Raw genomic sequence first — 138,818 nt, 5'->3', positions numbered from 1 at the left:
CGGAGACACGGGAACCCCAAGCCAGTGTGGGATGGGTGTGTACTGGGAGGAGGAAATCAATCTTTGTTTCCAAAGCACTGAGAGTGGGCGCCGGGCGTGTCTCCAGCATAATCCAGTCCATCTTGACTGATACAGAAATTCAACACAGAGTTTGACAAACCCATTCTCAAGTTCAACCGGGAGGAAAAAAGGCAGGAAGACAAAAGCACGCTCTGAAGAAGCAACGGGTCAGGGTGATGCTACCGGGTATTAAGCCGCATCACAAAGCACAACAGTAACTGAAAGTTCATAATGGCATTCGGTGTAGAAACAGAAGTCCACCTCCCCCTGTGAGCTTCAGGCTCCGCCCCCGTGAGAGGGGCGGTCACAGGGCCCACCCGTGTGCCCCACCAGCCCTCGCGGCCGGGCGCACGGCCGACAGTGAGGAAAGGACGGCAGAAGTCACAGTGCACGTGCGGTGGGCACAGATGCAGGGGGACGCCCCCGGCCACGCCCCCTGCTTACCGTAGGTGAACATGCGTGGCGAGGTCAGTTCGATGTTGGGCAGGGCGCCCAGGTGGTTGAGCACGGCGCACCGGTAGCCGTTTTTCTGGGCATAGTCGACAAAGGTTCGGATGTACTGCTTCTCGCTGTGGTTGGCGATGCCGGGGCAGATGACCATGGTGACGTCATCTGCAGGGCGGAGAGAGAGATCCGGGCCGGGTCCCGCAGGCAGCGACACAACGAGCGGGCACCCCACCCGGCCCTGGCTTAGGAAACAGGAGGGCGGAGCTTAACACACACCTCCCCCCTGGTTCTCTGGGGAAGAGCCTCCTTTCCCGTTTTCAACTTTCCACCCCCGTCCTGGCGGGAAGAGCAGTCCGGTTAAATTAGGTTTTGTGCTTTCGTGGTGGTATGAGTATTAGAAACAAGAAAAAACATGTAACTGGAAATGGCAGAGGAATAAATATTTGAAAGATCAGCTAAAAGACGTATAAACACAGTGTGAACTCCTGACCTATCCCTTATTCACTCCTTCTGTGACGGTCTGTTGGGAACCTGCCGTGCCGGCCCCTGGGGAGCCTCACGCTCCAGCAGGTGGACAATAAGAGCCGCGCGGTAAGTTCAAGTGTGGCGGGCGCCCTCAGGAACTGAAGCGGGAAGCCGTGACGGATTTCCTGGGGAGGAGATGCGAGGCAGGGGAGGCAGGGGAGGCAGGGGCGGCGGGGGCCGCGCCTCTGAGGAGGTGGCATCGGAGCTGAGGCCTGAATGAGGAGGTGGCAGCCCCGTGCGAGTCAGGGACAAGCATTCCAGACGGAGCGAACACAGTCCAACCTTCGTCATGAGCTACTCAGCGGCTCTACTGCTTTAAGTGACCGCGAGTTCTGTTCCCTGGAATCTACCCATAAACACTGGCCGAGCTCCGGTAAAACACCTGGTGTCTTTGTGTGCTACAGAGCTCGGAGGACGTGTTCTCGTGGGGCTGGGGCGGCATTTAAAAGGGGCTGCCGCCTAACCCCACCTCCACCAAGTCCTCGCTGTGTAGCGCTTTGGGAGTGTGTGTTGTGCAGGCTGGGCAGAGCAATGGAAATGGGAGGGGCTTCTGAGAAACGGGGGTCCTGGACCCCTGCCTGATAAACCCGACCTTAATGGGCCTTCCTGTCCATGGAACCTAGGCAGAGGGTACTGAGCGCCTTTGTCACCTGCTGTCACCCAACAGACAGAACCACTCTACGCTGCTTCTCTAAGCTGCAGGTCCTTTATCAGTAACGCAGGGATAAGGAGGCACCGTCCCGGTGAGGATTAAATGAGGTGACAGTGTATACAAAGCACACAGAACAGTCTGGCTTCTGCCACTGTCATCAAACCAGAGGCCCGGTCCCGGGGCGCCTGGGCTCCGAGTTCTCCCATGTCCCCTTACACCACGCTCTCACAAGACAGTCAACAATGGCAGGCAACACTGCTTTTAAGCTGTCCCCGGGGACTGGCAGGCACAGGCTGGAGCTAGTCCTTGCCAGGCGCTCCTGAGTGAGGCGTCTCAGCAGACCTCCCACCAGGCCCTGGGTACAGTCGGCAACACGAGTGTGTGCCCGGTGCTCCCCCACGGACTGGTGCTCCTTCCCCAAACGCTGGCCCAATCACACAACCTTGACCCACTCACCTCCAACGCAGTGCTCGGCCAGGGGCTCGAAGAGGTCGAAGGTCGAAGTGGCTCCATCAGACATGGTGATGAACTTCCGGTGCCCGTACGGGTGTGGCGACCTCACCCTTCCCATCTTCCCATACAAGGCCGTCTGGATGTGCCCGCTCTTCCCCCAGATCAACGGGGGAATGTATCTAAGAAAGAGGGAGACCAGAAGTCAATTTGCACTCCACATTCCTTGAATAATGCTACGAAAAAACCTTTGAGCAAAAGGCTTCAAAACTGTTTAAGATTTCTTCTGACAGATTCCGCACTACACATAACTGAGACTTCTACACCTTGCATCCATGTGGTGACTTACTTGCTGTCCCCACGTATTAATATACCCCACAGCAGATCAGCTTTAGAAGTCAACCAGGACATGCTTACATGGACAGGATTTCCAATTCGGGGAGTTAAGTAATTCCACGTGGGTTACTTCCACAACACAGAATAAAAAGAAAGCAAGTGATACGTTTTAAACACATGCTACGTGACGGGGTTCGCCTCATTGTCCAACGAGCTGAGGTCTATGAAAACAGAAGCAGAGCTGACACTCACTAAAGGTCACTTCTCTGCCTTCCCTGATGAGACAGTCTGTGGCTGCAGGGGTCGCTCCATCCCCAGAGCCGTTCCGTTACAGTGGGAAGGGCTGCAGACTCTCCCAAGAGCCTCTGAGTGCCCTGTACGTGCACGTGTCGGGAGAAGGGGGGCACGGCGCACCCCAGGGAATACACCGGAAGGACAGAGCGGTGTAAATGTTCGTTGCATCACTGAAGGGAAAAGGCTGGTTAGCGTGGGCAAGGCATGACGTCATCCTCACAACTGTCCTTTGTGAAAGCAGGAAGTGACTGGCTCTTGATAGAAAACAAGAAAACCACATGCTAATTACTGGGAAAGCGAGGCGCTCCAAGTTACAGTCAGGAAATGTCTGCAGTTCAGACCACAGTGCAAGAGGATGGATCCCCTGCACCGAGCTGCTGCTGGTTTCTCTTCTGCGGCTCTGAGCCCAGGCCGGACGGCTGGCCAGGGTGTGCGTCCCACACAAACTAGAGTCCCGAGATAGGAAGTGGTGACGACATCGACCCTTCATCTCTGTGTGACATCACAGTGGTGGGCACTGTGTTATTATCAGTCGTTTACCTTAAGCTATTTGTCAAGTCATGCCTGTCATTTCTGTCAGACCAGACGATCCCAGATGCCCTTCTTAAATTAAATCGAGTTTACTTCTTTTTTTTTTGGATGGGGGGGTAATTCATTAAACCTATGCAAACTGAAGAGATGTGAAGCTGTCACCTTAAGCAATCTGGTTCCCAGAGGAGCTTCCTTGTTGGGGACGGGGAGGAGGGGGAAGAGCATTTGAAGACGTAAGGACGTGAAGCGGCTTGCCAACGTGGCCCACCGGTGCAAATCTCACAGTGGGAGCCACGGCATGTGGAAAGCAGGCGGAGACATTTGTAAGGATGGGTAGATTAAAAGAACAAAAAGCGAGCTTATGAAAACCACGCCAATCGGACGACTGCACACTACAGGAGACTGAGACACAGGATCCAAGAAAGGTGTCAGACTCTGGACCTGGGTGACACACGGTACCTGGGGGGGGGGTGCGGGGGGCGTGCGCCCAGAAACTGAACGAGGGCTCCAGGGGGGATGTGCCCGGCGCACAGCTGTGACCTGGCGCCCGGGTGGCTCGGTGAATGTGAAGACCCTTTTCAAGCACAGTCCTCTTGCCGCCCGTGGGCGCCAGGCCCGCTCATCCAACCCAGTGAGCACGTGGGGCGGACGTGCTGCCTGAGCACAGAGCAGACCCGCTCAGCAAATCCGAACACACAAAGATACACCGAGGGCTGTCCAGAAGAAGCCCAGCCGTTGCAAATGTAACAAGACCAGAGTACGTGGCAGGGATGTAACCTGGCAGCCCAGGAGAGTGGACTGGAATGCGCATGGGTGAACAATGACGACTTCACTGCACTAGTCAGTGGGGGCGGTAGGTGCCATTGCGTGAGCATGTGTACTGTGTGGTCATCACATTCAGAATGACTGAGTGAGCAGAGCAGCGAATCTGCATCAAATTTTGCGTTAAGTTTGAACATTCCTCTGAGGGAACTACTTGGATGATTCAGAAGGCCGCAGCCATGGTGACTGGTGATTGGCAGCTTCATCACAACACGCCCGCTCTTGCATCACCTCTCGTGCTGAGTTTTTGGCAGAACTTCAAATCACCCAGGTGACTCAGCCCCCTTAGGGCCCAGATCTGGCACCCTGCAACTTCTGGCTTTCCCCAAAACTAATACCGCCTTTGAGAGAGACGAGATTTCAGACCATCGACGAGATTCAGGAAAATACGATGGAGCAGCTAATGGCAAATGGGAGAGCTGTGTGAGGCCCCAAGGCGCCTACTCTGAAGGGATTATGGTGTCGCTGCCCTCTTTACAATGTTTCTTGTGTCTTCCTCAGTAAATATCTCTATTTTCCACAGCACGCAGCCAGATACTTTCTGGACAGGCCTCACACTTATGGCGAAACAATGATCGCCATCACGAGGGGAATCTGGCTGCGGCACGAGTGGGGTCCAGGTGCTGTGTTCTTCCCAGGGCATCCGGCCCCATTCTGAGCCTGGGCTGCGGTGAAGGTCTCAAGGTGTGTACGTGTGTGTGTGTGTGTGTGTGTGTGTGTGTACGTGTGGATGAGAGGCTGCCTCCGGACCCCCCGCGGCCGTCTCAGTGCACGTGAGGTCAGCGGTGCACAGGGGAAGTCCCAGGATCTTTAATTTTACGGCAGTACCACCTACCGGGCAAGCACTGGTTTTAATTGATTTCACATTAACACAACCCCAGGGCTTACAAAACTTGCAACTGCGGGCAGAATTTTCTGTGGTGGGGTTTTTCCATGTGTTGTTTATGTGACTTACCCACAGATCACACACACACACACACACACACACACAGAGAAAAAAAAAACAAACCCAGAATACGTGCCTAGTCACTTGGTTTAGGTTGGAAAGGAAATACGGACCAAAACAATGGAAAATTTTGGAATTTATATAAACACATAAGCACTTAAGAGAGGGGATGAGAAATGTTCATGGAGGAACAGGCTTGACTCTCACTACCTGTGTGGTGGCGTGTCTGAAAACGCAGCTGCCAGACCCCACCTCTTCCTGTCCCCACAGCCCATCTGCCCACCAGGAGGCAGACACCTTCCGCCCGGCCTGAGTGCGGGCTGGCCGGCAACGTGTTTGGGCTGGCAGGCTGCGGTGGAGGAATGCTGTCAGATCGGGGCCTGGCCCTCCACAGGCCCAGGGGGCGTCTGCTCGAACCTCCTGGACCTGGCGCCGTGTGGTGAGGGGCTGGGACCTGATCACCCTGCGAGGAGGGGTACCACGGAGTCGGCCCAGAGGCTGCGAGCGGAACCAAGAGCTGTGCGCTTTTCGAAGTCCAGAGGATCACTGGGTTGCCTCCCTCAACAGATGGGCCAATGGGCACTCCCACCCATTATGCATTAAAATGACCTATTGTCTTCCTCCCCTTCAACAGTCAGTGGTGTTGCCAACCTTTTACATTGGGGCCGCTTTGATGGGCAAAAAAAAAAAAAAGAAAGAAAAAAAAAAGGTATTTCATTTCAATGTGTCAGTTCTTAAGTTTGATCCAATCTATGGTAAAAAAAAGTTTCTTATTTGCATTTCTCCAATTCGTTAATTATTAATCACTGTATTTCTTTTGTGAATGGTCTGTCCATGTCCTTTGTCCATTTCTCCATTACTTTTCCTTCTACTCTGTAGTTATCATTTTATCACCTCTACATTAAGTCTTCATATATTATGTTGCAAAGGTTTTTGCTCAGTCTCTTGTATATCTTAATTTTATCTTTTGTCTTACATAACTTTTATACATTGTGTTTACATTTGCTAGTTTTTTCTATTAAAACCTTTGTGTTTGCACTTAGTGTTTGCACCTAGTCTAACACCCAATTATATTCCCCAATATTCCCCTCCACTACTCCTACAAGCTTTAAAAATACATTGCCCTTAAATCCACTTATTTTTGTAAAGGAGGGGAAGTAAAGGTCTAATGCATTTTTTCCTCACAGCTAATTGTCCTTCCGCCATAAATGGCCCACCCTTTCCCTCCTTACTTAAACTGTCCCTTTAAACACACGCCAAGTGTCCAGTGGAACAGCCAGGCCCGTTTCTGCCTCTCCGTCCTGGTCCAGCAGTCCACGTGGCCCCTCGAGTGTCAACGCAACCCCACTTCCTTTGGGCCCCTCCACGGAGTATTTCGAGAGTGGAGAGGGCAGGGCTCCCCCACTCCCCTTTCTCAGCGTTTCTTGGCCAATTTTTGCCATTTTGTTTTCCAGATGAACTATAGCAGCGGCCCGATCTCTAAAAAGCGTGGGACGTCTAACTGGAAACATACAGAACATAATTATTCCACCTTGGGGAAAGCTGACACCTGTACGACTTCGACTGGCCCCACTGGAGAGCGTGGAGCATCTCTCCGTTACTGGGGGATTCCTGTCCCACAGTAAAACTTTATAGCTCGCTACACGTTTCAGTGCTCGGCTCTAACTACACTAATCTGCGTGCACTTCTGCATGTATTTTTTAAAGCTGTTCTTAGAATCAGCATCTGGGCACGTTTAGTCCTAACTCCCTGAAGGCCGAGTGATGTTGTCCAGTTTGCTAACCGCACAGGGGTTTGTCCAGTGCTGTGCTGTGGCCGGTGGCCAGTAAGTGCTCGTCACTGAGAAAGCGGCGAGACCACAACACAACACAGAGGCCAGCCTGTCCTCATCCTCTGAGCCTATTTATGGCCAACATCTGGCTACACTAACAGAACTGCCCCTGGAAAGACCGCAAGGGGAACTCTGGGCCCCTCCCGCCCCACCGCTCCATACACACATGAGCAAGGACAGACGGTTGCTGTGACCCGTGCTCATCTTTGCCCTAAATCTCTGGGCGACCGTTTTTCCCTACGGGACCCAGGTCCCTTGGTTCTGGATCAAACCACTTTAAAGCTGCTGAAGCCAGACTTAGCTGTCATTCCCTGGTTCTCCCAAGTACCCCTCTACCAAGTCGGCACCGGCCAGCACACAGTAGGGTGTGTGCAGAGGCTCAGCCTGAGACAGAGCGCTCTCACTCCTGGCAAGCCTTTCCTGCAAACCACAAGCCCGCCAGCGGGTCCTCCTTGGCGTTTCCGGTTTGTTTTGTTTCCGACGGGGTGCTTCAGTGAAAACAACAAACCCTGACTATCTGACTGTGACTCACTGAAGACGGGGCTGCATCAGAGGGATGCAGAGGTGGGTTCTGAGTTGCATGTTCTCAGTGATTAGCGACACAGAACACCCTTACTGGGCCATTTTCTCCCACTGTCTCTACTGCCATCTCTATCTCTAATATTAATCACAACTTTTCATTTAAGTTGTTTAGTTGATACATATTATCATTCTCTTGTTTGTTTCACAATGGCTGTTAGTGGCCTAATTGAATCTGAGCAAAATTGGCAACGGTTAGAGCCGCACATGGCAGGGTTTAGCACTGTCTGAAAACCAATAGAATTTAGTTTTCACAAAAGCGCTTAGATTTGCAAAATTTAACCCAGAGAATTGCACCTGGTGGCAATAATGGCCACAACAGAATGTGCTACAGCATAAGCTGTGGTCAGTAATATAGAATACAGACAAAAAACTGATTCCTAGCTTTGTAGTAAAATCTAAAGGGGAAAAAAAACTGGATAAATAATGTTAAGTATTGTATTAAAAACTAATCATGGAATCAGACTGGCTCAGCAGAATCTGTTCCAGAAAACATGTCCTCAAAGAAGCCTCTTTAATGTGCGCATGCCCCCAAGGAGTGGGTAACAGGTGGGAAAGAATGGGACGGGCCGGGTGGGGGGGCAGGCGGGAGATGCGTTGGCATGATGGGGCGCATTACAGACTGCAAGTCTATGTCCCCCCATCTTCACGCGCTGATGCTGCAGCCCCTGATGTGATGGGATTTGGACGTGCACCCTTGGGAGGTAATTAGGGCCGGGTGAAGTCACAAGGGCAGAGCCCTGTGGTGGGGTTGGTGCCTTTCTAAGAAGAGGAAGAGAGACCGGAGCTCACTCTCCCCACCACGTGAGGACAAAGCAAGCCAGGAAGAGAGCCCTCAAGGAGAACCCAATCTCCTGGCACCTTGACCTTGACCTTTCCAGGCTCCAGTGCAAGCCCCAGCCTGTGGCGTCCTGTCGCCACAGCCCTCAGGAGCCGAAGGTCCTCCGAGAGGGGGGATGCTTCTGAGCCCCCAGTCCCTGCATCGAGGACGGGGCTAGTCATGTCACGCCTGTCATCTGGTCCCCCAACGACTCTGAGCAGTGGCCTCGCCCCCACTTTACAGACGAGAAAAACAGCGTGGACTCGCCTGGTGTCACAAGGTCCAGACTCAAGGTCCAGTCTCTGAGTTCCATGCAGAGCTTTCCTTTCTGTGTCACACTCCAGGCTGCCATTGACGCCCTCAACCGGAAGTTAATCTTGTGCCTGGTTCCCCCCACCCCGTCCCGTCGGATCAACTGTCGGCACATTATATTACACCTGCTTCCCCAGACCCACCACTGGTATCGCTGGGACTTCTCTATGGCATCATTCACAAACGATAAACACACACACGCACACACACACACATGCACACACACAGAGCATCTCTTTGATTTTACATGATTTTGCACAACTGTAACCAACTTCTTGACGGGACTGCAGTTTTTCTGCAGATGACCCTTTTGAGAGTAATTAATGAGAATATTCACATTTATGATGAGGCCAGAATCATACTGAAATATCCCCCTAAAGATGACGAGGCCTGGGGGAGACATGACAGCGAGAGCGAGAGGATGGAGCCGCTCCAGGAAAGGTGAGAGGTGTGTGACTTGGGGGGCGTGCACTGTACCCCACCTTCCTGAGTGAGAGTAAACCAATCAGGATGAGCGCCAGCAGAGGCGGGGCGGGGGGGGGGGGGGGGCACACTGGGAACAGAGCTCATGGAAGCTGCACAAGTCAGACATCTGAGCTGCAGGCCTGCGTGTGTGCATGTGTGTGCATGTGTGCGCATGTGCAAACTCGTGTGCACACAGGGTGAGAATGCAGGGATGGGCAAAACCCTTTAGAGTCCAGGGGAATGTTTTGCAGATGCTCATCCTGGGTCCTGACCTGCCAGAGCCTCCCCTCCACAGGCCTGGGGCTCCTTCCTGCTGCTCCCACCACAGAGCCCACGCAGCCCGACGGACCTGGAGCCAGGAGGGCAGGCGCAGGCCTCCTCGTGAGACCGGCACCCTGGACCCCCCCTTCTCCGCTAGCACATAGCCCTTTGCAAGCCCCTCCTTTTCAGGAGGCCGGATGTGGAGTGCACGTGGAGTGGACTCTACACCGCATCACCCCAGTCCTGCTGGGGCAAGACTGAGCCTGGGAAACGGCCACATCATTAACCTCGGAAACAAATACCCTGGACCTTTTATCTCAAGTGACAAGTGGCGCATTCAGCTTCCCAAACACTCATTAGCAGGCTCATCAGAACTAGGCTGTGAACACAGCATTTCCCCACTGCAGGCAAATACTTCTTCGCAGCTGTCGCACATTACATCTCACTGTCGTTGCTACATGTTCTATTCCTGAACCGCAGGCTTCTTATGCACAGGAAAATTCCAGCGCAGAGACTGTTTTGTTTTTGCCTGAAATGACTAAAAGTGGCCGCATGGCAGAGAGAGAAAACATCTCCTCTTCCGGTGACTGGAGTCTAAACACCAGACACAGGCCACAAGGGCAAGCTGGCGTCTCTGCGGCCCACCGCGTGAGCTACGGAACCCAACTGTTAGCGAGCACAGCACACGGCTGAGTGACAACAAGACCACTTAAAATAACCCACGCTGTTTTGCTCTAAGGAAAGATAAACTCCATCACAAAGTTCAGAGGAAACCGGCTGAAACGCCTCAGAATTACATCACATGTTAAACGTGTCTGGTCCCACCGTGTTCCCGTCCCGGGCACAGCGTGCAGGCTCCTCATACATTGATGGAAGCACAGCCCCCTCTGCCCGTGTGTGTCTCAGCCCGGGTCGCACATGATGCTTTACGTGGGCCTGGAGATCGTGACGAGGCTCCAGGGTTCCACCCAACAAATGCCATTCACTGAAGTAGTCCTGAGAGCCAGTCGGACACTGGTGACCTAACTGGGAGCAGGCATGGCAGCTCCTGGAGCTGCACGGCCCAGGTGCTCGGGCCAGAGCCCCCACACTCCGCCTGCCAGCCGGACTGCCCGCAGGAGGCCCTGCTGCCGGCCTCCCCTTTCCTGTGGCGAAGTTATGGACTTGGAAAAACCATCCGTGCTAACCAAACAGGACATACAAACGGGGATCAAAAAGAAAAAAAAAAGGGATTATCTTCTGGAGGGCAAGCCCCTTGTAGTACATACAGCCTTCCCCCACTAGGTGAGTGTCCTAGGTACCCATCTGGAACCCGTGCACCAGCTGGTGTGGTTGTGAGAGGCTGTGCTCGGCTTCAGTGAAGTTTTTCTGAAGACTCTTTTAACGGGTTTGCCCATTTCACGTCGGGTGATCTACAAGCGCACCTGCCCACACTGTGCTGAGTGTTCAGCAGTTTTTGACTAAAAAAAATGGCACGACCCCCATGCCCCGCCTTCTCTGTTCACCTGATCTTGCCCCGAGCGGTATTTTTTGTTTTGCAGGATGAAAAGAGTCCTCAAAGGGACACATTTTGTTGATGAAGAGAAGGTAAAATAAAAAATGGCAGAAGCACTACAAAGCATCAAAATCGACGAGTCCAAAAACTGTTCTGAGCAGTGGGAAAAACGTCTCGATAGGTGTATGGCATCAAATGGAGAGTGCTTTGAAGGTGACTGAAGTCTAAACGTGGAAGAACACACAGTATTTATACATAGTTTTTCTCGCTCGCCCACTGTACGCCGATGCACAGCACGCAAACACCTTCGATGTGTCCCTGCCTCCCCCCACCCCGCTCACCCCCCCGAGTCTGGGGAACACACACGTACCCGTCAACGGTCTGCCCTTCGGCAAGCCCAGGACCACCTCCAGAACCCCACTGGGCTGGGGAGCAGGGACGGCGAGCGTGGAAAACGCACCTCGTATGTGCTGCTGTTCCGGGGGCGGGAGGCGTGGCCATCCAGCGGGGAGCTCCCGCGCCGTCTACACGGAGTGCCCTTTGCGGACACTCTAATCAGGAGACGACTGTGAAGACTGAGACGCTGGCGTTCACCATGAGCACACACCTGACCTTTCTGTGATGTGCACAAGAGAATTCACTAAATGGCAAGCAGCGAAGTCAGAGAAAAATGGGTTCTTAAAATACGTCATTAAAAACGTTCACCTTTTGCTAGTCCGTGTGTGCACAGAGAGATCCTTGCTCATAACCCACAGCCAAACCCCGAGTCCTCCCTTGTCCCCAGGCAGCGCGCCCCCAGGAGAAGGAGACAAGAACATTTTACACCGCCCTTCAGGGCCTAGGAGACCGGGAGAGATGAACTTGCACAGGGAAACTCAGCATCGGTGAATCTAACGGGTATACAGTCAATACAGTAACGGGATGTTTACGTCTGGATTTAAACAAGCACTGTGAAGTTCACGTGGCAAAACGAAGCAGCTAGACAGCCAAGGAGGTGATGAGAAGGACAGTCATGAAGGGGGGACTAGCGCCGCCCTACTGTCCACAGTGAAACCTACGTAAAGAGCTACAAATAAGCAAATAGTGTCTACATTCAGGGTTATGGACAGACCAGGAGAGACTGAAATACGCATTCATACCTCCTGAAATTTAGCATGAGTGAAAGACGGCATGCCAGTAAATGGGGTAATGATGGACTGTCCGATAAATGGCGTGGGGCAAAGGGTGACATCTAGAAAAATATTAAATTGGAGTCATACTTCACACCAGGATAAATTCCAGCGGGATCAAACAAAACATTTCAGAATAGAAAATGCAACCATACATGTGCTAGGAGAAAGTTTAGATTGTTTTTTTTTATAATCCTACAATGAAGAAGACCTTTCTAAGGAAAACAGAAATCCCAGAAGCCATGGATCGGCAGATTTGACTATGCAAATGTTTTTAAAAATTCTGCATAGCAAATACCACGGGGGGCAAAGTCGAGAGACAACGGACAAACGGCAAACAAACATTTGCAACTCCCAGCACAGAGGGCTGACTTCCCAGCACACAAAGGGCTCTCTCAGATGATGAAGAAAAGGACCAATGGCCGTCCAGAAAATGGGCAGGGGCCACCAAAAAAGAAAGGAAAATGGTTCTTAAATGTGAAAGAGAGGCCCAGCACCTTTCCTCAGAGACATACACACAGTGAGGAAAACAGTTCTACCCGCCAGGTAGGCAGATATCACAGAGTAGGAGAGCCCCTGGTGCTGGCCAGGTTTCGGGGAAACAGACACTCATGCCGGGGTGCGGGGGGGACAGCCGAGGGCACTGGGTAACTTCCCCCACACACAGCCTCCGACGCTACTGCTCCACTTCTGGCTGCTCCTGCACTGACACAGGTGCGTATCATGTAAACACCCAATTACCTGTTGCAGCACTGGGAAGCGAAAGATTAGAAATAAATCATACCTCCATCTAGGAAACTGGTTAAACAGATGACAGCCCATTGCACAACACCAAGCAGCCGAGACTTCAGAGGAAGAAGCCCTTCCTACGATCTTACGGAAGAGTCAGTGCTCTTCCACGGAGAAACGTGAGGTGCAGGAGAGCACCCGGCACGCGCACTACTAGCTGTGCAATAAAAGGAGAAGCGTGTGCGCCGGTGTGTGGGCAACTGCTGTTGCTGCAATCAAGAAACTGGAGACAGTAGCTGAAGGGAGCTGGGTGGTGGCTGGGGAAGCCTTCTAATGTAACTGCATGACCTGTTTTTGAGAAATAAACATAAGCCCTAGAGTGAAGGATGCTTATGACATGCATAGCTATTGCAAATTTACTCTGGTAACACAGGAGCCTTTTGACAGCAAGGCTGACGCTGAAGGAAAAAACAAGGTCACAGATTCTACTATGACCTCGATTGAGAGAGCTACGGGGAGAAAATACAATAAAAAAATCATTAAAGCCCTGGTTGGTGTGGCTCAGTGGACTGAGGGTCGCCAGTTCGATTCCCAGTCAGGGCCCATGCCTGGGTTGTGGGCCAGGTCCCCACTGGGGGGCACGTCAGAGGCAACCACACATGGATGTTTCTCTCCCTCTCTTTCTCACTCCCCTGCCCTCTGTCTATAAATAAATAAATAAATAAACAAATAAATAAATCTATTTTTAAAAAACGTTAAAAAGTGTAAAAAAAGAGAAAAAGATAAAAGAGAGAACTACGGAGAAATGCAGCCACTACTGCTTGAGCCACGAACAGGAATGTAAGCGGAAGCAAGCGCTGCAGCTGCCCTGAGCTCCCCTGGCTCCAAAGGCTGAAGGAGGCTGCTGTGGGTGGGTGGGGCTCAGTCCCGCTGAGACGGCAGCCCTCTCCGTGGCCTCGCCCGTGGCCTCTCCCGTGGCATGACAACGCAGGAAAGTATTTGCTCAAACAGTGCCCAGCCCCGCCCTTGTGAAAACCCCCAGCAGCTGCGGTGCCACATCCTCATTCCTGTCCACATACCAGGAGAGCATCACGAAACCACACCGATAATAAGCAGGCTCTAGCAAGTCCTGCTAAAGCAAAGTCCATCTGTCTTTACACACGAAAGACAAATGCGCAGGACGTGGCTGGTGTCAGCACTTACACTTGCTATTAGCAATAAAGTATATGAGACTTTCCAAGCTATGAAGGACGAGGTGTTTTATATTCAGTCTTCCTTCACTTCATGTCAGTTTGAACCAGCCAGATGAAACCTTATTATTTATACAATAGAGTTATTTCACAGTTTATCATGGGATATAGACTAATAAATAATTCCAATGCAAATGAATGTAAACTGTATGATGGAAGCCCCAGACACTAGCTATTTTGGGGGGTAGTTACCATGGCTTAAACTATGCTATCTTGACTAACACTGTATCAATTTTGTATTGACACAACTGCCCGAATCTCCTCTGAGTAGCAAACAATGTTTCATTTTTAAAAGTTTCTTTGTTACCAAGGCTGTGCACATGATTTGGTGTTTGTTACTAGTATTTCCTCTTGTGGAAATTCCCTAGTCATATCCTTTGCCCACTTACCCGCTGAGGTCTTACTGATGTTCAAATGCATGAACTTGGGGTGCACTGTATGTCCCGTTTCATGTGTACAACTATCTAGCTAGTATTAACATCGATATAAAGATAGCTGTAATAATAGCAGCTATGCTTACTAAAGTCTTACACATGCCAAGCATCCTGCAGGTCATTTCACGTGCCGTCTTTTTATCCTCATCCTGAACCTGTGAGATCAGCGTTCTTATCTTGCAAATGCGGAAGCGGATGCAGCAAGGGGCAGTTACCCGGCCAGCAGGGGGCAGAGGTGGCATCTGAGCCCAGGTGGGCCTCGGCTCCCCGCTCCCTGTCCGCAGGGCCACTGCCCTCACCTTCTCACTCCGGGGGAAACCTTCACGCAATTTGGCTTTCTCCTCTGGTTGCCTATTTTTTTCTCCTTCCTTTCTCAGCTTTTGTTTCCTCACTTGTTTCTCTGGTTTCTCTGAGCTGACTTCCCTTTTCACTCTCCTACTGAAAATCCCGCTGCAAAACCCCCCGGTCCTTTCTGGCCCAGCTCAAAGGCCTTTCTTTTGTCAGTCCTCCTCCCTCCGGACTTTCTGTGGTGTCTTGCCCCCTCTTCTTCAAGGCACTGCTTCTCTGCCCTCCATGACATGCGAGGCTCCTGGTCTTCCTCCTAACCTCCCTACTGCCTACCTCTGGCCGACCGGCTGCCCCCCATCTCCCCCAGCCATAAGTCTCTCCCATCAGGCTCCTCTCCCCTGCTGCCTTCCTCTCCCTGCCCATCAGGAATCGGCAGTCTGGCCTAAGTTCACACCTAAGTTCTAGTTTGTACCTGCCCGTGTGCCCAACCCACGGAGAGCCCCAAACCACACAACTTTCCGAGAAAGCAGCTTCCCCATCTGACCTCTTGCTGTCTCTCAGTGACTCTTCTTCTCTCAACTCCCAGCAACCTCTGCGCTATCTGTGATTCAGCCCTTTCCTCCAAAGCCCAAGGCCATTCCTTTATCCACCAACACCTACTGATGCGACCTTGAAAGGCCTCTGGAGCTACAGCCGTTCTTCCCTTTCCACCCCCCACATGCTCTGGGGATCAAGCCCAAACCTCTCCTTTCTGGGAATTTGCGACTCTCTATGATCTGACCTCCTGGTTCCCCCCTAAAGACCTGGGGCTCCCCCTGAGATCGACAGCTCTTGTCGCACCACATCATGGCACGGGGAGCTGGCCGGGAAGCAGCTGTGGAAACCAGGCCAGAGATGGGGCCAGGGCTCATTTGCAAACAAAGCCCAGGGCACAGTGAGCAAAGGGCAGAGAGAGTGGCAGGTGCAAAGCTCATGCAAAGAACAGCACACAGATGTTTGGGGACTGTGAGAGAGACGGTCCAAGTCTAGTCACATGAAGGTCCCGGGAACCAGGGGACACGAGCAGAGTGGCTATGGGGTCAGGGCAAAGCAGCGACAGTGAGGAAATGTGCCCAACCAGGGAGGCCTCCGTCACCTGGTCACGCAGGTGAGCTGGCCGAAGGCCCACAGGAGAAAGCAGCACACCGTGGGCGAACAGAGCTGGCCGGCAGAGCAAAGCGTTTCTCCCAGGAGCGCTTGCTGAGCTGACGGCTTTCCCTGGCCCACACTCACAGTGACCTCTGTGCCTGCCCACCCCCTTTCAGGGTCACGCAAGCCCTCACATCCAGGCCGCCGCAGCACCGGCTCCCTTTCTGCAAGCTCCTTTATCACTTGTCTTAAGTGGTCATTCTGACACTTAACCACGTTCGCAGACACTGACTTGGTGGGCAGCAGTGGCCATCAGGCGCTTGTGATCTGGCTGAAAACGCCAGTTCGGGGTCTCGCCAGCGGAGTTTGGTGCCACGTGTCGCCGGAAGGTCAGGTGGGCTGTGGCGAGGGCATCGGTCCCCAGTGGAACAATGGAAACCTACACAACCTGCTGCTTTGTAGGCCACAGGCGGTTCCGGGTGAACCGCTGACCTGCCGGCAGGGTGCCCCACACGCTCCGGATTACAGACTCTTAATGGCCTCCTCAGACGGCAGCTCGTCTGGCCTGGCGCCACGTGCCCACGCCGACCTGGAGGCCCGGCTCTGTGATTAGGAGCTGACACAGGGAGGGGACTTGGGGTGGTTCCCGAGCTGCCAGCGCGCTGACTCATTTCCGGGGCTCGGGGTGACAGGACACGGTAGGCGGCCACCGGGGGCTGACGAAAAGCTCTGAGGGGCACACGGCCCTGGGGAGAGGGCTCTGCTAGGCCCAGCAGGCAGGGGCGTGGGCTGGTGCCTCACCCGGGCATGGGAAAATCCACGCAGCAAGGGCCACAGCTGTCTGCGCCAGTGACAGCCTCCCTTCCTAGGATTTCGCAGAGGGGGCGTGGGGGCAGATTCCCTCACAAACCCGGGAAAGTGCTTTCCCCAGCCCAGCCCCACTGGCCTGGAAGGTGCTCTGCGGACCGTGGAAGACGGCTGTGCTTCCAAAGCCCGGCACGTCCCGCACGGCCGCTTCCAGCGAGGATGCGGGGTAGACCACAGTCGGCCGTCCACCCTCCACAGCACGGGACGGACGTGGCGCTGACCACTGAGAAACCACGCTCGGCCACCCTCCAGAACACGCTTGCAAAGTCAACTTGCCATCTCGCTCACGCCTTATGGCAAAGCACAGGCTGATGTACAGCACAAAGCGGGCCGCCTGCCAGGGAGCAGGTGGAGGGAAAGGGACCGTGTGAGATCAGGACAGGGAACCACTGAACTGGCCGGACCGTAGAGCGTGCGAAGCTGACAAAAACTGCTACGCTTGGACACTTTAGACTTTTCCCGCTCCTTGCTCCCTGCTCCCGGATGCAGGACCAATTTTCAGCCAACTACGCATTGGTGAGGCCCACAGAAGTGGGTCTGCTCCAAGGGAGGCCCTGGAGAGCACACTGCGTTTCAGTGAAATTACAAGTAAAGTTAAGGAGGGCTGGTGGGCCTCGAGGGCCCCCGGAGCCCTGTCCGGGCAAGCATGGATGGGAAGGCGACTCAGCAACGGGGGAAGCCTCTTGCCCGTCCCTGTGTGCCGAGCGTGACACCGTGTGATGGAGTCAGTTGTGGCACACACTTCTTTTGCTTTTCTTGTTTGTAGACACAGTAAACCCTGACGAAAAAACTCAGTCACGGTGAACAGGGCGGCAGGATGGTCGTAAGTGTGTGGAAACTGCAATCGATGGCTCTAAGGAGGACACGGCACATGGGTGATGAACCTGCTTCCATCTCAACTAAACCAAGGACTCTCGAGTATCTGGGGTTCTGAGTGTCTTAGGCTCTTCAGCAGTTCCTGCCCAAGGGTGCGGGGTCCCTCAGGAGAAGGGACGACCTGTACGAGGTTACAGGAGGCGGGCGGACGTCCCCACAGACTCGGCCTGGTCACCTTGATCCCATCCCGGAGGCCTCGGAGACGGCGGCACTCCCCTGCCTGGCGTGGGCGGCCTCTGGGTGGGCGAGCTGCCAGAGCGGAGACGGTGCGGACGGGCAGCCCCCGAGAGTCAAACTGAACCTCCACAGCCCCGCCCGCCACACACGGCCACTCGGCAGAACCTCACCGTCTGACGGCAGAAGGCAGCGAGCAACAGAGCAGCTGCCGAGTCGACCCTGGTTGTCTGGGGCTGCCTCGGCTTGGCACCGGAAACCCCACGTGCTGGGGAGGAGCCTGTCGGTCCTGGGAGAGCCGGGCCCTTGGCCAGTCTGGTCACAGAGGACGGCGAGTACCTCGGATTGAGCAACGCAACCTGTTCTTTTTCCCCTGGGCAGTTTGGGTCTGGGCGACCTCATCGGACATGCGAGCTACTGGAAAAGGAAGTCAGATGGAAAGGTGACCTCACTGATGCTGACCGCCGACCTTCGGTCTTGGTAACGACGATTTTTGAGCCTTCCGTCTTTTGAGAGCTCTCTCACAACGGAGTTTCCAGGGACATGCGCTCTGGGGGTCTGGTGCTTCCCCACACCTGCACCGAAGCGCCGCAGACCCACTCACCAGCTTGTAACCACAAGCACCTAGGAAATATTTGCACGGTTCTTGAGGTGGGTAAAATCAGGTCAATGGTATTAAGACTCTTGGCAATTACAAGTTTATCCTATTGAAAAGGACAAAGCTATAGTGTTCAGCCAAGGAGGAAAAAAAAATCTAAATCTGATCTGGAATGTCTCCAGGAACAAGAGGGAATTAAGAGGAATTTAAGCCCAAGATAATGAAATCCTTTTCAGCTTCACCTCACCATAGCTGAGCTGTGCTGACTCCAAAGTTCCCAACTAGGCAGGGCCTAGGGGTGGCGGTCTGACCCGAAGGGAGTGTGTGAAGCTGCGTTTGCACCATGTTGTCCTGAAGACTGAGAAAACGGCAACTGTCCCCACCCAAGCCCTCCGCCTCGCTTCCCCGAGGGCACCACCACTGCAACAGGGGGCAAGGAAGGGAAGCAGGGGGTTGGGGGCCAAGAAGGCAGGGGGGGGGGGGCGGACCACAGGGCATGCACACAGAGGCCCACACTCCTCAGGACTGGATCGAAACGCCACACACGGCGGCGTCAGATCTGCGTGAGGGCCTTCCTACTCCTAATGATCAAACACACCCATGTCCCTTGTACACGAGGGCAGAAGTAGCGTGTCTTACTCATCTGTGACAAACACAGCATCTTCCAGGCCTTCACTGGAGGTAGGTAAGAGCAGAGGGAGTCTTTACTGCCAGGAAGCGAGCACGCACGACAGCGACGGAGAAGGAGTGGGAACCGTTTGAGAGGGAAACCCAAAGTCCGTCTGCTCGCTCTGCCACACCCGAAATCGCCAGGAAGCACAGCTGTGCAGAAACCAGTTTAAAAAGTGCCTTTGGAAAATTTCTGCAATGGACAAGTTTTTAAAAATGGTCTTCTTTAATACCTCCCCACAAAGGGGTTTCAGAGAAGGGAACCCTCCAATGCCCACTAACCAAGGCAAGTGGGGGACTCCGGGCAGGAAACTGGCCTCGCGGACCCACGACGGTGGGCACATTCCAGTCGGCGCCTCGGGTGGGGTCTGCACTCTGGCGAGTGAAGGCAGGAACAGGGAAAGCCGGAGGATGACGCCATCGCGACCCAGGGAAGGGTCCAGGGTTTTTGCCGTTCTCCTCTGGGGAGATGTCCAGCGAGGGCACCGGGGCACAGGCTGTCAACTACTCTCTCTGGCTTGGTGTTGGAATGGGCGTGACCTCATCCCCAGGTCTCAGGTCCTCTCAAACCCACGGCGAACAATGACGCCCAGTTCCTGCTGGAACAGGCGGCAGCTGGCTGCCAAAGAAAGCCATTGCGTGTCTGTCTCTGGGGAAGAAAGGGCCCTCAAACGTGGGGCAGTGGCTTTGATCGCACCGCTTCCCTTCTTCGGGCCCCCCAGGGGTGCCGAGGTGTCTCAGGGAACACCGTCCCTCCCACCTGTCTCTAGGCTGGTGGGTTAGCTAAGCCCCCCACCATGTGCCTCCTAAATGCCTGCATCTTTAGCTACACCACCCCCCACACTGGCGAGCCTGCTAATGAGCCAAGAAGCGGAGGCCTGGCTTCCCCCAGGGAATGCATGAGTGCTAACAGCAGACTCTCAGAGACGCTGCCTGCCTCACCCCTGCTCCCTGCTTCACCCCGCCGCCTCTTTGCTCTGAATGGAAACTTCGGTTGGGCCAAAGGGAAGGGCGGAGGCTGCCAGCTGCTTTTATGAATCTACCTGGCGGCCGTCCTGACTTAATTTAAGACCAACCCACTTTTTTTCAGAGACAGGGTAGTGACATCCCAATAAACAAAACTCCGTCCGAGCTGAAGGCGCCCCGACTCCCTGGAGTGCCCGGCAGCACCGCTTGCGTGGGCTGGGGACAGAGTGCACGTGGCCTTTGCCAAAACGAGGACCTCCCTCACCTCTGTCTGTCTGTGGTAGATGAGACACAGACAGAACGGGGTCACACTTAGGATCTGGAAGCTCTAGGGGTCCTGAGGCCCTTGATGTGGGTGCACACACTCTACTGACCGAGCAGAGGCAGACACAGACCCCCATACAACAGGGCGGGCCGTGCTAGATGGGCAGAGGAACTACACGCCGGGCAAGGACGTGCGTAGGAGGGAGGAAAGGGGCACGTTCTGACTGAGGAGAAGCAGAGGCAAGTTAGGGGAAGTTTCTCAGAACTCATGCTGTTTAAGATCGCTTACAGGATAAGGGGCAGCTGGGTGGAGAGGGAGAGGAGGGGACGTGGGGGTAGCCAGGGGCCGCCGGCCCAGGGGCAGGCACTTCCTGGGCAGAGGGACAGCGCCACAGCCGGGGAGGCCGGCCTGGGGGGTGGGCTGGGGCGGCCCTGCTGTGTGCCTTGGGTACTGGCCTGCCTGAGGAGGCCGGCCGAGGCGGTGGGGGAGGTGACTCGGGACACTCCTATGAAAGCCCTCAGGAACGGTAGTTACCCAGGTGAATACCTATCAAAAGTCCCGAGCTGTACTTAAGATTTGTGTGTTTTACTGTATATAAGTGACAGCTCAAAAAAATGAACACACATTACATTTTTTATTCAGAAAAAAATGGAGACTTGTATTGTCACCTGCTGCCTCATAATTCCGAACTGAGCTTTTAGCCTGCGAGTTTCACCGAAAGCAAACGCTTCTTGAAAACCAAAAAAATAAAACAAAAAAACAAAAAAAACCCACTAGGTAAATACTGATTTGTTGCTAAGTGAACAAGAGACGTATCACCGCCATCTAAGCAGAGTCTTCCTCAAGACATTAAAAAGGTTCATTTCTAATAATACACGGTAGGGGAAATGACCTTAAAACAGATTTAAAAAAGGACTTGGATGCCGAAAGGGAAGAACTCCCTATTCTCCTGACGTCAGGGCTCACCTTTCATCCAGGCTCCCTGTCTCCCGGAGCAGCAGGAGGCAGTGTTCCCACCCCTAGTGACAGGCTGCCCCGGGGACGGGGACAGGGACGAGGCCGGCCAGCAGCCGGCTGTAAATCACTCAGCTGCGCTGGCTGGCCCGGACGGTGGCTGGCGAAGGCTGCAGACAGGCTTCCTCTGGGAAAAAAGTCTTCAAAGTCCCAGAAGAAACACTTTTGCCCTAACAGACAGTTTCCTGACGGCGGGAGGCTGTGACAGAAGTGCGAGCGCGCTGAGGACAGTGGCCTCCCACAGAGGGGTTGCAAGAGGGCAGGGCCACGCCGGACCTGGAAGGCTCCTCGGGGCCAGGCCGCCTCGCGTCTCGGCAGGGGGCCCTCACCGCCCTGGGCCTCGCCTCCCCCACCTGCGCCGCGGGGACAGTCTCTGTCCACCTGCCCGTCCGTGAGACGGGAACCTGGTCTGCAGTCAGGAACTGGGTTCGAGTTCCCTCTCCGCTCCTCTCGGCTTCCCCGTCCTTCAAGTTGGAAGGAAAGAGAATCCAGCCTCGAAGCTGTTGCGAGGATGAAAAGGCGCAATGCCTACGAGGGGACTTAGCAAACGTAAAACACAGCATTACGGACCCCCGGGGGACGTGGAGGCGTCTCGGTGAGGCGCCACCTGGGCGCAGGACACAGGCATCCCTGCAATTAGCTGAAATAAGAAACGAGAGGCCAGTGAACAGGTGGAGGAAAAGGTGCGTCCTTCTGCCCTTTAAGCCGGGGTCACGTCCAAGCCAGAGAGTCCGGGTGCTGGGGTTCAGCTCCTGAAGCCTCGTTCCAGGCACTCTGACTCCAGGCACTCTGACTCCAGGCACTCTGACTCCAGGCACTCTGACGGGGCTGCCGCTGCCCGCCGAAGGGCAGGGCTCGGGAGACTATCGTTTCGGGGAGCTCGCCCCTTCGTACCACCTTCAGACCACAGCTACACAGCTGCGCTGACCTGCACGCTGCATGCCGCATGCCTCTGTCACTTGGGTCTCTCCAGGAGGGAGCAACCGGGTAATGACAGGGGTGGGGGCGTGCCGGGGGCCACGGGGCAGTGAGGTCCGAGGAGACTCTGTGATGCACTCCCTGCCGGCGGAGGGCGGGGCCGCCCCCGCAGAGGCCAGCACCCTAAATTCAGGGGGAAAGCGTGCCAGGGAAAAAGCAAAGGGAAGCCCTTAAACTTACTGTCTGTAGGTTATTTATTTATTTTTAGAAAAACAAAACAAAAAAAACAACCTGCCCTAATCAGCTTTTCCTTTCCCCTTTGAACTAGGGGTACGGAATCAAAGCCACGGGAAGCCATTGCAGGACTTCCTCTAATTGCTCGGGAACCAGTTCAGTGTGGGAACTGGCACTCATCTTGGTGTAAACTTACAGGCTTTTAACACCTTGCTTTCCAAAAGCTCCAAAGCGGAGATGGCTGAGGAGGTGGGTCCCACTGCAGGGTCGCACTCAGCCTGAAGGCAGGAGCAATGTTACTTGACAGTCCAGGTCGGAGAATTATCTACATTCCTTTTTTTTTGTTGTTCAATCTTCACGGTATTTTTCCCATTACCATTTAGTCCCCCTGTGCTTCCCTCCCCCAGAATCTACAGTTTAGTCGTAATTCCAGATTGGTCCTGGGAGGAGGTTAGCGTGGCTGCCACTTACTACCCGTCCATGACTTCCAGCCGCACTGCACACCGTGCATTCCCTCTACAGTAAATGTTGAAAACAAGCGCTGGACAGTTGGAAAAGCACGCAGCTTCTGTGCACCCCCTCCGGGGGGAGACTTTTCCCACAGACACGCCTCTGTGTGAGAACAGCGTGTCCTTGACTGACACCTGGCGTGGAGCCCCGGGACCGAGACTCCCCAGCAGGGACAGTTCCCAGGTTGCCATGGTGACATTATACTGTGCATGGCGCTCCACGAGCATCGGGCAACACGACCCAGTTTCACGGCTCCCCACAGTAACTTCTGGGCCGGAGCATCACCGCTACAACCTGAGGAAACCGCACCCAAACCTACCAACACCCAAAGCCCGCAGCAGCCCCGCGTCCTTGGCCAACAGCGTGAAAAAATGAATCGGCCACGGGAGACGAGCGAGAACCCAAGCTCTGAGGTGTGTCTGTCGTACCTTTGTCTGCTCTTACCACAGTCACTTACTCAGCGCCATGGCCCCCAGCAGAGGAGGGGAGAGATGGTCATACCCGCTGGGTGTCGGAAACCCCGCTGAGCGGGGATCACGACAGCTCCCCCGCGTGGCTCCCATCCGAGAAGGCGCCCCTGGCAGAAGGGAATGAGCTTGAAGGGGCGAGAAGAGAAGCAGCAAGGAGGAGCAAGGAGGAAGGAAGTCGGACCCGGGAGGCTTCATGCCTGAGGCTCGGCCCGAGCCCTGAAGGAAGGCTCCGTTACCCTCTGAGTGACGGTTAACCGCGAGTCTCTTGGACGGTCAGTGTGACATAAAACGCACCTTTTACAAGCACGGTGTCCTCGCTCAGAGGCAGCGCTCACCCAAGATGCCGACCTGGTCTGGGGCGGGGGCTCGCTCACCTGGAGCGAAGGCGTTCTGCTGGAGTGGGCTCTTGGCTCGTGCCACTCGTTTTCCAGTAAGAGAGGGGAGCAAACAGCACCTGACTCATAAGTCTGTGTGTTTTTGCTCATTAATTATTTTGGGTAGGGATGGTTTTCCTGCCCTAGCAACAGAGCTGGAAACGGAGCCTTTGATCAAGGCCTAGAACGTCCAAGTTTTTTGCATCTACCTAAAAACGGCAAGCGTGCTCTGCAAATCCCGTGTCTCGAATGACGGCGCCAGGCAACCAACATCGGACTCTGTCTCCTGCCTCCGGGATTCACACACAGGCTTCTGCGGAGACTGGGGCTCGTTTAACAGCTGGGATGCTGTTTCACACACGGCGGCCTTGACAACACAGCATGATAAGGTTCTCTGAACACCGCAAAGCCAAACGGCTCGGCGGGCGGGCACACGGCGGGCAGGGTCTACTCACTCTTTGGTCAGGAGAGGACAGGACTTGAGCAGAAAGCGGGAGAGCCCCGAGTCCTGGAAGTAGAGGTCAGGCGGGGCGGTGGGGCTCTTCAGGTTCAAACAGCGGACGATCACGTACAGCACGGCGGCCACCGCGGCCAGCTTCACCCCGTCGAACACGGCCGGCAGCTCGGGCGTCTCCAGCATGGCGTTCATCTTGGCCTGGGGAGCGGAGCACAGGGCTGGCTTTAGAGCTCCGCCAGCGGGGGCGGGGCCCACACCCTATGAGACAAAGGCAGCGATAACTCGTCCTACCCAGATGTGTCCCCGGGGCCCACCCAGGTGGACTGCCATCAGGGCTTTACAGCCACCAAGGGACTGGCAACAACCCAAATACAAACAGTCCCGGACACTGATAAGCTGGGTAGGGTGCTGTGGCTTTATTTAAATCTAATGACGGGGAGGGCGGGTGGCAGCTGGGCGAGGCCTGCCGTGTCTCTGCTTCCCACCGTGAAGGAGCTGTGGGCGCGTGGGTGCCCTGAGTGGTGCTCCGCCTGCAGCCGTGTCTGTCAGCGTGCTGTGATGCCGTCTCGCAGCAGCCAGCTGCTGGCGCCCCCAGTAGCAGAGTGAGAGCTCAAGGCTCCCCAGCACGGGGGACGGCCGTGGCCGCCTTCAGCTAAAGGAACGCCCCCCTAGGAGCCCACAGAGGGGCCTTGCGCTTGCTCCGGCGCTGTCTGCGATGGGTGCCCTTCTCACCATCACGGCTCCTGCCAGCCGGCAGGCCCTGTCAGCAAAGGGGCGCACACCGGGCCAGGCCTGTCCCGGCCATCGCCATGCCGGTGTTCCTGCCAGGATCTACCAGCTTCGAACAGGACCCTTTGGAGGGCAGGAGAGAGCATCCAGGCAGCAAGGACGAGCGGGGCTGCGGGTCGCCGTGTGATGCTGGCAGGCAGCCCGGGGCCTCTCTGCGGGCTGAGCCCACACCAGGTGCAGCAGGTGTCCGTGAAGGTCCCTGGGCACAGCCTGGGACACGGACGTGAAGTGGGACGGCCATGGCCCTCAGGTGTGGCTGCACTGCCTGCTGGCGCCACCCCCTCCACTTTCAGAGCAGGATGAGACAAAGCCACTGGGGCCTGACTCAGCCATCTGCTCCTCAGGGCACGGGTGTCAAGTTCATACCCAGCCCAGGTCCCAGGGACCCCTGCTCCTCGCTCCTCGGGGCTCGGGCAGTGTGGAACGGAGCTCGGCCCACTCCCCTCCCGCCCCCACTAGCCCAAAAACAGGGTAAAAGCAGACCACGGAGTAAGGAAATTGGGCACGCATATCAGGCTTTCCCCGCGCTCTCCTAGTGTTTTATCTTCTGAGGTAGCTCCACCTCATACACCAGACACACACGCGTGCACACACACACACCTCCCAACACATAAAACCAAACAACAACACAACAAAAGCAACAAAAAAATCCTTGCTGCTCAGCAGAAAAACAGAACCTCAGCTGTCACCTTAAAAATTAGGGAAACCACAAGCTAACAAAAAAGGAGAAAATGGGAACTCGCACAGCCAAGGTAGCTATGGCAACAGCTTCCCCGGGAATCGCTTCAAGTAGCCTCTGCTAAAAACAGTCAGCCCGAGAACTTGGCGGCCAACAGCGCAGACAGAACAGGCAGGACAAAACACTCTCCCACAGACAGGACTGGGGCGCGACAAAGAACTCTCTGAGACCCGGGGCGGGTCACAGGGGATGCAGAAACCCCTGTCTACCATCAGGGGGGCTTCGGCAAATACGGGACCTAACCACACTGCAGCTGACCTCTGGCCGGGACCCCGGCTCAGTGGGGAAGGCAACCAAAGGCCCGCTGCTCCCTAAGTCACCTTCTGTCATCAGGGCAAGGAAATAATTTTTTAAATTAACTTGATACAATTTTGTATGCAGGTTATACACTCAGCTGCAACCACCTTTGAACTTTTAAGAACTGACAGTTCCCTTAAAACTCAACCTCTGGGGACACGTTCCCCTAAAGACTAGCTATTTACAAATCACTAAAACAAGGATTCTTAACTTGGGATCCGTGGGTCCCCTAAAGCAGGGGGCCCCAACCCCTGGGCTGTGGACCAATACCGGGCTACAGAGGAGGTGAGCTTGAATGCAACGCACTTGAATCATCCCGAAACCACCCCTCCCACCCCGGTCTACGGAGAAATTGTCTTCTACCAAACCAGTCCCTGGTGCCAGATAGGTCGGGGGCCGCTGCCCTAAAGGATCCTACAGCCCAGGAACCCCGTGGGGGTTCGTGCAACGCACACTTTTCTGACAGGGGGGGTCGGCAGAGCTAACCGGTCCTCCGCGGGGTCAGCGGCCCAGAGCACCCACAGCACCACATTCAAAGACGCTCCACGGGTTCAACCTGTGGTGCCGGCCAGCCCCTCGTGGGAGCCCCGCCACCTGGGCCAGTCCAGCCAACCAGAAGCACACGTCCACGACGACACCGCTCGCACCACGGAACTTTCAACGTGAGCCCTAGCAGGAGCTCCACACTCTGGTGGCGCGGCCCTGGTGATGCGGAGCCCGGACGGTGCTCTTTCTGGCCCCTGCGCTGGGGAGAGAACGCAGGAAAGCAGCGGGCGGCTCCGCCATGTCCCTGTTGGTCTAGGGCAGACTTATCCGGTAAAAATAAAGTAATAAAGCGGGTCCTTCCCTCCCCGCGGCCACTCACTACTCATTAACATGAGGGAGGCAGGAGAAGTAAAAATACGGGTCTGGACAGTACCGACCTGTGTCCTTTGTTCCTGTCCACGGGAAATATCAACTGTCCTGGAAGTGCTGTGCAGCTGGGCCGGTCAGCTCAGATCTCTCCTTCAGGTTTACCTAGAAGCTGAAAAGATGGGTGACAAGAAGGAAGCAATTTAATGGAAGTACAAGCAGGTTTATGTTCTCTGCATTTCAGGTCTGCAGGGAAAAAGATGACTTCTGTAGTTAACCTGCGTGCCACGCTCCCGGCCGTCTGCGCAAACCTGCGGGGGACCCTTTGTCAGCCCACAGATGAGCGGGCCCCCCCTGGCTCCCAGGACAGGCCGTCTGCGGCCTCAGAACTCCGGCCAAAGCACATGCACCCTGATCCCACCCTCTATCGTGGAACGGGATCTTCAGGAACGCGCGACAGGTATGTCTGCGTTACCAGCGACAGGGCCTAATGAGGCTTTAGGTCAAGACAGCAGTTGGGTGACTCATTCTTTCTCTCCCCAACACACAGCAATGACGGGAAAATGAAAGGGCACGGACACGCTCAAAGCGCGGCGCTGGGAACAGAACGGGGCCGCGAGGACCCGTGGGGAGTCACACAGCCTGCGGGGCTGCGTCCCGGCCAGGGCAGGCAGCTGGCTGCGGAGAGGTGCCAGGAACCACAAGTGCTCCTGCGAGGCGGGGGGCCATCGCCGAGCCCGCTGTGCTGAAGGTCCACGGCTCCCAAACCAGCGGAGGCAGCAAACAAGAGAATGTTAACTTTCTGTGTGCCAGGTTCTGCTCCCCATCCTTTAGGTACACTCACGCATTGAACCCTTGCACACGCCATGAGGTAGCTGCCATCATTATCTGCATTTCACAGGCGAGGAAACTGAGGCAGAGAAAGCTTGCATAAGGTGGCAAGGTCACACAGAAGCCAGGATTCACGTCTGGCCCCAGAGACCCTTGTCTTAGCCAACATGCTATGCCATCCGAAAGTGGGAAGAGCAGAGAGAGAGGCAGAGGAGCAAGCAAGAAAGAAAACGGGTGGTGGGGCAGGAAAGCCAGAGGAGACGCCCGGGGCTGGCCCTAAGTCACAGAGCCGCGCTGTGGTCAGGCCAGGGTTCCAGCCCCGCAGGCTCTGGTCCCGCCACCCAACTCGATTCTTTACACAGACAATGAAAGCCAGCTGCAGGGGAGGCCCAACCTTTGCCGTAGGCTTGCTCAACTTGAACTTTTCATTATTTCTTTGTATTCTGAACAAATTAGTCCCAGGGGACCAGGCTTTTGTTGAGGTGGAGGCCAAAGGGCAAAGTCTCCAGCCACATCAGCAGCCACTGGGCCTCCCTGGGGCTCCACTGTCGGCTGGCAAACAAAGATGGATCCTAATGCAGGAGCCCACGGATGGCATTGCAGTTGGCTGGTATTTAAAAATTTAAATCTATTAGCTGCCAAGTTATAAATGCCAGGAGATTTCAGATAAAAATCTGGAGCCCTGGTTTCTCTCTAAAAAAAAAAGAAAAAAAAAGCCAGAACGAATGTCGCTGAATGGCAGGCATGCCCTGCAGACAGAGCACGCTCTCTCCAGGAGGCCGCAGGCCCTGCCACTCTCTGCAACGGTCCTCACCACTGACCCCGGCCTCCTCAACCTCCTAGGCATCTGGATGCTTCCTGCAGGCATCGGAACGTGCCACTGTGGGAGAATCTGCCTCAGGTCCCTTCCAACCCTGGATAAGTCAGCACTGACCGAATACTCAAGACACACGCTCTCTGTGTACGTGACTAGATGATCAAGTCACAGAACAGGATTGTGGAAAGGCAGGGTGACAAATGATGTGGCACGTTTTACTCACTGGTATTTACACTGCTTGTTTACAACTTAACACACTCCACGAACGGCCTGCGACCGCTACAACAAACACGGCAGGGATACACAATACACGCATTGGGGGAAAGATTCGGAAATGTGGCAGAGTCTGCCGAGTGCTTCCCCAAGCGAAGTCTCTCCTCCTTCCTTGTAATGAAAAGCTGGAACATGTGCCTTGTTGGAAAAAAAAAATGAAAAAATAAAAAACCTTCCTCTGCAGATCAGTGGGTCCTGAGTCCATGGGACTAAACTCTGGCCGTTCCTCGAGGGGCTGGTCTACTTTCTGGGGAGACTCCTTGAAGGCAGGGCGTTAGCTCCCCTGCCCTCTCCCTGCCCTCTCCCTGGGATGCAGACAGCACGGCTGCCCCTCCACAGTCACCCTGGGCCATGCAGTGACTCTGAGGTCACTCCCACAGCCACAGGAAAAGGACAGCAGAGCAGGAAGACAGAAGCCTGGGGTCCCTGATGATGTCCTGGAGCCACCGTATCGGACCTAGACCGCCTACCTCAGGGTTTCTTTTACGTGAGAGAAGAAACCCTGGCAGGTTTAAGCCACTGCTATTTCTAGACTCCTTTGGTCTGCAGTTTCTAATGACACAGAAGGAAACACTATATACCTGAATCTCTGTGGATGCTACAATTGCTGCGTGATTAGATTATAGGCAATTTTTCTTTTCTAAAACTCCTAACGACTACAAATACTTTTGTTATTAGAAAGAAGCTTTAAAATAGCAACTAGCAAATCTGAAAAGTTAAGAACCTCTGGACAAGGAGAAGACCTGTCAGCATACACAGTTACCTACATCACTAAGGCTGGAATGGACTGGAGGCTGCGAATGCCAGGGGAAGGGGGAACCCAGTTAGACCCACGGTCCCCCAAAGCGGAAGGAGAGCTAACATGCACGGCGGAGCGCGCTGAGATGCAGTAAGGCGTCCGGGAAATGTCGGGCTCTTAACGCTCCGGAGCCCCCGGCTCGGCGGGCTCCCCTGGAAGCTGGAACGTGCCCAAAGACACACGCCATGCCCCCAGGAAGGAGGGTGATGAACGTAGAGAGTGCGGTAACTGCCTGATGTTATCTGTTGACTGAGGCGTGCACTGGTCTCACCACTAACCTTCTGCAGAAAAGAGACCCTGTCCTGGGAGGGGTTCTTCACAGCCCCCCGGCCGCCCGCCCGACAGTGGCCGCCTTGCTGGTGACGGGAGTTTGCCCTATTAGAGCTCTTACGAATTTGCATACGGCTGCATGTCGGTTCTTCTTCGGAACTGATCCCGACTTCAGTTTGGGGGCTTTCCCCCAACACAGGCATTGTGTGCTTACCCCAGAGGCACGGCAGGCACTCAGGGAAGGCAGGGTTTCTCAGCTATGGGGTTGCCAAGGAACTCTGGGGGACTTGATGTAAGGGGCCCTTGAGCGATGTGACAGGCAGCGCCCTCCCACAGCTCTCTTTAACAGCAAATGCGGTAGAGAGTTCATGTGCTCAAGCCTTGAGAATGGCAAGGGTTTAAAACCGAGTTCAGTTCAGAGAAGGCAGCCCTATGAGAAGTCTGTAATGGTTACGGTCCGAATATCCAGCCTTGGCCCAGAGCTTGAACCTGCGGTCCCGGCAAGCAGGGCATTCTACCCCACGTCACTAGGGCCACCCCCCTCCCCTTGACCTTCGGTGGGCTTAAGGAACTGATGACCTACTGTGTGCCTACCACTGTATGGGACCGCAATTAAGTAGAATTCTCATTTTAACTAGGAGAAGTTTCTGTTAAGGCTATATATGTGTGAAACTTAGGGACACAAATAATTGGTCCAGGAAGTAATTAATGACAGGACTTGCGGAGCAGCAAGACCTGAAACTGGGCCTTAGGGTTTAGAAGTGCGTGTGAGAGAATGAACGTGTGTGTGTGAGATATACATATGTGTGTGTGCATGTGTGTTAAGCCAATAATTACCTGGCAATTTTAGAACAGAACTCTTGAAGTTAACTTTATCTCGCTGCATTTTATTTTATGTTGTGCTTTCCTTCCAAGTTCAGCCTGCCACTACCTACTAATACTCTGAATTTGCTCCCAACATAACCAACTCAGCTTCCGTTGCACTGTTCTGTTTGCCCCTCTCCCTTCCAGGCAGGTGAAATCCAGTGAAAACGAACATCAGGCAGCCGAGACGGGGAGGTCACCCAGGACGGGCGAGGGGCAGAAGCGTCTCCCCAACCCCCACCCCCTGCACCTGCCTCAGGCCGCAGCCCCACACCTCCCCTGCTGCCCTCCGTCATTTTACGAGCGGGGTTTAGGTGCTGTAATCACAGGTGAAACTCAGTCTGCAGTCTCTGCATGAACAAAGAAACCCGAGGTGCTGCCCGATGCCCAGCAGAGAAGGAGACTTCCGTGTCGCCCTCGGCCTCCGAGACGTGCTGGACCGGCACATCCCCCAGCGCGAGGCCTGGGCTTCTCCCTTCAGGCCAAGGGCGTCGCTTCAAGATGGAGGCACGGACACAGGGAGAGACAGGCCCTGCGGTGGGACAGGCTCTCGTCTAGGCGTCCTCAGACCCGGGTCTCAGGGCCAGCTCTGCCCCTTCCTAGCTGGTGACCTTGCACGAGTCACTTAACCTGTCTGGGCCCTGAAGACCTCATCTGTAAAACGAGAAGGTTAGATTAGGAGTAGATAATACCGAAGGCCTCTTTCAGCTCAAAATGTCTGAGATTCTAGGGGTAGAATTGCAGAACTTGGCTGAAGCGCACAGGGGAGACTCCCGGCTCTGTAACAGAGGACAGCGGTCTCCCGGCCTACTTCGGGGACCAGGGAACGGCGCCGTTCACAAGAGCTACAGCCCTCGGGGCCCTTGTCTTCCCTCGGATAAGGTGGGCCGTGATATGTCCTCAGCTGGGCCACTGATGCCAATGAGCCCATCACGTTCATTCCACCTGCACGGGCGAGTGATGGCTGCAGCCTTGGAACAGTCACGTCCCCTGACAACCCAGAACGTACTGCGAAGAGAGAAGAATCCGAGAAGAGACCTCAAACAGATAACTCACCACCTCATGCAGTGGGGTGAATACACTCCCCCTAAAATTCATGTGCACGTGGAACCTGTGAACGTGACCTTATGTGGAAAGAGTGTCACTGAAGATGTACTCAAGGTTAGGTGGGGTCACGCTGATTCCAGTGGCTCTATAACCCCATGACTGGTGTCCTTAAGGGGACAGGGAAATTGGGTGCCCACAGAGACGCGCGAGGGGGAGGAGGAAGATGAGCGTGGTGATCGCAGGGATGCGTGCCTAAGCCAAGGACCATCAGAAGTCAGGAGACAGACCTGGAGCAGCCTTCCTCCCCAGCCCCCAGGAAGGAACCACCCGAGACGCCCGATCTCAGACCTCCGGACTCCGCTGGGAGAGGACGCTGGGAGAGGACACGCCCTCGTTACCGCTCTGACTCAGCAGTTTCACAGTCCCGTCCTTGAGGGGATGAAAAAGCCTTTTGCCACATCTTTTCGCAAGGTCCCTTGTTACTCAAGCTCCAACCAGCAGAGACCACAGTCAGCTAAGGACACACAAGGCTCCCGGGCTACTTGTTAACACCCGTATTCCGTGCACAGGTGTTTATCGGCCTGGTCGCTCTGCCTCCGCGGTTCAGCGGTCAGAACCACCCCTCCCTCCCTGGCTCTCAGTCAGTGAGAGAGCCCCCAGATCGAGGCCCCTTCGGGAAGGGGGTCTCTCTCCCTTGCACCCCAAAGGAGAAAACAAGCTTCCATACTTATGTGGGTCACATGGCAAGTAGCTCTCAAGAAAACACAAACCAAAACAAACTGCTAGAGAATTTCTGTCTTTCGCCCCGACTGGTGTGGCTCAGTGGATTGGATGTTGCCCTGCAAACTGAAAGGTCGCCAAATTCCTTCCCTGGTCACGGCACAGGCCTGGGTTGCTGGCCAGGCCTCTGGGTCGGGGGAGTGTGAGAGGCAACCACTGGATGTTTCCCTCACGCTTTGATGTTCTTCTCCCTCTCTTCCCCTCTCTCTATAATTAATTAATTAATTCTTTAAAAAATAACTTCTCTCTTCTAATCCGAAGCTGGTTGGAAATATGGGCTTTGTCTGGGTTCAAGCCCTGGAGTGAGAGAGCCCCGTGTCAAACCCTGGCCCTCAGCCACGACGTTGGTCCTTGGGCCAGCTGTTGAACTCATGTGAACACGTTAGTTCACGGAGTATTTTTTTAAAAATCCGTGGAATACTTAGTGCCCCATCATATTAGTTGTACCCTCACCACTACGGGACCCGCCTCCCCTTTGCCTGAGTAAACCAATAAACAGGAGTTACCACAAAAGACGCTCTTTCCTAACAGACACAGAGGGCTCACAGAGTGGAATAACTAGCGGAGTAACCACCCAGCTCCTCCAAGAAGTCTGGGATTACTCCCAGGACACTTTTGGTGGTTGTAACGTGGAACCATGGCAGACTTAGTAAATCACGGCATAATAGGCATCTGTCATCAAGTTCCATGAACGGTTTCAAGGTAGGTCCTGTGTGCTACAAAGGGTCCTGGCAGTTCAGTCCAGACCCTCCTCCCGACACCGCCCCCCCCCCCCCCCCCCCCCCCGCCAAGGGCCCCTCCTTCCCCACAGAAAAGCCGCCCGTCACCTGCGCCTCCTGCCTGCAGGTAAACCCACTCCTGCCCAGGCCACATCCGAAGCAGGGACGCTAGCTCCCTTTCCGGCAGCTCTTCCTGTCCCGGGGACACGTTCCCCAGGCGGGCGTGTGTCCTGGGAAGGGAGGAACGGCCACCAAGGGAGGCCGCTTCATCGGAAATGAGGGAAATGCTCCGCCGTAGCTGGGAAAGTGGCCGCGGCATGGATACTGCAGCGGTTTATAAGTGAGGAGGGCAGGCCCCTCCCAAAGTGTGTCAAGACCACTGGGGGCGGGGCACAGTGTTTGCAAAACCGCACTCCCCGTGGGTGCGAGGGCATCGGGTTCATTCTAAGCTCTGCCAGGGCCGTGGACAGAGCATGATACGGGGCATCCGTAAAATAATTAGAGCACAGTGCAAACCCATGTGTACCTAAGTACGAAATCCTGAAGCCCCACCTGCAAACGCTAGAGGAATGCAAACTAAGGAGGCAGAAAGAAGCAGGAGGTGCCCCAGAGAGCCACAGGGAGACACAGAACAGGAGAGAAGGTGAGGAGGAGGGGTGGGTGCAGACATTAGGCGGGCCCACAGGCCGAGCCTAGGCCCGGGAACGCTGGTCAGTTAGCACACTGGCAGACAGGACACGAGGGACGGGGCTGGGAGCAGTGGGAGTGAGTCACCGTGGCACGGAGCTCCAGGGCTTCACTTACAAGGTCAGCCGCCGGGGAGATGCAGCCACACGTGCTGGGCCGGCACCTGCGGGGCTGACGCTGCTGACCTGGGGCAGGGGGTGCGGGCAGGGGTGGCCTGACCCACGGGACGCTGGATAAGCATGTGAACAGCACTGCAAGGCCCCGGTGGCACCCACACAGTTCTGTGCTGTCCCAACAACCTGCTGAGCTGGGCAGGGACCTCCATTCGGGGCCCATCCCCCCAGGCCCTGAAATCACACCACCTCCCACCTCCGCATTTTCCAAAGGCCCTTTCATACCCAGAGAACCTGAAACTCTCGGGTCCACACAAAAGTGATGATTCGTGTCCCTTTCATCTCTGTTGGGGATTCTGGTCTCTACCCATCTAATTCAGCCCTCACGTGTACATTCTACACAAGTTTAAATCTATGGTCCTCAGCACCCAGTGGGCACCCCGAAACTATTTACTGATTGAGTCTGTGGGAGAGGCCTAATGCATCACCACTCTGATCCCCTGAGCAGAGCCTTCTGACAAGATCACTGCATTAGGCTGAGCTGCTGAGAGGGACGGGCCTTTTGAGTAACTGCCACGCCACTGTGGAGGGCGAGAGGAAGCTCAGCGTGAGCCGGGCTGTCCGCAGCTTTTGGCCGTTCTGAAGAATGTCTCAACGTTCAGACAAACAATTATCCAACTAAATGAAAGCTTTCCATTTTCTATCACGTGCAGAAGCTATTGCCCAGTGCCGTATGTCTTTTTCCTTTTCTTTGTCTGTTCAAAGCACCTCTTACTAGGTTCAAAGAATTATAAATCTGCTTCAGAAACTGCTCACAAATAAAGAGGATTCAAAGCAAAAACAGGCTGTTTGAGGCAGCAGCAGGAGGGAAAGGTCCCCAAAGAGAAGGGAGACAGGACTCACCAACTGACTTCCGGCGCTCAGACAAATGCCGGAAGGCCATCGGCAGGCAGACGCGTGCTTTCTGCCAGCCCCTCCCAGACACCCAACACAGCCGGACCGTCTACGGTGTATCTCCCGCCTGACATGAACTTACACGATCCAGAAACTACAAATTTGATTACAACTGACCCTAGGTTAACCTAGGCTCAGGTGCACATGCTCCTACTAAATAGGAACCCTTTTGACATCCAGGGGAAATGGAGAAATTCCTTCTCAAATACCTGCGCTATCTGAAACCGGTTCCTGGAAATTGGTCAGAACAACCAGCGTTACACAGGTCTCTGCTCCACAGCGATGCTTCCCGGGGGTGTGTGCTGAGGCCGGGGTCTCGAGGCCACTCGCCACAGCGGGGACAGACTCGCAGGCTTGGAGGAAGGAGAGATCCGGCCCGGATCGCAACTCCACCGATTACTGGTTGTGCCACTTTGGGCAGACTTAACCTCTTTGCACCTCAGTTTCTTTACCTGTTAAGTGGGGATAATAAGAGTGTCCTGCTCTTTTAGTGAAAATTAAAAACACAGACACAATGCTGACCAGGCAGTAGAGTGCTCACCAGAGAGGGCAAAGGAGGGGCCTGCTGCACCCAACGAGGCCGGAGGACGCTGGTCGGGAGCCAGAGGTCCGGTCCGCCAGGCCCGCTCAGTCCCGCTCCGGGACCTGCCTGTGAGCGGTCACTGCCCATCCAACCTGACCTGTGCCGGGGGTGAGTGGATGGTGCACGTACGCATTCTCCTCCCCATTCCAGACCACTGGCTTCTCTACCGGGCGCCCAGAAAAAATACTAAGTTTGTGAACCATAGGTGAGGGGGTCCGTCCCTGTGCTCTGGCTGATGCTAACAGGTTACTGTGTTTTTCAAAATGACAGGGCAGAACTGGGTGATAGTAAAAATTTCTACTTCCGTAACTACCCTCTACAGTTTATAAGATGCATGTGACCTCAGCTACTCCTCAGACACATCACGAAATGCACTGGTGCAGACAGAGCGGAGCGACCCCGGAATTTACTGTTTACCAAGTACGTCCACAGACATTACCTCATTCGCTCCTCACCACAGTCCTGCGAGTTACCATCAGTGCGCGTAAGGACGGTGAGGCCCAGGATCCCTCCCCGTGCCGGGCCCTGGGTCGGCACCTCCCCACCTTAAGCCCCTTCAAAGAGCTGACTCAACACCGTGTGTCAGCGTCATTAACTCGGCCTTTTTACCCATCTAAATATGCTCTGTTCAGAAGGCTGCTCTTCATTCTGAGACACTGACCTTCCCTCATTTTGGGTGTTAAATTATCTTTTCTGAAACGATGGCAATAATAGGAGATCGGGCACTGTTTTGCTTATTTGAAAGAAATGACCGTTTGGCAACCCTCTGCTGGACTTCCTGATTTGTTATTCACTGCTCTCACTGTTGTGACTACGCAAACAGCACTCAACAGGGTGTGGCAGAGTGACTGAGCAAAGGTGGGGCCGTTTTTCCTTGCTTCCGTCTCTTTTATGCCCCTGAGAGGCTGGGCAAAGTGTCACTGATAACACTCCCCCGCCCCAGGTCACAGGACGCGGTATCTGTGGTACCACCGACTGACAGCACGCCACCCAGTGCTGGGCACGGCCCAGCAGGGCACGGCTCCTGATTAGACTGGCTGACTAACACCTTCAAGATTCCATCTGATTCCCAAGGCGACTCAATTAGACTCAGGTAAACAAAGGTGGATTAAGGCACATTAAAGGAAACAGAGAAACAAAAAGCAAGAGCTGGGCGCCACAGAAGCCGTAAGAAAAGGTTGACATCAGTGTGGTCACACGAGCCCTAAACGTCGTCACAGGGAATTCAAATATGAAGAACTCGAAACTCACTCCTTACAGAGTCATCCTCAGCGAAAGCTGAGCAAGGCCAAGGCCGTGTCAGGTTCAGACCTTGGGAATGGTCGAGCGGTTTGGAGAACTTGGGAAACACCCCCAGAGAAAGCTGCAGAAACTCTACTCCCAAAGGCTGGTCTGGAAAACACCGTCCACAGAGGCACAGGCGTGACCACTGGTCGCCCTGCAGTGGGAGAAAAGACGGGGTGGGGCACCCAACGAAGCAACCCGCCCAGGGTGAGGGGAAGGCTCCCGAGGGCGAGGGCACACAGAGCCCGCCTGGGTGCAGGACACGGGGAGAGGCAGAGAGAGATGCCGACGTGTGTCTCGGGAAGGTTGGAGCCTTCGCTGGAGACCAGAGAAAACACAGCAGGCTTCCCCTGGCCACTCCAGCACAGGGGGCCGGGGAGGGGCCTGCGGCGCAGGGCCCATCCACCTCCAGCCTTTCCTACTCTCCCTCCAGGCGGGGACCTTTAGGAGAAGCCCTCCCCCTCCCCGGCCTCTTCCCAAGCTCAGAGCTGCAGGGTATAGAAGAGAAAAGTATTTGCCCCCAAAGGTCCATAAAATGCTGGAAGATCTTCAAGCAAAGCTGCTGCCCAAATAGCATCCTTAGAAACAACAAAAAAGGGCATTTAAAATAAACAGCCTTTATCAAAAATGATGGGGAAGCGCTTTCCACACTGCCAAGAAATACTACGTGAAAAAAGCGGGGTTCCCAATAGTAGGCTGCCATGGGTATAAAAGGGAAGGGGAATCCATACCGAACTTGCTGACAGAGGTATAAACGCCCTGGCTGTGCACGGAACACCCCGGAGGAAGAGAAAAACAGTAACACTGTTGCCTCTAAGGAACAACAACAAAAAAACTGGGTGGCGGGACCCCGTGGACAGAGACATAGTTACTATCTAACCTTCTGTGCTTTCATGTAAAACGTGTTACCTATTTAAAATTTATTTTGGAATTAAAAACATTAAAAATGTTTAATACGTAAAATGCAAACAAAATAGCCTTTATGCAGCAAACCAAACACACTTGTTAATCTGGACAGCTGTGTCGCTGGCACACACCAGATGCTCAGTTTGCTGAAGTTAATGGACCTCCGCCTAACGAAAACAAAGGGAAAACAGAACCAGGCAAATCCAAGGGCCTCAAGGTTTCACTTCTGTGACGAGCTCTTTACCTGTGCGCTACCGGACTGCAAGGGACCAGAGGACGGGTCCTTGCACAGCGAGGCCCGCACCCGCCCGGGTCCAGGGCAACAACAGGTCTGGCCTCCCGACCACGCCGGCCATTTTACAAACGGAAAACGTTTAATACAAAGACACGACGCCCTGGAACCAAGACAACAAAAACAAATGTGTGGAGACGAAAATGATCCCACACTGTGCTAGACGTCGGACTAGTGGAAGCAGCAGGTCACGGCAGAGTTCTGCCACATGGAACCCCATTATACTGGAAGTCTGTCTCTGCTAAGGCTTTTCAAAGAGCCAGGCATCAGGCAAAAAACAAGACAGACTCTGAGCCTGTCTTCCATGGAACCAAAGAAATGTTACATGTTCTGGACAAGGGCAGTGGGGAGCCCTCTCTCCTTGTGGGCACCGCCAGAGATTACCAGGAAGAAGGTGTGAGTAGGGAATTAAAGAATAACAGTAAATGAGAAGCCCTTTCACCAGGACATTATGAGAAAAGAGAGCAAGAGAGAGAGAGAAAGGGACCCATTATTAACACACCAACAACGGAAACAAGGCAATTATTCTAAGACGGCCAAGCTCCAGAATGTCCTAAACAAAAAACCAAAACTCAGAACCCACTCTTACGTAGGTGCCAGTCAATGAACTGTGATACTCTTTGGTTTATTCTAGAAAACATGAAAAAAATAAAGAAGGAAAAAAACAAAGGTGACCGGGTTCTGGCAAGAAATAAAGGTGACGGGCACCTCTAACTGAAAGGGAACTGGCGGGCAAACAGGAGGCGGTTGTCGAAGCTGCGGAGGGGATAAAGGAAACGAAGGTGAAAGAAAGTAACAAGGAAAGAGAGAGCACTTCCCCACCTAAAACGAGAGGAAAAGACCGCTGCTCCATGGCACACGCCATCTGGTTTATTTCAAGCTGAAGAAATGAACAGAAAAAAAAAAAACCGCTGAAAATCCAGTGAACAAGCTGGATCGCCAGCGAGAATCAGTCACACACTCGTGTTTCTGCCCGGCGAGGCCGGCGCTGCTGGGCTCCCCCTGCTCGGATGACTAAGTAACCGGCTTAAATGCGTTTGACACATGATCCCTGAACTTCCGAAAAGCACTTAATACAGTGGCTCATGAAATCTTAATCTAAAAATGTTCATGCATTTATAATCAAGCTGCATCACCCCGACAACCGGGAAGGAGGGCCGAGCAGAGGGAAGAGAGGTTTGAAAGACTGCGTGGAAATTGGTATCACCCGGGACTGCCACTCTGTGGGGTTCCCCCACGCCCCTTTTTAAAGAGAATAAACAGATCTGGAGTCTAAAAGGAGTGCAGTTACAAGGAGAATGCTAACAGAGAAAAATGAGCGCCCTGTTTCAATAAAAGGAAGAAAAATAAACACAAGGCAACGTGACTTGGAAAACCCCACTGACATCCGTGCTACAGTAAAATCTGAATATGTGTAATGAACTGTAGGAAAGCAGGCAGGGGAAAAAGAAGCTCCTGGTAGAAAATACAGGGTGGTAGATGTAACGAAAAACTGTATGAAAGGACAATGGAACATTACATCGAGAAAATCTACAGTGGTTATTATTGTGTGTCAGACGTGGTTCAAATGCTTCGGATATGGCAACTCACACACTCCTCAAAACAGCCTCATAGGGGCCATTATTACTCCTGTTTCGGAGGTGAGCAAACAGAGGCACGGAGAGGGTAAGTCACTTGCCCAAGGTTACGGCTAGAAAGAAGCAGAGCAAGGGTTCGAATCCAGAACCATGCACCAAAACTATGGCACCACAATCGATGCTCCTGACCTCTCTGGACTCCCCCAGAATTTAAACACCAAGCCTGAAATCGCTAGGCTGGGAGTGAAACACAAGTCGCTACCTAGATGGATGCAGGATCAACATATCAGCCTTCCCTCACGGCTCTGTGGCCACCACTCAGCCCTGAGACCTCCCCTGGCCCTAGTTTCCTCTAAAATGCCTCAAGTCCCTGCTGCACATGGACTGACCTGCTTCCTGACTGGTTATTCAAAGGTTAATTCATCCTAAAACAGGCAGCAGTGGTATGAAGGTTCCCTGCCTCTTGACCTTCAAAAGATCATTACGTCCTGTCTTTTCAGGCACGTGACAGAGGGTAGTGAAGCGGTACTGTACGGTTTCTCTTTTGGACGCAATGTGGTTGTAGCAAAATGGCCCTCAGAAAGCTCTGGGCACGGAGCACATTCACTCTGCCAAACCTGCGGTCTCCCCAGCCCCCTCTCATGAGCCTGTTCTTGGAACCGGAGTCAAATCGCGTTAATGGAATGTAGATGAAACTGGCAAGCTGAGTGAGAGAAAGTGGAAGATTAAGACAGGCAGTCCACAGCTCAAATTAAGGAGATCCACGATGTCTAAATAAACCTTATCTTCTTGGGATAGCCCATTCTCTTTTCTAATACCCACTCTTGAGAGTGGAGACCACACAATCTATTGTGGGTGAATGCAACACCCACTCCCAAACTGAGGTACCCCCATAAGTACCCTCAAACTAGACATTAAAGGTCGCCCAGAATGCATCTGGGAGTGAAGAAAGGCCTTACAGGTGGGTTATGCAGTCCTCCCTCAGGAGTCCTTTCTAAGCATCCCTGAAAGGTGGCTGTAATCTGGCCTCTGCCTGGACACCTCCAAGGTCGAGGCACTGGACAGCTCTCCCTGTGGGGAACAGGAAGCGCCTAGAGCAGTGCCCGAGCAGAGAGAGCTCAGTAAATGCGCCTCCAAGTGGGTCAAAAGCTGCCTTCCTACAACTTGAGCTCATCGGTCCTGGGTGCACCCCCGGAGCCCAGAAACGCAGAGGACCCTTGGATATCCGGGCCATTATCAGGCCCTGTGGCCCACTCCTTGTCCAGGTGCGTATCCCAGACCTCCATTACCAAGCCTGGGCGTGCAGACACCCCCCCACTCAGAGGTCCCAAGAGTGAGCACGGATGGAGTGATGGCAGACCGGCCACAGTCGGATATGTTCCCAACCTCAGTACCTGGGGCAGGAAGGGACAAAGGACTTTCAGGAACTCATATTCCAAACGCTATGGTCCCGGCTGCTTCCCTCCCTCCCACTTTGCAAATTGGACCTTGGGACCCGCACGCCCGCCGCCCCCACCCCCCAAAGCGCCAGATGACAGGCCCCGAGGATCCCCGGCGAGCGCGATGGGCCGAGCCACGAAGAGGACTAAGGGGCTCAGGGATTTGGCCCCACAGATCCGGATCGGAGGCGCGATCCCAGCTTAGTGGAGCTCGCTTGGCTATGGCTTTACCTGTGCGTTGTTGACTACAGAGGCCCAGCTCACCCCCCGTTGGGGTCCTACAGCTCCGCGGCTGCCGGCGGCGCTCATGGAAATGCAGCCGGAACCCCTGGCCAGTGCAGCTCCCGCGGCTACCGGCCCCGCCCAAGCAACTGCTGCCACGCCCCTGACAACCGCTTCTGCCACGCCCCTAACCACGGCAACTACTTGTCCATTGGGCAGCCCAGCCGCTGCTCTTCAAGCCCCGAACTCTCAACACACCCGGAGGATAACCCATTGGTCGGAGGTGCTGCTCCTCAGCGTAAGGTGGAGCCTTAGCAAAGACAATTGGTTACTTTTGACGTCTTTGGCCTGTGGGCCAAGACCTTATTGGATAAAGCCCGCCCGGGGGCGGGCAAAGGGAAGAGGACCAAGAGATGGGTTGTGTTTGATGTTGCTGGGGGCGGATGCTGAGACGGAGGCGATTGGGATCTCTAGCTGGTTTGGGAGGGCAGTGTAAGATCTGGGGTCGTTTGGGCTGGGAGGAGGAGGCCAGCTGAAGCTCACCTGCGGGATCTGATGGCTCCAAGCCGAACAACGGGCTCATCTGTAGCCCAGGACACCAGGGGCGGAATTAGGTGTCTGGCGGGGGGAGAGAAGAGGGAGGAAAGTGAGTGACCAAACGACAAGGATAGGAAAGGTTGTGGAGACAGCGGCCTCTGGCCCCTTCCTGCCGGGAAGCTAGGAAAGAGTAATGGGGACGTGCTGGGCAATGTGGACCTCAGTTCATTGTCCCCCTGTCCTTTCAGTCCTGAAGACGACCCTCGCTCGGTTGGAGGCAGCCCGAAAGAATGTAGCCTTTGTTGTCAGACCTCGAATTGAGCCCGCTGTTGGCACACACTGGCTGCTGAGCAAGTCACTTTAACCTTTATGCATGCACCCAGATTTCCTCATTTAGCAACCGGGAGTGACTATCGCAGTTAATAAGATGAAGTAACTCTGTAAACAATGACAGTGCCTGGCTCTCAGGAGGCATCTAGTCAAGACTGGTTCCTCACCCACTCACTCACTGTGGAACCAGGCCCAGTGCTAAAATGCTATGAGCCTGAAACTGCTTTTGCAATGGCATGTGCTTTACCAAGAATAGAACACTTGACTGACTTGAAATGCAACCCCTTTAGGGCAGACAGGGCCACCCGACCAGGGCACAAAAGGGCTGGAAAGGATGGGAGGAGCAATTTAGCCAGAGGAGGGAAGTGGTGTTTGTCACAATTTTTTAAATTTTTGCCAACATGTTTTAGACTCATGACAAGGAAAAACAGAGCTTCCTTTATCCTGTTCAGCCATTCAAGTGTCCAGTGGCTCCAGTTTCATGGAACGTGACCAAATAACCCCTTGGAGGCCCATCAGCACTGGACCAGAAACCACTGCCTGACATCTGTCTGCCAGGGACTCCCGGAGCCCATCCCCCATTCTAAAGGTGCAGACGTGCAGGAAGGTGAGCGGAACAGCCTCTCAGGCCTGAATTTAGCCCCGAACCCTTTAGGTCTGCCTTTGAGAGCACCCACACCCATGTGCATGGAGGAGGAGAAAGAATCCTTGGCCATGGCTCTATTTTTAATTCAGTTGTCATGTTTAGCTAAAAAAAAAAGTTCACCTCAGCATTTATTTATTCCATCTTGGGAAAGAAAAACCCAGGCCTCACTGGCGAAGGATTTTAGTGAGGGACCTCTATAGTTCCGACTCTCTGTGTTAAAACAGTCTGGGCTTCCAGAAAACAGCTTCAGATTTGTTGCCAGTTGAAAGTGTGCCTGTGTGCTTGGTTCTGCTCCACCGTTTTCCAGTTCTTGGGTCTTTAAATGTTTCTGTTTGGTGGATGTCCATGTCTGCACCACTGCTGGGGAAGCAGGCCTTGCCCGGTTCCGGGCCGCCCCTGCCTGTGTTTGATAAGGGAGAATGAGGCGTCTTGTTAGGTACCGAAAGGCATGAGGTGGCCCCCAACACTGGGAAGATTCCGCCAGCTCGATTCAAAGCCGCAGAAAGCAGCTGTGAGGAGTGAACTGCGGATGGACTTACCACTGAGCAGACCGATTTTCCCCCCAGGTCAGGAACGTAGTAGGTTCAGCCAAGATTTCCAGTCTGTCCAGCTCATGAACTCTAAACACGAGCGTGTCACAGAGGCTGCAAGAGAAGCACAGGGTGAGCCCGAGCAGAGGAGGAAGAAGGACACGCGCACCTTCTCCTTTGCAGCTCTGCCGGCTCCAGGAATGACCCATGGCCACCTGCAACACTTCCGACTTTCTTATCTGTCTCTGGCGGCGGTTTCCTCCCCTCTGCCTTGGCTCTTGCCACATTCAGTGGAATCATATTATTTCATTCTATAAAGCATTTCTGTGGGAGGCCGTTTAGGAGACAGAATGGACTCATTTTTGCCTTCAAGTTAAGCGAGGCTTGGTGCGGGATAACCAGTAGTTGGGACGAGGCTATGAAGGGCTTTTCAAAGCGTGTGAGTGCCTTGTTATAAAGGGAATGAAGGACTTCACCAAAGTGGAACCGGCTCTAAACTCTCCTGGGACCTCTCAGCAGGATTTCCTAACCCTTGAGAAAGCCCTTGAAGTCCCTGGAGGAGAGCAGGCAGCAGTGGCCACGGCAGGTAGTGTGCTCTGTTTATTCTCTTTGTGCAAAATCAGTGATTCCCTTAGTTCCAGTTCACTTATCTGTATCCTTAGGGGATGATGGAGAGCAACCAGCTTTGGAACCTCTGCTGTTGGGGCTTGAATCCTGGCTCTGCCCGTCCTGGCCTTTGTGACCTTGGGCAAGCACCTCCCCTCTCTGTGTCCCGCCTTCTTCTCTAAAATCCCAGTGACAGGAACTGTGCTTCCCTCATGGGGTGCTGTGAGGAGCAAATGAGTTCAAGTGCATCAGAGAGAGCCTGGCACACCCGGGAACCCATTTCGGTCCTTCTCTAAGGCGCTAACTCATTTTCTAGGTTCTGTTACCAGAAGTTGTGATTGTAGGATTCAAGATTTTTTTTTCATATAGGCTTTCTTTTTAGAAATAGTTTCATTCACAGCAAAATTGGACACAAAATTCCTATCCACCCATCCCCCCATCACATGGAGGATTTTTTTTTTCTTTTAACTAGGAACATCTACCACCTGGTGAGATACTTTTTCCTTTGGAATGCCCTCATCAAAAGAGGGTCCTGAGGACTGAGCTCGGAGTTTTCAGACCAGACCTTATTCACTGAACCCCCGTGAGGGAAATGGGAGAGGACGAGGCTGGGGGAACAGTACTGAAAGCTGAGGCCTGGAGGTTCACGAAACCCCCTGGAAGGCCAGAGACAGCACGGGCTCCGAGAAATCCACAGCTGCCACTTCATCGCCACACCCCGTGCTGCCTCTGTGCCACCAGCAGTGAGTGCAGAATGGCTGAGGACCTGGCCTCTCGACCAGCTTCCTATGGATACTGGAGACAGAGTTTGGAAAGTTCCAAGTCCCAGCATGCAATAGTTCTACAGGGACAAACTGATGAAATTCAAAGGTTTGGCTCCTTCTGTTATTAGAAAAGCTTCCTGCTGGCTATTCAACACAGGGATGAGTAATCACCTCAGTCTGTGATTTGGGCTGCTTCCTTACACCTACGTGGGAAGTTGTCTATAATAAAAAAACACAGGGTGCTTTTATACCCAGGACAGTCTTGGTTTATGCCTGTTGCCTTGGCAAATTTTTAATAGCGCCCCTTTTCATTCTCAAACAGTCTCCGAGTTTGGATGGTAAAGTATGAGTTATATGGTAATACTTATACTAACATACATAGGGCCCAGCACTGCAAATGCTTATGACACACACACACACACACACACACAGGTGCTAAAAAGCTGTTCCAGGCTTATAATGACATACATACGGAGTCAGGCGGGCGGCTGGCTAAGGGTGACTTCTTAGTCACCATGCATTCCTCTTCCTGACGTCATCCTTAATTACAGTGATAAGAATTGAGTTCTTCATGCTGTTAACTCAAAAGGAGTCCATAAAACTTGTCATTAAATCAGGGCATCAAATACCCTATATAATTTCATGTTATTGGAGCTATTTTTAAAGCTGTTTACATCGTACCACAGATCCTTGTATTGTTTTACCATACGTTTGAATTAATTAACAGAGAACTAAATATTTTTACCGAGCAAGATGTACGGTACTAGGGAGGTAGACAGAACCATGGAGCAAAGTCCCATCCCCGTACAGGACAAAGGGGACACACTCTGAGAGATAACCGAAAGGACTGCACATGAAGCAACAGAGAGCAATCAATGACATGAACGATTATTCAGAGGCGGGAACAGTTTCTCCTGACTTAGACTGTTGGGACTGGCATGGGGGTGGGGTGGCTGGCATTCCAGGAGGTGAAGACACCAGACACACGGGTCTCTAGGTGGAAGAGCACAAGCTGGCGTGTGCAGAGCGGAGCCCAAGCGCAGAATCAGTGGACGGGAAGATGGAAAGGCGGACAGGGCCGGTGATGGCGGCCAGTTCTTGCCTTCCTCTGTTCATGGCTTCCTCTCAGCGGCCTGAGCGTTCGGCTGTTACTCCAGCACAGTGCACGCAGGCTCCAGGCTTCTGCACATCTCCTCCATCACCCTGCCCTTATCTTTCTACTGCCCGCTTAACCCAGTCATGTGCTATTTAATGACGGAGGTCTGTCCTGAGAAACAGGCGATTGAGGCAATCACCTCACTGGGCGAACATGGCAGAGTGCACACACAAGAACCTAGACGGCACAGCCTGCTCCCCCCTAGGCTCTCTGATGCGGCCTCTCGCTCCTGTGCCACAAGCCTGTGCTGATGTTGCTGCACTGAATACTGTAGATAACGGTGACACATGGTGTTTGTGTCTCTAAACATATCTACACGTTGAAAAGTCTCAGTAAAAACACAGTATAAAAGACGAGCAATGCTACACCTCTACAGGGCACTTTCTATAAATGGTGGTGTAATACCACCTGGCCTCAAATTATACTACAGAGCTATGGTCATCAGAACAGCACGGTACTGGGAGCAAAACAGATGCACAGACCAACAGAATAGGACTGAGAGCCCAGAAATAAAACCACATGTGTACAGGCAGATAGTTTTTGATCACCGAGTCAAAACATACAACGGAGAAAAACAAGCCTCTGCCATAAATGGCGCTGGGAAAACTGGAAAGCCACAAGCAAAATCATGGAACTAGACCACTGTTTGTCCCCATGTACAAAAATTAACTCAAAAGATCAAAGACCTAAATATAAGACCTGAAACAATGAAGTACACAAGAGAAAACATCCGTATGAAACTCATGGACCTTGGTTGTGGGCATCGGTGGTGCAGGCCCAGGGGCTCGATGAGACTGAGGAGGAGGAGGTGTGACCTGGAATCACAGAGAAGGGAGCCCCACGGGCCACGGAAGGGGAGCACGATGGGAGATGCTGGAAGGAAGAGAAAATTTCCACTTGGTGTTTCCATCTCCTTGACACGTCCCCAGAGCAGCTTGGCAGAGCTATCTGAGTGCCCGATCCCTAGTCTTTCTTCATGAATTTTTCATTTCAGGCAAAGAGCTCTTATCTCTCACTGGGCTGCTTTGGGAGCAAGCTTTCCCATCAGCTGGAGCCTGGGCAGATGAAGAGTTGCATTAAGGCTGGATTTATCTGTCCCTTGAGAGAGAAAGGGCACTCTGTACTCTCGGGAGGACAGCTCCTACCTCCAGGCCTCCTCACTGCAGACCTCGAATGGTCACATGCACTTGGGTTGCAGCTTTTATTGAGATACTGTTGAGGGCGCTGAGAGAAAGACTTGGCCACTGTGATCTTGCCTGCAGGTGAAGTCTACCCTGGTGTCAATCACTGGACATGAGCGGGGTTGACAGCAGGAAAGAGGGTCTAGTCCTGGGGATCCTAGTGCTCGGGTGCCTGGTGGTCAGGAAAAGGGCTGTGAGCTGCAGGCTTGAGCTTTAATCACAGTTGGGTTGAGTTGAGTTGAGACCTGGCAAGCTTGAGTGTTAACTTATTGTGTCTTGAGTCTATTTTCTTTTCGTTATTCTTCAGCTTTTAGGGCTGTCTCGTTGGAAAGTTCAGGCTGGGTTTCCAATTTAGCAGAATGGCTGCAATCAATGCATTTGGTGAAGAGGGAGCAGTGCCACCCTGAGGCCAGGGTGGGAATAGCAGCAGGAGTCCGCGATCCCAAGGGGGCCTGCCTCTGTGAGCCTGAGGCACCAGACAGGCCCCGTCCCTGATTCCACCACCGCAGCTACACGAGTTTCTACTTTTTATTTTCTCCCTGCGTTTTGTGTGTCTGTGTCCAAATTCCCTCTTTTTATAAGTACACAAGTTAGCCTTGGCTGGTGTGGCTCAGTGGATTGAGCACCGGCCTGCGAATCAAAGGGCCACCGGTTCGATTCCCAGTCAGGGCACATGCCTGGGTTGCGCGCCAGGTCCCCAGTTGGGAGTGCACAGGAGGCAGCCATACATTGATGTTTCTCTCCCTGTCTTCCTTCCTCCCTCCCCCTCTCTCTGGAAATAAATACAATATTTGGCGGGGGGCCGGGGACACACCAGTCATACTGTATTAGGGATTGAAGGCATCTGTATCAAACACAGCTGCGTGGGCAACTATGATATTCTAAAACTAGCCTACCTGCTGATTTATTTAGTCATCTCTACCTCCTGCAAACTGACTGTTCCTTTAATATGTAATTATAAATGTATGTTAGCTGGTAGCCTTGTGATTAAATACAATTAAAACTAGCTTTATGATTTTCCGAGTTTAATCTCCTTCTAAACCATCTGAACCCCAGAAAAAAGACCTTGGCCTTAAGCAGCCCCAGCCCCCAGAAAGGACTCGTGCCACAGAACTCCTGTCTCGCTGAACCCTGATCTAGGGAAGAGCAGCGAGTGATCTGCTGGTTGAATCCTGGCGTGGGGTAAATCCGTTTCCATCCACTGGCCGAAGAACTTGGCCAGCATACGGTATTGTTCCCATGGGAAAAAGCATTCCAAATTCCAAACAACTGATCTGCACAAGAACCTTCCCTCTGGAGGTTAGGGGCTGCCAGACTGTGTTCTCCTGCGGCTCCGTCTTCTCACAGCTTCCCACGGGCCGGTCCCCTGGCCCCCTCCTCACTTCCCACCTCCGCTGTGCACACGCCCAGCCCTCACATGGCACCTCCCCTGGGAGGCCTCAGCCACTGCTCTCCCTCTCCCTCGAATCCCCGGGTCTCTGGGCTGGGGCGACAGCATTTACCTTGCTCTGCCTGGGTTACACAGACTGTGTGCAAGAGTCCTGACCTCTTACAGGATCGTAAGGTCCTCAGAGGGCTAAACTGTTTTCCTCATCTTTGCATCCTTCCAGAAGAGTACGAGGCATTTATGAAGCGCTCACTGTGAGGCAAGCTCTGACGCTACGCTTTCTGACCTTTTTTCTTTTACTTACGCCCCAGCACCAAGCCGAGGACCAGGCGTGAGGTAGGTGCTCAGCAGGTGATGCTAGACTGGGCGGAAAGTCCCCCGCTGTGACACCTTTGGGCAGCTTCCTTTCCCTCGTCTGCGCCTGGACCCACAGCTGTGACTCACCCTGCCTTTGCCTCCCTGGGGACCCGGCTCCCGGGGGAACTGTCATCTGGTGTCTGAAGGGAAGCCAGCCCTCTCTTCTCCACCCCCTACCCCAGCAGATGGAACCTAGTGCGATCACCGAGAACAGGACAGATGGGGTCCCCGGGACTCATAATGTGAGAACAGGTGCACCGGCTGGAAATCTCAGTCTGCAAATCCAGGTGCACAAGAGGTTTGACTTTGCTTTGCATAAATCAACTACTCTGCTAAACTCGGGCAACAACCGCGGTTTTCATGGCGATGGGGAGCTTACTCCCCTGCCCCTGACCCTTGGTGGTTCTTCAATGCCCACCCTGTGGGACAAATGTCTCCTTGGTTACTGCTGAGCAGTCCAGGACTGCAGCCCCCAGACCCCGAAACTCTGTGTATTTCACCTAAACCAGCCCCCTACCTAGACCACTCTCCTGCCATCCTTCCCCGGGGGTCCAGTGTGTGGCTTCTGGGGTCTGTCAGGGAGCCAGGCCAGGTCTGCACTCCTTCCGGGACCCACGACCTCTCCTGCCTCCTGTGCCCAGCTCCCGAGAGGAGGAGGAGCCTGGCTCCTTCCACTCTCTCCAAGACGTCTGTCTCCTTCTCCTCCAGTGAACGTCTGAGGGAAGCTGCTCAGCCCACACTGTTTTCCCCGGCTGCTCATCCCGGCAGTCCCGCTGGGGGGCCCTGATGTCACCCCACCCCCACCTGAAACCTGAGCTATTGCTCCTGGCTTCTGCCACGCAGACTGTCCCGATCAATGAGGGGAAGAAGAGAAAGACTTAGACTTAAAAGATCTCTGCCAGGCCACCCCCCCACTCTTCTCGCAGTCCTCTCTGCCCCCACCCAGGTGGATGCCCCGCCCACACTAGTTCACAGCAGACTCCGTTTTCCTGGGAGCACTCCCAGTCCTTAGGTATGTCCCGCAGATCTAAGCTTCTAGGGTTTCTCCAGAGTTGATCTGGTGGATGGGTGCTTGTAGCCCACGCTTGCTTCCCACCTTCTGAGCAATCAGAAGTGCTTCCAACCCCACTTCTTTCCTCTGAGTCTCTCTAAAGTAATGAAGGGTAGGTTAGGTCGGGGCCCCACACTCACCGGCCCCCTGGAGGAGACAGATAATACTAACCAATGAAGCCGGCTAATGGTGAGGCAACAGGGAGTGACAGGGTCTGGGGTGAACTGGTGTGTGCAGGTGCGTGCTTCACCTACTGAGGGCAGCGATACCCACCGCTGGGCAGGAATGGACAGCAGTGTCATCACGAAGCCAGGAGCTCGGGTTCAAGGGCAAATGCCCTCATCTATTTAAAACGTCCAAGGGTTGAATTTTCTGGGGGTCCACTAGTGTGCCACCCCTAGGGTTTTTTGTTTGTTTGTTTTGATCCTTAAAGATTCTTTTCAGATCTAACAAGTCAGAAGTCACAGAGTCTAGCGTATTCCCCTGAGGAACCTGCCAGGGTGAGAGCTTTCTCAAACACAGAAATGAGGTCTGTCTGGAATGGCCTGTTCTTACTTGAGCCCACGCCGGAGCCTTGTCCAGGTCACCAGCCTGTCATTCCCAGGATGAGCTTGCTCCTCTTAGAAGATCAGAACATTTGCCCACCCATTCTTAAAAACCCCTCAGATTAGCCCTGGCTGGTGTGGCTCAGTGGGCTGAGCACCAGCCTGCGAACCAAAGGGTTGCTGGTTCCATTCCCAGCCAGGGCATGTGCCTGGGTTGCGGGCCAGGCCTCTGAGTGGGGGGCATGCAAGAGGCAACCGCATGTCGATGTTTCTCTCCCTCCCATCCCCAATGTCTAAAAATAAATACATAAAATCTATTTTTTTTTAAATCCCTCAGATTAAAAACACCAATGGAGACTTGGAGATTAACCAAAGCAGCCCTTGTTGACTCTAGAGGCTTTTTTTTTTTTTTTAAAATAAGCCTCACCTCAGTCTATGCTCTCTTCTTATGGTACTCTACCATTATTTTTTAAATGTTTGTCTTGTCTCTAACCGTTGCACCTGCATTTGACTCTTCCTTCTTACACATCCCCTTCCTCAACTTCCATCAAATCAATATGGGATCTCCTCATAATTGTGTGATTTTAGGCAAATCGCCTAAACCTCTGCACCTCATCTTCCCTTCTATAAAATGGGACAGTGGAACCTGGTTGGTCACTAAGGTTATTTCTAGAGCCAAGGTTTCAGGTTAGGGATCCCTTTGACCATTGGTTAAAACTGTGGACCCTCATTCAAGAAAAGCAATCACATGGCTTATACTGGTTTCCCTTGCTTTGTCTACTAAGACCACCATTCTCTCTCTCTTTTTTTTTTTTTTTCTGGAGATTTCTCCATATTCCAACTATTTGGCTCGAGATGGGCTACCAATAGAAATACCCCACCCCACTCTGCCCAGAAGGGTGAGTATATCAAGTCCTCCTCTGTTTTTTGCTTTTTTCCTTTTGAGTGGGTCAGAGAGAAAGACTTCTTTTCTTCTTTGGTAGAGAGCCAAAGGTATGGGTCCAGATCTGCCTGGGGCCCTTTTCCTGCTTTGTTCAGAAAGCCCTTCTGTGTAAGCCACACAGAGAGGAGCCTGGAGATTGGGGGTTGGTGGGAAGGGGAACTTCTTTCTGGTATTTGAGTCCTGGATCCAGCTGTCCCTGAAGCTGGCACATTCCTACCCTTTCTATCCTTTCGATGACCCGATAAACACTTTTTTTGGTTTGTTTATGTGCATTTAAGTTGACTAACTGGTATTTGCAATAGAACATCCTGGTTATATAGGCATGACCTTACCTATTTTAATACTGCCCCATTCCCTATTCTTATTGTCCTCACAAGTTTCTAACTAAGCTCTTTTTTAAAAAAAAAATGTTTTATTAATTTATTTTTAGAGAAAGGGGAAGAGAAGGAGAAAGAGGGATCATGAGAAACATTAATGTGTGGTTGCCTCTTGGCAACCCAGGCCTGTGCCCTGACTGGGAATCGAACCAGCGACCCAAGCTCTATCCACTGAACTACACCAGCCAGGGCTCTAACTAAGTTCTTTTAAGGCAACTTTAAAGTGCCTTATGCAATGTGCTCAACTGGTTTGATGGACTTAAATAGCATCTTTGTTTTCTCTTACATACTCACGTCATCACACTGCTCCCTCACCCCCATCAGACTCTGTTTTTGGAAGACAAGGATAGTTTTCTACTTTTTCAAAGTTCCCAGAAAGTGCTCTGCACATAGTGGGAACTCACAAAATGCAGGGCTGTGATGATCATTAACGACCACATCATGAGAGGAGCCCGCCACTTCACACGCTGTCACATTTTTCAACACGCTGTCAGTGCTACCACCACTGAGAGACTATGAGTCACAGGATGACAAGGTGACATGACAGGAGACCCCTCTGCCAGCAGCCCTGGCAGTGGAGAGTACACGTGACTCCCCACAGCACTCCCCCCTCCCCCAGGAATTTCAAGCAGCCCCTGCTAAAGAGGAGGCAGCGTCTGGAACCTCCCCAACGAAGGGAGCACTGGGCAGTGAGAGTCTAAATACTGACAGCGGTGGCCACGGCCACAGTCAGTTTTGAACACAAGGGTCAGAGTGGCCTAGCCTGGCTACCGGGTCCCTCTCCTAAGGCCAGAAAGCTCCGGAACATAGAGCGAGGGCACTGGGGCCACGCACGATACAAGTACACGTACCAAGGACGTTGTGCGCAGACAAATACCACGCTTTATGTGCTTACGTAACTGCAATTTTTCAAAACCATTTCCTCGTGTAATGGATATTAAAAGCACATTGACTGTCCTGAGTACATGGCGAGGTGGCCTTGGGTATGTGAGGGTGTGATACTGCCAGGGGTTTTGACTTAAAAAAAAAAAAGGGGGTCCTTCATTTCGGATCTGAAAACCAGAGCTGGGGTGGCTGAGGGCAGGTGAGAAAGCAGTGGGTCCCGTCAGTCACTAGAGGGCACTGGGGAGCGGGACATCTCAAACTGGGATGTCCCATTTCCCTCACTGCACCCACAGGCCAAAGGTGGGGCCAGTGTGCAGATAGAGACCAAGGCCCGTGGCCAGCAGTGCTTCAGTGGGAACAAAGCTGCCATGCCCAGTGTTATGCTTGGGGCATTTCACGGCTTCTGCTACCAGGAAAGGCCAGGAAGTTCCTTCCACCTCTGTGGTTAAGCTCCAGTAGCCATATAAGGACGTCTTTTAGCTTCATTAAATGTTTAAATTGGGCCTCTGTCCCAACCAGCACTTTGCTTTGTCTACCAAGACAAATCTATGTTCCTTCTGTTCCTTCTGGCACTGAGGCCAGGGGCCCCAGACCACGTGGGGATCAGGGAAGCATGAAGGAGAGAAGGCAGCCATTTCTACTCATAATGGGCTGCTTGTCTGCTCTGCAGGTAGCAGCAGACCTGCTTTAGGACAGAAGCAACCCCAGTTTTTCCAGGTGAACGGGTGCCCAGAAAGCGCCCACGGAGTTGCCTCCAGGAGAATGAGTCACTCGTTAGGAAAATGTCAACTCAACTCACTCCCCGAAACCATGGAGACTTTTTGCCCAGGAAGTGGAAATGTCTTTTTTTGCACCACTGCCCTGATGTCGTCACTGGTGAGGTGACTCACTGCACAAGCCAAGCCAAGGACCACCTGCCCCTTAAAAAGCCTTCCAGGGCAACAGACCACGGCCCAGGGTGGTCAAACAGGCAGATTGTGGCCCCGGGGCAGTTAACACACTGATGGAAACTCCCCCTCAACCCCATGCTATCTTCTAAGTCTGCAGAACCCATTGCCTTCTTGTTAAAGCAGCAGCTGCCGAGCTTCTGCTGGGTCAGGAAGCACTTGTTAGGTGCGCTATGCACAACGTCTTCTGTGCCATGAAAGACTGTTCCATTAAGACAATAAAGGGCCTCGGTGAGTCATGAATTTCCTTCCCTTCTCCCTCAAACTCTTCCTTTCTATTTTCCTGTCTCACTTTCTTCCTCTCTCTCGTGCTTCTTCCTTCATTTTCCATGTACCATAAAATTTACTCGTTTAAACTGTACAATACCCAGAGTTGGGCAACAACGGCCACTAATTCCAGAATGTGTTTAGCGCCCCAGAAAGAAACCTGTACCCTGAGCAGTCACTCTCACCACCCCCCCCCACAGCTCCTGCAAACTAGTAATCTACTTTCTGTCTCTGTAGATTTCTTCTGAACATTTCACACAAATGGAATCATATAATGTGTGGCTGACTTCTTTAATATAAGGTTTTCCAGGCTCCTCCACGTTGTAGGATACATTACTTTATTGCTGAGTAGTGTTACATTGTATGATATAATGGAACTTGGTTTATCTATTTATCAGTTGATGAACATTAGCATTGTTTCTACTTTTTGGCTGTCATGAATAATGTTACCAACATTCACGTGAAAGTTTTTGTGGGAACATGTTTTCACATCTCTCCGGTATACACGGTAAGGGTGGATGTGTGGGGGTCGTATGGTAACACTCACTAACACTTTTCATTGTCTGTGTTCTGGTGACAGCCATCCCAGTTGGTGGGAAGAAGTCTCACATTGTGGTTGATTTGCATCTTTTCATGTCCTTCTTTGAAGAAGTATTTGTTAAAATCCTTTGCTTATTTTTAAAATTAATTTATTTATTTTTAGACAGAGAGCAAGGGAGAGAGAAAGAGAGGGAGACAAACATTAATGTGTGGTTGCCTCTCACACGCCCCTCAGAGAAGACCTGGCCGGCAACCCAGGCACATGCCCTTACTGGGATCGAACTGGCGACCCTTTGGTTCGCAGGTCTGCACTCAATCCACTGAGCTATACCAGCCAGGGCTAGCTTTGCCCATTTTTAAATTCAATTGTCTTCCTGTTATTGAATTATAAGAGTTCTTTTTATTGTGGATATTAGACCCTTATTAGACATGTAATTTACAAGAATTTTCTTGCATTCTTTGGGTTGCCTCTTCATTTCTCCACGTGTCCATTATGCCTCCATTTAAATAAAAAGTAAATAGCTTGCCTCATATCCGGGTCACATCTTGACATAATGTTCTGTTTTTCCTTGCTTTTTTTTTTATTGGCTTCCCCGTTTTTATTGAGGACAAGATAAAGATCATCCTCTGTCATAAATATTATCTGTTGACAAAGGTTAAAGACAAAGAGAGAACCTTAAACACAGCAGGACAAAAAACAGTTACCTACAAGGGAGCTCCCATAAAACTGTCAGCTGACTTCTCACAGAAACTTCAGGCCAGAAGGGAATGGCAAGAAGTATTCAAAGTGGTTAAAAGCAAGGATCTACAACCAAGATTATTCTACCTATAGAATAAGAACGATAAAAAGCTATCATTTAGAATTGAAAAACAGATAAGGAGTTTTTGGTTGTGCATACAATTACAGGATCAAAACTATTCATTGGGTACTTGAAAGGCATTGTTTCCATATCCTGTCGAGTCCACCATTGCTGATGAGAAGTTTGAGGGGAGCTGGATGTTTATCCTTTAGCAGGTTGACTTGTTTTTCCTTCTCCAGGAACTTTTAGGACTTCTGTAAACTACCCTCAGAGTGCTGTAATACCTTCACTGTGTCTGGTTTTGTCCCATATGTTGCTGAGTTCTTTCAATACGAAGAGTCATGCCTTGTTTCAATGTACAGATACTTTCCACTATTTCCATCCTGTCTCCTTCCTTTCTTCTCCATTTTTGGAACTTCCAGATGAATGGTCCCTCGCATCCCTGTTTTGTTTTGTTTTGGAATTTCTTTATCTGCTCATCTGCGGAGTGCGAGAGTTTCCCCAGCAGCCAACCAGAGCACTGCTTGTCACTCACTGCTTCCCCTCCAGATGACCGCATTCCCTCCTACGGCCTTACCTCTCCCCATCCAAACCACAATGCCATTCTCTGCAACTCTCATGAGCTTCAGACCCAAACTTCCTTCTACCTGCTCGGCCTCTCCACACAAGTGTTTCACAGATACTTTAACTTCAGCCCCTGGACTCTGCTGTGAAAAGCTCAGAACTTGGGCAACAGTGGCTCTGTCTCCAGTTCATCACAATGCAGTCAGAGAGTTGGAAGGAGGTCAACTGTCCTCAGGGCCGCTGGCATTTCCTCTTGGCACAGCCTCAGGGCACTTGCCCTCCCTGGGGTTATAGGTTCACCCTGTCTGAGATTTTGATAGTTGGTATTTTGTTTTGTTTTTTTCCCCCTAATAAACAAAGCAAGGGGTCAGCGGGATGACCTGGCCACACTGTCTGGAAGTTAAGGAAGTGCTGTGGTTTCGGCTGCTGTAAACATCGGGATGTGAGAGTCGGGGTGGGCAGATGCCGGCTGAGAGGGGGACCACGCTCTTCTTCGGAAGACACAGGGCCTGACTTCTCTCTTGCTCCCCTTGTTTGGACAAAAGAACCAGGTTGTTAGAATAGTAGAACTTAAGATTAAAAATAGAATTGTATAAACACAAAAAACAACATTTGAAAGGGACTCCGGAAATCCTCTGGGTGCTGACGATTTAAGAAAAGAAAGCCCAGATGTGATGACCAGCCCAAGATGCCCCACGGAAAACCAGGCACGCTGCATCAGATCATCCCAGTGCCTGGCTCCTAGTAGGACCTGGGTGTGTTCACTCCACGAGGTCAGGACGAAGAACTGAACTCATCCACAAATCTCACTCCGGGATTTCCAGGTGGCAGGGCGCCCCGGTGAAGGGTGAGAGAGCAGTTCAAAGGCCTTCAAGACTTGGGATTCCCTTTGTTCGGCTCTGGTGGGGGAGGAGCACCGTGAAGCCTCCCCTTGGTTTGTGACTCCAGCTTACCGAGGTTGCATCCAATCAACCTAAAAGCTCTTCTGCAGGTCCTGTGAACCATCTATGACCCCACACCGAGCCAGCGTGTCAGGGCACATAACTCTTGGGGCCGCAGGTCTGACACGTCTGCTGGGACAGGACAGCAACGTTGATGGTGAACGGGGGACTCCTCAGACTTTATTTCTTCATTTCCCCAAAGGGGTACCGTGAGACTCCACCTCAGAAGGAAGGTGCTTACAGATGAGAGTGAGACTCACAAAATGCCAAATCAAATACAGTTCAGCAGGGTGTGTTAGCAGTAACAAAACCAGCCTTTGCTGAGCCCCTGCTACCTGCCAAGCCCTGTTCCCACTGCTCTTAATGTCTGAAAAAGAGCAACATATGCCGGCCCCAAATGTGCCAACTTGGCTTATTATTTTCAATTTCAGTTATTGAGAAACAGCCTGGGCAAGAAGGACAGTCTGAGCTAAGGGCAAGGTAAGGCACCTCGGGGCTTCAGAGAAGAAAAACTCCCTCCTTTCTCCCCGTGAAAGCAGGAAAAAAATCTCTCGTGGGAAGGTGCCTTCCCTGTACCAGGAGGGGGGAAGGCATCCTTATCACCAGAGACAGAGAATTCAGGCTGAGAAGACTATAAACAAACCTACATGCCTTGTTTTATCAATTCTTCACAAATTTATTGTTTTATTGTCTAAAAGGTGTAAAAGCCATCAGCTTTGATCACAAAGATAGGATCCCTCATCTCTTTGGGACTCCCTTACGTGCGAAGTTAAAGGTTTTTCTCCTGTTAATCCGTTCTGTGTCAACTGCATCATTAGACCAGCTGAACAACCAAGACAGGATGAAGGGAAAAGTTTCCCTCATAAAACGTCCACGAGGTAGGTACTGCTATGAAAACACTGGGGAACAGAGAGAACCAGAAGCTTGTCCAAGGTCACACACAGAGGACGCGGTGGGAGGTGGGATCTGAACCCAGGAAATCTGGCTCTAGAACCCACACACTCTCAGCCTACCCCAGCCCGCTTCCAGCAACGATTGTTACTACGGACTGAGCACTCACTGGACATTTAGCTAGTGCCTCAGAACTACCATGTCATTTACTCTGGAGCAATCCCTGCAGGTCTGAGGCAACGTTCCCACTTAATGCGTGAGAACACAGACTCGGAGACATAGAGCCTGTCTAGAGCCGGGCACTAACTGGTGGTGGGATTTAACTCCGACATCAGGTCGCTTCCCAAACCCTTCCTCTCCCATGTTCTTAAATGTTGAGGATTGCTAAAGGTGAGCAACGCAGTCAAAGGTTTTGTTTTACTACTTACTGTACTCGTGTGTATTTGAAAATTGCTTAAAAAACAAAAGCAACAGAAAACAATCCCAACCATGCTCTTAGCCACCGCGCCACCCCCACTCAGCAGGTCGCATATTGCATATTTCCTGGATGGGGGCGGGGGGAGGTTGCATGTGGGTCAGCAGAATTCCCCCAACTTTTTCAGCCATAGACCCTCATTTGTTTGTGTTCAAGCACTTCATGAGACGGGGATTCCGAGACCTTTTGGAGGGGAGTGGAGCTCTGTCTGGAAGGACAGCAGCAAGTGGGAATGCTGAGAAGACTGTGAGCGAGGAGAACTGGTTTGCCAGGATGGATGGTTTGAGCTGGGAGTACAGAGAACCCAGGTGGTACACCCTCAGACCCCTTCAGTACCCGAGGCTCTGGAAAGGAAACCTGAACCGGGACCTCTTGCCTCACAGCATCTCGAACCTCAGCCAAATCCTAGGCTCTCAGCCTGACTCCACAGCCACTTTGCCAAGTAACCTGGTATACAGAACTGGGGCTTAAAAATTAGATAAACTGTACCCTAAAGACACAGGGTGGTGACTTTATCCTCCCAGCAATCCAGTGAGGTGCTCACTGTAACCCTGGTGTTTTGTTCCCGATTCAAATTCTATCTCTTAATATCTAGGAACCAAAATGAATTGCAAAATTTTAAAGCTCTAAAAGGTATACTCTAAATAAAGTTTCTCTCCTCCCCCACTCCTCGGCCATTCAATTTCGCTTCCTGGAGGCCCCCCAAACAGCCTTTTTTTTGTTTGTTTATATGGTTCCAGGAACTCTTTAGGCACGCACGAGCAGACATGTGTAAATATTAGGTCTGCCCTCCCACCCGCTACGAATGGCAACACACTATCCAGGCGTTCCGCACCTTCCCTGTTTTACTTGACAATACGCCCTATTTTACTCGGGAGGACCCTGCCGTTCCCAGGGATGACGGAGCCCGCACGGTGAATGCAGGTCTCTCAGAATGCACAGCCCGTGAGGCTCGGACTCCAGGAGGAAGCCTCAGCTGCCGGGGGCCTCCTGGATGCGCCTATTCAGGGCCTCTCCTCAATGGGTCCCGGGCAGCTCCGATCGCCGCACCGCCCGGTGCCAAGAGAGCTGGGAAAGAACCAGCCAATGGCTGGACCTGGCAGAGAGTTCGAGGGCCTGGAGGGAAAAAGAGGGTTTTGTTCTCCACCCGCCCCCAAGACTGGCAGGAGCTGGCCTGCCCGGCCATGCTGCCTTTCTCTTCACTCTCTGGAAAAGCAAAAGACGTTTCCTCTTCCTGCCAAGACCTGATGGCAGCCCAGCGGGTCCCGGGGTGGCCCCTCCAACGGGCCTGCTCCCACGCCTCACTTCCTTTTGACAGCCTTGCTGGCGATGGGCAGCTGCTGTGGTCCCTGCCAAGGCCTGTGGCGCTGGCCTCCCCGAGGATGTACATCTGCTCCCACGCCTGCATCTAACGGCCATAGTGGGCAGGCGCTCTTGGTGCGCATGCGCCATGCCGACGTGCTTCCTGGGTTGGCGTGGGGGGCGGGGCTCTGGGCTAAGGGGGAAAATGTCCCTGGACCTTCCGAGGTTCTCTTGGCTACTGTCACAGTCGAAACGACACGAAAAGATGTGCAAGACGAAATGACCAAATCTAACTCCATACGGACGCATGCGAAGCCCACCTGCGCGACAGGTTTAGAGACAGAAGGGGAAATGAGGCAGAGCCGACGTTCTGAGTTAAGGGTGACACAAGGTGCCTTTGGGCTACAGAGGGGGGGGGGGTCTTTCGCGGGACGAGAAGAGCACGTGTTCTGTAATCACAAGTTTGCCTTGTTCTACAAACTGATTTTAAAAGGAACAGAAATGAAATGAAAAGAAAGATCTGGTGTTAAGTCTTACGACGGGCAAGACCCCAAATTTAAATTCCGTACAGCAGGGGTGAAGGTGTGAACGCCCACGGTGGTTCGACGTCTGTTTTAGCTTTTCCCTGCAGAGGGCTCCACTAGCGGCCTACCTGTCACTAGCTCTTCTCAAAATCCGCAGGGGCTCTAAGGTCTGTGGGGAGGCTCCAGGCAGCTTCCGGTGCGCGTGCTTCCCGGCGCCTTCTCCCAGCCCAAGCGCCCCGGCTGAGGGGGGTGCGGGGTGCCCGGGAGCTGCCCGCAGCTGACAGCTCTGAGCGTTGTTTCCAGCGGAGCCGCCCTCCCAACGGAGGCTTCCCAAGAGTCCCGAAAAGAATTATTAAGAACCTCCGAGAGGCCTTAGTCCTGGAGTCAGTTGGGGAAACGAGAAGACAGAACCTATGCTAGAAACCGGAAATGAGCTTGCTGAGAGGAAGGGGAGGCTGCCATTGGGGGAGAAATTTCCCACCCAGGCCCAGGTTCCGGTTTACGTAAGCGACGTCTCGCGCCGTCCTGGTTGGTCAGCATTACGCGATCTGATTGGTCGGTTTAGATACAAACGCGGCTATAGTAGTGCACTTCTGATTGGACATTGCAGGTCGAAGTCCATTGGTCAAAAGACAAAACCAGGAACTTCTTGTACGAGTGGACTCCAAAGGCCTGAAGTAGCGGGCAAACCGTGGCAAGCCGAGAATTCAGAGATCCTTCCAGGTACACAGAATATGTGAGAAGCCCCTGTAAAGACTCTCATGGTTTATAAAATTTGGGCCCTCAGTTGACCATGGGGGAGTTTCATCTCAGCAGATAAATTCCTTCTCGAGGTTCACGTCTAATGAATCTGTCTTCCCCGGGCCCGTAGCACAGTTATGAGATTTGGAAGCGAAGGTGCCCAACAGCCAAGTTCTCCAATGGGAGAAGTTTTACTGGAAGAGCAGAAATACGTGCAGAGTGGGAAGAGGCTAGGGCTTTGTGATGCTGGGGTCCACAGTCCTCCCCTCGGAGAAGTAGGCCCCTAAACCTGGCATTGGAGAAATATGGCCCCGGGGTCTTCAGCAATGGGCCTGACCTTTGGGGGACGGCAAGGAGGGGCACCCAGTGTTCTGGATGCAAGGCCTGCACTTTGGTGATCGAGCAGCGTGACGCATGTCAGAACCCATTCCAAGTGGGCAGCTGGTGGCGGCCTCATGGAGGCACTGCAGGAGGGAGATTTCAATAGCAGGAACAGCGGTCAGGGTGCTTGGAATGAGCGAGAGAGAGGCTGCCAATTCTCAGGGGAGGGTGGTGGTGGAGGGGGTCACCCAGGACAATAATGGGGAAGCAAATAGGGGACTGTCACTCCAAGGGGGATGGCCTTGGGCGACCCCCTCTCCCCACATTCATGGGGCGGGGGTGTTAGGCCATAAAGGGGCCTCCACTTGCTACTTGAAGGAGAAAATGGGTTTTCAGCGTTCTGCTGCGATCCCTGAGTTGAAAAATATTGGAGCTTCTGCAGGAAGGCACGTGAAGAGACATGGGGTGTGAAGTATGCAGTCCCAGCTGCTGGTCCTGTCTTTCTTTTTTAAAGATTTTATTTATTTATTTTTAGAGAGGGGAAGGGAGGGAGATAGAGAGGGAGAGAAACATCCATGTGTGGTTGCCTCTCATGCGCCCCCTACTAGGGACCTGGCCTGTAACCCAGGCATGTGCCCTCATTGGGAATCAAACCAGCTATCCTTTGGTTCACAGGTCGGCACTCAGTCCACTGAGCTACACCAGCCCCTGGAAAAGTCAGTCTTCACCTTAAGTGAGCTTGTCTATTGTTTTTGTGCATCTAAGAAGACATACCTTTGAAATGTCAAGTAATAGTCTTTTCCAGACTCCTTGGGGGCACAACCATGCACCAGAACATGAGACCACGGAACCCCCCGTTACGGGACAGGGGTCTGGCCCTGAGTGGGTGTGCCTAGGGCTGCCGGTTGTTTGTAGGTTCTTGACTTTGTGTAGGAAAGACTTCACAACAGGAGTCCCGGTGACTACGAGGATACATTTGTTAAAGCTGGGGACAGGGAAACGAGGAACTTAGCACAGAAGCAACAGGAGAGTCTGGGCTGGGCTGCCTTGGCTCACTGGGAAGTCAGAGAAAAGGGGGCTTTGGGGACAGGTTCAGGGGGTTAGTCTGGGACAAGCTGCCAGCCGCCCATTTCCTTAGAGGTTAGGAAATGTGTGCCTGTGAAGAAAGAAGTAGAGGAAGACTAGGAGAAAGGGAGTGGCATGGGGTTCTCCCCACAGTCCTTTGTCTTGAGGCCTTTATCTCTCTTGCAGGCAGGACTTTTAGGGGAGGTTTGGGGAAGGGTTTTGGCAGAACATCCACCAGTTCTCCATGTGTGTCCTTTCAAGGTCATGGTCGCCTCCGATTGGTCAGTGGCAGGGCAGGGGGTCATCAGCCATTGCAGCTGGTCCTGGCATCTCCTACCTGGTTTTTGCTGCTTTTCTGGGCCTGGAGCTGAAACACAACTGAGGCCTGGCTGTTGTATCCTACATGTTGTCTCCAGGGAGGAAGGCCAGAGGGGAAGAGGTTACCCTGGGGGCGAGCTCCTTGTTTTTCCAGTTTTGCCCCCTGCCAGGCACTGGGGGCCCTCTGCCCTGGTGACCATCCGTACCTGGCCGTGAATTGCTTGGCCATTGTGCTCAGCTGCCTGTCTCAGTTTCCCCATTCCACTTGCCAAGGACTTTCCCTAGCCTCTGACCACCCTTGCTGTTATCTCGTTCCCTGAATGACATCTCTTGTGCAGTAAATGTTAATTAGCTGTTCTCCCAGCCGATGTAAAAGAGGTATGTGCCTGTTTGTATTACTTTTTATCCAGTCTCGGCGATTTCCCTGCTTTGCTTTTTCCCACCCCCTTAGTCTGCCACCAATAGCTTTTGTGTAAACCTCCTTCGATTCTACAGGGTCCGGCAGAAGTAAGGACCCTGAGTGCCTGAGTGCGGTTGGTCGGGTCATGATATGGGTGTCAGAAGGTATAGTTTCCATTTGAACATTTCACCTAAAGTGTCACAGTGTGTGCTTGAGCGTGATATTGTTAGAGAATTGCATGCTTATGGTTTGGTAATAAAAGAGTTTGTAATAAAAAAGGGGGAGGGGGGTTGTTAACTGCGCTGGAGCCTGTATAAAATAAGCTGCAAGACTGCCGTTCTCCAGAGCACCTCCTCAGGCCGTTGAGATTTCGCTCCCTGGTAAGTGTTGTCAGTGCGGCTCAAATAAGCTCATAAAAACTCCCTGCATGCTTGGACGTTTCTTGTGTCCACCCAGGGCAGCTGCCAGGGCAGAGCCAGGCTGGAAGGGAGGATGGAGAGGACAGAAGGGGGATAGGAGGGGACCCCGGAGCGGAAGAGGGCCACGTGGGTCTCCGCCCGAGCTTGTCCTCCCAAGGAAAGTAATGTTGTGCCCGTCTGAAACTCGTGACTGACTAATGGGATTTTTTTCCAGGTAGGGGGCAGGATCTGTAATACCTTCTCGAGAGTTATACCTGGAAGGAAAAATGGGGCTAGGATTTCACCTGTGGAAGAAAGCGAGAGGAGTGAATGGGCTGATGCCTGGGGTAGGGATGCGGGTTCTGGGAGTCTCAGCCCCAGGTCTCTGTGACTTGACACACCGTACTGAGTGAAGCGGCTGGAAGACCGGTCGGTCCTCTTTGAAACAGAGGCAGGTCTCCAGTTAATCAAGAGTTTGCAAATGAATGGGAAGCTTTCGGTAACATTTGTAGCGATCTTGCGGATAAAGAAAGGATGTGGGAACAAGACAAGTTTTAGCCCCTTCTAGGCACCTGGCCCTGCGCAGGTCACCAAGACGTCCTTTGACGTCAGCCTTTTGAGAAGCGCGGCAATTGGAGGGAAGGGAAGGAACCTCGAGGTTGCCCCAGGCGGCTTCATGGGTGCGAGGCCTGCGCTGTCACGGGAGAGGGCCCCTCACCTGGAAGGACCCGCGCTGGTTTTCAGCTCCCCGCCACCCTCAGGACATTTGTGCTGCGTTTTGAGTGCAGGGTCTCGCGTTTTCCGTTTGCACTGGGGCCCACACGTGATGGGGGTCCTCGTTTGGGAGAGCCACAGGGTCAGTCCCCAGTCGGAGGCCTCAGAACCCCAGGGCCTTTGCACGCCCTGATGTTTCCTTGTGGCCAGTAGGCACTCGGAACCTCGCAGCTCTGTGGACCAAAGAGGGGCCACAGAACTAAGCCCGACAAGCACTGGGGAGGCTGTGGGGCGGCCTTCCCAACTCGGAGATCAAAAGCAACCACGCAGGACGGCCTGAAATTAAAACTCGCTAACTGAAAGTGAGCCTCGGAGGGAGGGTGGTCCTCCCTCTAGGCGTGTATCTGCCCTGACAAAGGTCACTCTGTACGTTAACTCAGCCTGTCTTTCTGCATCTACGATGAGGTGCCTTTGACCGTGGGGTGGTTTCTCCCACCCCTCAGGGCACAGTCTCTGTCCCGGAGCCCGGACCACAAAACCCTTCATTGTCTCATTGTCATCAAGATCGTGTTAATTGTTAACTGTGCTTTCCCCCACAAATGCAAAGGAAGTAGGTGTCTATTCTGGGTTTTTTTTTTTTTAACTTTTTATCCAGTCCTTTGTTAATTGTTAACTATCCTTTACCCACAAATGCAAAAGAAGTAGGGGTCTGTTCTGTGTTTACTTTTTATCCATTCCCACCGGGTCTCTTTTCTCCCGGTCCCTAATCTCTCTCCAGTGGATTTCACGTACCCCCCTTAAGGCTTCCTCCTTTGATTGAAATGTATAAAGACGCAAAACTGCCATTCTCTGGGGCACTTCCTCAGTCCCTTGAGGTTTTGCTTCCCGGCAGTTGTCAGTTTGGCTCCAATAAGCTCATAAAAACCTTACAGGTTTGGACGTTTCTTTCGTTATCGGTTCCCTCCTGCCCTTTGTTCTTCGAGGATGGAGGGAGCGGGGCAGAGCCCTGCAGCTGCCAACACAGAGGTTCTGCCTTCTCCCTGCGCCTGCCCCCAGGGGAGGGCCCCTTTTTCACAGCGGGAGCGGGCCCCTGAGAGCTGAGGATTTTCACACCTCTCTGTCTGCATGGGTCAGCCGGCTCCCGGAAGAGTTTTGTTTCCAACTGAATGGATGTCTCACACATTCACACGTCTCAGCTTTGCATTCCCAAACACGGAGATCACCGCCGGAAGAATGCCCCCCACCCCACCCCCAACCCCCGAGGGTGGCGGAGGGGCGGGGGGAGGGCTAAGAATGCGAGGGCGCCTTTACAAGTGGTCATCTCAAAGCTTCAGCCGCTTCTCTGCGTGTGTGGCAGGAGAGCGGCTGGGATCTCAGGGGCTGGGATCCTGGGGACCCTTTCCCATTCCCCACAGGCCGTTGGGGCGGGGGGGGGCTGGGGGGGGCGGTGTGAAGTGCTTACTCAGTATCTGAGAGGCAGCCACGCTGGTTACAGCACCCTGCTCCTACTGCGGGTTATAGGCAACACTTTTTGAGAGTGAATGTCTGCCCTTTGGAAACTCGCGGTGTCTCATTCAAAATGCTGAGCTCGATTATCAGAGAAAGGAAGGGGCTTCTCCGTGCGTTTCCTGGCTGGGGAGACCCCGGGGCGCCAAAGCTCCCTGGCCGGAGGCCACCGCCGCCTGGCCGGAGCCCCCAGGGCGTGGGTCAGCGTTCTAGATTCTAGGAAGACAAATAGGCACTGGAATCTAAATTCCAAAGAGACACATACCTTTGACCTGTGGATGTGCTGGGGAAGGAGTGGCTCCTGGCCCGAAGCCCATGTGCCCCGGAGGCCCTCTGCCGAGGTCAGCGGACACTTGGAGAGGAGGGACGGGGTGTGGGGTGGGAGGAGCAAAGCTAGGAGCTGAGGTACCCCCACGGGCCCAGGCTCTGGGTGAGAGGTGAGGTGATTAGGGGCTCCAGGCCCTGCCAAGAACCGGAGGTAAAGCAAGAATGAGTCCGAATCACTGCTGGGGGCAGAAAAACCTGTTTTCTCCGCTCTTAGCTTCCGTATCTGTGTGAGGGCCCGTGAATTCAATGTACAAAAAGCAGATTAGCAAGAGAAAAGACTTTATGGACACACCGTATTACTCAAGGAGGAGTAACCCAAAGTAGGGGTCAGGGTTAGGGGCTTACATGTCTAACTTTGTGGGGGAAAGGGAACAGGAATAAAAAGCATCTTTGTGAAGAACGAATATGTTTCTTCAGGAGCAGAAAAGGGGACACGAGAACGTGATCATGTTTGTGCCTCTGGAGATACCAGTGGTCTTTCTGTCCCCTTCAGGGCCAGGAAACCCCTCCAAAGGAGGGGCTCATGGCGGGTGGACTCCTGGTCTCTTTCTGGGGAGCCGACCTGCCCCAAAGGGAGAGTCGGTGGCCCTCCTCGTTTCCCAGAAGTTCCTATTTTATTTTCCTTGGTTGTTGACACTATTGCAGATGCCCCCACTGTCTCCCCACTTTGCCTGCCTCCACCCAACCCCCTCCACCCAGAAGTTTCTGTTTTTACTCAGACAGGGAAAGGTTCTTTTTGTATCTGTTGAATCTCAAATGTCTTCCGCTTAAAATATTCTTTATACCAACTCTGGGGTTTTGAGTGGGTCCTCACACCACACAGCCTGGCGCTTGCTCGGTGACTGTTTCTGAATGAATGAATGAATGAATGAATGACTGCGGTAGGGAGGTTGCTGGATGGCATGGCGTGAGACACAGGGTTGGAGGCAGGAGGTGCAGGCCAGTGTCCCCTCTCTGCTGAGGAGGCTGGTCTCGCAGCTAGGCCGGGCTCCCTGTGGGCTCGGGGGCACCTTCAGAATCTGGGGGAGGCTGGGGCAACCAGACTGTTCACCCGCAACCTTGCAAAATAGCTGACAACTCAGTTCATTGAGAGGGTGACTTTTTTTCTGGAAAGAAATGGGGAGATAAGTCCTGGCTGGTGTAGCTCGGTGGATTGAGGACGTGCCTGCAGACCAAAGGGTCGCCAGTTCGATTCCCAGTCAGGGCACATGCCTGGGTTGTGGGCCAGGTCTCCCGTAGGAGGCGTGTAAGAGGCAACCACACATCGATGCTTCTCTCTCTCTTCTTCCCTCCCCTTCTCTCTAAAAATAAATAAATCTTTAAAAAAAGGAAATGGGAACTGCCGGCTTGAGCAGGGGGCCAGTGACTAAGAGAGGGACAACTCCCAGCTCCCGAACTGGTCGGGGGTCCTTTGCCTGGGAAAGGCCCCCAGGCCCGCGAAGAGAGTTTCTTCTGTCACCAGGAAGGGACCGGGCCGGAGTGGGACTGGCTCGGGCCAGCCTTTGGTGTGTGGGCTCTTGACTTCACGCAGGAAAGATTTCACAGTCTGAGCCCAGGTGATTTCGAGAGTATGGTTGTTAAAGCTGGGGGCTGTGAACCACAGGAAGGGCCTGGGGCAGGAGCAATGGCAGGGGAGAGCCCAGGCGGGGCTCCTTCCGGTCTGTGGCAGTGCCGCAGGAAAGAAGTGAGCCACCTGGGGCTGCGTGGACTCACGGAGCAGCCAGAGGCCAGGCGGCCCTGGAGACAGGTCCTGGTTGTTGGGGGGTTAGCCTGGGATGGCCGTCTGTTCCCCAGTTGCGAGTCTCGTGGGGACCCTCAGAGTTTAGGAGAAGGGGAGTACACACATGCTCCTGGGACCGCCGGGACCGGCTTCCCCATATCCTCATTTCCAAAGGCAGGAATTTCAGGGGCGGTCTCAGGGGAGGATCTCGATACAGTAGTCATCGGCTTCAATGTGCTGACTCATCAAAATGAGCGTCTGGGGGAAGTCATGGTCACTCTCTGGCCAGTTCCACCTTTAAAGAATGTTGCCAGCGAGGGACGGGGACCGAGGCCAGCCGGCCCTGGCACGGCCTGGAAATGTGTCAACCCTCTTTGCTCCTAAGGGCCTTTGGTCAGGGAACACAAGACCTTGTGCTTTATCCTCTGGCTGTGAATCGCGCGTCCAGTGTGCGCCTCTGCCTGCCTCGGTTTCCCCCTTTTGACTTGCCGAGGAATTTCCCTGGCTTCTTCCTCACCTGCCTCACTTCCAGCTGCGGGATGGGAAGGGGGGAGGATTTGGGGAGGCCGCTGCCACTGGTGCGGGTGGGGGTGGGTGGCGGGGTCGGCCGGAGTCAGACTCCTGGCCTGCATTCTGCTGCCCCCTCGACCCTGTGCAGCCTCGGGCTCTTGCCTCAGGCCTTCCCGTGTTCCATTTCCAAGCAAGGACTTGACGTTCCCCTGGAAGCGGCCTTGCTCTGGGCTCGGGCTGGAGATGGGTTGTCCAGATGTCCAGCTGGCCCGGTTAGAAAGGCTTTGAGCGGAGCCCTGCAAAAACAGACCTTCCCGAGGCATTCCTTTCACTTCCTTTCCGTTCTGCAAACCAAATACCCGACGCAGGTGTCCGCGTGTTTTCTTTCTTTTTTTTTTTTCTCTACAGCAGATGCAGGCTTCTCGAGCTGTTGCGGGGCGGTGAAGCCGCTCCATGTCGTTAGCCTCTCGGGGAAGGGAGAAGGGAGACGGGCTCTGAATGAAGAAAGAAAAGGCGCCTGACTAGCGGCTTGGCAGACAGAGGCCGTCGGGCAGGTAAGGTGCGAAGCCGGGGCTGGAATCCAGGCGCTGCCGGCCGCACACCGCCCCGTGCGGGGCACCTAGCTTGCAGGCTTGGCACACGAGGCAGAAGTTATGTCAGGAGACCGCTCTGCGGTGAACAGGAGACCGTTGGCTGGCTCTGAGCGTCTGGCTGCAGGCGTCAGAGGAGGGAAAATTAGTCGGGGTGGGGGGCAGCTGCCAGAGAAACCAGGCAGGACAGTGGTTAATTGAAGCCCCAAACCACATAAAGGAACCTCAGAATCTGACCCACCTTTTCGGTTTCCGCGAGAAAACACTTCTGCCTTTTGAAACTTAAAAGCGTATTTATTCCCCAGCGCTGGCCCCTTGGCCCCTGGCCTTTGGCTCGTAAACAAAAGCGGGCTGTTCGGTCCTGGGGCAGGGACGTTTGCTCCCAGATCACACCACGTGCCGCTCCGCGAGCGGTGGCTTCGGGAGAGAGGGCGTGCGAGGGGAGGGTGTGGGCGTGGGGCCGCTGTGCCGTCCTGCGAGCTCACGGGATGCCTGTGCTCACGGATGCTGGGAGGCGGAGGAGGAGGAGGCAGGGGCGCTGGCCCAGGCAGCCCCTCCCCTCCGCTCTCCATGGATGGAGCTGGAAGGCCCTGAGCAGTGATCCTGAGCCGGCATCTGAGAGACAGCGCTGAGCTTCGAGGTCACCCTTCCTCCCTGGTCCTCTCGACAGAGTCCTCCTGCCCCGAGTCCTTTGCTGAGAGCCCTCCAGGTGCAGGGCCCCCTTTCTGGCCACCCCCCCCATGCCCCCACCCCCCACTGTATGTAGCCGCGGCCACAGGGCCGCCCTCCTTCTCCTGCGTGCAGTTGCTTGCTCTGCACGCACCTTCCCCCCACCCCGCGGTCCGGTGGGTTCTGCCCAGCGGGGACAGTCCTGTCGCTCATTCCACAGACCCTTCAGGGACACGTGCTTCCTTTGTGCCGGGCACTGCGCCCACTTCTGGGGTCAGGAGCTCGCCCGTGGGGGGGGTGAGACGGATGACGCCAGAGGCCGTTCATTTCCGCCGGTCGCCACCACCCGCTGAGTTGCTCAGCCCGGACCTGGGTGTCCTGCCCGATGCTTCTCCCCGCAGATCTCGTTGGGTTCCCCTCCCCCCCGACACACGCCTTCGCTTTTCACCTCCATGTCACAGCATGATATGCTGTGCCCTCTCTGCACGCGTGTTGTTTCACACACGTGCGTTTCTGTGGGATGAATTCCTGCGAGTGGGCTCGCCAGGTCTCATGGTCTCAGCCCTTGTCACTTTGACGGGTCTGACCAAGCCGCTCCCGGGAGCTGAGCTCATCCACACTCCCTCCCGCCGAGCGTGCTGGGGCCTGTTCCCCGCCGCCTGGCCCTGGCGACGCGCTCCGAGACTTCGATGCTCGCCCGTCTGATAAGCGAAGCCGGGTACTCCGTGCTCATTGTGCTTGTACATCTCATTATGATGAATAAAATTTAGCTGTTTAAGTCTAAAATAAAGAAAAACAACTACTAAAACCCAAACAACTCCATCTGAGCCCTTCCCTGTCTAGCCTGCTTAGAATTGGGGGCTTGGTTCCCGGCCCCCGTGGCGATGCGGGGCGTGGCCCGGCAGGAGGCGGGAGGCGGGGACCCTCGGTCCGGTTCACTCGGGCGTGCAGCCCCGCCCCGAGTCCGCCTCCCGCAGGCAGCCTGGGCGGAGCACGTGGGCCAGTGGGAGGTGCAACGCGGCCCGATTTATTCCTGTCCAGGAGCAGCAGTGAGAGCCCCGCGGTCTGCACAGCGCGATCCCAGACGCACACCTAGTTCAGCAGCCTGACTACCCTCAGCATGCCGGGCCCCCGCCTGCTGGCGGCGCTCTGCGGCGTGCTGCTCTGCGCCTCCGGCGTCTCCGCTGGCTCCGGTGAGTGATCGCGCCGCCCTCCGCGCTCTCGCCCCTCCTCTGCGCTGGGAAGTTCGGTGCGGCGCCCTGCCTCCACCTCCACTGTTGACAAACTTGGGCGGAGAGTCGCCGCCGGGCCCGGCAGGGCAGAGGGGCGACTCCCCGGGCTGCGCCCCGGTGGCTGTGCTCCGTCTCTCCTTCGGTCTCTCCCGCTGTCTCTGCCCCGGGGAGGTGGAAAGTTTGGCCGGCGAGAGAGGCTAGAGCGTTGGGCGGTGGCTCGGGACACTGGGTGACAGCCGGGCATCCCCACGGAGGTGGCTTACCCATCACGAAGGAATCCGCTGTGTAGGGCCCCTCTTTTCCCACCTGTAAAGTGAGGCCACTGGACTGGGACAGACTCGCGGGCGCCTTCCCCACCGTAAGTTTCTACGACTCTTGCGCTGATAGGTCTTCAGCCAACTTTCTCCCGCGAGTCCCTTGCCCGCCCTGGTCGCCGGTCCGTTTCCGCCCGCGCTCATGTCCAGTGGCCAAGGGGAGGGAGGGCTGGGGAGCCGGTGGGATGGGAGGCTCTGGATGGGGCCCCGGAGGAGTCTACGGAGCCTGGAGAAGAGCTTGGAAGCGGGCTGCCTCCCGCTGCGGCTCCCGACTCCTTCCGCGGCCTTGGCCTGCTGTGCAGTATCATCCCTGGGCCTCCTCCCCCGCCCAGGAGGCCTCCCAGCAGCGCGGGCCTCCAGCAGCAGGCGGGGTCCGGGGGATGCCCCATCCCCTTCATGGTGGGGCCACGCGGGCCCCCTCCGGGGCTGGGAAAAGGGGGTGGAAGGGTGATAGGGACTCCTCGGGCACCCCCTCCATCGTTTTCTCATGGAAGCAGCATTGACTGAAGCGAGGGAGGGGGTGGAGCCCCGCGGAGGCCTGGCCCTGCGCCCTGAGACTGCCTGACCCCCGCCCCTAGCGGAAGCCTCTAAGGGCACTCCAGACTCCCCCGCACTGGGGAGCTGGTGGCTCTCCCGGAGGCCCCGAGAGGCGGCTGGGTCTTGTCCCTTTCCCTTCCTCTCAGTCCCTGCGGCCCGAGCCTTGATGAAATGTCCCTGGTGAAATCTGCCCAGAGGGTAGGATCCTGAAATCCCAAGTGTGGTTAAGTAAGGGACCAATCAGGCTTTTCCTGGGAAGGGGAAGCACCCAGGCTACCGCTGCGCACAGGTGAGTCAGCCTAAGGCCGGCCAGGAAGGGACACCTTTCCCTCCCCCCCCCCCTCGCTGGACCGCTCTGCCCTGGAGCAGTTTGGGGTGGGGTGCTTTTGGGAGGAGGAGGAGGAGGATCCGCCTTCGGACCTTGCTGGGATAGGAGCCCAGGACACTGGACATTCCCAAAACTCCGGGGCCTGAGCCACCGTCAGCCAGGTCAGGCGAGGGGATTAATCTGCTATTTAAAGCCAGTGACTAATAGCTCTTCTGGAGGGAGCCGCCTAAGCTCCTGAGGCCCGCGCCGCGGTGGAGTTCTGAGGGCTCCATTGCTCAGTAACGGTACTCCCTTCCCCGGAGCCCAGACCCAGCTCTGGGGCTTTGGGGTCTCTGGGGTGCCCTCCAGCCCGGCGTGGCGAAACTGCGGGGAAGAAAAGATGTTTCTCACGTGTGGCCCCACGCGGGTGTGGAGTCTGGGGCAGCTCTCAGGGACACTGAGGTCAGGGGACCCTCCTGCGCCAGGCTCACCTCGGTCACAGGGCCGAGGGCCCTGGGAAGCAGCCCACACCGGTCCCCCAGGAGGCCCCCGGCCGGAAGCTGTGATGTCCGCCAGCCCTCCTTCCACCTCCGAGGGCCTGGCCCAGCCTTTCTCCAGTCCGCCTGTCCTCCTCTCTCCTCCTCCTGGCTCCCTCTCGCCCAGAGGCCTGGGGCGGCCTTCCTGAAGCTGTCCTGACTCCCGCCTCCCCGGTCCTGTCCTGTCCCGCTTCCCCCCAGCAGCCGGAGGGATCTTTGCGTCGCCACAAAACGCCTCCCCAGCCCAGGCGAGCGGGGTCCCATCTCCACAGATGACAGCTCCCTTCTCCGACGTGGAGCCAGGTCCCGCCTTCCCGCCTCAGGCGCGGGAATGAATGTCTGGCATGTTTTTTCCTGGCAGACCGTGGTGGGGAGGAGGAGAGAAGGTCATGAGCCCCTGGTCCCCTGGTCGGCAGGTGGAAAAGTCTGACCCTGTCATTCTCACTGGCCCCGACGTCTGGCCCCGGCCGCCCTGTCCAGCTACGTCTTCCTGTTCTCCCAGCACGCCACGCTCTCTGCGGCTGCTCTTCTCTAGAGTGTTCTTCCCTCCTCAGCGTGGCACGCTCCCACTCTGCCTCGCAGGCCAGCGCGCCTGTCCCCTCCTCGGCGGAACCGCAGCTTCCTCGGCACAAACCACACTTCCAGGGGCCCCTCGTGCAGGCTTCTGTCGGAGCGCACGGTGCCTGTCGCTCCCGTTGAATTGTCCGTCTCTTTCCTGAGGCTTCTTGAGGCCCGGACGACGCCTGATTTCTCTGTCTGGGGGGCCCAGCTCGCACGTTCCTGGTAGTTGCCCCTCCCCCCCTAATGTTTATTGCATGAACGAATTGTCCTGAGCCAGAGCTGCCCCCACAGGTGACTTGTGTGAACCCGAGTGCCTGAACGGTGGGACCTGCCTGGTGGGCCAGCACAACCTCCCCTCCTACTGCCTCTGCCCCGAAGGCTTCTCGGGCCTCACCTGCAATGAGACTGAGACAGGTACCCGCCCCGGGCTGCGCCCGCCACCCACCTCTCGCTCCAGTGTCGGCCCAGGCTGCCGGGTGGAGCTACTACTGGCCTGGCCTGTCCTGAAGGGGACAGTGTCCCCGGTAGCTGTCCATTGTCAGCCAGCATTGGCCCGGAAGCTCCCGAGCCACTTGAAAAGCTGGGTGCTTCCTTTGGGGGGGGCGGATGCACCTACACACGACGACCCTGGCGCCAGGCTGGCCTGGGCTCCATCAGGCAGAGTCGGGGGTGGGGGGAGGGGATGGTGGAGGGAGATGGGCAGTGGGTTGAGTTTGGGCAGTGGGTCCTTTTGGGCTAGGTCCCCAGCTCCTTCCTGATCACCTGCACATCCCACCTGCCTCCTCCTCCCCAGGTGCCTGTTTCCCAAACCCCTGCCACCACGATGCCGAATGCCAGGTGACTGATGAGTCACAGCGCGGGGATGTCTTCAGACAGTACATCTGCAAGTGCTCGCAAGGCTACACAGGCATCCACTGTGAGACCGGTGAGCATCTGGTGGGGGGGGCATGCTTGGGGGGCGGGTGCACAGCCCCGGGCTGCAGTCCTGGCAGCCGGGCGGAGTCTGGCCTTACTCCTGCGTCAGGGCTTCCTGGGGAGACGGAGGTGGGGCCGAGCCCCAGTGAGGCTAGGGACTGGCCAGGGTTCCGTGGTTGCTCCCCTGGCTTCTTTCTGCCTGGCCCTCTCTGCTGGGGCTGCAGGCCGGGCCTGATGTCCCTGAGGGTGATGGGGGCCCCTGCAGTCCCGTCGGTGCTGTTGCCTGGGGCCCCGTGAACCAGACAAATAGCATGAGGGTCAAGTCTTGGGGTTTTTCTACCAAGAGGGGAAAACAAACACGTTGACCTTTTGGGGCCCAGGGGGTCAGTACAGGAGGCTCGAGTCCCGGGGTGGGACGGCTCCCGGCCCACGTGTGGCCTGCGGCCCCGGCAGAGGTTGGCGAGCAGGGAGAGGGGCCTGGTCTGGCGGGCCCTCCCCTCCCAGCCAGCGGTCAGGGGCCGGGCTTGTGCAGAGGGGCTGACTGGCCTGGCCTGGCTGGCCTGCTCGGTCATCCCCTGGCCACAGCCTCAGAATGGCCCTGGGACGGTGCCCAGCTGACGCTGCCCGCGGTCGTGGCTCTCAGCGTCCTCTCTCCCAGCCGAGCGGGAGTCCCTCCCCCCAGACCAGGGCTCTCCTGGAAAGCCCGCAGCCAGGCCCAGGGCCAGGTGTTGGGGGGGGCGGGGGGGGCAGATTTTTGCGGGCTTTTGGGCCTCTCACTGAGTGTCTCAGGCCGAGGGTGCAGGCAGTTCTCCTCAGGCAGATTTGGGGACCCTGCTGACCTCCAGAAGGGGGAGGGAGGCCTGGGCCAGCTGGCTGGGAGCCGGGGCCCTGGGCTGAGGCCAGTGTGTTGGATGCCCTGGGTGGAGCGATGTGTGGGAGGGGTATGGCGGGGGGCTCACCAAAGCCGACAGCCAGGTGGGCCCTCTAATTACTGAGCTGGGAGCCGGGGTAACCATGGGTGTGCCCGAGGTGGAAGTACCCACCTAGCCTCCTGGCTGGTGGCACCTGGGGCAGAGGCAGGAGGCGACCACAGAGGCAGAACAGCCCCTCGGAGAGACCTTCTCGGCCCCTTCGCGGTATGCGCTGTGTTTCCCGGGAGCCCACAAGGGTCCCACGGGCTTAGAGAATGCGCGCTGGGGCCCTCAGGTGCGGACACATGGGGCGTGAGGACAGGCCAGACCTGGTTGAGATCTCCACCCGGCCGCTGGCCAGCTCTGGGCTCCAGCGTCCAGCCCCACTCACACCTCACTGTCCCTGCATGAGCCCGGGGAGGGCAGGAGGGCCATCTGCCGCTGCCACTGGGTTCTCTGCCTGGGGGCCAGGAGAATGGCTCCCCCCACCCCTCCCCCTCCGACCGCATTGCTGGGGTGATGGTGAGGGTGACGGGGGCCTTGGTCAGGGGCAGCTTCCCAGTGGCTGGGTCAGGACCGGCAGGTGGACAGGGCAGAGGGTCCAAGAGAACACAGAGTGGCCTTCACGCCCCACCCAGGAAACCCCTGCTGTGTGGGATTCTAGAAAACCCCACACAGATGTGCTATGGCCTTACTGAGGGGCCGCTCCTCCCAGGGCCATCCTGGGCAGCCAGGGCGGGGCTGGGCTTGGTGGCCCTCCTGGCGGAGGCTGCCGTCACGGCCGGGTCATGTGTACAGGCCTGGGTCCTGCCCCGAGACTCTGCCCGCCGGCCTCCCCCTCACCACCTCCTCCTGGGGTCTCCTCTGGGGCCACCGTGTCCCTCTGTGCTCTCTGCCCTGGGCCCTCGGCGGGGACCCCACCGTCTGCATCTCTTGTCCTCCGGGCCCCACCTGCTCGGGGGGCCAGCCGACTGCCACCCCCCTCCCTCCCTGCAGTCTGCAGAATGCCGCTGGGCATGGAGACCGGGGCCATTGCCAACTGGCAGATCTCCGCCTCGTCCATGCTCTTGGGCTTTATGGGTCTGCAGCGCTGGGCCCCGGAGCTGGCCCGCCTGCACCGCTCGGGCATCGTCAACGCCTGGACAGCCAGCAACTACGATAAGAAGCCCTGGATCCAGGTGAGGAGGGGACAGCCCCAGAGTGGGTGGCGCGGTGGGAGGGGAGCAGGGGCAACGGCGTGCCTGCCTTTGGGGGCCACCATGGGAGGGTTCATATGGGGGTCCCTGTAGCAAAGCAGCAAGCAGGTTCCCTCAGATGAAGTGTCTGATGGAGGGCAGCCTGGGGGGGCCTGGAATGGGTGGTTGGGGCGGGGGGCGGACCCAGGCTGTGCAGGGCCTGTCTGCACTGGGCGAGGCCTCCGGGGTGGGGACCCTTGTCCTGCCTGCTTTATCCCTTCTCCGGGTGGGGCAGGGGAGGGGGCACAAGGGACGAGGGAGCTGTAAGTGTCCTGCCCGCCCATCTGGGACCAGGTGAACCTGATGCGGAAGATGCGGGTGACAGGCGTGGTAACGCAGGGCGCCAGTCGCGCGGGCAGCGCCGAGTACGTGAAGACTTTCAAGGTGGCGTACAGCCTCAACGGGAGGAAGTTCGAGTTCGTCCAGGTGGACGGGGGCTTTGGAGACAAGGTGAGGCCACATGGGCCCTAAGGGGGGGCTGCGGTGTTGTTTGAGGGCCCCCGGCGGGGTGAGGGTGCCCTAGGTGGATGGCCGAGAGCTGGCTCTTCAGGTGCAGCCTGGTCCCCAGAGACAGGGAAGCCCAGAGTGTTCCGTGAGCTGTGGTCACAAGTAATGGCCCCACTTTATCGATGGGGATCGTGAGACTCAGAGAGCTCCAGAGGCCCGTTGAGGGTGGCCGAGGGTTGGGGGTGGGGCTGAGCCTGCACCCCCCCCCCCCCCCCCCCCCCGTGCATGGCAGTGCAGCTCGCACCCAGCGCCAGGACGCCGTAGACGTCATGTGTTGTGGGAAAATCGCCACAGTCAGGTGCCTTCTCCTGATCTGCACAGAGGCACCCTGTGACTTGCAGGTGGCCCCGTGTGACAGAGAGGTTGGTTTATGCCCAGGCACCGATGACCCGGGAAGGTGGGGCCAGGGGACCCTGGGTTGTCGAGGACGGCGGGTGGGGGCAGGAGGCGGGCCGAGCCCCTGGTGGTTCTGCTCAGCCCCCTCCCCCGCCCCTCGGGCCAGAGGAGAAGGGGCCTGCCCACGCTGACCATTCCCCCAACCTGCCTCGTCCTCCTCCCAGATATTTGTGGGCAACGTGGACAACAACGGCCTGAGGACCAACATGCTGGACACCCCCCTGGAGGCACAGTACGTGCGGCTGGTGCCGGTGACCTGCCACTGGAGCTGCACCCTGCGCTTCGAGCTCCTCGGCTGTGAGCTGAACGGTGAGTGCGGGTGGGGGGGGTGCTGTGGTCCAGCCTCTGCACAGCCTCCCTTCTCAGCCGGGCCCCCGCACCCCAGAGGGACCCCCCAGCCCTGCCCAGGCGCTCTCTCTCTGCCGACCCACGGCATTCCGGCGGGTAGAGAGCGAGAGAGACACCGCTTCCCTTTTCGAAGTATTTTTTCACCTATTCTCATCGGTGCCGCGAGCTCCTGGAGCACGTAAGGTTCGTGCTGTCGGGCAGATGTCAGCTCCGGGGGAGCAGGGGGCTGGGCTGGCTGTCATTCCCAGAGCCCGGGGAAATGCTTGGTGAATGAGTGAGCGCGGCGGGGCCCGGATAAATTATGTATCAAGGGCGCGCAGCTTGTAGGTATTAAAACTTGGTATAGATCCCAGGGCTTCGAACACCCACCCATCTGGGTCTTTGCTCCTCTCCCCGCCCCCAACCTCCAGTTGCCTGCAGGGAAGAGAACCATGGGGCTTCCAGGGTCGCAGGGCTGGAGCTGGCGCTTCCTACTGCCGTGGCCAGAGACAGCCCCAGAGGGAGGAATGGGGGACCAGAAAGGGACAGGTTTCCTTTGAGCCAGGAAGAACTCACCGGGTGGGAGGGTCCGGGTTGGGGGTGGGGGGCCCGTGGTCAGGGTGCCAGCTGCGATCTACCAAGCAGCTCCCTCTTTCTGCAGCCACAGTGCCACCTGCTGGCCACTGGCGGAACTGGAGGGCAGACCGCAGAGCGGGGATCGCACTCTCTGCCTTGCTCATCTTACCAAGACCCGCGCACCCTCTGTGCCCCCTTTGCCCTCTGAGGCCCTTCTCCCTGGGCTCCCACTTCCCACACCACCCAGGAGCACTCAGAGCCGAGTTCTGTGTGCCTGGCTGGGTTGAGTCTTTTTGTGTTTTATAGTATGAGCTCCAAGGGCCACTGCCAACATTTTGAGCCTAATCATTTAAGTGGGAAGTTAAGGAATTGCTTTCTGGGTGAAAAAGGTGAAGGGATTAAGTTAAAAAAAAAAAGAAGAAGAAAAAGAAGAAGGAAGGAAAAGAAAAGGAAAAAGAAGAACAAAAGAAAGCCAGAGACACAGATAGCAGCGTGGTGAAGGCCAGAATGAAGGGGGCTGGGGGAGGGGGGAGTTCTTCCGGCTCTGACTCCCGCCTGCTGGAGCCCCGCTCTCCGATGGGCCTGCACTAGGTAGCACGGCCCCGGGTGGGCGTGTGGACGGTGGGGGTGATGTCACAGTGTGGCGATCAGGGGCTTGTGTGTGTGACCTGGCACAGCGGTTGTCTCTCGGCCTCAGTTTGCTCATCTGTGAAACGGGGGTGCCAGTCTCTTTGTTCAGGTCTCTGGGTGGTAGATAAATGCCTGAAGTAAGCACTGAGTCAATGAGAGGGTTGTTCTTCACGTGCTGGACGATAATCCCAGGACTCAGCAGTGCCGTAGCAGCGATAGAGGACATGCCATCTGTCTAGAGGAGGGACAGGTCCTGCCCAGGGGAGGTAGTCAGGGCAGGCTTCTTGGAGGAGGTGTCTCACAAGTCAGGCCTTGAAGGAGGGTAGGAAGCGGTGGATCAGGGCCTGCCCTGGTGCCAAGGAGACATGTCAGGCGGTGGGGGTGGGAGCTGAGGGCAGCCGGCTGCAGGGAGCAGTGGGTGGGGCGGGCAGTGAGGAAGGAGGGTGGTTTGGCTCTAAAACGCAGGAGCTTCTGGCTGGCGTCCGAGAGGATGTCAGGGGCTGGTCGGATCCACACAGCTCTCTCTCCCGTGTCGCCTTGTGCTCGAACCCCTGGGGGGCCGTGGACCCCAGATCTGAGTGACAGCCCCCCTGTTGGCAGGATGCTCCGAGCCCCTGGGCCTGAAGGACTACACCATCTCCGACGCGCAGATCACAGCCTCCAGCACCTACAAGACCTGGGGCGTGAACTCCTTCAGCTGGTACCCCTTCTACGCGCGGCTGGACAAGCAGGGCAAGTTCAACGCCTGGACTGCGGAGAGAAACTCTGCCTCCGAGTGGCTGCAGGTGGGCCCGGCCCCTTGGGCGGGATCGGGTGGGGCCGCCCGCTCTTTGACCTCCTCACGGCCCAGGCTTCTGCTCCCCAGGAGGGAATTTCCGAAGAGCCTTGTTTTTTCCCTTTCTTCCTGCCAAGTGCCCCACCTTCCTCCCCATTCTGTAATTCCAAGGCGGAGGGGGATGCTGAGTGCTGCTTTGGATGGAGGAAGGGCGTGTGAGTGTGTGTGTGTCGGGGGGGGGGGGGGGGGGGGGGGAGAGCCACCTCCACTGGCCGGCACAGGGTGACAAGGCCGGGCCCACGGACAGACAGCAGGCCCGGGTGGAGGAGGGACACCTGAGACAGGCACCTCGGGACCTCCCTTCCGGAGCACAGAGCACGTGCTCTCTGACTCGGTGTCTGAGACGCCCCAGGGGACGCCCTCGGCCAACACTGGGAAACACAAGCGAATCTCGGAACCCCAGGGGCTCCACTCGGGTTCCACGGGAGGAAGCCGGGTCCTGGCAGGGTGAGGACCTGCCCAGGCGTGCCTGCTGCTTGGCGGCGCGTTGAGTTTGCCCCCTGGGCCTCGAGGCTGCCCGCACAGGGGCGGGTGGCTGGCCACCCAGGGTGGTCAGGGACTCTGGGGCCAGAGTGTCTGTCTCTGGGCCCCAGGGAACACAGCATCAGCCTGTGGAGCCGGCTTCCGTGAGGAGCTGCCAGGCTTTTGGGCTCCTGGGGACAAGGTCAGGCTGAGGGCGGGCCTGCAGGGGGCCTCGGGGGCAGGGAGGGGTCGGCCAGGGCCCAGGCTCCGAAGTCGGAGCTCTGCTGCCCCACATTGCCTCACTGTGTCTGGTCCGACAGTCGGTGGTATTTATGCCCATTTTATTGATGAGGAAACTGAGGCCCTGCCAAGTGAAGTAGCCTTTCCCAAACTGCAGTTCACGTCTCTGGGTGTCTGCCTTTTCCCACTGCACTGGAAAGGGTCCAAGCAAAGAAAATGCAGTGGTTTTTGTTTGTTTGTTTGTTTGTTTGTTTTGTTTCCCCTGTAGATCGACTTGGGCTCCCAGAAACAGGTGACCGGCATCATCACGCAGGGGGCCCGAGACTTCGGCCACATCCAGTATGTGGCAGCCTACAAGGTGGCCTACAGTGACGATGGCTTGACCTGGACCGAGTACAAGGACGAGGGGGCCGAAGAGAGCAAGGTGAGTGTCTGTCTGCTGCCCGCCCCGTGCCACTTGGGGGGTGCCCTGCGCGTCGGGCCTGGGACTCTGGGTGGGCGGGCCTGCTCGGGGGTCCTCCTGACGCCCTCTCCGCCCCCAGGTCTTCCCAGGCAACCTGGACAACAACTCCCACAAGAAGAACGTGTTTGAGACGCCCTTCCTGGCCCGCTTCGTGCGCATCCTGCCCGTGTCCTGGCACAACCGCATCACCCTGCGCGTGGAGCTGCTGGGCTGTTAGTGGGTCTGGCTCCGGTGGCCGGGGCAGCTGCCCCTTCCCGCCCCCTGACCTTCCGTGGACCTGCTGCCCCCTCCTCCACCCACCCCCCTCCTGATTGTAGTGCCTGGCGGGGGCCCCTGTCACCTGTCCCTCCCTCTGTCCTCACGCCTCACCTCCCACCTGCCCTCGGCACCCAGCCCGCACGCGGTGGGAGCGCAGTAGTAGGTCTGGGACGGACAAGGAAGAGCGAGGCCGGGGTGTGGGCTACCTGCACCTCTGTGTCCTCCATAGCCCGCCCCACCCCCACCCCGTCCCCCTGGCCCTGCGGGGCCGGGCTGGAGATCACAGCCCTCCCACCAGGCCCTGAGGGGTGACGCTGCCACTCTCTGTGCTGTGCCTGGCCTGTGGCCACTCCCACCTCATCTCCCTAGAGGCCCCTCTGACCCCCTGTGCTGCAGCCCGGAAAGACAGAACGGGGTGGGGCGGGTCTGTGGAGAGGCGTGGGTGGGCACCGGGGTCCCGAGAGCACTGGCAGCTTCCAAAATATATTTATGTCACTCCCCAGAGCACTTGCTGTGTGGTCCAGTGTCGCTGTGTTGAAACGGGCTTTGTGTTGTGCTGGCCCCCCCGCCCTCCATCCTCTGTCCTCCCACAGCCCCCGAGGGCTCATCAGCCGCCGGGCTATAGATAGCTTCGCAGCTGGAGGAAGGAGGAGGCTCCTGGGGGACCCCACGGGGGAGGGGGTGGGCAGCACTCTGCTGAGTGGGCGCAGGGCCCCCTTGCTGAGTGCGCTGGTTCTGAGAGGCCATCGGCATATTCGCTCCGTGACAGGGAGAAACGCCCCAGGGGTCCCCTCCAGCCCTCCCCCAGGCCGGGGCCACCAGGATGTGGCTATGGCGGGGGTGTGTGCAGGCCGGTGCCTGATGATCTGGGGAAGGGGAGTCTTGTAGTGAGGACACTGATGAGCTGGAAAAGGGGCAAATGAGACCCCCTAGCATTGCAGGCCTTGTGACACAGGCAGGTTTCTGGGGACAAACTTGGGGAGCCGCGCCCTGATGTACACCAGCCGGCTGCCAAAGGGAGGGTGCGGCGGAGGGTGCGGCAGGTGGTGCTGGAGCCCAACCAGGGGAACCTGTCTGGAGGCAATTGCTTCCAGAGAACCACCCGTGCCAGGGCTCCTTGGCTGGGCAGGGATGGAAGAAGCAGCCCGGGCCGAGGTCTGCAGGGGCCGGGGGGTCCCTGGGCCCACCCATTCCAGTTTCAGAGCTCTCTCTCTGTGGGGCTGCACGGTTCAGTCAGCTTTTCTGGATGGCCGCTGGCCGCAGGACTCCCTCCAGGGAGCGTCCCCACCCCCAGCCCTGCTCTGCCTCCCCTGGGCACCAACCAGCACACTGTGGCGGGGCACCTCGCCCCGAAGCTCTGCCCTGGGACGGTTCTGGCTGCATCCTGGAGAGAACCCGGGAGTCTCACCTGTGAAGGGGAACCGGCTCCAATCCCATCTGTTCGTGTGCCCCTGTCTGTGGTGTTGGAGGTTTTCTGAGGCCCGTCTCACTAGGCGACCAGCCACGTAGGCTGGTGGGCAGCGCTCACAGAGACCCGCGGGGACTCTGGAATAGCCTGCGCCACCTTTCAGGCCCTCCTCCTGCTTACGTTCGCTGCCTTGGAGGGGGACCCTGGACTGGGCTCCCCTCTTCCCTCCCCCCTCCTGTCCTTGGCTCCTCTCCCCGGGCAGCCTCCTGCACTGACAGATCACCTCCACAAATTCCCTTTTTTTAAATTCCCGTCTGCAGTCGCCAAGGCCAGCTCTGAGAATGCATCTGCTGGCCAGCGCCGCCTCCAGCTGGCACATTAAACTCTGCTGTGACAAAGCTGGCTTCCCCTGGCCGGCTGGCCGGCCCTCTCCCTACACCTGTGGCTGTCAGCTTGTTGACCTGCCCCTCCCTGGAGCCCAGTCTCCTTTCTGGTCCTGGTTTAAATGTAGTGGGGTGATTAGGGGCCCTGGCCCCGAAGTTGGACAGCCTGGCTCCAAATGACCTTTGACAATCTACTGAAATCCCCGGAGCCTCAGAAATAATACGAGGAACACCACCTAGGCAAAGCTGGGCCCCTCAGAGATGCTTATAAGAGTGTCCTAGTTGGGCCCTGGCTGGTGTAGCTCAGTGGATTGAGTGCGGGCTGCGAACCAAAGTGTCGCAGGTTCGATTCCCAGTCAGGGCACATGCCTGGGTTGCAGGCCACAGCCCCCAGCAACCACACATTGATGTTTCTCTCTTTTTCCTTCCCTTCCCTCTCTAAAAATAAAATAAATAAAATATTTTTTTAATTTTTTTTTAAGATCTTATTTATTTATTTTTAGAGAGGGAAGGGAGGGAGAGAGAGAGAGAGAAAGAGAGAGAGAAACATCAATGTGCGGTTGCTGGGGGTTCTGGCCTGCAACCCAGGAATGTACCCTGGCTGGGAATCGAACCTGGGACACTTTAGTTCCCAGCCCACGCTCAATCTACTGAGCTACGCCAGCCAGAGCTATAAAATATTTTTTAAAAAAGAGTGTCCTAGTTGGTACTTCCATTTACCCCCTTTCCAATCCATCCTGCACACCGTGGTCGGTCATCTCCTCGCGGGCTCCCCATTGCCCATCAAGCCCGGCTTCTCTGCGCGCAGGCCAGCCGCCAGTCCCCGCATCTCTGCTCTGATTGGCTCCCGGCCGCGCATGCGCAACGCACACAGGAAGTCAGCACGTGCATGGAGCTGTGTTGGTGTGTTTAGGAGGATCCTCTGGGCTCAGTGACCCCATGGCTCGCTTTAGGCTTCTCTGCTGAGGAAACTGCCCGGCCTGGGACCCTTGTGGGTCTGGACAGGAAAGAAAACACCCTGTTCAGACAGGCGTCCTGGGAGGTGGCTGCCCAGATGCCAGTGCCTCTCCTGACCCCAGGGCCACTGAGTCAAGCTCCACCTACCCACGAGGGTGTCCGACACGGAAGGGTGTGGCCGGCGTTTTCAGGATGGCCAGTCTCGAGGGGGGAAAGGCAGGCATACAGAACCCTCCCTCCTCTTTCACCTGCAGAGGGCTGTCCTGGCTTAGTTCCATGGTTTAGGGCAAACAACAGCATCTTAATGGGATTTGCCCCCTCAGACTCTCCATTCCCCCACTCACCTCCTTCCCCAAGATGTGACGGCCTCAGCTCCTGGACACTCCCTTCGCACCTCCGCCAGCAGCCCCGCAGTGTGCACGTGGTCCCCAGCCAGTCTCCAGCCTGGAGCGTGCTCGAGGCCGTGGCACCTCCTCCCTTTGGACCCGACCCCTGTAGGGAAAGGGGCGTGTGTTCCTTTAAGGGGCAGGCCCGGCGGGAGCTCGGGGGTTTGTCCTCAGCTGCTTCCTTTCTGGCCATTCGAGGACCCCAATCCGTCTGTTTCCTTTAATCCGGCTAGCCCGCGTCCTCAAACCCAAGCCCCCTGAGCCCTTGGGGCATCGAGGAGCCGTGGGGCGACAGTGCTTTCCTCCCTCCCGCCTCCGGGGCTCCCACGGGCCGCACGCCTCCTGGGGTAGCGGCCAGGCGCGAGGGCTGAGAGGCCCTTGGCTGCAGAAACCAGCGGGGGCGCCCGGGGCACACGTGAGGTGAAAGCTGTGTCCGCGTGCGCACTGCGAGGAGGCACCGCCGGGGGCGTCCTGGGGCCTCCGGGACCACCGCCCGGTCCAGCCCCGTCCCCACTGGGGGCCGCCTGACTCCTTCCATCGCGTCCACATCGCGTCCACATCGCACAGCGCGCCCTGGGCTGGCTCTTCCCCGGGGCATCCGTCCGCCACTCAGTCCGGGCCACACTGGGGACACCCCGCGGGCGGGCGGACCTGCACTCCCAGCACAAATGCAATGGGTGCCCATCGTTTCAGACCTCAGTCTTCTGGGGTTTCTGCCCTGGGGACAGCGAGAACCGAAGGGACAGGAAGGACGGAGGGTAGAGCCCTGGGTGGAATATGGGTCGCTCTGGGAGAAATTTGGCGCTCGTGAGCAGCCAGGGAGGAAACAGCAGGGTCGTTGGACTCCCTCAGCTCTGTGGCCAGCCTGTGACCCGGCCCGGACGGCGGTCGGGCCTCGGGGACCCTCGGGGGTGCGCCTGCTCTCTGCTGCAGGAGCCGGTGAAGGAGGGGCGCCCTGGCCCCTCTCCGGGCCCTGCACGGCCCAGCAGGCTGGGAAGGCTGGTAGGAGTCACCTCCGCCCTCCGCTTTCCAGTTTCCACTTTCCGGGGGCGGAGGTTTCAAAAGTTCTGGTAACCCTTGTCTAAACTGGGTCTCCGAGGTCAAATTCCTCCCCGCTGCTGAACACCCGAAGGGCAATGCTGCCCTCTGCTGGTGTCCGGGGAACTTGAAGGCTGGTGGGGTTCCGTCTTTCTTCCACGTTGGGGTGCAGCTTATTCTGGTGTGTGGAGGGGTCCCCAGGCGGGTAGCGCTGGGAAAAGCAAAGAAGGCTGATCCATCAGGAGACCTCAATTTTCTCTCACTTCCATCTATTTGCCAAAGGCAAAGCCTTGGCCTCGGTTTCCCCATCTGTAAAGAAGGGAATTGCTTTCTCTCCCAGACAACCAGAGAGGGGAAAGTAAGAGAAAGTTCACTTTGTAACCCGTTCCCCATAGTAACGCGACTATTGTTGAGTGCTGCCCCCGCCCTACCTGGTGGTAGTCTAAGGACTCTGCAGACCCGCCCTCCCTTAACCTTCACACACATTTCCTGGTGGTTATTGTCATGACTCCCATTGTCAGACCAGGAAAGTGAGGCTCAGTGACTCCTGCCAGGGGCAGACTTTTCGTAAGTGGGTGGAGCCAAAACCGAATCCAGGTGGCCAAGCAACCTAGTATTTCTGAACCTCGGTCTTCTTGTCTGTACAATAGGAATAATAATTGTTGCTTTGCAAGGTTCCTGGGCGGTGACATCCATGAAGGTGCGTCAATAAGCAGGAAGCAGTCCGTCAATATGACAGACTGCTGTGGGTGGTTGGCTGCAAAATGTCGGACCCAGTCCTGCCTCTCCTGCCTCCTGGCTGTGTGGCCTTGGCGTGGTGGCTCCACGTCTCTGTGCCTCTGTTCACCTGTGGGTTAAGTAGGGAGAGTAAAATTCTCCTCGACTGAGGGGACTGCTGGAGGACACCAGGGCATGTTGCTGAGCCGTGAACTACCTCCCTCGGGACTGGTGAGAATGACAGGGGGCCACTGTCAGGATAGCATGGAATGACATCGGTCCAGTGGCTACTTTTCCCAGCACCACATGTCATGGAGTGACTGCGACAAGACTTCTAGCAATTTAAGATCCTCAAACCTTAGCGATGTGTGAATTTCTTAAGGTAAATGGTGACTTAGGAATCCTGGAGATACCTTTCTTTACTGTGATGACAGGTGTCCCTCACTGTACAGACTCTTGCTGGCAACCACCCAGAGCTCAGGAATGAAATAGATGGCACAGTACTGCATTTCCTCCTCCCAAATTCTCCCAACTCTCGACACCCAGATTCTCACCATCCTGGCTCACGGACGCGATATATCTGCAGAGGGCAGGACGCCTGCATGCCTCATTTAACTGCTTCATAGAACTCAACAACATAAAGTTTTCTGGTAACACTAGGAGTCAGGCCCTGGCCGGGTGGCTCAGTTGGTCAGAGAGTCGCCCCATACACAGGTTCGATTCCCAGTCAGGGCATCTGGGAGGTGAGCAATCAATGTTTCTCTCACATCGATGTTTGTTTGTGTGTGTGTGTCTCTCTCCCTCCTTTCCGCTCTCTAAAATCAATAAACATATCCTCAGGTGAGGTTAAAAAAAAAAACACACTAAGAGTCAGATGAAGTTGTGAAGACTGTCCCCTGTGTTAAGAAGAAGATGACTTCACCCTAGGGTCAGATTGTTTTTTAAAAGATTTTATTTATTATATTTAGACAGAGGAGAAGGGAGGGAGAAAAAGGAGAGAGACATCAATGTGTGGTTGCCTCTCATGCGCCCCCTACTGGGGACCTGGCTCAAAACCCAGGCATGTGCCCTGACTGGGAATTGAACCAGCAACCTTTTGGTTCACAGGCTGGTGCTCAATCCACTGAGCCACACCAGCCAGGGCTAATTGGCCTGTTTTTTTCTCTTCTTTCCTGCTTACCGGGCCACAGCCCTGCCCGGGACACACTGGCACTGCCACTGTGTGCAACGCCGTGGGCCCGCTGCTCCTGGGCCTGCTGCTCTGGCTCCCCTGCCCTGCAGCCTGCCCTTCTACCATGGCTTCTACTACTCCCACCGTCCCCACGGCCCAGACCTGGGCCATGGCGAAGGTGGGTGGCCTCCCCGGTCTGGCTCTTTGCTTCAAAGGGTGAGCAAGACATGCCCTGGCTCCCTCGGTGAAATGCAGGTTCCAGGCTGGGATGAGGGGACTGGGCATGGAGCCAGCCTCTGTTTCCCCACCTGGGCCCCTGCACAGACCAGCCTCACTCCTAAGGCGAGCGGAAGAGATGATTCCGTGACTCAGTGCTTGCCGGCCCCTCGGATGGACCCCAGTGCATTTAAGGACAATCACTTCTTTCACTTCTTCCCCAAGTGCTGCCCCTTAGTCAGGATCCAGCCTAAAAATGTGACCTCCCCTGGCCTCTCCCCAGTGCCAAGGGGCTTTGGGGTTAGACAGACATGAGTTTGAATCTTAATTTTGCCTCTTCCTAGCTACATAGCTTGGGGCAGGAGATTTTCTTTAAAACATGTTGTAAAGATTTTATTTATTTATTTTTAGAGAGCGAGGAAGGGAGGGAGAAAGGGAGAGAAAATCAGCGCCCCCTACTGGGGACCTGACCCACAACCCGGGCACCTGCCCTGACTGGGAATCCAACCAGTGACCCTTCGGTTCTCAGGCCGGCGCTCAGTCCACTGAGCCACACCAGCCAGGGCTGAACAAATTATGGCCGCGCCACCACCGCCCGCACCGCTACGACGCGTTCTGTTTCGCTGCCACCCTCAAGGGTGAGTGGGGTGGCTGAGCACCGCCTGTGGGTGGGCGTGGGGAGCTTTGAGCCCCCTCTGCCCGCCCTGGGGGACCTCCGCCTGCAGCACTGCAGACGTGGAAGCGCGTGTGGCTGCGTTTGAGGGCTTGGATGCTGCGGTTCACGCCAATCACCCGACTACTTATTCAGCGAGCGCCGCTTGAGCGCTGCCTGTGCGTGGCTGGGGCCTGGGCGGGGTGGGCCCTGGGCGTCACAGACAAATAAAACCCAGTCTGCCCTCAAAAGCGGCTCATTTCATGGGAAGACAGTCAAGGGAAAACAGAAAGTGATTCAGAGCCATACCCGAGCATCTAGAAAACTCCCGGACACATCTAGGTTCTCCGGCGAAGATTAGGCCAGCCTGAGACGCTCATTGGTCCAGGCTGCATGGGGCGCCCCCTAGAGTGCAATGACGGAAGCGTTGGGGGAGTTCAGACCTGACAGAAGCCACGCCTCCCCCCCCCTAGTGGCAGGTGGGAGGAAGCTCTCCGAGAGGGTGAGGCCTGGGAAGGTGCCCCTCAAAATTGTCCGAGCCCATGTCCACAGCATGGTGGCTCCTTGGGCGCAGACAGATCTTCGGGGTCTGCTTGCTGACGTCTGGCCGGGCTGACCTGGCTGCAGGCCCGGCTGTCCTCTCCTCTGGCGGTCCGCAGCCCTTACACGCCGCCCTCCCCCAGGGCAGGTGTCCTACCTGGAGCATCCAGAGAGGCTGACCCTCCCGGAGGCAAAGGCAGCCTGCCGGGAGGACGGCGCCCAGATCACCAAGGTGGGCCAGCTCTTCACCGCCTGGAAGTTCCGTGGCCTGGACCGCTGCGACGCCGGCTGGCTGGCCGGCCGCCGGCGGTGCCCACTACCCTGTGGCCCGCCCGCGCCCCACCTGCGGGCCCCTGGAGCGGGGCGTCCGGAGCTTTGGCTTTCCAGAAGCTCAGAGCCTCAGTACGGTGTCTGCTGTTGCCGCGCTCGCTAGGGCCAGCGCCCCGCGGGCTGTATTTATTGGGTGGCTCATTTTCCCTATTGGTGGGGGGGGGGGGGAATTTTCCGATGTTTTTATACTTCTCAACTTAAAATTTAAACAAAAATTTACTATTTTTATAAGTCCAGCAGATCCCAAAGCCTCCCTTTGCTCCAGTGGACACCCCAAGGCTCCCTGAACCAGGTATGATCCTATCCCTGTCCTCTGGCACGTGTGAGCTGCGTGGGCTCGCGAGGACTCTCTGCCGTCACTGGTCCAGCCCCTCTCCCTGCCCGGGGGAGGCTGGTGTCCAGAGGGGCAGGGACACAGGGGTCAGGGCATGGTGGATGCAGCTCTCACTCCACCTCAGCCCCGGGGGAGGGGGTGGGGAGAGGACATGCAGGGACTCGGGGCTGGGCTTTGAGCCTTGTAGCAGTCCCCTGCCCGTCTGAGGAGGTGGGGGCTGCAGGCGTCTGTGTGAGGTCCTGGGGAAGGGGGGCGGACGCCCCTCTCCTCCTCCCCCTGCTCTCGGTGGAAAGAGTCTGTATGTTGTCCTTAGTTCGGTCTGTGGGCTTGACCGGACAGTGCCTGGTGCTGTGAACCTCTCCTCCACCCCAGCCCTCCTCTGCCCTGCACTGTGGGGCTCACCTCCATGGGGGCAAAGTGTGACTGATACCCAGTGACCCGGCGACTGTCACTCACACACACACACACACACACACACACTCCATCAAACCCACCTGTACCCTCATAAAATTAAAGCGCACCAGAGGTGGCTGCCCCGGGCTCTCTGAACAGCCAGGATTCACACCAGCTTGGGGTTCTTTGATCGAAACCTGTCTCCACGGCCACCATTCCTAAGGGCCCCTTTTGTTGACCCTAGACCCTGGTGACCCTCTCCTTAAATAAAATAAAAATTAAGGAAAAAAAAGGGAAAAGAAATAGATCTCTTCCAATGTCTTTATTATTATAATCATCATCATCTTCAATTTTCAAAAATATAAATAGGTGCACGGAACCCTGGTGCCTGCACGGTCCCGGGGGGTGGGGGAGGGCAGGGGGCGGGAGGGGGGTGCGGCCCTCCCACAGGGAAGGGAGTGTCCCCCCACCCAGCCCTGCCGAGAGCGGTGACACCTGCCAGGGTGGCAGCCCGGGTGAGAGGACCTGGAAGAGGGACCCTTGGAAGGAGCCCAACCCCCGGGAGGGTGGGAGAGTCCTCCATGGCGCTCTCCTGCCCGCCCGCCCTCCGGCCCGCCCCCTGGCACCTCCCCACACAGAGGCCGCGGCCTTCCTCCTCCGGTACATTCAGCTGTGGTCCCCAGCTCTTCGAGCCCTGGGCCTCCGCCCCTCCCAGCTGCGCCCGCCCCCTCCTGCCTCCTCCCTAGCTCTCCCTGGAGGCCAAAGAACCGACGATTGCACTGCTCTTCGATAAAGTCAGCAAACAAAAAATAATCTTCTTTATTTAACTTAACCCCTCCCTGCTCCCCCTGTCCCTGCACTGGTCCCCGGAAAGGCACATCGGGAGAATGAAGAAACGTCTCTAGACTCGGTCCTCGGGGTACAATACGTTGGCTCGGCTTTGGCATTTGGGGGGAAAGTCAGATGCGTTTTTTTTTTTTTTTTGGCAATTCTGGGGGGGTGTGTGGCGGGCGGGTGGGTCGGTGGGTGCGTACACAGTGTGGGATTGAATCTCGTCCTTCTTTAATGGAATTCCTTATACGGCAGAAAGCGGCAGGAAGGGGACACCGTCCGAGTGGGGCGTCAGGCTGGAGAGGCCACTGGGCTCAGCATCCTGGGCGCGTCCCCCCTGGGCGCTCCTCTCAGTGGGCCCCGCTGGGGCGGCTCCTCCGGGGCGGCCGGGAGCTCCGCTTCTGTAGCCTGCGCTTGTAGGCGGCGGCTGTGGTGGGGAGAGGGAAAGGTCACTGTGAGCCCTGGGACGGGAGCGGGCCCGCCCAGCCTCGCCCCGCCTGTCTGGCCCCTTCTGTACGGGCCGCCCTCCCTGCAGGAACCTGGGCTAGTGGAGGCAGCCTGAGGCTTTTTATTTTTCTCTACCTCCTGGTTTTTTTTTTAAAGATTTTATTTATTTATTTTTAGAGAGGGAAGGGAGGGAGACAGAGAGAGAGAGAGAGAGAAACTTCAATGTGCGGTTGCTGGGGGCCGTGGCCTGCAACCCAGGCATGTACCCTGGCTGGGAATTGAACCTGCGACACTTTGGTTCGCAGCCCGCGCTCAATCCACTGAGCTATGCCAGCCAGGGCTTGCCTCCTGCTTTTGATTGCTCTTGAACTGACTTGGGCTAAGGGGCTTCGGGTGCGTGTTGGAAGGGAAAGTGGGCTGCCTGCTTTCTCCTTCTTGGGGGGGGGCCGGGGGTGCAGTGACAGGTGGCCTTGTCTGCGGACAGTGCTGCCTGTGTGGGTTTAGGATCCCCAGGTGCTCTGCGGAGGTGGGGGGACAGGCGGGTGGGCTGTAATGCTGTGCCCAGCCCAGCAGGGGGGATAGGGATGATGCTCACGGTCCGTGCAGGTGATCCGAGGCTCCTCCCAGTGCCCGCTGGGCAGGCACCGGACGGTGGGCACGTGGCGCTGGACGAAGCCCTCCATGCACTGGTACCGCACCAGCGAGTTGATCTCGTAGCGGTCCTTCTTCTGCCCGAACGTCCTGGCGTGCTCCACCACGGGGGGGTCTCCGCAGGCCACTGCGGGGCGGACAGCCTTCAGACAGGGGCCTCAGGGGGGGGAGGGGGGGTCTCTTGTGATCGCCCCTGCCCACGAGGATGAGCCAGTGTCTGGCCCCCTCTGGCTGCGGTGAGACAGCCTGGAGCCGGGACACCCGGCCGTGAGCCCGGGCTGCCGACCGAGAGGCGTTGGCACGCCGCGCTTAGAGTCGGGAGGCCAGCTGGGTTGCTGGCCGACTTAGAGCAGCCGGAAGGGAATGCAAGGAGGGTCTTAAGGAGAGGAGGAAAAGAAAAGGAGGGAGGCAGGGAAGGCAGGGAAAGAGGGCGAGAGCCAGGCACACCGTCTAAACATCCTGGTTCGGGGGATGATGGGACCCGGATGGTCCCCAGAGTGGACTTGCCCTTGCCGGGGAGGCTGGCTCTGGGAGGCGCCCCCCGGGACGGCTCTGGTCTGCTGGGTGGCGCTGAGGTGACCTCCGCCGCCAGGAGACAAGGTGGCTGGCCCCCGTGCCCCTCACACAGCAGGGACCTAGCGTGGTGACTCCGCCTCCCGGGCCCCTCCCAGGCCGCCTCACCTGTGCCCTTTTTGCAGGTGAAGGGCAGGTGGTAGTTGCAGGGCACGTCATTCCACTCGCCCTTCTCGTGCCAGATCATCACCACGCAGTCCTCCCCGCTGGCGAAGAAGTTGTCGGGCTGGTTGGGGCGCCAGTTCTCGAATTGCTGTGGGCCGGGAGGGGGGAAGCGGTGAGGGCGGGCAGGGGCCTCATGGCTGGGGCTGACCCCCGGGGTTCCCTCCCTTTCGAGCCCCGCCCCCATCGCCTGTGTCTTCTGGCAGCGGTGCAAAGGCTGCTGGGAGCCTGGTCGGGATTGTCCTAGCTGTGGTCCTTCTCAGCCCCTCCCAAGGACAAGGTGTCACGGTTCCTGTTAAGGAGCTGGTGGCATCCCCCCGCCCCGGGGCTCCACAGAGGCCAGCAGGGGGTGGGCACGCAGGCTGCCTCGCTTGGGCAGCACTGGGGTGGCAGACACGTGGCTGCCAAGTGTACTCGGCCTCCCCAGGCTCCTCCCTCTGGCCCGGCCCCGGGATGACAGACAGATGCCCCCCGCCTTTCCCATAGTGTAACTGATCCCTCGCCCGTGACCCTGGCCGTGGTCACCCCTCCGGGGAAGCCTCCCCGGAGGTCCTTCACGGAGAGACGGTGTTCACTCTGCATGTTGTCCGTTTGGCATCTGTGGTGCTGCCTGTCTGTCTGTGTGCGTCCTTGAGCAGCCTCAAGCCCTCTGTTTCCAGGGAGCCCCCCCTTAACGCTTGCACACATCCCCCGGGATGGCTTGCCCTCGCTCCTTCCTTGCCGTCCACTTCCCTCCCCTTCCGTTGCTCAGCTCACCCAGCCCCGGGCCGGCGGCCGAAGGCAGAGAGATGCATGCGACCCCCTCCCTGCACCGAGGGCCGGGCCGGTCCAGCAGCTGCTCGCTCGGGGAGGGTTTGCATGTGGTTTGAATGCGTCTCTCTCTGGGGGTCTTTATCAGCTGCCCCCTGTCATTGGAGCCCCTGGCAGAACTCACCAAGGAGTGTCCATCTGACCAGCGGAAGTCCCCTTCGATGGTCCTGTCGTTCAGGCCGATCCACTGGTAGTTTTGGGCATTGTCTGTGGAGGGGACACGGGTGTTGGGTGTGGCCCGGAGCCCCCTGGGGATGTCCGCGAAACTTGGGCTCATGGAGGCAGAGGGGGTGGAGGAGGGGGCAGGACGTGGGTGGGCTCCGAGGAGCATGCCGCCTCCTTCTGAGGCCCTGACGGGGGTCTCAGCGCCTTCGGAACCCCTCGCCAAGCTGGCACGGGCTGGTGGCAGTCCCCGGTTATTCTGGGGCTGTGACAGGCACTGTGGGGCTGTCCTGGGCGCCGTGGGAGCCCTTGGTCCCAAAGACTCCTCTCCTCTTTCCGGTTCACTCAGGGAGCTCGGGCCGCAGAGCGCCCCCCCTCCCCGCCCCCACCCCTGCAGCCGCGCTGGGTCCAGGCCTGTGGGCTCCGGACCAGCAACCCCCTTGGCCCGTGCGACCACCCACTCTCCTCTCTGGAGACCCCGCCAGGCTCACTGTTGACAAACTCCTGCTCCTCGGGCGTGACGATGCTGCTCAGGTGGGACTGCTGCTCGCGACAGCGGCTCTCGGCGTCCACCCAGCTCTCGCGGTCGGGGAAGTGGCGGTAGCAGTGACCCTGGAACTTGGTCCAGCCCTCCTCGCACAGCTCCTGGTCTGCAACATAGGTCCGGCGCGTGAGGGGCGGGGCCGGGCGGAGGGCGGAAGGTGGCGGCTGCCAAGCTCGCACACAGCGCCGATTCCCACACTCTGCCTGTCTTCAACGCCCGCCCTCAAAGGAGAGGGGAGGCCCTGCTGGATGGAGGCTGGATCTGGAGGCCAGGGAGGCCTGGGCCTGGCCCCTGGAGCCTCAGGGACCCTGTCTTTCCTGGATGCCACGCCGCCCACCCCCTGCCCCCAAAGCTTTTCCCCGGTCCATGCCTGCTCCGCAGGCCTGGCCGAGTTCAGCTGGCCAAGAAAAAGAAGGTGGGAAGGGGGGAGGTGTGAAGCTTTAAGGCAAAACATGGCTCGAAGGCCCTGGGGGTCCCTGGGAGAGGGGATTTGGGGGAGGTGTGTGAAGGCGCGGCAGCAGCAGCAGCAACAGCAGGCGGAGCTGGAGGCAAGAAGTGGCGCCTGCCGTGGGCACAGAGGACCAGAAATGCGTCTGCTCTGGGTCCAGAGAGGACGCAGAGCTCAGTCCGTCCATCGGGGGCGGCTCCGGCTGAGCACACCCCTTGGAGGGCAAGACGGCAACGCCGGGGGTCCCGGCCGGCCAGGCATTTTATTTCTAGGAGGCAGAAGAGGAGCGGGGAGGAGGCTCTCTCCTCCCAGAGTTACGTTGGCAGTGGGTTCTGAGTTCCGGAAGATGGGCTGGTTGGGGCTCCAGGGCCAGCCAGAGGCTGCAGCCGCTTGCTCAGGCTTGGGAGAGCCACTATACGAGTGTCCTTCCAACTCCGCTGGCAGCGACAGCACCTCGGAGGCTTTCTGCTGGCCTGGTGGGAGTGTTGTACGGGCCGGGGTCCCCTTGGAGCCCACGGTCACGCATCTGCCAGCACAGCCCTGGGCGGAGGGCACTCCGAGACCCTCTCTTCCCTGTCCCCCTGGGCCCTGGGGCTGAGCCTAGAGCCGTGGTCCCCTCAGGCTGCCTGGCCGCCTCCTGGAGAGTCTGGCCATCCCAGCGGGGAGGGGCGGGGGGGGCGGGCGAGGCAGGTTTGGAAGAGACACAGTCAGGAAGAGCGGACAGAGTGGGAGGCCAGCAGGCCGAGGAGAAAGGGGCAGAGCGGCCGGAGGTCTAAGGAGGATGCCGCAGGGGGCCCCCTGCGGCCAAGGCCTCCTGAGAAGGAGGGCAGGGAGGCCTCAGAAATGGGTGGCCCCCATCTCACCCTGGGGCTGGCTGTGGGGGCCGTTCTTGGGCCCCAGCCGTGTCTGCGGGCTGAGCTGAGCTGGGCAGGCAAAGCTGGAGGCTGTGCGTGTGGGTGGGTGGCTGGCCAGGTGGTGCGGGAGGGAGGCCCTGGGGGAAGCAGCAGCGGCATTGCAGGAGGGCTGGGAGCAGCGGGAGGAAGGGAGCCGAGGCATGAGGCACGAGGACCCATAGGGTGGGGGTAGGGGGCTCAGGACTGGAACGGGAGGAGAGATGCAGCCCTGTGTAGCTGGCCACCAGGACCAGGGCTGGCTGGGCAGCTCTGGCGCCATCTCCCTGCCCCATCCGATGCGGCGCCCTGTGATCGCCCTGCGTGCCCTCCCTCAGGGCACCTCCTCTCCCAGCCTGGCACCCGAGAGCCCTTGGCTGTAAGGGAGCTTCCAGACCCTTCTCTCCGATGACAAATACGTTGCCACCCCAGCCACGACCCCATGGGTGGGCCTTGGGGCCTTGGGGTGAGAGTGGAGGGTGGGAGGCTGCAGGGAGGAGGAGGACTCAGGCCTTTTCTTGCAGATGCCTCAAGTCCCTCCGCCGGCATGTGACCTCGGTGGTGCCTCCCAGGAGCAAGCGATCCAGACCTGCCCCCCACACAGCCTAGGCCCCCAGGGCGTCGGCTGCTGCCTGGAAGTTTCTGGCAAGTCCAGCCTGAGGGTTCCTTAAAAACGGTTTGAAGCCCCTGCATACTTCCAGTTGTGTGCAGGCCCCAGCTACTGCGAGCAACCCTGAGTCTCGCCTCCCCCACTCGGAGGTGGGATCCAGGATTGGGGGCTCCTGGAGAGGGGGTTGGGGGCGCGGCCCGGCACGCAGCCCCCCTGGGCAGAGCCCGGCCCGGATGCAGAAGCAGAGGGGCCGGCAAGTCCCCTCGGCCCCTGCCCCGTGCCATGAGCCTCTGTTCTCTCTGGCCAGCCCTTTGCCTGGCGCAGGGGAGGGAGAAAGAAGTGTGGGCCTGAGTGGCATTGATTGGCAGCTGTCACGGTGGTGAGGAGGAGGAGGTGGCATGCAGCGGTCCCTGTTCATGCATGACCGAGCATGCTGGTGAGGCGGGTGGGGGCTCTCAGGCAGACAAACCACAGCGTGTGCCAGAGGAGAAGAGGACGGCAGCTTGGCCAGCATGGCACCGTGGCTCCTGAGGCCACGGTCCCATAGGCAATGAAGCAGCAATGACACATCCCTTGACCATACGAGGAAGCTCCGTGGCCATCATCCGGAGTGAGAGCCAATTACTACCCCCACCCACAGCTTCCTTCCAGACAGGAGCACACACTGCACTCTGTCCTCTCAGTCTCACGCGTGCAGCGGCCTGGACGGCGGCGCCTGCCGGCCTGGGAGCCCTGGAGCAGGTTAGTGTGGTCAAGGTCCCCCCAGGAGCCCCACATTTGGAAGTGCAGGCTGGCCCGGGCTGCGCATCTCTCCTGCGGCCAGATTGGCCTATGCCTCAGAGGTGGGTTTTCACGGGGAGTGGCCAGAGAAGGAGTGGGAGTGCGTGGGGGGGAGGGCGGGGCAGACTGCTCCCGGTGGCCCCTGAGTTGGCCCCAGCCGGGGGCCTGGAGCCTGTGGTTAGAAGGGAAGGGTGAGGGAGGAGGCGGGCAGGTGGGTGGGGGGGAGTGTGCAGCCGTTAGTCACATTAGCTGAAGCCGAGACGGCCGTACCGGTCTCACACAGGTCCCCTCGGTAGCTGGGAAGGCATAAGCATGTGAAAGCGTCGATGGCATCCACGCAGGTGGCTCCATTCAGACAAGGGCTTGAGAGGCACTCATCAATGTCTGCAAGAAACCAAGGGCCACCATTAGGACGCCCGCCGGCACCTCCAGCCTCACAAGCACCGCAGCCTCTGGATGGGCGGCCAGCCGGCCCTGCAGCTCTCCAGAGCCCCGGGAGGGGCGGCTGCATTTCCTAAGCACCGTTGCTGCTGCTGCTGCTGCCGCTGCTGCTGCCACCACCGTCTTGGAGTGCTGAAGCCAAAGGCCCACCAGGGGTTCTTGTGCATGCGTGTGGTTCTCGACGGGCCCGTGGAGCGTCGGAGCCTGGCCGCCCAGCGGGCGAAGAGATTCGGTGCTTCTAAAGCCAGATGCCTCTCACTGGCGAGAATGCACACGGAGTTCCTCCAAGACGCCTTCTCTCGTGAGGGTTTCAGAAAGCCATGGCCAGTTTGACTTGGCTCACCACAGCAGTGAGCAAGGCCACCGGAAGTCAAGTGCTTGGAGCTGGTTAGGACTCTTCCTCCTCCTCCCTTCCTCTGTGGCTGCGCGCCTCGGGAGCGGGGCAGGACTGCGCGGCGCTGGGATGCGTGGGCGGTCGGCAGAGGGCGGAACCCAGAGAGGGTGGCAGCGGGGCGTGTTTGCACGGGATTCATGGACACTCTGGGGGTTGCAGACACTGGTCTTGCCTTTAGTGAGTAAGATCCTAGAGCATCTTGTGAAGATGAATCCAGCATTGTTTTCTTGCGGGGGCGGGGGGGCGGGGAGTGACGGAAACCCAGCCCAGCATTTCCCTGTTCAGTCTCCTTTGAGTGGAATGTGGGCAACTCTGAGGAGGCAGCACGTCTGGGGCGGCTCCGGGCTGGGTGGTGGGAGAGAGCAGCTCCTGCAGCCGGCTGGGTATTGAGTGAGTGGCCGCCCACCCACACCGGCCTGGGACACAGGCAGGCGCCCGTCGGCCTCTCCCTCCCAGGCATGCTCGTCCCTTCTGTTCTTCCTGATCCGACGTCTTCGTGGGACCGGGACTGGGGAGTCGTTGGCCTTTGCCTGACATGTTCCTCCACTGGCCACGGTAAGCACGGAGTCTCCTCATCTGGGCCTTCTGCATCTTTCTGAGAAGCCGGAGAGAACTCTGCATTTGTACTCCAAAGCCTCCTGCTGGTTTTCCTCCCGGGCTGCGTCCCCTGGGAGTGGGATACGAGGGGCCGGGAAGCTCCCCTTCCCGGGAAATCCATGAGCATCTGCCGTGAACGGGTTCCACCAGCTCCCGGGGCTCCGCTTGGGGACGCGCCCCTCTCTGTGTTCATGCAACCTTCCAGACGTGACGTCACCAGGGGTGTCCTCTACTGGGCCTCCGGACCCACTGCTACCCACAAGAACAGACGACGCCTTAAAGCCAGTCCTCTGATGAGAAGGCACTTTCTTCCGGATGCTTTTCGCTGGGGCCTAGCAGACAGCATCTGGACCAGAGCTCGGTCTGTGCATGGCGTAGCCCGGAAAATCTCAAGTCCCCAGGCACCTCCTCTTCCCACGCGGTTGGTTCTTCACGTCATCTCGGGGGAGTGCACACCATGGACCAGACACCGACCGTTCCGCCTTTGGGACGGTCCTAAGCAAACCCAGAATGCAGGAGGAGCTGAAGGACATTCTGGCATGCACTTGGATTCCCAGCAGCAGCAGTAGCAGCAATAGGTCAGGCCGGCGGGCCGGGCGGAAGCTGGGGGCGGCGGCTCTCCTGCTACGGGGAAGCGCCGGGTTCTCTTTTGACCATTAGCGTCATTACGGAAGATGGGAAGCGCCGGGCGAGGGGGGGATTAGGCAAATGTAGGCGCCAAAGCAGTTGTATAGAGCAGGGGACGGGGCGGTCTGTGGGGAGGAGAGCCAGCTGTGGACTGGTTGGTTGTGGGAGGGGGGCTCCTGGCCAGCCACGGAGGAGAGGGCGGGAGAGGTGGAGGCCCGCAGGGAGGCCAGGCCAGGTGGCCTCCGGGTGTCCCAGCAGCTTTTTTCACATCACCCACCCTCAGGTGGCCCAAGGTCCCAGGGGGCAGCATCGTGTTTCCTTCTGCGTTTGGCCAAGGCCCAGAATCTGAGAAGGTGGCGGTTTTGCACAGGGCCCCGGAGTCACGGCCGAGGAGGGAAGGACGGGTGGCGATCTTGAAGGCCCGACAGCCTGGGGGAGCCCCGGGGGCAGCTTAGTGGGGGAGGGGCCAGGAGCAGCTCCGGCAGCAGGAAGAGGGCTGAGGGTCCCGTGCGGGGCGTCCTCACTGGCCACTCTGGCCCTGCATCGCCACCTCTTTCTGTGAAGGGCAGTTAGGACGTGGCCCGACTTCTGGAATCACGAGAGGCGTTGTCTGGGCCCTACTGTGCGCAAACGCAGAGTGGGGGACCGCCCACCGGGTGGTGGCAGATGGAGGATGGGACAGATTTGGGCGACACACAGACCAGGTGACGGAAGACAGGTAAGAGAGGGAACCAGTGTCCCTCACTCAGAATCCTCCCTGAGCTGCGTCTCACACACACACATCACACCCCCAGCAGCCCTATGGGAACCACAGGTCGATTCTAGTCATCTGGTGTCGCGGGGGGGGGGGGGGGGGAGCACCTCCAATCAGAGGATCCCCCCAGAGCCTCGCCTGTCCCACAAGCTACTTGGCCCACAGCTAAGGACCAGCCGAGACCCCTGGGTGGTGTGTGCTCAGGGGCAGGGCGTCGCCGGGTCACCCCTGACCTGTAGCCAAGAATGCTGACCCCTCAATGACAAGTACAGTCTGTGTCATTTCCTTCAGGGCAAGGAGGGGACCCAAACCGTGCCCGGCCCCAAGCAGGTAGGGGACGTTCTGGGGAGGTCTGCCCTCCACGATGCACCACAGCCCCTCGGAGTGACCCCACCAGGGGCTGCCAGGCACGACCGGCCCCCTCCTTCAACATTTCTGTGAAATCTCAAGTTTCATCTTCAAAATTCAAGCGCATTTTGCTTCCTGCTCCTCAGACAATCCTTGGCTGGACAAAGCACCAACTACATCCCAGTTACATTACTTAGCCGGACTTTTTTTTTTTCTCTTAAACTGCCAGGTAGAACAGATACCCTGGGAAGACCTGCCCTGTTTTTCTCATGACTTCTGCCCCCACGGGTCACTGCACCTCTCTCTCCTTCCTCTTCCCTGAGGAGCCCGAGCCTCGGGGGACCTCGGTCCTGCCTGCCGCCTGCAGCTCCTTCTGGGGGTGAAGGAGTCCCCTCCCTCCCGGATGAGGGGCTTACCTATGTTGCAGTGCTCGCCAGTGTGGCCGGGGGGGGGCACAGGCATGTGGCATGTCCTGCCATCTCCTGGCAGGTCCCAGCGCCACAGGGATCCTTAGCACAGGACCTGGCGGGGGCTGCAACCCCCAGGAAGAGGCTGAGCGCTGAGAAGCTAGCATCCTGGCACATGGCGCAGCCTCTGAGACCTCGAGGTCGGGGTACGTGGTCCCCCAAGCTCAGGAGGCTGAGTGGGGGTCAGCACGTTTCTGAGGGCCCTCCTGGGTACCTGGCCTCGGCTTCTGGGGGTCGGGGTCTCTGACTGGGAAAGATCTCTCAGCACCTGGGGGTATGCAAGCTATGCAAGCGAGCCCAGAGCAAAATGTGGAAAAGGGTCAGCTCCTGGTGCCGGTGCTGGGATGGTGGAGGTGAGACAATCACTACAAGGCTGAGGAGTCCCTGGTACCGGGGTACAGGCGGGGACGCAGGGACTAAAGTCACCACTCAGCCAAAACGACACTTTGTCATTCCTTCAGCTGGGCTGGTTTGAACTCGGCACAAAGTTGGGCATAAATGTCGCCAGTAGCTTCCTTGTCTCATCTCACGCTCGCTCCGTGGGAAGGGCGCGGGGGTGTCATCTCTGGCACCGTGTAATCCGCCATCCTTCCCTCCCTCTGTACCAAGTCCACGTGACTGAGCCACCACATACGTGTTCTCGTGATGTAACATCGCTGTAACGGCAACACTCCCCGATTTTTATGAGCATGTACTGCGTGCACACTGAGATGCTAAGTGTTTGTTTTAGATATGTTTACACGCTGCTGCATCTTCCCTGGGACTATTCCCGTTTTACGGCTGAGGATCAGAGAGGTTAAGAAACTTGCCTGAGGCTGCACAGCTAACCCATGGGGGAGCGGTGCTCAGAACCTTGAATCTACACCGCCTCCTGCTACTATGCTACCATCTGAACTGCACAAACATAGTTACCGGGGGGCGGGGGGGATGCCAACAATACCTGTAGTGGTTGCCCCGGATTCTCCTGTCCCTTCTGGAGAGGCTGGGGTGGAAGCGTCTGTTAGGAAGGTGGCTGTTTCGGCTGTTTGCACCTCCTCTCCTGAGTGCAGGGGGCTGGAGGACTCGACTTCTACACGCGCCTCTACAGGGCGCTGGGTCTGCGGGGTCCGTTCAAACTCCGGGACGCCGGTGCCGATGACAACATCCAGCCCTGAGGTGTGACCGGATGGGTCTCCGCTGAGTTCGGTCCTGTCTCCAGAAGCCGTGGCCGTGGCCGAAGCCCAGCCCGATGTCTCTGTGACCACGTCGTAGGTGCTGGTCCCACGGAGCGGCTCTCCACTCACTCCTGAGGGTGTCAAGCCCTCCGTGGGTCCTTCCTGGAAGGCGGGGGTGCTGCCGCTGGCGTCCAGGCCTGAGGCCCCGCCCAGGTCCGTGCTGGGGAAGGCAGAGGTGGTTTCACTCAGATCGGGGGACCCCGAAGCCCCTCCATGGGCCTCGGGAGCAGCAGACGCCCCCACCCCAGGCTCGGGATAGGCAGATGTTTCGAGGCCGGATCCCGGGACCGAGGACGCCTCTACTCCAGACTCAGGGAACCTCGGCGTGGCTCCACTGACGTCTCCCGATGCTGAGGCTTCTCCACTGGACTCAAAAATCGGGGGGGTGTGCACCAAGGGGGGTCTCTGGCCGAGTTCCTGGGAAACGGTTGGCTCGGTAACACCCTCCACAAATTCAGAAGCGATTAAAGTAACTTCCGGAAATCCTGAGGCCTCCCCGCTGCTGCTCGTGGCTGCCGAGGACTCCGCACTCACATCAACGGTGCCAGAAAAGTCCCCGCTAAAATACGGGGTGCTCGGAGGCTCCCCACTGGGCTCCACCAGCCCGGACTGCAGCCCACTGAGGTCCAAAACTCCCGAGGGCCCTTCTCCTGCTTCTTGGGCCGTGGGAGGCTGCGTTACAGACTCCACCAAAGTTCTGTCGACGAGGGAGACGGTAGGGAGACCCGACGCGAGTCCACTGCCCTCAGAGGCTCCCGAGGGCAGGCTGCTCCCCGCCTCGGCTCCAGAGGCTTCTCCGCTGACCTCGGCTACTCCGCTCGGCAGGCCGCTGAGTTCCGGAGGCTGGGGTATAAACCCGCTGGAGTCGATGGCTCCGGAAGGCTGCCCACTGACATCCCCGACCCCAGAGGGGGTGCCCGAGAGATCCGTCTCCCCGGAAGGGAGGCCGCTGAGCTCCACGGACCCTAAACCTTCTTCCTCTTTGAACGTCGTGGGGGTCACTTCCACCAGAGGGGTGTCGACAAACGTAATGCCAGAGGATTCGCCGCTGCCACTCGGGGTGCCGGAGGCCAGGTCAGGCATTCCGGGTGTGGTCCCGCTGAAGCCCGGCGACCCCAAGGGCTGCCCGCTGAGGTCAGGGACCGCGGACGTCTCCCCGCTGAGGTCGGTCATGCCGAACGGCCGAGCACTGCCGAAGAGGTCTCCCGAAACGTCTCCACTGGCGTCTGGGAGTCCGGAAGGCAGCCCACTGAGCTCGGTCCCTGCAGACGCTTCTCCCGGAAACCCCGATGGCTGCCCACTGACCTCAAAAAGCCCAGATGTCCCCCCGCTGATGTCGGGAAGTCCCGACGGCCGTCCGCTGACATCGAAGAGTCCAGACGTTTCCCCGCTGATGATTTCCGGAGATCCAGAAGCCTGGCCGCTGAGTTCGGCTCCCGAAGGGAGTCCGCTGGCTCCCCCACTGATGTCCAGCCCGCTGAAGGGCAGCCCGGATATTTCTCCAGCGCCACTAATGCCAATGGTTCCCCTCCCTTCCAGTTCGCTTGCCGCGGTGGCCGTGGCCACTTCCACCAGCGTGGTGTCCACCAGGGAGACGGTCGGGAACCCAGACGGAAGCCCACTGAAGTCAGGCAGGCCGGAGGACGGGCCGCTCCCCAAGTCCACTCCGGAATACTCACCGCTGAATCCAGAGGGCAGGCTGCTCGCTTCTGGAGCATGCCCACTCCCTAGAGTTCCGGAGGGTATTCCGCCCAAGTCCAAGGCTCCGGAAGCGGATCCAGTCAAGTCTTCTTTTCCAGAAGGCAACCCACTGAGGTCCTCAGCTTCAGAACCAGAGGTCTCTAGACCTCCTTGTCCAGACGGAAGTCCACTGAGGTCCCCTACTCCAGAAGCAGAGGTTTCTGGACCTTCTCTTCCAGACGGAAGTCCACTGAGGTCCCCTACTCCAGAGGCAGGGGTCTCTAGACCCTCCGTTCCAGAAGGAAGTCCACTCAGGTCCTCTACTCCAGAACCAGAGGTCTCTAGACCTCCTCTTCCAGAAGGAAGTCCACTCAGGTCCCCTACTCCAGAGGCAGGGGTCTCTAGACCCTCCATTCCAGAAGGAAGTCCACTGAGGTCCTCTACTCCAGAGGTAGGGGTCTCTAGACCCTCCATTCCAGAAGGAAGTCCGCTGAGGTCCTCTACTCCAGAAGCAGAGACGTCTCGACCTTCTCCAGAAGGAAGTCCACTCAGGTCCCCTACTCCAGAGGCAGGGGTCTCTAGACCCTCCGTTCCAGAAGGAAGTCCACTGAGGTCCCCTACTCCAGAAGCAGAGCCTTCCAGACCCTCACCGCCAGAGGGCAGCCCACCAACCTGAGAAGCGTTGGACCACCTGATTCCGTCTTCCTCCCCGGAGGCCAGCCCACTTCCCGCCGGCAGGCCCGAGCCCACTGTCGAGGGGGCGCCGCTGGAGTCAAGGTCCTCCGAGGGCAGTCCACTTGCACTGCCCGCCGAAGGCTGCCCACTGGAGTCCAGGTGTCCTGAAGCCTCTCCACTGCCCGTGAAGTCGCCGCTGACCTCGGGTGCCCCGGATGCCGCCCCCGAGCCTGGCACCTCCATCCCGCTGGGCACTGGGGGCGAGGGGGTGGACGGCTCCTCAGAGGTGAACGGCGTCTCCGGGGGGGATGGTGTCTCCGAGGGGGATGGTTCCTCCGAGACCAAGGGCACTTCCGTGGCAGACGGGCCGCCTGTGCTCTCCTCGGTGGCTGCACCGGTGGGAGGCCCTGTAGCGGGGACCCCTGCAGGAAAGGAGTGAGAAAGACGAGGTGCGGATTCAGTAATGCCACCCCCTTTTCAAGCTGCTGCAAGGAAGCTGCATCCCATTCCTTCCTGGCAAAATTTTTCTCTCAAGAGCTCAGAGACGTGTGCAGGCATTTCCTGATGGAACCTCGCACAGTATCTCTGGAAAGGGAGGAGGAGGGAGGGAGGGAGGGAAGGGGAAGGGCAGCTACCAGCGAACTCCGCAGCAGCACCCTCGGGCTGTGCTTGGAGACGGGAAGGGGTGCCATCTATACACCCCACCGGATGTGGGGGGGGCGCCCTATCACTGAGGGTCACCAGGTCACCCTTCAAGTTCCTCCACATCATCACCTGAGTTGCCTAAACCCACGGTCCTCACAGCGTGGTCGGGGGACCAGCAGCACAAGCCATCACCCAGTGGCTTGATAGACAGGCACAGCCTCAGAGGCTGCTCCAAGCCCCGCCCCCCGAATCAGACTCCGGGACGGTGCTCACGCTCGCCTGCGTGCGAGAATCTCCACCTAGCCCCAACCCTCCGCGGCAGGGAAGGCCACACGGACCTGGCAGCGGGAAAGCGCCCGCGGGGGTGTAGGCTGGTGTCCATCCCGTCTGGTTTTCTGGCTCAGTGGTCAGGTCTGGGACTGCCGTCGTCTCCTCTCCCAACGGGACAGCGGCCACACCCGGCTCCACGTGGGCGGTGATCCAATCCTCCACACCCGAGGGTGGTGTGGGCATGCTACTCCCCTCTTCTCCTGGAGAGGGCGCAGCTGAGGCTCCTGCAGGGAATGCGCGTTGGTGAGCCTTCCTTCTTACCAGGGGCGGATCCCGGCTGGCCCTTCTTGAGGGCAACTGGGGGACTCTGAGGGGAGCCAGACCTGGGCTAGAACCTCGCTGGGCCTCCACCCAACTCTCCCGTGCAGTCCAGTGAGGTCACTTTCCACCTCCCCCATTCATAAGAGCTATTGCCATCGACCACACTATCAATATTCACACACCATCGGCACCTTATTTCCAGGTGGTCTGGGGGCCTCTCTTCTACATCAGGTATCATATCACCAAGCAGGGTTTAAAGGTGTTCTGCCCACAGAAGCATTTTATCCCGTCACAGCCTTGTGAGGCAGATACCATGATCTCATTTACAGATGGGGAAACGAAGGCACAGGATTAGGCGGCTTGCCCACAGCCGGTGGCTTGTAAGTGGCAGCTCTTTGAACGCAACTATTATATCACGATTTCACAGACGAGGCAGAGGGAGTGGGAGGGTCAGTGACTCGCTCAGGGTCACACAGCTGCTTAGCGAGAGTCTCAGTTGAACTTCAAGTCTGCCTGATCTGAGAGCCTAAGGTCTCCCTCACTCCTCTCGACGTGTCTCCGGGTAACCTCGGGAGGATGCGTCTGCCTCGGAGTGGGAGCCTGAGGTCCCGCTAGCTCCAGAGCTGGCCCTGCCCCCCCTCCCCCCCAGGGACTGACCTTTTCCTTGTTCTGATGGACAGGGAGAGAGGACAGGAGCCAGGCGGGGTCCATGCCAGGGAGTCACCCCCCCACCCAGGGCGGGAGCAGGGACTGGAGGAGCGGCGCGGCCACGCACCTCGGAAGCAGAAGGCGTGGTGCCGGGACAGGGGGTCCAGGAGGCCTGTCTGGTTGGGGTAGAGGTAGACGGTCCTCACGCCTGGCTTGTCGCCGCCACAGGCCGGCCGAGGGGTGACTATCGGGTAGCGGAGGCTGCCGTCGGCCAGCCAGCCCGCGTAGCACTTGTCCAGGCCCAGGCTCCAGGCGGCGTAGAGCTGGCCGGTGGAGGCCAGCGTGGCGTTGTGGGTCTCGCAGAACTCCAGGGCCTCCTGGAAGGTGAACTGCTCCGGGCGGGTGACAAAGAACACCTCCCCTGTGGGGCAGAGGCCGGCGGCTGGCGTGAGTGACCCTTCAGTGACCCCACGGGCGGGCAGGTGGCCTCTGCCCACACCCCCTGTCCCAGCACAGGTTAAACACCCCGCCCGGCCCGAAAATATGCCCCTGTTGGACCACTCCCCCTTGGATCTCCTGGGCCACTGGGAAATGGGGTGACCAACTGGGATGTCCCAGGAGTCGGGACTCTCAGTGCTAAAACCAGCAAAGCGGCAGCCCAACTGAGAAGGGATGGTCCCTTACCTTCCCTCCGTGGCCTGTTCTAAATTCCCCAGTCACACCTAGGCACCCCCTCCCCTGCTGAGCCAGGAACCCCCGCCCGGGGTGCCCTTACACCCCCTGTGAGTCCTGCACCACAGCCCTTGTCTGAGAGCACCGTGAACACTGCAGACTGGGCCCACCCTGCCACCTGGGACCTCCTCGTGGGCCAGTGACCACTGCTGCGGGCTGGGTCCTGGCCCCCGGAATGGCACCTGGGGGCCCGTCTGACTTGGGGGAAGGCGGTTCACATTTACTGAATAAATACCTCCTTGTGCTAGGCACTTTTCACACATACCCCATGTCATACTCAAAAAAGCCCCTGCCCGGAGGGGTCAGTCGGGCCTGCTCCACAGACGAGCACACCCAGGCCTGGAACAGCTCAATTGCTTCCTCGGGCCCCGCAGTCAGCGGGTGGCAACGCTGACACCTTTCCAGAACACCAGCGTTTCCCAAACCGGGGTCCGGGGAAGAGCGATCTGGCAATTTCCACGGGAGTTAAAATAAATGACCCGAAGCGAAAGCTGAGGATCTGTGGTTCAACAGGCTCGGACAGTGTTTGGGGAAGAGGTCTCTCTGCCTGTTGGTGCTTCCCGCCGGACCCCTCAGGGCCATGGATCTGCCCGTGGGTGTCGGGACTCTGTCCAGGTTGGCATTTAAAACGAGGGATTTGCCCTGGCTGGCGTAGCTCAGTGGATTGAGCGCGGGCTGCAAACCAAAGCATCGCAGGTTCGATTCCCAGTCAGGGCACATGCCTGGGTTGTGGGCCATGGTCCCCAGCAACCACACATTGATGTTTCTCTCTCTCTTTCTTTCTCCCTCCCTTCCCTCTCTAAAAATAAATAAAATCTTTAAAACGAGGGATTTATTGATCCACAAAGCCGGGAGTGGGCGGAGGGCGGAGCTCTCTCTCCTTCCTGTGTTCCCCGGACAGCCCCCTAACCCTAACCCCCCGAAGTGCAGGGACGGGACTCGTACCCTCGAGCTTGTCCACGTAGCAGTAGACGTCGTAGGTTTCTGACGGCGGGCGCACGCCGTACGTCCTGACTCCGGGGCTGCTGTCCTTGTCCCCCACGCACGGGGTCCTCGGGCTCACGATGGGGTATCTGCAAGGAAGCCAGAGGGGCAGATGAGGGCCTGTTCAGGGCCGTGGGGTGCAGGGTGAGGCCGCTAGGCCAGTTGGGGAACCAGGTGGGGAGGGTCTGCGGTTGTCCAAGGGGATGCATACCAGGAAGCAACCCCTCATACTGGGGTGCCCCTGGCTTCAGAGGGGAGCCCACTGCATGCAAAAGCACTGGGTCAGGCTGGAAGGGGCCGGGGGGCTTGAGGATGGGGGTCTCTCTCTCTATGTCTCTCAGGGGAAATAACCTAGGACGTAATGTCACCTGGGGCCCTTCCTCACCCTCTCTGAATTTGCCTCGGTTCTGGGGGTGCGGGAATGAAGGAAACCACTGGTTCATTAATTAACCCTCGGGGCAGCAGGTGCCCGCTGTGTCTCGGTTGCAGGGCCAGGCTGGGGCTCCCCTGGCTGGACCCCCAGGTTGGGTTTGGGCTGGGGGCGGCGGGCCCTTCACCTGACGGTCTGGTCCTGCAGCCAGCCGGCATCACACTGCTCGTAGCCGGCCTCGTAGGCGGCCTGGAGCTGCTCCGGCGAGGCGATGACCGCCCCGGTGCGCAGGCAGGCCTGCTGGGCCTCCTCGAAGGTCAGCGAGTAGCGGGCGGAGCCCGGGCGGTAGTGGAACACGACCCCTGGGGGCGGGGGTGGGGGCGGGGTGGAGGGAAAGAAAGGAGGAGACACAGCAGGCTCAGGATGCCATGGGTCCGGTCCCCACGGCTCTGTAGGCACGGAGGGAACCCCGGCTGCTTGAGGAGCAGCCTCCCTTCCTCCCCCCCTTCCTTTCCTACTTCCGATCCCACTCCCAGGCGATGCGGACCTCAAAATTTGAATTTTATATAGTTTTCATTACGTATCAAAATATTCTTCTTCTCACGACTCCCTGCCCTGCAACTACTGAAAAATGCAGTATGATTCTGAGTGCACAGCTGTGTAGAAGTAGGCGGTGAGCTCGATGCGGTCTGTGGGCTGTCGTCTGAGGAGCCTGGAGGGTCAGCGCCAGGAATGGCCCCCCAGTCTCCGTGTGTGGTGGGTTTCAGTGGTTCTATCCTGTGGAGGTGCCTGACGGGGCCAGGAGGGTCCTGGATAGAAGAGCCCTGGTTTTCTTCTCCATCTTCCCTGGGCCCTACGAGCTCCTTTACCTGCCTGACGTACACACTGGTTCCCACCTACGACTTCATGTGAAGGAAATGCTTTGTGGCCACAGAGCATGTGCATCCCTGGCCTGGCTGATCCCCTTTGTCTCATGAATAAGGACAACGCATTCTGAGAGGGAGGAGGCCTGGCCCTGGTCCCGGGTACAGGTGAAGGTGTAGATCCCCAGGCCAAGTCCCTTTCATCTGCCCCTCCGGCCCCCCACCCCAGGAGGGTGCACTTACCCCCTGGCAATCGTGGCCGCCCGGGGACCTCGGCCTCACCCGGGGCTGCGGTCACCTGCACGACCAGGTCCTCGCCGGTGAAGGGGCCCAGGCTGGGCGTGGACTCCTCGGGCGAGGCCCAGGGCCCAGTGGCCTCTCCAGTCCCGCTCTCGGCCTCAGGGAAGGCGGTGGCCTCTTGGTCAGGACCCAGCGTGAAGGGCTCCTCGGGCTCCGGGGCCGTGGGGGAGCCGAAGACGGGCCTCACGGTGAGGATCACGTTGCCCCGGGCCTCCCCCTCGGTGACGTTGCGGGGGAGGGGCAGCTCCACGTCCGGCCAGGTCACAGTCTGGATGGTGATGTCCTCTTCCCCACCCACCCCGAAGAAGTTTTCTGGGATGTCCCCGAAGTCTTCACCTGGGTGGGGCACGAAGACGAGCCCCAGTTAGCAACTCAGCCCGGGGTTGACAGGGGGAAGGGGAGCCCCGGCTCTGCCTCCTTCCCTGCCAGGAGGGAGAGCACCCACTGCGCGCCTGGCCCCTTGTCTGGGTGACAGTTCCCTACAGGGGGCCCCACGGTCTCCAGGTGGCAGAAGACTGGGGAGCTGTCATAGCTCGAGGCATCAACCAATCGTCGCGCTGCTTGTGAAACTGGTCCCTTCCTGATCCATGCCCTCGGCCTCCTGACCTGTCTGTCCCCCCGGGCACCTCGCTGAGCAGCCAATGGGACAACGTAAACCTCTCATAAAGGGACATGGGAAGACCGCGCTGAGGATGAAGGAGCTCGTGACATGGATGAAAGACGAGAGAACGACTCATGGGAATCTCAGGGTCTGGCGGAAACGAGCGGGTTAATCACCGATAAAGAGAAAACCCACCAGCGTGTGCTGACTCAGAGAGGGTGGTTAGACCATGGAAAGGTTGAGAGAGGCTTTGGGGGAAATCCTCATTATTTTTATTATTATTTAAGAGTTTATTTATTTATCTTTAGAGAGGAAGGGAGGGAGAATGAGAGGGAGAGAAACATTAACGAGTGGTTGCCTCTCATGCGCCCCCTACTGGGGACCTGGCCTGTAACCCAGGCATGTGCCCTGACTGGGAGCTGAACCAGTGACTCTTTAGTTCGCAGGCCAGTGCTCAATCCACTGAGCCACACCAGCCAGGGCAGACATCCTCATTATTGCACATTAAGACCTGGCTGTGAGAGTTAACAGGAAATGAGCTATGTCGCTCCTCGGCCGCCAATTCTAATATAAAGTTGATGCAACTCTGCATTCATTCAATTGTTTGTCCCTCCAAGAATTCGCATTCGATTGTGATTATTACCTAGATTGTGTCAAATGTAAGACAAAAAAACACTTCGCCTATATTTTCCAAATAAAGCCCTTGCAGAAACCTCCCCTCATTCTTTTCCGTGAGCCCCATTCTGAGGGCAGACAACAGGGCCCCCCCGTGGGGGACACGGTCTCCTGTCGGGCCCCCCCATCTCCCATGTGGCGCCACCACCTCCCTAGGAGACGGCTGAGGAAACCGAGGCTCAGGGCCGTGGCTTTCCCGGGTTGTGCAGCAGCAGGCGGCAGAGCTGAGGTTCCAGCCTGAGCAAACCCAGGCACTGATGCTCATGCCTGTAACCCGTCTACCCTGCCGCCTCCGGCCACTCTGCCCTAACTCCTTGGAACCATCGGGAATGGGGGTTGCTAACACATGGGGTTTGGGGATCCCATGGCCCTTTGAAACGGTATAAACAAGACAGTCCCCCACCACACCTGTGTAGCAGATGGCGTCATAGCGGGACGAGGGGTCGGGGTAGCCCGTCTGGTTGGCGTGCAGGTAGACGGTCCTCACGCCCAGCAGGTTGCCCCCGCAGTTGGGCCGGGCCTTGGAGATGGGGTAGCGCACGCTGCGGTCAGCCAGCCAGCCGGCGCTGCACACGTCCATGCCGCCCTGCCAGGCCAGGTAGAGCTGGCCCGTGGTGGCCAGCCGGGCGCCCAGCCGCCGGCACTCGTTGGCGGCCTCCTGGAAGGTGAACTTCTCCGGAGACGTCGAGTAGAAGACCTCGCCTGGGACGGACACAGCAGGCGGGGTGAGGACCTCCCGCCGCCCCCGCCACCCCCATCCCCGGGGAGGTCCACGTGGGGGGGGCCTCCAGGTCTCGAGTGCGTTCTGACTTGGGACATGGGTGGCTGGGCAGAGCCGAGGGGGGTCCTGGCTGGGAGGGGCGTCCCAGGTGAGGGATCAGCGACAAGCACTCTGGTGTGGCACCAGTTTGCAGGCACCTGGGGGCCTCCCTCCTCCCTTTCCCGCCCCTCCGGGCACGGTCCAGGGGGCCCCTTGGCTCAGAGCCCTGCCCCAGAATCCGAGTGTCACTAGGGAGAAGGGGGACAGCTCGTGGACTCCCGGGGAAGGGGGCAGGGCGCCCTCACCCTCCATCTCCTCCGCGAAGCAGTACACGTCGTAGGTCTCGTTGGTGTCTCGGATGCCGTAGGTTCTCACGCCCGGAAACTCGTCCTTGTCTCCATAGCAACCTTCCCGAGGGACGTGGATGGGGTACCTGCCGGGGACGCACGGTGGGGCGTTTCACCAGGGGACAGAGGGGGCCTGTGCCCTTGCATCCTCTCCCCTCGTGGGGGGAAGCGGTGACTCCCTGATGCGTTTGCGGGGGCCTGCCTGGGGGTGGGGACTCCTTGTGTCGGCAGGTTTTCCTGCATCGTTACTGACATGCGTGTTTGTGCGTGGCTATTGGTGATTAGAGGCAGCCCCCTTGCTGGGTATGTCTTGGTACCCCACGTGGTCTTTCAGGGGCCTGCGAACCTTTTCTGTAGAAGGCCAGAGAGTAAATATTTTAGGCTGTAGAAGAATGAGGATGTGTATGTGATGTGTACGGAGAATGCTCCCAAGAGGCAAAGCCGCTGGCAGCCTCCCCCTCTATCGCAGGACACCGGGTGCCCGATGCAGGGTCGGCCAAGGCATCCCTCCAGCGTCAACCTGGGCCGGCCAGGGTGTCATGCTGGCACCAGCTCGGTGCCGGTCGACGCTCCAGCCCATCGGCCACCCCGCTCTCCGCGGGCGGCCCGGGGGCTCACCTGACGGTCTGGTCGGCCAGCCAGCCGGCGTCACACTGGTGGAAGCCGTCCTCGTAGGCGGCCTGCAGCTGCTCGGGCGTGGCGATGATGGCGCTGTTCTGCAGGCAGGCCCGCTGCGCCCTGTCGAAGTCCAGGGTGTAGCGCGTGGAGATGGCTCTGTAGTGGAACACAACGCCTGCCAGCCAGGCGCGGCCCAGCGCGCACGTCAGGCACGGCCTCGGGTCCCTGTGGGGCTCACGCAGTCACTGCCGTCGCCAGAGGGACCTCCCAGCCGTCCGGTGTGGGCCTCTAGCTGACTCGCCCCCTACTGGGGACCTGGGGCGTGACTCCCCTTCCCACATTCGCTGGCGGCCTTCCTGCTTTTGCTGGAATACCTCCAGTGACAGGGGCCTCACTACCTCCCCAGGCACCTTCTAAAAATACCTAGGGTGATTCTGATAATCAGGAAGTTCTTTAAATGGAACCACAAGCTGCCTCCTTACACCTTTTTCTTGCCACTCCAGGGAGAGAGAAAGGACACCGGGGTGTCTTCTGGGACTGAGAATGGGGGTGGGGGTTGGAGGAGAGAAAAGACGGCTGGTGGAAGAGCCGGGGGCTGCCCATGTCACCTCCGGGGACAGCTCAGGCAAGCCACTCAGCCTCAGACTGCTTGTCCGCACAACAGGGGACGAATGACCACAGGCCACACAACCACAGGATCTCGGCCAAGCACCAGCCATCATCCCTGTGTGACCACAGCCAGGAAGTATGTAATCCCCTCACAGTCCGGAAGGAATGGCGTTCCCAGCTCTCGGTTACACCTGGAGTCCAGTAAGTCGACGGAGGTGCACACACGGCAGGGCGAGGGTCTGGGATTGGAGAGCCAGCCCGTCTGGGTCCCCACGGGGAAGAGGCTATTTGGTTCTTTCTACAGGTAAACCAGGGTCTCTGGTGGGAGTTGGGGGGTGGTCTCACCTTTCACCACGACCTCCAGGGTGGCCTCACTGTCCTCGATGCCATGCATGACCTCGCAGCGATAGACCCCCGAGTCGTTGGAGCGCAGGCTCTGGATTTCCAAGGTGGCGTCGCTGGGGATGGCCGGGTAGTTGGGCAGCGAGACCTTGTCCCGGTAGGCGCTGTTGACCCGCACCTGGCCTTCCGTGGCCACCAGCAGAACCACCTCCTTCTCCTTGGAAATGCGGCTCCACTTGATTCTCGGGGCGAGGGGGGCGGTGGAGGGGGCGGTGGTCACGGGGTGCATGGGGTCGATGAAGTAGCAGGGGATGGTGAGGGAGGTCCCCAGGAGGACCCGCAGCGGGGACGGTTCGGGGATGCTGACGCTCAGCGAGTTGTCGGGGCCTGCGGGGGAGACAGGCTGGTTAGGGCCCAGAGACGACCGCCCAGCCTCCCCGGGCACGACCCAGCGAGCCTGTGCGTCTGTGTCGGGGACACTCCTGTCCCCAATTTGGAATTCCCAGGAATCCTCGCAACACCCTGTCCAGAGCAGCGTTCCTCAAGGCCCCCGGTGTCTGCCATGGAGCCAGGGGAGGGTCGCTGAGGAGGGCGGGACGAACTTCAGAGTGGAGACCACCTCTCTGCTACTGAAACTAAGGTGTCCTGGGGGCTGCCAAGCCACCGGGTAAACAGAACCCTTCTTCCTGGAATGGCGCCTTGACTCACAGACTTGGGGGAGTTAGCCATTTGGGGGTAGAGAGATTAGGATGGGGAAGAAAAAAAAATCCACAAAACTTTTAAAGCCAAGAGTCAAAACTTCAGAGATGGGCCCCATGGACGGAGGTCGGCCTCGGGCTGGGTTCCTGGCTTTGCTGGAGGGCAGGTCATTCTCCTCCACTGCTGGGGCACTGGGGGGCCTGGTGGGAGATGCACCAGAGACAGCCAGACATTGAAGTCTGCAGAGAGTCAGACGGGGTGTGGGTGTGATATGATTGGACTCTATAAAACATCACAGCATTCTCAGGGAAGACACGTGGTTTACCGGATGCTTTTAGATGTAAAGGTCTTCCTGGAATGGGAAGGAAACAGCTTTTGGAAAAAAAAGAAAAAGAAAAAACGGCACCTTTCACGGTGAGTCATTTGCTTAGGAGACGCTTTGGGCGGGAGAGGGTGCCCGTTGAACACAGAAATGCTTCAGATATTTGTGGGTGGTAGGTACATAACCGGGCAAGGAGCGGGGAGTCAGGAATGCCTGGGGTCCAGCGCTAACCTTTTGATGTCCTGGGCAGCCCCCACCAGGCCCTTCCACAGACACCCCCCTTCGCACACTCTACCACACAGCACGGGTTCACAGGCGGTGGTCCTCCGGGAATCGCCGCCAAAGGTGATGGCAATGCCCAGCTCTGCCGTCTCTACGGCTCCGGGGACCGGCTTGCCCGGGGGGCTTGGACCACTGCAGGTTACAGCCGGGGGTGGGCATGTGTGGGTCCCCGAGTGAGAGGACAAAGGGACACCCCCAGATACCCTGTGCCTAAATATTTACCAGTTATAAATCAAGCAAACAGACTGTTAAATAACATGTGTTCTATCTTCCTGTTTGACAAGGATACCTTTCTGTGAGGTTGTGTATTTATTCTAAAGCTCTTCTCTTTTAAAGGTTTTATTTATTATTTATTTTTAGAGAGGGAAGGGAGGGAGAAAGAGAGAGAGAGAAACATCAATGTGCGGTTGCTGGGGGCCATGGTGTGCAACCCAAGCATGTGCCCTGACTGGGAATCGAACCTGCGATGCTTTGGTTCACAGCCCATGCTCAATCCACTGAGCTACGCCAGCCAGGACAAGGATACCTTTCAAAATGAAAAGTCAGACGCAAATGCAGAACTCTCGTATTCCTTAGAGTCTGGTGTCGGGATGTGGGTGCAGGTGGGAGGAGAGGAGCTGGGCCCTGTTTTTCCCTGCACTGCGAAGGGACAGCCTTCACCCTGGCCTCCCATCCCAGCTCTGTCCACACCCCGCCCAGGCAGCCACCTCTCGACCTCTCCCTTGGGCCTCGGGGTGGCTCACACCGGGGGCGTGATGCCCCACAGAGCCTCCCGTGTGAAGGAGACCGGCGCGGGAATGTCCTCACCTGGAACTTCTACAGAGACGGCTGCCGCGGTGGCGGCGAGGACCCTCAGAGTCACGAACGCCAAGAGTAAAGTGGTCATAGTTCACCTGCAAGAGGGGAGGCAGCGCTGTTACTTGGGGGTTCCCGTGCAGTGAGAGGTCCAGGGGGTTCACGGGACACATGGCACCTGGTGAGAAATGTCACGCCCAAGAACACGAGATCACACGGCGCTAGGGAGGCTGCATGTGGTTCCCGCGGTCACCTTCGGGAAAACTGTCACGTGAGGCCTACAAGTCTGTGACCACCACGATGTGAAGGGCGTCTGCAGTGTCATTGGGACCCCGACCCCAAGCGGACAGCTGCAGCTGCACCCCAGGAAAGCCCAGCTGAGTCACAGGGGGCCGAGCAGAGCACTGGCTCTCAACTGCGGTGGCCCATGGGCATCACCTGGGCAGCCATCTGGTCCTCGGGCGTCTGGAAAGCTTCCTGGAAGGATCTAGTGGGCAGCCGAGATGGAGCAGGCCCCTGGGTCTCCCCCTGGGACTTGCACCTCTGTGACATGTGCCCGGTGACGTTCACTGGTTGTGCTCCTGGGCGGGCTGGCGCTGGCATGGGCACTGCCCCCGCCCTCCTCTTCCAACCCGGAGCGCTGCCCTTGGGTTAAGACGCATGCACGTCATGGCGCAGCTGGAACTACAGACAAGAATGGAGTGGCCCCCAGCTGAGGCTGTGGCCCCTGGCATCCCCGATCTTGGCTCCGCCAGAATCTGATGGCCCGGCGGGTGTCGCTGTGGGCTCAGCCACTGTCCGTTGGGGCCGATGCCTCCCTACCAGGCTGGGGTTCCCATCCCAGGGATGCATGGGGGAGGGGTGGGCGGGGCCCAGCACTCTGGAGGACCCTCTTGGGTGACTCTTGCTTGTCATTTTGTGTGTTTTATATTTTATTTATTTATTTTTAGAGAGGGGAAGGGAGGGAGAAAGAGAGAGAATCAATGTGTGGTTGCCTCTCACATGGCCCCCTACTGGGGACCTGGCCTGCAACCCAGGCATGTGCCCTGACTGGGAATCGAACCTGCGATTCGAGCTACGCCAGCCAGGGCTTGCCCGTCGTTTTGAGTGGTCTTCCCACCACAGTCCTTCGTTCCACATGCACACGCCCCCCCTGAGCGGCAAAGGGGCTGCGTGTGTGGAGAGATGAATGCACGGCGTGTCTCCCCGACACGCAGGGAGTCTGGAGAACCCCGAAGGCCTAAGCGGCAGCCGGCCGCTTCTCCTCGGGGACTTTCCTCCCTAGATGCCGCCTTCAGAAATGACCCGGGGCTCCAGGTCTTTCAGGCCCAGCGTGCCCATTCACAGCTGAGGGACCGTCCCCGGAAGGCCCGGAGGGCAACGTGGCCCCTCCACTCTGGGGACGGGGCTAGACCTGGGGGCTCCTCTCGCCCCGGAGCCTCAGGGAGGCCGTGTCCAGACACAAGGCCCGCCTGTCCTCCTTCCCTCGGAACGCCCTTCCCCGGGACGCAGTGTGCGTTTTCGGGGTCGCGTTCCTCCCCTCGCTCTCCAAACAAGCGGGACATTGTCCGGGATGCTGTGGTTCTTCTCCGCGGGGCCTGGGCCTGCTCTGTTTTCCTCCCCGTCCTCCTCCACCAGAACCGAAACGGGATTTGGGGTGGGCAGGGGAGGGGGCAGAAAAACTCATTTTATTTCTTCTCCTTCTTCTTCTTCTTTTTTTTTTTTGGTAAAGACAAATTCTGGGATAGAAATATCGCCATAAATATGCTCTTGTGTTCGTGTGTGTTTTCTTAGCTGTAAAGAAAATAGGGAGAAATTCCATTCTGTCTGGCTTCCAAGTGTCTCCGGGACTCAGTGAGGCTTTTATGCGAGGACACGGGCTGTGCCAGCCCCGTCAACAGGGAGACCTTTCTCCGCGGGAGCACGGTCAGGTGGTGGCAGGGGGGCTGTGTACCTGGGGAAGGGGGAGGGGGTGGGGACGCCTGAAATGGAGCGAAAGGAGGACTTGGAGGGCAGGAAGTGAATGCTGCTGGGTGAAGGCTGGTGTGTGTGTGTGTGTGTGTGTGTGTGAGAGAGAGAGAGAGAGAGAGGGAGGGAGAGAGTCAGACAGGGAACCCCTCCCCCTCCTCATCTGCTAGACTCTGTCCCATACCCGCCAGCCTGGCCCCAGCAATGGCCTTCATTCCATCCAGTCATGGGACTGAATGTGCAGCTCACCCGCTTGCTTGGAACCCCTCCTCAAGCACAAGGGACGGTCCCCAGGCCCGGGTCCGAGTCCTGGCTCAGCCACTTACTGTTTTAATAACACGGGAGCCAGCCCCAGGGCTGGTTCAAAGCCTGGGCGAGACTCGGTGCCAGTCCGAGCCCTCGTTGGGGGCGGGGACGGAGCCACCTCTGGCTGGGTCCCCAGCTCAGGGCCTGGCTCTCTGTGGGCATCCATCTGTCCGTCCCCTCCTGTCTCCTCCCCGATCCGAAGGTGGGGACCGGGGGAGAACTCGGCAGTTGTGGGGGGGCTCCTGGTCCTGGGAAGAGGGGCCAGACTCCATGACTTTCCAGAAAGAATAAAACAGCCTTGGTTTCAAAAACTGTGTTGCCATCGGGGACGTAGAGAAAACCGGTCACCGTCGCCCTCCATCTCCATCCCAGTGCAACTATGACTTGCGTTTTGGTGGTCTGCCGTCTAGCCTTGTGCTCACTCGGGTGTTACTGAGTTGTCACCTTTCAGCGTCCTGTGGCTTTTTCCACGTCACGTGGTGGCCCCAACGACTGTTTGTCCCTTCAGAGCGGATGACTCCGGGGTTTTCCCGTCTCGACCTCCCCGCCAGGGATCCTGTCCACGCGGCTGAGGTCTTCAGCCTCCGCATGGGGAGAACGGGTTCCTTCCTTCCCAAGGGGCCTGCGCAGCTCTCACCGTGCCCACGACCTTCCATCTCGGAAGGACCCGTCCCCATTATAATTTCCACCCAGGACTTTGGCCCTCGGGGACCGTGCCGCACACGGCTGTTGCTCTTTCGTGGGGCTCGTGGCAGACCCTCAGGGCCCCCATCGGCTCTCCCGTGAAGATGCTCCCAGTTCCTTCAGCTCTTCCTCAGGGGGGCTTCCAGAGCTCCGCTCTCCTCCCCTCCTGGAGCCACAGAAGGTCAGAGTTTTGTTTTTTGAGAGAGAGAGAAATACTGATTTTGTCATTCCACTTATTCATGCATTTATTGGTTGATTCTTGTAGGTGCCCTGATGGGGGATTGAACCTGCAACCCTGGTGTATCAGGATGATGCTCTAGCCAATTGGGCCACTTGGCCAGGGTCTGAAGTAACCCTTTCTTGCCCTGTACTCAGTACCTCTCAGCTAGAGAGAGATGCATATCACTTGCTCGTGCTGTGTGTGGCTGCTTCGATCCCTGCAGTGCGTCTGTGCAGCAGGTGACCTTGGGAAGGACACAGTCCACGGGCAGCCTAGTGGTGTGACCACTAAGGTCTCTCCTTCCCAGGTCCCCAGAACCAAAGGCGTGTGGGGCTGGCTTGCACCAGCTCTCCGGAGCCCGTCTGAGAGACCCCTTCCCGACTGCGTGTTCAGCGATGCCGTGTTGGCAGCTTGAAGTTGGTGGGAGTGCAGACATAGCCTGGAAGTCAGCAGGCACCGAAGACGAGGGCTTTGCTGTCCCCTCTGTTTGAGAGAGGGCTCCTGAAGAAACTAGTGCTAAATAAAGAAAAAACCCAGGGGAAGGGTAACGGGTGCCTCTCCTTCTCTGCCTCACGAAGCCTCCCTTTTCCAGTGGGTGGGCCGCCCTACAGGAGTCCCAGGGGGCACTGGGGCATTGACCCGGTTAGCCAGCCTCGAAGCAGGGCAGGGTGGGTGGAGTTTGTCTCTACGTCCTACTCCAGGGCCCCGCCCATTCCTGCTACGTCAGTGCGGACGCAGCCAATGGTTGCTGGATAGGGGAATGTGAGCGCTGCCCCCGCGCCGGCCCCGCAGGCTCCTGGGTCCTCCAGGAAGCCTCAGCTGGCCCGGCCCCTCGGTTTGGCTCTCCTATTGCTACTTCTATGGTGCGTAAGGTATGCTAGCTTCATCACGCAGGCTGTGACCTCCTCAAGGCTGAAAGTCAAGCCCCAAAGTAAAAAACAAAAAAAACCCCAAAACGAAACAAAACAAAAAAACACCCTTCCCTGTTAACTCACACAGAGCCAGGCACAATGAGAAAAAAATGGTGTTTGCCATCTATGCATTGGATGAATGGGTGGACCTTGGCATTTGGTACCCTGGCTGACCAGTAAGATTTGCGGGTAACCCAGTGACTTCAGTCTTGGGGGAGGGGTTGGAAAGGACCAAGGTCATGCATCCCCCCAGCCTCCAGCCTCCAGCCCAACACTTCTTTGCAGGCCTAGCTCCCAACAGTGTCTCTGCTCTCTCATGCACCAGGCCCGCCCTACACCTGTGCAGGGAAGCAGTGGCAGGTGCACCTGAGGCAGGATTTTAAACCCAGCATAGGGGAAGGCGCAGGGATCCCGCACCAAGGTCATAGCTGGCCAGAGGGACCCCAACAGCACCTGCTAATCTGCCACATCTTCTCAGCAGACATGGCGGGATGGTGTAGGGAGAGGGAGCCAGGGAGCTGACTTCAGGTCTCTCTCTGCCCTAAGTCATAGGGATACTCATGCGAGCCCTCAGTTTTCCCGTCTGTGAAATGGGACCGTAACACAGGCTTGGCTGCCAGGAAGCTAGTGGTCATTTCTGTGGATGCCAATCCTCTTTTTTGTATTTTCTTCTCTTTCTCTTCTCTCTCCCTTCCTTCTCTTCCTTATCTCTTCTCTCTGTCTTTTTTCATATAATTGATTTCCTTATTCCCATTTTATTAATTGCTCCCGGGTCTAATGTAAATGCGGCCCCCCCCCCCACCGTGGACGGTCGTTTACTATCTACGATAGCCAACAACGGGCACCCCCACCATGCTCACTCCTGCACTTGCCCCCAAACCTGGGTGTGCACAGGATGTAGGTTCAAATGAAACTGTGGACTGTAAGGTAGGATCCTCGAGCTACCACCGACCTCTCCAGTGACACAAGGCTTGTCACTCTCAGAGCATCTCCATTGTCACCAAGGGAGGACAGTCAGCCTGCTCTACTATCAGGCAACAGTGAGCATCTTACAGCAAAAACTCAGACGGAGGTCTCACAGAGCGGGTGCGGGCAGGCTGGGCAAAGCAGGGAGGGGTGGGGGACCCCAGAGACAGCCCCAGGGACAAAACAGGACTCAGAGCCATGCTGGCGCCTGAGGAAGCTTGCATTTCCAAGGTGCTGGGAGTGGGGCTGAGTCCAGCAGCGGGGAAGGAAGGCTGGCAGGGGTTGGTGCTTCCTAAGAGTGGGGTCACCGTGGCCACCTCTGACCCCGAAGCATAGGCACTTGGGCAAGGCTGGGCACTGGAGGGAAGAATTCGGCTCCACACCCCCGGGCTTTCCCCACGCGTCCCACCTCTGCCTGCCCTCCACGGCACATTCCCCACAAACACAGTTTACAGTGGAAAGGTACGTGGCGCCATGAGTGGCGCCTGAGTCACTTGCCGGGGACATTCGCTTCGCCCTGTTCTTTTTGTGGAAAAACCCCGGTTGCTTGGGACCTGCCCCTTCCTGCTCTCAGCCTCCCGTTCCAGCCCGGGCACTTGGAGAGGTTCTCGAATTAATTTCAGACGTTGTGTAAATAGTGGACCCGGGAGTTTGTAAAGGAGTGTCTTTCAGCCCAAACTTTCCATCGGGCACAGCACCTTTCCTGGGGCGGGGAACTCGGGCCAAGGGCCGAGTTTCTCCTGCCCAGCGCTGACCGCTGACCTGGCAGGGCAGAGGGCTGCTGGCTGCGGGAATCCAGGAAGGGGCTTCAGACCCAGAGGGACACTACGGTGGCCTCCCTGGGTGGGAACGGAGCCCAGGCTTCAGAAACAATCTTTGGTAAAGGTTTCTGGAAGCTGAGGGTCCTGGTGGAAATGACCGCGTGCCCGAAGGGGCTATCAGGTGTTTGGGGTGGGGTCACAGCCGAATTCCTGGGCAAAGTGGAGGACCAGGTGCCTGGGGCACAACTAAAAAGAAACAGGGCGGCTGGCCCCATCTCTCAAACTTTTGGGGCAGATGCTCAGGTTCTTGGAGTTTGGTCCAAGACCGAGTAAGAAAGAAAATGGGTTATTTGGCGTCAAACCTCATTCTTTTGACCCTGGTTTGCATGCCCTGATTTCGGGTCTGGGAAAGGCGTCATAGAAAACACACACATCACTCCTTCTGGGTCATGCTTCTCTTGGGAGCCAATGGGAGCTGGATCCAGCTTCCGGAAGGTAAATTCTAAGCCCTTGTTTACCCAGGGTGGGGCGGGGCTTGGGCCATGTTGCATAGTGTATGCTAAGAGTGTGATTTATGGTGCAGATCTGGGGCCCACGTGGTATCGACTTGACCTCTGGAGGCACTGGAAACCAAGGTCAGAGCCATGTCTGCATGACCAACCGCCCGTGCAACCCTGCACTGCAAGGCTCAGGCGCCTTTCCCTGGTGGGCGGTCCCCTGCGTGGGCTGTAACATCAGCCAGCACGGTCCACAGGGCTCCCCGGGAAAGCCAAGCTGGAGGCGCTGGGCCTGGTGTCTCCTGGACCCTGCCCCACGTGCCTCTTCCCTTTGCAGATTCTGAGCTCTGTGCCCGTGCTGTTTGTTATAAAGTGCCTCTGTGAGTGTAACAGCTCCGCTGAGTTCTGGGAGTCCTACGAATGACCGCACCAGAGGGTGGCCCCGGGGACCTCCTGAAATGGCACCTTCCCTGCTCTGTCAGGTCAGCCTGTCCTGTGCAAGATGGTCCAGAGTGGGCTTAGCGGACAGTGGGCGGGGCCTCTTCGGCCCACGGCCGCCCCTCAGTGACACCGCTGTCCCTTCTTGCGGCGCGTGCCCTGAAGAGCAGAGCATTCTTTTTTTGGCCCTCACGGGGAAGGGATAATTAATTGCTTCTCATCTGGAGAAGTTCCAAGCACTTCTTGGCTTTCCCTCCTTCCCCCTTTCCTCTGTCCAACTCCGACCATGTGGAAAACTCCCAGCAGGCGCAGGGCAGGATCCTGGGATGGCCCCGGTGTGAATCCCTCCCCCCACCCGGGGGCTTACGGTGTGGGGTGGGACGGGAAGGGAGATGTGAGAATCAGCCCCACAATGTGAGAGGGGGAGCCCCTGTCAATGAGAGGGGTTTCAAAGCCAAGAGCATGCAGAAATCGCTCCTGTTTGGGGCACCTGGGAGAGCTTTGGAGAGGAGGTGGCCTTTGATCCGAGCTGTGACAGACAGGGACACTACGGGCATTCTGGGAGGAAGGGATCGCATGCACAAAGGCATGGAGAATGGAGCAGAGCCCGCCGGTGTGGGATGAAATCAAGTCAGAAATCCAGTCAGACGCCCAGCTGGGCCAAGTTCTGAAGAGCCTCCGCGATCAGGCTAAGGAGTCTGGTTTCACCCTCTAGGCGATGGGGAGGCGCTCAAGGCTTCAGGGCGTGATCTGGTGTGTGTGTCAGGAGGAAGCTGCATCTCCACTGTCACTGCCGGCTGACCCCTCCTCCGGGAAGCCCTCCATTTCCATCATGGCAGGACCCTCTGCCGCCTGTAGCATTTGCCTGCCTCCCCAAGGAGACTGCGCCCACCAGTGGGCACCAGCCCATTCAGCGCTGGGACTCCCTCACCCACAGGCACCCATCACACTGCTTCCTCTAAACGTTGCCACGTACTGGAGATGGACCCCAAGCCAGCATGGGGCACAGGTGAGCCATCTCATTCAGTGCGGGCCCTGCTGCTGGGAGGGGGGACCGTTCCTAGTCCCGTTTTAGAATGGAGGAGACAGCAGTTCAAGGCCGCAAATAACCTCAAACCCCACAGCCCCGGGGGCAGCAGAACCAGAATTCAAACCCAGGTCAGCGTGGCTCCAAAGGCAGCGCTCCTAAGCAGTTCGTACCTGCCAGGAACCCCTGGGGCACCTGGGAGAGCTCTGGAGGGTATCTCATGGGGGACAGGTGCAACGGGGGCGCCTGTCAGGACAATCTGTACGGCGTGGGTTGGGGGGCTCGCTGCAGAAGGAATCCTCACAGGGACAGGGTTCAGCTTCCAAGTTTGACTCGAAGCACCGAGGCACCTCGGGGCCAGACAGTAGGGCTGAAACCCTGAGGAGCCTGGGCTCCGAGCCCCTCACAGACCCCCTCTGACCCTGGACTTGCTCCAGAGCCCTTGGGGGCGGGGAGGGGGCTGCAAACGTCGACGGGACGTGATGCTGCTCCCCGTGTGCCCTCCCTTTCCTGCTGTGTCCGGCATGTCTCCAGTGCTCTGCCAGCTCCCCTGGCGCTGTGACTGCCCCCTGCAGGGCGCTCAGGGTTTTACAGCACCTCACGGCTTCCCGATGGGATGTCCCAGGAGCCACTTTCAGAACGGCACCTCCTGGGGACCCAAGCTGTCCCTAGATCCTCCCAGTCAGGTTTCCTCAATGACACTGTCGTCCCAAGAAAGCTAGCTTTTCTCCTTCTTTTTCTTCAATGGACTCTTCAATTAAAAAAAAAAGATTTTTAAAATTTATTTTTAGACAGACGGGACGGGAGGGATAGAGAGAGGGCGAGAAGCATCCATGTGTGGTTGCCTCTTGTGGCTCCCCTACTGAGGACCTGGCCCACAACCCAGGCATGTGCCCTGACTGGGAATCGAACCTGCAACCCTTTGGTTCAGAGGCCGGCGCTCAGTCCACTGAGCCACACCAACCAGGCCCAATGGACTCTTTCTTTTAAAAAATTGTGGTAAGCCCTGGCTGGCGTAGCTCAGTGGATTGAGCACGGGCTGCGAACCAAACTGTCGCAGGTTCGATTCCCAGTCAGGGCACATGCCTGGGTTGCAGGCCATGACCCCCAGCAACGGCACATTGATGTTTCTCTCTCTCTCTCTCTTTCTCCCTCCCTTCCCTCTCTGGAAAAAAAAATTGTGGTAAAACAGACACCATATAATATTTGCCATCTTCACCGGTCTCTGGTTAGCATACAAGCAGTGTCCCGCGGGACAATACGTCATTTTCTTCATTTGTCTCCCCTGATGGAACTTCCTCTACCTCTCACGGATGAAGCACCCGTTGAAACTATAGCAGCAAGTCAACTGAGGGCGTTAGGGATGGAATGGTGTCTCCCCCAGAAAACGGTGTGTTGAAGCACTAGCCCCCAGCACCTGTGCACGGGACCTGATCGGGAAGTGGGGTCTTTGCAGGTGTAACCAAGTTAAGATGAGGTCATTAGGATCAGCCCTTAGTCCCCGGCGTCCGGCGTCCCTAGGAGAGGGGAAGACGGCCACGCGGAGACGGCCACGTGAAGCCACGGACACCCGGGGACAATGCAAAGTGACGAAGGCAGCAGAGATTCGAGTGGTGTGCTTGACAGCTGAGAACGCCAGACTGACAGCAAGGAACAGGAAGAGCCTGACAGAACTCAAGCGACCTCAGAACTCGAGGTTCCAGAAGTGGTGGAACCTAAAAGCATACATTTATTCCTCAGAGCAGCGGCTCCCCAGCCATGCTCACGGGAACCCCACGGAGCACCCCAAGGGAAGCTGGGTTTGCTGTCCCGCACCACACGGGGTGCGTTGATGCTCCCAGTTTACCTCACTGCAGAAATTCTTCCCTCCCTCATTTATTTACTTATTTATTATTTACCAAGGGTGCCCTGTGTTTGGACATGAACCCCGTTCTACCGAATTCCCATGGCAGAACAATTTGAAGATTAAATCTGTTTGCAAAGTCCAGTCCAAACACGTGCACATCCAAACGATGTGACGTCTGCAATGATCTTGCCTTTGTGCAAAAAAAAAAAAAAAAAAAAAAAAGGAAGCTGGGAAGAGAGGGTGCAGTTGGCATTGGAGAGTGGCCACCCCTCTCCTTGGCAGGGTCAGCTGTGCCTCCCATCGGTGGCCCAGAGCGGGAGCTGGCCCTGGTGGTGGCCATTCTGCCCGAGGAGAGTCCCTGAGCCGTGGCCAGGGGGAGGCGTGGCTGCGGAGGAGGCAGAGGCGGGGGCGGAGGGGGCGGGGTTTGGACTGTGCTTAGACCGGCTCAGCTCTCGGAGCACCGGCAGTGAGGAAGTCAGGTCCTAGCTCCGGCTGTGACGCCATGCGGTGCCACACCCCGTGGCAGGGCCTTTTCTCTAGGTCCCACTTTTCGTGTCTATGACAGGAGCAGAAGGTGCCATAGAAGACATAACACTGGAGTTATTCGGACAGAATGTCAGGGACCCCCCCATCCCTACCTCTCTCAACTCACCTCTGTGGAATGTCATAGACACCTCCCCCCCCCCCCCCCCCCCCGACTCCCGGGAGTATGGTTAGCAAAGAACTAGACTGAAGTTTCTTGTACGGGCAGCAGACTTTCACTGCGCACCTACTGTGTGCTAAGCATCTTTTAGGTGTCAGAGATGGAAGGTGACCGGGACACACAGGGCTCCTGGCGGTCACAGGTCTTGTTCGTGGAGGGGCGGGGGAGGGAGCAGTCACTTCCAAGGAAACCAACCAGTCAGACGCTTTAAGAGAGTGATGTGCAGCCTGGCTGGGTAGCTCAGTTGGTTAGAGCGTCGTCCTGATACCTCAAGGTTGCAGGTTCAATCCCTGATCAGGGCACATACAAGAATCAGCCCATAAATGCATAGATAAATGGAAAAACAACTTAATGTTTCTCTCCCTCTCTCTCCTTTCCTCTCTCTCAAATCAATAAATAAAAATTAAGAAAAAGAGGGACTGATAAGCTACAAAGAAAATGCTACAAAAGCCTGCTGGGCCGTGGGGGTGAGGGGGTTTATCTTCTTTAAATTAGGTGCCCAAGCCCTGGTTGGGGTGGCTCAGTGGATTGAGCACTGGACTGCAAACCAAAGGGTCACCGGTTTGATTCCCAGTCAGGGCACATGCCTGGGTGGCAGGCCAGGCCCCCAGTAGGGAGTGCTTGAGAAGCAACCACACATTGATGTTTCTCTCCCTCTCTTTCTCCCTCTCTTTTCCTTCTCTAAAAATAAACAAATAATATCTAAGTAAATAAATAAATAGGGTGGTCAAGAAAGGCCTCCCTCAGGGGGTGACATTTGGGCCTGAATGGCCAGAATGCAGTCGTGCAAAGCCACGTGGAAAGCGCATCCAGGCGAAGGAGGCCGGGAGTGGGGAGCGAAGCGGCAAGCCAGTTTTGGGGGGGGGGGTGTGGAGGGTGAGGGGAGGGTGAACTGTGGATCCCTGAGGCAGGGGAGGCCTGCTCTAGAGGGTCCGGGGGCCTGTGAAGGGGGCTGGGCTTTGCCCTGAGAGCACAGGACCCCGTCTCAGGTGTGCCGAGAGCCTCTGCAGTCCCAGGGGGCTGAGCAGGGCTCGGCAGTGACCTTCACGGACTGCCCCACGCTCCAAGGGCTGGGCAGTGCACACAGCACTTGCAGGGACTGTGGACAGAGGGACTTAGTTACCATTTTCCAGCCCCTGGACTGGTGCCAGAACCTCACCTGGTGCACACAAGTCTTACAGACCCTTGTGGGCCCAGCCCCGGCACCCCTGAGGCTCAGAGATGACAGATGGAGTCGCCCGAGAGAAGAGGTGGGGTGGGGAGGGCCTTGGGGAGCCGAGAGGACAGCCAGAGGCCAAAGCTCAAGGCCAGGGCTAGGACCTTCCTTGGCTCACAGAGCGGCTCCCACCCCACCCCCGCCCGCGAAGCACTGCTCTCCCTCAGGGATGGGTGCGAGGACAATCCAAGCAATCAGGCTCTCCACCTCGTGGGGGCTGCTCTGCCGAAACATTAACGCAGCAAGTTACAGCAGGAGCCCCTGCAGGGCAGGCTCGGGAGGCGAGTGGGAGCCCCAGCATGAGGCTGCCTTAAGGAGAACTGGTGGCCCGTGGGGAGGAACAAAGAATCCCCTAGGCTGGCTGCGTGGGCTTGGGGTGGGGGCGATGCCCATGGATGGAGCAGTGAGGACAGGGCACCTCTTTGCTCAGCTCCGGGGGCAGCCTTCACCCCTGGGGTGCCTTTCATAGAGACTTCCAGGAGGCTGACGCATGGAGAGAGAATAGGGTTAGGCCCAGGGCCCACTGCAGGGCGCATGTGTGTGTGTGTGGGGGGGGTGAGAGGGTTGTGCAGTGGGGCAGCCAGGCTTGGAGAAAGAACCTGTCCAGAGTGGGGCTCAGCTGGGGAGACCCCTCCACCACCCACCCCTGACCAAGTCAACCACACTGAGTGCTTCACCTCTCCATTAAAAAAAAAAAAGTCCAGGAGACAATGGAACTACAGTGAGCATCCAGCAGGCCCAGCTTTAAAGGGAAGGTGGCAGGTGGGAGTTGGCGAAGGAGAGCTTGGGCCCAGCCTTGCGCTGGAGGGGAGAGGGCTCGCCGGGGCCGTGACTATGTTGGAGATTTGGGGTTTGAAGCCCTGCCTGGTGGGGTCCCCCTTTCCTCATGGGGCCTGGTGCAGAGCCTTATTTCCACTGCAGGATCAGACCTGGCTGATGGCTTAGATTAGCATCTCTGTAGACTTGGGCAGTCCCTTCATCTGCTCTAAGAGAGGAGAGTGTCCTGGTCAAGTTCAATGGGAGAACCTTGATGGAGATGGAAACATCATCAGCAAACTGAGACACCCTGTAGGCAAGAGACTCTTTGTATGTTCTTTAACCCTGGGGGATGAGACCCTTTTGACATGCGATGTCTATGAACCATCTCTGCAAGGAAGGTTGTATGGCCCCCCCCCCTTTGCGGAAGCCTGGCCTGGCTTCGTGGGCCTCTCAGGACAAATGCACTTTAGTCAAAGGTCAAGGACAGCTGTATTAAGGAAGGCCGGGCAGAGGAGATGGAGAAGCAGGCCTTGACCTTCTCACTCCCTGAAAGGACAGACTAGTGGGTATGGCTGTAGTCTTTTTACCTGCAGAGAAAAGCTGGCACACGACCCTCCAGAGTCAGGGCTGGGGGGAGGGGCTTAGCACAGACTGCACCCAGAGGAATAGTTTTGGGCTTTAAATGAGGAGCTCAGAAACCAAACTGCACCCAAAACACCCTGGGTGATGTTGAGAACCACAGATTCCTACCCCTGCCCTCAGTTGAGCACCCTGAGGGGCATATCAGGGCTCAGACATCCCTGTTTTTCAAAAGCTCCTCAAATGCTTCTGGTTCTAGGGACCGCAGTGCTCCTCTGGGGACGGCCTCTGGGCCCCTTTTTCAGTGCTGGAACGCTGGCAAACCCTGTAAATCCCTGAGTCATGCTATAATCCAGGTGCTCCCCTGAGCCACCTGGGTATGAGGTCAAAGGGACAGGACCCGGCAGTGGGGGAAGGGAGCACCTTGTTGGGGAGGGGAGTGTGGGGGGAGGGTCAGGCCAAGGTCCAGGCTGTGCCGGTGAACATGCCCCGTGTATGACCCACGGTGAAGGCTGGGACGAGGGAGCCCGGGCTTTCTGAGGCAGATGGGATGCTGGCCTCCCCCTCGCCTTGGACATTTCTCTGAAAAAGGGCTTTCTCCCCAAAAGCAGCCCGGAAACCAGCAAGGGCTGTGGAGGGACAGAGCCAGAGGGTGGCATAGAGGTGGACAGTGGGCGGCCCCAGGAAAAACCCGTCCGTGGGCAGGTTGTGTGGACACACCGTGATCTGTGGACACACACGGGGTGGCAGTGTCCCTGTGATCTGGTGCATCCGTTTACCGGTCCGAGCGTGACCTGTGACCTGGAGGGAGGAGTCTCGTCCCAGTCCGAGAGCCCGCCCCTGTCCTCAGTGCCTTGGTGAAGGAGGTGGGTGGTCTGGGTGCCCCTAGTCCCCATTCTGCTCCTGTTCTCCACAATCCTAAGGAGGTCCAGGCCAACGTGGCAATTTCCCCAAACCCGCCCCTTCGGCTGGTGGCTTTCAGTTAGTCCCTTCATGTATTGTGACTTCCACTCCGTGTGGTGCAGCGATGGGCCCATTTTACAGACAGGAAAATGGAGGCATTCCGTGATGTGCCTCCACTGAGATAAGTCTCTGAGTTCCTGACCCCGATGTGGTCCTCTTTTCAGCAGTTTGGCCTTCCTGGTTTCTGATGTCCTACCTGTACCTCTTACTTCCCCCACGGGATCCCACCTTGGGGCCCCGGCATGACTTAATGGCTGTGTCTGCAGTGACCTCTAGAGGGCGCTGTTGCGTGGCGCTGTAACCTGACCTGGGCACACACTGGGAATCCGAGGTCCCGGCTTCTGGCTTGCTTGCCACGGAGGAGTGGCAAAGTGGGGAACTGCCCATCCGGGTATTGTTGGTAGTCTCCTTACCGAGAACTGAAAGGAATTTATAGTGATTGTCCATTCATTCATTCATTCATTCGGCGCACACGGGATACAAAAGGTTCCTGCTTAGGCTTCACAGGGTCCCCCAAAGGCACCGTCCTGGACGGTGACTTCCTCCTGGATCTCGACCTGTGAGGGCAGACCTTTGCATCTCCACCTTACAGGCAAGGAACCCACGGCTCAGACAGGGGAAGCCGTTTCCCCCGTCACACAGCCGGCGGTGGCCAGTTCAGGCGGCTCCAACTCCGGCGCTCCTCACAGCGCATGCCCACGGAACAGACCTTCCCCCTCGTCTCACCCCCTGCTGGGAGCTGTGTGTGTGTGTGTGTGTGTGTGTGTGTGTGTGTGCGTGCGCGCGCGCGCATGTGTGGAGGGGAGGCGCCGATCCGCACCCCCACAAACACATGGCATTACTGTGGCAACCATGCCCCAAACAGTAACTTTCTTTGGCCTCTCCATCCTGTGTCCATACCTGCCCATGCTGTAATTTTCCATCCCGGGACCTTTAGAAACCTCAAAAAATTAAATACATAAAAGCAGCTGCTATTTTAACCCAGGCCTACTGCGTGCCAGGTCCTGGGAGCCAGGTCCACTTGCCCTGTCTGGAAGAGCTCTCCATCATCCCGCAAGCCCCATTTCACAGATGCGGACACTGAGGTTCAGAAAAGAGCTCACAGCCAGGATGTCAACCTAGATCTGGGTCGCTAGTCCAAGTTCTTTCTCCTTTACCGCTGCCCTCTCGGCCTGTGTGTGTGTGTGTGTGGTCCACTCTCCACTACGTGGCCTGGCCCAGTGACTAAGTGGAGCAGAGCTTCCCAACCTGGGCTCCATTGACACTTTGGGCCCAAATAAGTGTCTACTGCTGGGGGGGAGGTGCTGTCCGGTGTGGTATAATTATGTGGCAGCCCCCCTGGTTTCTACCCACTTGATGCCCGTAGTATCACCCCTCTCCCATGGTGACAGGAAAAATGCCTCTAGATGTGGCCAAATGTCCCCCGGGGTGAGGCGGGGACCAGCTCTGCAGGGGAGACTCGGGGCTTTGTAGAACTGACGGGTCAGGGTCCAGTGGGTCACAGCCTGCCTTCCCCGGCAGGCTGGGAGCAGCCGGAGGGCAGGGATCGTGAAGCGCTGTATTCCCTGCTGCTCCCCACACCTCATGCAGTGCCTGAATGCATGCTTCCCACGGACCTGGAGGCCTCGGTTCCCATCCAGACCCTCGCCGCCCGGCTCCAGGCTGGCCTGAGTCACGCACCCTCTCCTCTCTGGGCCTCTCTTAGAGGAGGGTCGTCACAGGCCCTGAAGGCCCTGGCCTTCTGGGGTCTGTGGATGGCCACGCTGCCCCTCAGAGGCCTGGAGTCCAGGGGCCGAGAAGGGGCTGCCTCCCGGGCCAGACACGGCCGACCTGCCCAGTCCTGAGCGTCCCCTTGTTCTCCCCCTTCCAGCCGAGTCAGTCACCGAGAGACGGTCAAGGGCCGCCCCCCCCCCCCGAAAAGCAACGCTGTGCAGGAGAGGTGGCTTCTCTTTTTTTGGGTGTGTGTCTTAAAAGGAAAAAAACATGTAACCTCAAAGGTAACCAAATATCCCAATCGTGATGCCCAGCATCACACACCCCAAATTCACCTATTCATGAGCTCAACAAAAAGCTTCTTTAGGACACACTGTAAGGCCATTGAGAGGGAGAAAAGTCACCTCTCACAGGCCCAGGCCAGCCCGCAGGGCCCGCCCTCCCTACACACACACACACACACACACACACACATTCAGCTGCTTACAAGGAGGCTCTGAGTTTTTAAAAGCAAACTCCACCGTTTCCGTTCCTGCCCTGGATTCAACTTTTGAAGAAAGGAAGCGTTTTACCGTTCTTCCCTACACGTTCGCCCTCGCTCTGGTCCTCCCCTCGCCTCCCCCTGCAAAACGGCCCCTCCTCTGCCCCCGCAGCTCATCTTCAACTGTTCCCCGGGGGCCCGGCCCCGCTCACAGGGGTGGAGGTGTCTTATTGTGTCTTGGAGGACAGAGAGCGGCCCCCCCCGCCGGGGAGATGCCACAGAGACAGCCCTATCCAACATGGCTTCCTTGAGGCAGGAGGGTGGCAGGGAAGCTGCCATCAGGGCCCAGAGCATGGCCAAGGGCAGCCTGTGACTCTCCTGTTTCCAGGACGGCCCCCTTCCCCAGGGCAGCCCGTTAGCTCTGTCCCCTCCCCAGCTCCCCTCGCAAGCAGGCCTGTCCTCCACGCCTTGCTTTTCCCCTCATTCTGGGTCCTCTCCCTCCACCTTCCCTTTCTCCCTGACCTGCAACTTGCGCCCCTCACTGCCTTCACTCCCAAGGCAGGTAAGGGTGCAGTCCAGGTGTTAGGACAGTGTCTGCCACCTGGAGCTGTGACGCAGGAATTTCTCCGAGACAGAAATGGCGTTGGGATCAATGTCTTTTCAAGTTTCCTAACCACAACCTGCAGTAAGAAGTACATTGTACAAATAGCAAGTTTGTATCTGTTTGCATATCTACACATGTATTAGGAACACACATACACTCCTGTAAGATTGATTGCAAAATATGTAAGAGACATAAGGGTTTCCAGAAACAATACATATCCTTGCTATATGGGTGGCACAGTGAGATTACACGCTCCCGTGTTGTAAAAGGCCACCGAATTGGTTTCTCAGCCCACAAGGGACAAGTCCGGAGGTAGCAGCTCCTGCGGGACTTAAAGTGACACTTCCACACAGGGACCCGAGGGCCTCCCCTGGCTCAGCTGACGTCCTCCTAGCATCCAAAAAGAAGGGCCTGGGAAGGGACCAAGTTCTCGAAGGCATCATGGAAAAAGAAATCCACCCCACAGGTTGCGACACACAGTCTTTTATGAAGACAATATTCAGAATGGGTACTATCCTGAATTTACGATGTGTGGCCCCGAGGGGGCCCAGGGACCGTGAGAAGAGAGGAATGAAGATTTGTGGTCCCTGCTGAGTGCTGGACAAGATGCCCACACTGTGTGCTTCAACCCCTGGTTTCCTCCCCTTTTTAGAGATGAGGAAACCGAGTCACAGGGTAGCTAAGGAACACCATCAAGCTCCCATAGGTGGCGGGGAAGTGGCCCAGCTGGGATTCTAACCCGGATCTGACTTAACCGGGAGGATGTTCACCCTCGGGGCTCTTCCCCCACCGTTGGGGGAGGCGAGCTCTCTCTCCAGCGGGGGACTCGGACAGGCCGTGCTGGGCACGTGAGGATGGAGACTGCCCATGTCAGCAGGCAGGTGTGTGTGTGTGTGAGAGAGAGAGAGGGAGCAGGGGCTGCATGTGGGCCAGGTGCGGCTCACCCCAGACAGCGCAGGGTGTCACCGCTCCAGCACCCAGAGATCGCTGCGGAATACATACTACTATTTCCATCACCCCCACCCCCCACCCCCGGACTCTGTACTCCTGCATGGGCCGGAGTGCTTTTCAAATACTAAAGAGTCCCAATTTAAGTAGTAGGCTTTTCACGGAACGGTCTAGGAAAAGAAAACTGTTTACTGAATACGAGTAATATCGAACAACGATTGAGCACTCGCCTGGTGGCAGCAAGCACTGCGCTGTGCGAAGCGCATGGGTCTTGTCACACAGCTGCCGGGTCCGGAGGACCTGCCCGGGGTCAGCGCTGAGCAGAGCCTGGCCCCTAGGTGGCGCTCAGCAGGTGCTGGATGCCGAGCGAGCCTATCAGTGCCGCTTTAGAAACTGCACGGGAATGCACCTCCTTCAAACACGACACCCCGGAACGGGAGCAGTTCCCCACATTTCTCTGAGAGAGCGGCCCTTCCTGCTGATAATCCCATCATCCAAAACTTTTTAAGCTTGAGAGTTGTTGGTTTTGGTTTTTTTTTGATTTGTCATTTTTTTCTTTCGGGTGAGAACCATTCTTCCCCCCATCTCACTCCACCATTGCCAACAAGCCTTTGAGTCGCCCCCCCCACCCCGCCGTGCCCTTCCATTCCTGGGCAGTGTCTTCCCCGGCTCCAAGATGCACAGGCCAGCACTCCCACGCCCCCCGTTCACAGCACCTCCTGAACCCCTTGCCCAGGGCCGCGGCCCGTCTGACTGCCCCTTCTCCTTGGCGACCCAGAGAGCAAGGAAGGGAGAGGAGGATTCAAGCCCCGTCTTTTGCGCTCTTACATCAGGACTGTCCCTAAGTCGCAGGGCGGCTGTCAGAAAGTCATCGTGGCACATTTCCGGGCTCACTTTCCCTCATCGCAAGATTGAGTCCAAGGCCCGGGGTCCCTGACACTGCAGGACACCCACCCGCTGCAGTGTCCAGGATCAGAAACCCCACACTAAACTAACTGGGCTGTGCTTGTTCCTTCGTTTCCTCCTGGCAGCCACCCCCACTGAACTGGAATTTACGCCTCAACCCCAATGCAGGGCCCTGGGATGGTTAGGGATGAAACCCTAGAAGAATCTCCCCAGAATCCCGCTCACGACTGCAAGGAAGAAGACGATGGGAAAGCGTGGGCTGGGTCCGATCTCCCAACAGGAGACAACCCCACCGGCACAGTTTGCTCTGGCCTGGAATGTGGGTGCGGTGTCACGTTGACAGCCACCCACTCAATGCCAGGGTTCCTGCCCCGCCACCGCTGGCTTCATCGGCAGAAGAACCCAGGGATGGAAGCACTGCCCTAGGTCTTGTGTCCTCATCTCCCCTGCTCTTCTTCCTTGAGAAATGCACCTTCTTAGTGGCAGGGTCAGAGCACAGCTCACGGCTCCTGGCCGGGCAGCTCTGCCAATTAATTCCTCCCGGCTTTCCAGGTGCCCCGTGGCTCCTGGACTAGGCCAAGCGGCCAAGGAAGTGGGTCCTGCAGGGTCCTCGCTGCCTCTCTCAGGCACCTGCCGTGTACCTGACACACCGCCCAGGTCACTTCGTGCATCCCCCGGCCAGGCGGCCGAGGAGCCCCCTCCCCACGGACAGCGCGCACCCCGCGCTGCAGACGAAACGGCGCCTCCCGCTCGCACGCAGCACCGCGAGAGTTGAACCGCCAGATCCCGCACTGGGGCGCCTCTCAGCGACCCCGGGACTCCACGCGCCGGAGTTGGCGTGAAACTCCCTGCTCTCTATCCCTTCCCGCCGGGGGCCAGGGGAGCAGAAGCAACCCCTCGCCCGCTCCTTCTTCGCCCCGTTCGCCGCGAGTCTGCAACAGCCAGAAAGTTTGCCCGACTCCACAGCGGCGCGGTCGCGGCCCCTCCCCGAGGGGAGACTGAGGCAGCGCCGCCACCCGCCCAGAGGGCGCCCTGGGCCAGCTTCTCTGTCCGAGGGAAGGAGACAGTTACCTTGAAGAGTTGCGCTCCCTCCTCCGAGAACTTCAGTCCGTACACCCGGCCGGGCAGCGCGGGCTCCGGGGCCCGGGAGGCCGGTTCTCGCGGCGCCGCGGGGAGACGCTCTGTGCGCGGGCGCCGCGCGCCGGTGCTGCTGCCCGCGTCCTGTCCGCCGGTCCCCTCGGGCGGTGGCCGCAGCGGCCGAGGCTGGCAGGCGGAGTCCCGGCTGGCCGAGGGAAGAAGGGACACTGAAAGGTGCCCGGAGTCCCCTGGCACCCGCGTCAGAAGCCGGCCGGCGAGGTGCGGAGGGAGAGAGAGACCTTGAGCGGCGCGGCGCGTCCTCAGCTCTGCGAGCCCCTCAGGAGCGGCGGGGAGGTAGGTAGGTGGGCGGGCGGGCGGGCATGGCGCGCGGTGACACATATACACGGGGCGGGCGGGGAGGGGGCGCGCGCCGAGGGAAACCCCACCCCCGGGGGACCCGACCGGGGAGGGGCTGGCGGAGGCGTCTGGCGCGCGCTGGACCCCGGCTCCGGGCCGGCGGGCGCGTCGTGGGGGAAGCCGCCGGGCGCGCAGGGCGCGGGAGGAGCGCTCCCGCCGCGGCGCAGACCCGCAGCTCCCGGCCCGCGGGAGGCAGGCGGCGCGGGAAGGGCTCAGGGCCGGTGTCTGCAATGCGGTCGGCAGCTCCGCAGTCGGAGGGGCGCCGGAGGGCTGCATCCGCTCAGCTGCCTCCAGCCGGCCGGGCGGCTGCCTCCGGACAGGGCGCTCCCGGGCGTCCCGCGCGTCTCGCGCGGGGACTGCGGCTGAGGCCGGCCAGATGCGGCCCCCTGCTCGCAGGCTCCGATTTTCAGGGACCCTCCTGAGGAGGTGGCTGAAAGTTTTTGGAGATGGGGTGCGCCGGTTGGCAGGGGGGAGCGGGGAGAAGGGGAGGTTAGGCGGCAGCGGGAGGTGCTTTGGGGCCGGGAACCAGCCTCAGGGCTGCAACACTCGGGAGAGACCAAGGGCATCTCAAAGGAAGGAGAGTCTTCCTGGACATCCAGAGACCATCCCCCTAATTTTGTTTCCGGGCAAAAGAATAAAAGAACTAACAGCTTTTGAGTGCCTTTTGTGAGCTGGTTGCTTAACACATGTTAATAGTTCATTGAATTTTCCCAATGGAGTGACTATTACCATGGCCCCCTCCCAGGATGGCCCGCGTCTTGAAAACTGGGGCTCGCAGAGGGGTGGAGTCCCTACTCAAGGTGGGGTCCGAATTCAAACTCAAGGTCATGCTCTCTCTGATACACAGACTGCTGGCTCAGCCACAGCACTTTTAGGGGACCAGGCTGGCTGGTGGTCTTCCGGGGCCTCGTGGAGGAAGCGGGTGGTGCCTGGGGACAGGATTTCAAGGCCTTTTCTTCAGCGTGGCAGACCCTGATGGACCCCCGCCCCCCACCGGTGAGGACAGGGTGATGAACAGGAAATGGGATCTTTGTGGGCTGCGCATTGCAAAGAGGAGAGACCCAGTTCTTCCTAGATTAAAAGGAACTGCAGTGCCTCAGTTTCCCCATTACTCCGGAATTGTGTGGGGGTTTTTACTGGCCGTCTCTGCTCCGGGGCAGGGCTGGCCCTGGCTCAGCAACACAGCCTGGAGCCTCCCCTCCCCTCCCCTCCCTGTGCTCCCCCAACCCCATCCCCCGCACAGGGCAGTGAAGTCCGGGGAAGGCATGCTGGCCCCTCCCCCCGCCAGTCCCAGCCACTGTGGCTTAGGTGTTCCATTTCTGCCTGAGTCTGTTGTTTCTCCAGGTCAGGTCTTTACCTTGTAGAGCACCTTGGGTCCTGTCGCCTGATGGTGACCGGAGTCCCTTGGGGCGGGGGATGCTGAGTTTTCTCTCTCAGACAATGAACTCTTACTAGTGACTCACCCCAATGCCTGGCCCAGGGGAAGTGACCTTTCTGGGGTGGTGGGGGGGGAATCCTTAACATTCCAACAGGCAGGGGCCTGGACTGTCATTCTAGTGTATTTGCCGCTGTTCTCGACACGAGCATGAACCGTGCCATCTGCACAGCGGGATCCTGTCCGACACACCTCCCAGGACGTGTGGGATTCTTGAGGGATGTTTAATTCAAGGACAGACGTTCATTAGGCCATTAATCTTTGTAATGAAGGGAACAAATGTTTACCGATCATCCACCTGGTTCTGCAGTGAGGTTCAGAGATAAAGATAATGGGGACCTACGAGGGGCCGCCCACTGCTCCCTGCAACGGCCTGGCCGTGGGTTTTGTCCCCACTGCACACACAAGCAGAGGCGTCCCGGGGAGTCGGTGAGTGCAGGCCGGCGTGACTGCACGCTGCCTGCCTGCAGGGGTTGCCGCGAACCCGAGGCGACGGGAAAGCTTTCGGGCACTTGGAAGACCGAGTTCAGGGAAGCAGAGTCCTTCGGCGGCCCGATGCGGGGGTCCCGTTCCTTCTGCGGTGTTTCTGAGGCTGGTCATCCCTCCTCTCCTCGGGGGTTTTTACAGTTGCCTGATGGCTTTTCCAGGCGAGTTCGGACCTGTCGCTGCTCCCAGTGTGGTCCTCCGATGCGCCGCCGTGTGAGCTGGGAGCTTGTTAAAAATGCGGAACCTCAGGCCCAGCCCAGCCCTACTGACTCAGAAGCTGCCTTCCCATCAGGTCCGAGGAGGGGTCGCCCGTGCCTGCTGAGGTCCGAGCTCCGAGCAGCACCGCGCTGGCCCTGTGCTCCCCGTTCAGTCACCGAATTACGGAAAAGAGAACCTCAGAGCTGGGAAGGGCTCTGAGAGAACATACCGAGGGTAACTCTTTCCGCAGCATGTCATCCTCTCCACGACATTTCCCCCGACGGCAGTATCAGACGCTGCCTGGACACGCCCATGGCTTTGACACCTTTTGGAGGCCACATTCCATTGTCACGTGGTTCTGCTTACGCAGCTCTCTGCCTTGGGAGAGGCTCCCACCGGGGCCCGTGACTGCGGATTTAGGGGTGGACAAAACAGGCCCCTTTCCACTCACTTGCCTGGCCTTCCCCTGGCTCGTCCTGGTACAGTGGGTTTTTCTAATCCAAGCATGTGACTTTATCTTTGCCTCTCTTAAAAAGGACCTTAATAAAGCCCTGGCTGGCGTAGCTCAGTGGATTGAGCGCAGGCTGTGAACCAAAGTGTTGCAGGTTCGATTCCCAGCCAGGGCACATGCCTGGGTTTCAGGCCAGGTCCTCAGTGGGGGCCACGTGAGAGGCAACCACCCATTGATGTTTCTCTCTCTCTCTCTTTCTCCCTCCCTTCCCCTCTCTAAAAATAAATAAATAAAATATTTTTAAAAATGCTCTTAGATTCAGTTCACCCCTCCTGACCGTCTTGGATCCTGACTCTATTGCTATATGTGTTTGCCATTCCTCTTAGCAGCAGACCTTGCACAGAGCTGACCAGTGGGCTGCTTCTGTGCCTTCCCCGAAGCCCGGAGCTGAGTTCTGGAGCAGGATGCTAGAGACAGCCTTCCTGGCGCGCCAGAGCTCCATATTTCAGCCATTATGCCCGAGTGACACATCGCCCCAAAACCTAGTGGCTGAAAACGAGTATTGAGTGTATCTCCTGGTGTCTCTGGGTCAGGGACTTGGGAGAAGCTCGGCCAGCCAGTTCTGGCGTGGGTTAGTTCATGGGGTCGCAATCAGCTGTCTGCTACAGCTGCAGTCACCCGGAGGCTTGCCCGCGGCCTGAGCATCCAGGGCCTAAGGCAAACGCACTTCCATGGCTGGCAAGTTGGTGTGGGCCTGTGGACTCCGTCCTCCATATGGGGTTGCCCGTGGCTCATGCACGGTGGCTGTCCTCCACCATGGTGCGTGATGCAGGAGGCCCAGTGGAACCTGCAGTGCTTTTATGTCCTGGCTTTGGAAGTCACACACTGTCACTTTCACCGTATTCTATTGGTCACATGGGGCCTGCCCTGCATTGGTGTGGGAGGGATACCTAAGAGGATGTGACTGCCAGGGGAAGGAAGTCGCTGGGGAGCCTCTTGGAGGCTGGTTTTCTCACGGCACTGGATGGTCTCTTAGAGGATGGCCAGTCTCCCAGTCCTTCTGACTGTGTCACCCCAGAGGGCTTGTTTCTGTCCCTTGCGTGGGACACCACATAAGTGCCTTGCCCAGTGCAGTAGCAGGTGTGTGCAGAGTTGCTCCACTGCCCCTGCACGAGCAAGGAGTCCAGCCCACTCTCTGGGACAACGCTCCTGTCCCGGCCTCCACAGGACAGCCTTCCTTCAGCCCACGGAGGTTCTCCCCCCACCCCCCAGGTCTCTCCTCACCGCGGAACGCCTGCAGGCCCTTCGGCTCTTCCCTCTCACCGTGTGGGGCATTTTATTCCTACCGCCGGTGTGGCTTTTAGATTGCTGAGTTTCAGAGCCACATCACACCTTTGGTTGATATCAAAACTTATGGGCAGTTTAAGCCTTCAGGCTGTTTTCATGCTGGCCTCCACCAAAGGGCTTCCTCTGATCCTGGCCCGTGTGGCTCAGTTGGTTAGAACGTTGTCCCGTCACCGAAAGGTTGCGGGTTTGATTCCCGGTCTGGGTACAGACCCAGGTTGCAGGTTCGATCACCCGTCTGGATGCTTATGGTCCCTGGTCCAGGCGTGTACAGGAAGCAATGGATCGATGCTTCTTTCTTACACATCAGTGAGTCTCTCTCTCCCTTCCTCTCTCTCCAAAAGCAATGAAAAAAATACCCTCGTGGGAGGATAAAGGGGGGGGCACTTCCTGTCCCCCTCAAACAATGAAGCAGAGTTGAGCAGGGGGAGCTTCCTTGGGAGTTCAGGAGCATGGGATGTGAACCCCTGTTCTGGCATGGGGCCCCTGGGCAGGTGGGTCTCGGTTTTTCTCACCTGTGCAATGGAACCACCTATGGAACTGCTGTGAGAATCAGAGTAAGAGATGGGATGTCAGCACCTAGCAGCTCACCTGGCTGGAGATGATTCCTTGTCTCCCCTCCCCCTCCCACTGCTGTTTGCTGTCTGTGGGCGAATATGTTTTCTCCTGCATGCCACTTTCCGG

The 138,818-nt window shown here is 57.3% G+C and overlaps 3 protein-coding genes across 8 annotated transcripts in view; 1 reads left to right on the top strand and 2 right to left on the bottom strand.

The window, feature by feature from the left end:
• Positions 1–41,494, bottom strand: part of ABHD2 (abhydrolase domain containing 2, acylglycerol lipase) — a 60,536-nt gene extending 19,042 nt beyond the window's left edge. Inside the window, exons 1-5 of one of the 2 annotated variants that reach the window (XM_028502424.2) lie at positions 41,360–41,494; positions 26,965–27,065; positions 24,215–24,414; positions 2,141–2,316; positions 505–672 (exon numbers count right to left, since the gene is read on the bottom strand). In XM_028502424.2, the coding sequence (XP_028358225.1) occupies positions 505–672; positions 2,141–2,316; positions 24,215–24,408 (538 nt within the window). In that variant the 5' untranslated portion in view covers positions 24,409–24,414; positions 26,965–27,065; positions 41,360–41,494. The remainder of the gene's footprint in view (positions 1–504; positions 673–2,140; positions 2,317–24,214; positions 24,415–26,964; positions 27,066–41,359) is intronic. The other variant, XM_036013160.1, reaches the window with a different exon arrangement.
• A 28,675-nt stretch (positions 41,495–70,169) lies between these two features.
• MFGE8 (milk fat globule EGF and factor V/VIII domain containing) lies at positions 70,170–80,922 on the top strand. 3 transcript variants are annotated; one of them, XM_028502289.2, is made up of 9 exons: positions 70,170–70,368; positions 72,954–73,076; positions 73,456–73,587; positions 75,485–75,666; positions 76,018–76,173; positions 76,791–76,935; positions 78,760–78,944; positions 79,965–80,120; positions 80,239–80,922. In XM_028502289.2, the coding sequence occupies exons 1-9, from the start codon at positions 70,296–70,298 to the stop codon at positions 80,374–80,376; spliced, it is 1,290 nt and encodes a 429-aa protein (XP_028358090.1). In that variant the 5' UTR covers positions 70,170–70,295; the 3' UTR covers positions 80,377–80,922. The 3 variants fall into 3 exon arrangements, with proteins under 3 accessions (XP_028358090.1, XP_035869048.1, XP_028358092.1); XM_028502291.2 differs by lacking the exon at positions 70,170–70,368 and adding an exon at positions 70,454–70,765; XM_036013155.1 differs by lacking the exon at positions 72,954–73,076 and having other exon boundaries at positions 70,203–70,368.
• Positions 80,923–89,732: 8,810 nt separating this feature from the next.
• On the bottom strand, positions 89,733–134,162 carry ACAN (aggrecan). 3 transcript variants are annotated; one of them, XM_036013153.1, is made up of 19 exons: positions 133,798–134,162; positions 114,243–114,328; positions 112,136–112,519; positions 111,182–111,356; positions 110,522–110,649; positions 109,865–110,158; positions 108,124–108,516; positions 107,205–107,379; positions 106,609–106,736; positions 105,059–105,352; positions 104,031–104,246; positions 102,600–103,469; positions 100,419–102,539; positions 96,121–96,234; positions 93,070–93,228; positions 92,541–92,623; positions 91,553–91,697; positions 90,816–90,998; positions 89,733–90,200 (listed from the first exon to the last, which is right to left on the bottom strand). In XM_036013153.1, exons 2-19 carry the CDS (start codon positions 114,319–114,321, stop codon positions 90,124–90,126), a joined length of 6,018 nt encoding a protein of 2,005 aa, XP_035869046.1. In that variant the 5' UTR covers positions 114,322–114,328; positions 133,798–134,162; the 3' UTR covers positions 89,733–90,123. The 3 variants fall into 3 exon arrangements, with proteins under 3 accessions (XP_035869046.1, XP_035869045.1, XP_035869047.1); XM_036013152.1 differs by having other exon boundaries at positions 100,419–103,469; XM_036013154.1 differs by lacking the exon at positions 96,121–96,234 and having other exon boundaries at positions 100,419–103,469.
• Between the last annotated feature and the right edge of the window lie 4,656 nt (positions 134,163–138,818).

The sequence above is a fragment of the Phyllostomus discolor genome, chromosome 12 (assembly GCF_004126475.2).
Source record: "Phyllostomus discolor isolate MPI-MPIP mPhyDis1 chromosome 12, mPhyDis1.pri.v3, whole genome shotgun sequence".
NCBI lineage: Eukaryota > Metazoa > Chordata > Mammalia > Chiroptera > Phyllostomidae > Phyllostomus > Phyllostomus discolor.
Note: the sequence above shows the minus strand (reverse complement) of the source record. Positions and strands in the feature narration are given on the sequence as shown.

Excerpts from the sequence above, each read along its gene's own strand:
- MFGE8 (XM_028502289.2), top strand. The coding sequence starts at position 70,296 with ATGCCGGGCCCCCGCCTGCTGGCGGCGCTCTGCGGCGTGCTGCTCTGC. Across the intron at positions 70,369-72,953 it reads CGGCGTCTCCGCTGGCTCCG|GTGACTTGTGTGAACCCGAG; the intron begins GTGAGTGATCGC and ends CTGCCCCCACAG. Across the intron at positions 73,077-73,455 it reads CTGCAATGAGACTGAGACAG|GTGCCTGTTTCCCAAACCCC; the intron begins GTACCCGCCCCG and ends CCTCCTCCCCAG.
- ACAN (XM_036013152.1), bottom strand. The coding sequence starts at position 114,321 with ATGACCACTTTACTCTTGGCGTTCGTGACTCTGAGGGTCCTCGCCGCC. Across the intron at positions 106,737-107,204 it reads CTGCAGGACCAGACCGTCAG|ATACCCCATCGTGAGCCCGA; the intron begins GTGAAGGGCCCG and ends GCTTCCTTGCAG. Across the intron at positions 90,999-91,552 it reads CACCTGCAAAAAGGGCACAG|TGGCCTGCGGAGACCCCCCC; the intron begins GTGAGGCGGCCT and ends TCCGCCCCGCAG.